Genomic DNA, 144,179 nt, shown 5'->3' with positions numbered 1-144,179 from the left:
CCCCTTCCCTCCGCTCACCCCCTACCCTGTTAGATGGACAACTCTGGAAAGCATAATCTGTCTTGTTTATAATCTTTATAATCCACACCCCCTAACCCAGTGAGTGCCTGGCATGTGGGAACATGTAATAAATATGTGGAGAGAGAGGAAGATGAATAAAAAAAAAAAAAAAAAGACAGGAGACAGAAGGACACAGACACAGAGAGTCAGGTAGAAGAGAAAAGGAGAAACATAGGAACAAAGACCCACAAAGAGAGATGAGAAAGGGGAGTGAAACCATGACGTGGAGAAAAGGAAGAAAAGAAAGATCAAGTCATGGGGCACCTAGGTAGCTCAGTTGGTTAAGACTTTGGCTCTTGATTTTAGCTCAGATCATGATCTCACGGTTCATGAGTTCGAGCCCCATGCCGGGCTCTGTGCTAAGAGCACAAAGCCTGCTTGGGATTCTCTCTCTTCCTCTTTCTCTGCCCCTCTCTCTCTTTCAAAAATAAATAAATAAATAAATAAACATTTTTTTTTTAAAGAAAGATTAAGTCATACACATAATGGCATAGCCTTCCCCCTATAAAAATATTTGCTAACTTGGGGCATCTGGGTGGCTCAGTCGGTTAAGCATACGACTTCGGCTCAGGTCATGATCTCACGGTTCGTGGGTTTGAGCCCCACGTTGGGCTCTGTGCTGACGGCTCAGAGCCTGGAGCCTGCTTCGGATTCTGTGTCTCTCCATCTCTCAGCCCCTCCCCTGCTCATGCTCTGTGTCTCTCTGTCTCTCAATAATAAATAAATGTTTAAAAAAATTAAAAAAAATATTTGCTAAGTTCTTTCTGATAGCTGGAGATAGCGCTCAATAGGGGAAACCACCCAGCACAACCAGAAACCATAGAAGTGGCGCTAAGCAGCCAAGTGGTCACTCTGAAGAACTATCTAGAACCCAGGCAGCCCTGCAGAACTGGGTGGCCATTGCTAGTCAAAGTGTAGGGAACAGAGTTTACTTGCTGAAAGCATTCATGAAGCCCCCCACACGTGGAAGCTTTCTATTTCAACCGTGTCACGAATAAATGACTTTTCTGCTTGCTAATCGCCATTTCCAATCCTTCTTAACTTCTCTCGATATGTAAATAAAGAAGAAAGGAGTCCAGATGGCTTTGTTTTTAATTTTGACCTCCAAACCACGTGGCCCAATTGTGGGACTTTTAGAAGATCATTTAAACCTTCACATTTGCATTATAAGGCTTTTTTTTTTTCGTCAGGCATGCTATAAATCTGCAAGAGGAACTGTGTTTCATTCCTGTAGGTGTTAGGGATTATGCAAGCATTGCCAATAATGAAAATAAATTACTAGAAATTATGGCAAAGAACAAATACAAGCAGCTCTTTCTATAAAAGTGCTACATCTCCGTATTATAATAAAAGACGGTCTGTGTATAGAGAAGTAGCTTGTAACAGCCAGTAAGCAAATCAACATTTTTTAGATGACTATCAGCCAAAGCATCCTGTATCAAATAGGAAAACTTACGAAATAAAACAGCCATATAAATAGAAATAACCGATTAGAGATTCTCTGTTTTACTGTTTCCTCCGCTGAGCTGGATGGTTCCTTCGGCCCACGATACGTACGAACCTTTTCGCGTGTCTGCCTCCATGTGTCCACGTTAGGCAGTCAAGTCCCAGTGGTCGGGGACCAAAGTAATTCCTCGATTAGCAACACACATAAATAGGCTCGTATGTCTCTCTTGTGGTGGCCATGGTGGTTTTGAGAGACGCTGGTTCCAGTTTGCGTGCTTTCATTCTAACTCCATGCAACCATCCTTGACCGAGCACCTCCTCTTTGGCAAATGATGTGTTACGCCCTGAAGAAATGCTTTAATAGGAAAATAAGGTTCGGGCATTATATTCAAGACTCTTACAGGGCAGTGGATTTGGGCAGTGCTACAAGTCTGTAGATACGGATGTTCTGTCTTCTACTAGCCTAGGTTCCCATACAGCCCCCCAGGGGACGTAACAGGGAGGGAGCACAGAGGCCTAGTCTCCCACCTTCCATCTCCCACTTCCCCAAGAAGTCTGTCTCACCAGGTCCACATGACTCCTCCAACACGTGTTTGTCTTTGTATCAATGCCGTAAGTCTACTTGCAATGTCCTTTAAAATTTTTTTTTTCAACGTTTATTTATTTTTGCGACAGAGAGAGACAGAGCATGAACGGGGGAGGGGCAGAGAGAGAGGGAGACACAGAATCGGAAACAGGCTCCAGGCTCTGAGCCATCCGCCCAGAGCCCGACGCGGGGCTCGAACTCACGGAGCGTGAGATCGTGACCTGGCTGAAGTCGGACGCCTAACCGACTGCGCCACCCAGGCGCCCCTGCAATGTCCTTTAAAGCAGATCGTAGGTGCCTTGAGTGCAAAAAATGGGTCTGACTTGTTTTGATGTCATCCAGAGCAGGGAGCCTGGGGCCTAGATCAGCAGACTGCTTTGTCTTGTCCTTCCAAAAGGCACCATGAGTTCTTTGAAGACACGAACTACGTCTGATATGTCTTGGTGATAACCTAATATCCCAGCATCGTGCAAATTCAATCATTGTACACTTTTAGGAGATGTTTGTTGAATGAACTAAGAGGAACGTGAACTGCCCAGACCAGAAGCATTTCTGTCTGCCTGCCTAATTCCTTTCTCTGCTGCCTATGGCAGATAGTTCTGCTACTTTTTTTTAATTCTTCTATCAATAAGAATGGTTTTAACTATTGCAAAGTGCATTATAGAAAATGAAATACTTTGAAATACTCAGCACAGTTCTTGGCACCCAAGAGCGTGCTCGAGCAATGGTAGGTGTTCTCTACTATAACTCTCAAGCCTGGAGGATTGATCTAAGGGTGAAAGAAGTCCCTTAACTCTTACTTTCAGGGGTGAGAGGAATTGAACCCATGTGCTCTGATCTGAAAAGTGTCTTCTCCATCAAAAATGCTTGATGTGTCAAATTTATAGGTTGAAACTAAAGGGATTTCCCGGGGTCTATCTGAAAGCACTGTAAAGCACTGGTTTTTAGCTTGGGGTTCATGAATGGGCTTTACTCAGTCCATTAACTCATAAACGCATTCCAAAAAATGTACGCGTGTAGATTCATTTTTCCACCCAATGATTACATAGCTTTGATCAGATGTCCAAAGGAATTGGTAGCTCAGAATAACACTCAGAACTCCTGCTATTGAACAATCTTAGGATAAGTTCTGTTTTTCCCTAAAAAAATCACCAGAGAGAACTTTCTTCCATGAATTGAAGTATCCAGGAAGATTTTTTTTTTTAACCTATGGTGTATCTCATACTTTATAAAACCAAAGAATTAATGATTTTTAAAACCTAGAGAACTGAAAACAAAGAGGAATCTCTTATACCCAGAGGCACAAAATATCAAATGCCCTATGAAACAAACAAATGCCAATGATTAAAACCTGACACATGCTCACTTGAACACCTGGGCTTGAAATATATTAGAAAGAAATGTCAGGGCAATTAATAAGCTTCTGTCTCCTGTCCATATTTATTGAGAGAAAAATAAACAGAGGCTTGGCAACTGCAAAAATCAGCGAGCAGAGTTTTGTTAGTTCTGCAAGAAATTCCAGGAAAACACATCTCTTTTTAAATGAAATATGCCACCAGCAGCCAAAAGATAATATGGTAAAAATTCTGTGGCAGTTCAAGAATATTGTTCATGAGGCCAGTTCCGTAACTCTGATTTCCACCATCTCAGGTTTCAGAGCCTCCAAAACACCATCTTCTACCTGTTAGCTTTACAATTTATAAACTACCCAACTATTTCCTTAACTAAAATTTTACCACTGCTTTCCATGCCATTCCGATGGTCAGAGAATGTGTTATCTACAGAAAGGAAAAGATTGCTGATCTATTGCCTTTATACAAACTAATTTCTCCAAATGTCTTACTCACGCATAAAGCACATTGAGCCAGACACTGTGATAGGTTCTAGAGGTAGAAAAGTAAGTAAGGTAGACATTGACCTTGACATCAGGGAGTTTGCAAGAGAGAAAAAGATAAGAGGGAAAAGTCAAATAAATAAAATAGTTTAACAGTTGTATGTTATGTTTAATGCTATTATGGAAACAATCAAGACTTATTTTTTTTATAAATTTTTTTATGTATTTATTTTTGAAGGAAGGGGGTGCAGAGAGAGAGAAAGAGAGACAGAGAATCCCAAGCAGGATCCACATTGTTAACCCAGAGACAGAGCCTGACACAGGGTTTGATCTCATGAACCACGAGATCAAGACCCGAGCTGAGATCAAGAGTTAGATTCTTAACCAACTGAGCCACCCAGGCCCCCCAAAATTTTTAAGTAGGCTTCACGCACAATATGGGGCTTGAACTCATGACTCTGAGATAAAAACCTGAGCTGAGATCATGAGTCTGACGCTCAACTGACTGAGACACCCAGGTGCCCCCAGGCCTAAGTTTAGAATAACAAAGAGGACCTTATTTTAGTCAAGGAAGATCTTTCTATAGAAATGTCACCTAAGCTGAGACCAGAAGATAAAAGAGCTGTGTCCATACACAGAGTGAGCAAAAGAGAATCTAAGGCTAAGGAAACAGTGTGTGCAAAGACTAAGTACCAGGAAAGACCATGGTGTTTTTAACAAAGGAAAAAGGATGGTGAATTCCATCCATTGAGGGAGAGAAAGCCAAGACATATGGTTAGAGAGGAAGGAACAGGAGCATGCAAATCTTGGAGGCCATGGTTAGTTCAGACTTTGTTCTAGCCACAATGGCAAGTCACTGAAGGGTTGTAAGCAAGGGGTAACCTGATACAATTTCTATTTTAAGAATATCATCTTTAATGATATGTGAATAGTGAATCAGCATGGGAACACTAGAAGGTGTTAACGTGGAATAGATGGTGAAGTTAGAGAGAAGTAAATAGACTGAGACATATTTAAAAAATAGAATTAACCGGGGCACCGGGGTGGCTCAGTCGGTTAAATACCCAACTTCAGCTCAGGTCTTGATCTAGCAGTCTGTGAGTTCGAGCCCCACACGGGGCTCTGTGCTGACAGCTCAGAGCCTGGAGCCTGCTTCAGATTCTGTGTCTCCCTCTCTCTCTGCCCTCCCCCAACTCACGTTCTCCCTCCCTCTCTCTCTTTCTCTCTCTCTCTCTCTCAAAAATAAATAGACATTTAAAAAAATCACAAAAAAAATAAATAAATAAAATTGACAGAGTTTTCTGGTAGACCACACGTGGGGGAGAAGAAAAAGGAAGGAATCAGTATTACTTTTAGGATTCTTGTTGAAGTAACTGAGAGGATGGCAAGGCCATTTACTGAGATGAAGAAGATTTGCTGGAGGTACCAAGCATCCATTTTCAACCTGTAAATTTTGCCATATATCTGTGTTACATTCAGGTGGAAATGTCAAGGAAGCTGCTAGATCTATAGTTCAGTCTGCAGTTCTGATGAACAACCAGGGCCAGAGACATCAATTTGGTTTCCAACACTGAATTAGTGTTTGAATCCCTAAAAATGGGTGAGATCCATCTAGAAAGACAATTTGGAAAGGAAAGGGGGTCCTTAAGACACTCCCCACCCCAAAAAAACAAAAACCCAACCATTTAGAGGACTAGTTGAGGAGGGAAGCTAGCAAGGAAGTCCACGAAAAGGTAACGAGTAGAGTAGGATGAGTAGAGTAGGGTTCAAGAAAGGGTAATGAGTAGAATAGGATGAGAGCTGGGAAGTGAGAAGCACTAAGAGAAGGAAATGCCCTTCCTTCCAGCTCTAAATATCATGCTCTTAGAAGCCTTGGAGTCCATTGGCCTGTGAAGTCCATTGGCCTCAGGCACATCTATTTGTCCTTGCCCCCAGTGTTGATTTGACTTAAAGCATATCTTAAGTCAACGCTTTCCAACCTTTAGCATGAAGACCTGTGGGAAATGATAACATGTCTCATTCCATAGTGGGCAAAATGGAGGGTCTCTGGAGCCCTGCGGAGGCTGCTCATGGCCTGGGGTGACCAGCTACGGAATCCCAAACCACAGCAACGTGATGCTGTTGGCTTAGTCTGTGATTAGACACATGGATCGGTTAGAACTCTCTCGGTTAAAGATGTAGAAAACAACCTGAGCTAACTTAAGCAAAAATGTGGAGAATTTAATGACTCAGGGGTAACTCAAGGGACCCAGGACGGGAATTTGCCAGGCCTGGGGAAGGGCTGGAATGGAGAAACGGAAAGCATCTGTCATTGCTGTTTCTCTCAGTAGCCTGCTTTGTTAACTTTTTTGGCAGAGTAGCCCTCTCTGCTACTCTGTGTTTGTGGCATGCAGTCATCCCTCCCAAGTTCAGAGATTCCTTCTCTACGTCTTAATTTCAGATTCCTGGGGAAGAGACTCTGGCCCAGCATGAACCAGGGGTGCATGTCAGTTCTGATCAGCTGAAGCTGGAGGAGGGTGTTACGGTGTATAAAATGGCTGCAGGGGAGCACTGTGAGCTGAGCACACAATTCCAAAAAGCTATCGCTTTGTCCAACATGCAACTTTCACTTGTCTTGATTGTCATATTATAGTCCCTTGATTCTAAGACACCATCCATTGTAAAAAGCATCAATTGACTGACAACTTCTCCAGAAAACGCAAAGACCATATTAAACACACATACATTGAAAAGCCTACGGAAGCTTGTGTTTGTTCATTCCAACACATCCCACTTTCTCCTATCGTTACGACCATCAAAACTTGACTCTAAGTTTCTTTTACAAAGTATAAAAAGAAGTCTGAGCCACTTTCGGACCATAAAGTTATTCTAATTTTCATTACCCACGTCCATTGTCTTGACAGATAGCAATTTTTGGATTAGTAATATAACTGAAAAGCGTATCAAAGAATCTGGAATTTTGTCTCCATTTCTGCTTTGATTATGCTTACAGGATTTTTAATTGAATTACATATCTCTGGAATTCAGCATGCTTTTCTTGAAAGTCAGCTAGAGGCTTTTATCTGATGTTCTGAGCTTGAGTGATAGACCTTCACAAAATTAGTTAGACGCACCTTTCTCCTAGCTTTGAAAATTCGATAACGTATTCTGAAAAACTTGGCCTTCTCTGATGTCTTTAATTGCATCACATAGCGTGTGATAGGCGGTCTTTACTGCATACACAGTAACTTTTTGTTTGGTGCTGTACAATGATGTAGGCTTGTTTTAAGATATTTTTGTCGATTTTTACAATTCCACTCCTAAATTTAATTTAAACGCTGTACACATGTAGTGCCACCCACAGAACTAACTCAGCTGAGGTGAACGCCTACCTTCTTGGCCCACCAAAGCGGGCACATGAACACGGGGAAGCAATGGTAACTTGGGGTCTCTGGCTACCGCCTAGAGAGTCTCTTTGGAAAGATTTTAAGACACATCCTGATCTGAGAAATGTCAAAATATGGAAAATGTGTATCTTGCAATCAAGCAAATATATAGTTTTCTTTCACTGAGACTGGATACGTGACAGGCCTTTTTAAACTAAGTGATTCAGGCACCTGGGTGGCTTAGCCGTTTAAGCGTCAGACTCTTGATTTCAGCTCAGGTCACGATCTCGCCATTCGCGAGCTCGAGCCCCTCGTCGGGCTCTGCGCTGATAGCGTGGAGCTTGCTTGGGATCCTCTGTCTTCCTCTCTGCCCCTCCCCCCCCAAAATAAGTAAACATTTAAAAATAAATAAATAAAGTAATTCACATGGTTTAACTCACTTAATCCACATGACAATCTAGCAAGCTGTAGCTCTTAGGCCCATTTTATAAATGAGGAAACTGAGGTTGTCAGAATAGGTAATTTCCCCAAGACCACCCAGCCAGTAAATAACTGAGCCAGGATTGGAGGCCAGCCTGACTCCAAATCCCATGTTTAGTGAGTGTATCAAAAGGCTTCCTCATTAATTGCGTGGTAGTCAGCAAGAGTTATTAAGATAAGATTGATTGACAAGATTAATTATAAGATTAATTAATAGCATGAATTTATCCATCTTGCTATTATTCAATTAACTGAGCTGTTTTTCCAAGAAATGTGGACCAGACTACTAAGTAGCTGTTATATGTTTCAATATCATTTCTGGTATAAGTTGGATGAACCACTATTCACATATCCTTGATTTGCTCATCATTAAATTCATGGAACTATTTTAAGTAATAATAATCATAGTGAGTGGGAAACAACCTGCAGCTAGGGTTCTCTGAGATGCCCAGCTCCTTCCCCCACCTGCCCTAGGCCAGGTGTCCAGAGCAGAGAACTGTTGAGCAGCTAGCTGCCTGAGCCTTGCCATAACTTGCAGAGGCAAGGAGACGGGGCAAATGGACATAGAAAGTGCCCTGTTCTGGCAGGTTCCTGATCCTCTCACATTAGAATTCCGCCTCTGGGAATGGTACCAAGGGGTGGTGTGCGGGACAGCAAGGTGTCACCTCAAAAGTCTTAAGGGACATCCAGTCGGCCAACAGACACATGAAAGGCTGCCCACTATCACTCATCATCAAGAAAATGCAAATCAAAACCACAGTGAGGTATCACCTCACACCTCTGAGGATGGCTAAAATCAAGGACAAAAAAATAACAGGTGTTGGTGAGGATGTGGAGAAAAAGGAACCCTCGTGCGCTGTTGGTGGGAATGTAAGTTGGTGCAGCCATCTTGGAAAACAGTATGGAGTTTCCTCAAAAAATAAAAAATAGAAATATCATATTAACCCATAATTCCTCTACTGGGGGTTTATCCAGGAGAAATAAAAACACTAACTTGAAAAGATATATGCACTCCTATGTTCACTGCAGCACTATTTACAACAGTCAAGACATAGAAGCAACCCAAGTGTCCATCAAGAGACAAATGGATGAGGAAAAAAATATATATATATATATATATATGATACATATTTAATGGAATATTACATGCCATAAAAAGGGATGAGATCATGCCATTTGAGACAACATGGATGGACTTAGAGGATATTATGCTAAGTGAAATATGTCAGACTAAGAAAGACAAATACCATATAATTCCATTTATAAATGGAATCTGAAAAAAATGAGTAAACAAACAGAAGAATCAGAACTATAAATACAGAGAACAAACCGATGGTTGCCAGAGGAAAGGAGGCGAGGGCTGGGCAAAATGGGAGAAGGGGGGAGGGAGATACAAGCTTCCAGATATGGAATGAATGAGAGCCATGGGAATAAAAGGCACAGCATAAGGAATACAGTCAATGATACTGTGCTAGGGATGTAATGGGACAGATGGTAGCTATACTCGAGGTGAACACAGCATAATGTTTACACTTGTCAAATCACTAAGTTGTATACCTGAAACCGAAGTAACACTGTGTGGCAACTATACCCACACTATGTATATAAAATTAAATGGACATGGAGGGGGGGGATGTATTAAAGAATAACCCCAGGAAGTGTAGATTTTCTTAGGAACCCTGGTACCATCTGAGAGCATATTTCCTTTGCTTGTTAGGAAACAGTGATGCTGTTTCAACCTAACCTGCCAGGTTTTGGTGAAGAGGGTTTTCTTCTAGCCACAGCCAGTAGCAAACTTCTTGCCTATCGAGTACAAGTAAATAAGTAAAGCTCACAGCGAATATTATAATAAATCACATATTATAATTACAATACATATTAGAGATTATAATATTATACTATAATTACAGCATAAGGAACATTGAATCTGAGCATAGTAACTCATTCATGGCACTGGGGCCTCATGGGACTTCCTTCCCTAAATGCTGGGAAGCCCACCCTGAAAAGCTTCATCAACTTTCCAAGGACTGTGGTTGGGGTTTACTTGATAGATTGTTCAATGAACTGTAGACAACACCCATTTCTATTGTTAGAGAACTAAACAGAGGACACAAAAATCTTTATGTGCGGGTTTCACACGTGTTTTTGCCTTGTTTCTCATTTCCTTCTATTATTTTCAGGCTCACAGGTTGCTCGAATTCGCCATCTTTATGATTTCCTCCCCCTGCACCTTATTACCAGTTGTCTATTAGTCATGCTCATCTAAGTGGCTTTTCAGTTAAAACCAAACCTTCCAGTTGATTTATCCTTTCTTTCATTCATTCACTGTCATTCATTTGTGCTGCAAATACTGAGTCCCTACTATGTTTGAAGTCCTATATGTATACCCATGTGACTAACTCACTGGGAACATTGAAATCAGTTCAAACAGACACGAGCTATATTTAATAACCGATAGAAAATTCAGTTTTACTCTTCCCTAGAATCTTGTTGGTTTCTGAGTTCCCTGTGGGGCATCTTTAGATTAAAAGCTAGATCTGCCCCTTCCTATATCATCATCTCTGCTGTTGAAGGGGAAGCTCAGCAGGCAGAGGCTTGAGGATTTGGGCATTTGGCAAATCTGGTCCAAATTCTGTATCACTTACCAGGTATGAAACCAGAAACAAGTTTGATAAGTTCCCTCAAGTCTTGATTTCCTCATTTACTAAATGGGACAGTCACATCTAACTTCAGGGTAGTTCAAAATCTCAAACACATTATTGTAAGTAAAGTAATGCAGGGCGCCTGGGTGTCTCAGTCGGTTGAGCACCCAACTTCAGCTCAGGTCATGGTCTCACAATTCGTGGGTTCGGGCTCCGTGTTGAGCTCTATGCTGACAGCTCAGAGCTTGGAGCCTGCTTCGGATTCTGTGCCTCCTTCTCTCTCTGCCTCTCTCTCTCTCTCTCTCTCTCTCTCTCTCAAAAAGAAATATCAAAAAACAAAAAATTTAAAAAAAATAAGTAAAGTGATGCAAAGAAGTCGTCAATAAATGTTACTTCTCCAATGCCACACCCCTTTCTTACTTATGTCTTCTTTACATTCTGTTACAGATTCAGTCTTTATCCAGTTAGCAACTCTTATGTGCCCTGCACGATGCTATTTTTCTTCTAAACTGGGCTCGAGAAGTTCTAAACAGGAAGAGCTTACAGTCGATCTGGATGGAATGGAGACTTGCCGCAGGCTATATTTGCAGAGCAAGCTCGCTTTGTACTAAGAATTTACGTGCAGGGGCGGGGAGCGGGGTGAGTGGGAGTGCTGACGGAAGTTATGCCTCTGCGTACCTGCACCGGCCAACTGTCCCAGAGAGGACCGCTTCCCTTGAGGCCTCAGTGATCTGGGCTACCGCAAACCTTCTCCATGCACTGCTGTGTCTTAGGTGCCCTCACTTACAAAGCGGGTGCAAAGAAAGCGCCCCTGCTTCCCGTGTCCTTGATCAGGGCCCCCAACTCTCTTTCCAAACTGGCTCTCAGGCAGGCAACTAATTTCTCTGCTGAGTAAGCTTTTCTGCCCTGACTCTGGATGAGAGACCTCTTCAGCCAGCTTCCTTCCAGCTCAGTCACTGGATTATTTTCCTTCTGCTCATGCTTCCATTGCTTGTTTAGTACTTATTTCCAGTTCTTCATTCAGTATTGGTGACAAAACCTCTTTCTTCCTTATTTCTTTTGTGTTGAATTTTCTAACTTGGAAGGAAAATATTTCTAGGGGCATATAATGCCTGTTTAGTATTTTTTTAGGCTACATCGCACGCACGTCATCTCATTTACCTCTTACAACAACCCTGAGATGTAGGCATTATGACCCCTCCTATTTTGAAGATTAAGAAATCCAGTCTTAGAAAGACTGCTATGTGGGAAGGGTCTTCAACTCTATATGCTCTTCCCATTACCCCAATTCGAAGAATTACTACAAATACTTTGCAAACAAATTCACAAATATAATAGACTATAAAAACAGCGTCTGCGATTGTCGACCGACATGCATATGAAATTGCCTTTGTTTTTCATCAGCTAGGTCTTCAGTCCTAAACACCTGGGCGTCTGTCTTCTGGTCTAAGTTTTGAAAGACAATATTTCAACTAATTCATCCATTTCAACGGACTATTTAATAGTATATTTTCTAAGGCACCAGTAAGCAAGAGGACTACTGATAATAGAGTACAATTATTACCATATACATCAATTCTTTGTGTCTGCATTGTATTTATTTACTGACAAAGCCTTTTTCCCCCAGTGTCAGCACTATGTCATTAATATAGCTTTAAAAGAGAATTGTATTCTCTTCTGACCCATATATCACTAACAAAATTATTAGCAAAGATCCAATTCTCAATGACAAGCACAAAACAGTCCTAGATTTTAGCATATATCAAGCTGGCATAGTTCAACAACTATTCTCTGACATTGATGTATTTCATCAGGAGAGTCCATGTCATTAGAAGACTTTGCAAGTTTCCCCAGGATCATACTATCAGGTTGTAGTTTTCTTTTGGCTCTTCCAATTTTGCCTTCACATCATAAAATCAGTAATGACCAGTTTTAAAATGTTTATTTATTTATTTTTTTTTTAGAGAGAGAGCGTGCAAGCAGGGGAGGAGACACAGGATCTGAAGCAGGCTCCAGGCACTGAGCTGTCAGCACAGAGCCCGACACGGGGCTCGAACTCAAGAACCATGAGATCATGACCTGAGCTGAAGTCAGACACTTAAACAGCTGAGCCACCGAAGCACCCCAGTAGTGACCAGTGTTAAAGCAGACTTATAAAGGCATGTGTAACTTTGAAATTGACACCTCACTATCAAGGTGGGAAAACCTTAGCAAACTTGGCCAAGAAAAATCCCCTAATTTCATCAGTCAGGTTTTCTGGGGCAACCAGCCTACTTCTTTACTCTCTTCCACACTAATGTATATCCAACAATATAGCTTATCCTAAACATCACAACATAAACGTTTGTCTCAGTCAGCTTGGGCTGCTGTAACAAAACACCGTAGATTGGACGGCTGAAACAACACACGTGGGGAAGTCCGTGATCAAATGCCAGCGTGGTCAGGTTCTGCTGAGGGCTCTCTTGCTGGTTTACAGATGGCCACCTTCTTGTTGTATCCTGATGTGGCAGAGAGAGAGGGCGCAAGACCTCTGGTCTCGGGCGCCTGGATGGCTCATTTGTTGAGCATCCGACTTCGGCTTAGGTCATGATCTCACAGTTCGTGAGTTCAAGCCCCATGTTGAGCTCACTGCTGTCAGCACAGAGCCCGCGTCTGATCCTCTGTCCCCCTCTCTCTCTGCCCTTCCCTGCTTGCACTCTCTCTAAAAAAAAAAAAAAAAAAAAAAAAAAAATCTCTGGTCTCTGTATATGGGCACTAATTTTGTCATGAGGACCCCACCTTCATGAACTCATCTAAGCCTAATTATTTCCCAAAGGCCCACCTCCAAATACCATGCATGAAGTTGGGGATTAGGGCTTCAGTATACGAATTTTGGGAGGGGTAATAAACATACAGTTTATAACAGTGCCCTCATCATTTATGATATAATCTGTCTAAAAAGTTTTAAATTGCTGGTATTATCACTGGCTTGTGTACAACCCTAACCAGGCCTGAGTAGAGGAAGGGAATAAGGATAATAAAAGAGAATACACAAGTACGAGTCCAGGGACCTGGGGTCCCATACAAACTCTGGCACTAATTCTTTGATCTTAAACCACGTCTTGTCCTGGGGCTGTACCTTGCTTAGCAGAAAAATGAGTGAGGCACAATGATCTCCCAAGTATCACCAGCTTTAATAAATAAGTAAAGATTCTGTGACTGTATGAATAACATATGCCCTGGGATCCGTGAGAAAACCCAACATAAGCGTCATTGAGAAAAACTTCACAAAGAATGAATGTGAACAAAGCAGATGACTGAAATCGTCACTTTACTACCTCACGTCTTCATTTCTAGAGGGAATGAACCTACGCGAGATCAACAAAGCTTTCCTATTTAGAACAGATAAAGGCTTTATAAAATCTGAATGGTAATCTGCAATATAAACTGCTTGCCATTTGCTAGGCGATTCTACATGCCAACCATTTTAGATACTTAACTCATACAATCCTTAAACCGCCCTGCAAAGCAGACAGCATCCTTTCCATCTTCCATGCACTCCAATACACCAGACCTCTAACAGCCCTTCAGAATCCCCATGCTCACTCCTACATCACCTGGCTCAACACTCATCTGACTTCTCATCATTTGGGTCTCATCTCAAATGTTGCATATTTTCGAAGAGTGTTTCCCTCGTTGCTCTGGATAACATACCAACTCTGTTCTTACCCCAGTCACTTTCCATCCCATTGTCCTGTATTCTCCATGCTACTTATCACTGTGTGATATACTTTATGTGTATTTTCTCCCTCTCCATTCTCCACCTTAACTACAAGGTGAGTTTTACGAAGGCAGGTAATTAGCTTACTCAAAGCTAGATCCCGAGCAATTGGAACAGTGCCAGCTTAGTTAATATCTGGTGAAGAAGAGACTGTCACCCCCACCTCACAAATATATACGGTTGAGGCTCAAACAAGGTTGATGGCTTTCCCAAGGCCACATGCTGAACTGATAGAGCTAAGATTCAAACCCAAGGTTGTCTAGCTCCAACATCCATGTTCTTTCCAGTATCTCAAAAATTCACAGGCATCAAATACTCTCCATAAGAGTTGTTTTCATTTTGTTTTTGTTTGTACAACAATCTAAGACAGAAAAGTGAACATAGTCAACATGATATGGAATGTCACCTTATCACCTCATAAATGAACACCGCTCCACAATTTTAAGTCCTGCCTTTGCATTTGGATTCGCCGCTAAGTTAACACTGTCTAAGCAAGTACTAACCAAAGCCTAAGTGGTATCATGATATAATATAGGAAATAAAAGATTAATAGTACTTCAAATAGATCAGGAAATAAAAGCTTTATGATACTTCAACAGAACAAAATAGTGGGAGAATATACTCATCATCTTCCTTACAGCGATTGAAACATATCAAATTCAAATGAACATGTATCAGCATCTAGAACAATGACACAAGTAGCATTGTCTGAAGATGGTCCTAAGATCTCATTCTGGATCGCCTGTATTATAAAGCAGTTGGCCCTACACCAGACCCAGTTTGGTGGCTACCCTCCCCCAACAAGAAAGTCTGCACCAAAACACGACTCCACATGGGTCCCCAATGTCCCCAAGTAACTGCGTTTCCCAGATGACTCTTCTTTTTTTATTAATTAAAAAAAAAAAACTAATGTTTATTTATTTTTGAGGCAGAGAAAGAGCACAAGCAGCGAGGGGCAGAGAGAAAGAGACACACAGAATTAGAAGCAGGTTCCAGGTTCTGAGCTGTCAGCACAGAGCCTGACATGGGGCTTGAACTCACGAATGGTGAGATCATGACCTGAGCCCAAGTTGGACACTTACCCAACTGAGCCACCCAGGCGCCCCTCCCAGACAACCCTTTTAAACAATGGATTCCAAATCCAGATATCCCAAGAGTTTGAGCAGTCTATTTGTCTCACTTTTAACATGGCAACTTTGTTGGGTTTATATTATAAAAAGGTAAATAAATAGGGGGCAAAGAATCTTCACTCAAACACCTATAGCATGTCTGGCAAAGTTCGCTAACTCCAACCCATTTCCTTCCAGAGGCAACCAAATGTCTTTCTTCTTAGTGACCCTTACCCTGTAGAAGTAAAGCCTATTTTCTATTCATTCTGGCTGGCATTGTGAAATTATTTTTGAGCCCTACTACAAGACAGATAGTGATCATGAAAGGAGCCATCTTGAATACCGCAAAGAGATTCACCCCGCACAAGTACCATATTCACACAATGAAAGGTAACATTGTTTTTAACAAACCAGTATTAAATAAATGTTGTAGATTGGATTCTACTGGTTTTATGGGTTGCATGTAATTAGTTTGTAAATTTTATTTGGATGGTAGCTATATGAGAGCTATAAGCACAAAGCATTTGTATCTGGTTCTGTATTTATTCATACTTAACCAATATTTTAACAAAGTAATTTAAATCAATACTTCTGCTTGGAAGACATTGTTATGTTTGTGAATTCTGGGCTCTGCTCAAGCCCAGGTGAGTAACTCCAAGACTTTAGTAAGCACATTTTTGTTTTCCCACAGGAAGAACTACCTAAGAGGGGACATCTGGTTAAAAATAACTTTCCACTGTACCACTGTGGCTATTACCTACGTAGCATTCTGAACATTTGGGTACAAGGAAGCCTGAGTGAGAAGGATGTTACTCACCCCTAAGTATTAGAAAATATACTTTGGGCTGACTTCCCCTCCAGTCACAAGTTATACTGAGTCAAACATGCTCATTTTGTTCTCCTAGAGACTGATGGGAGAATCCCTTGATAGAGAACTTTTTTTTAGCCCTATACTACTCAGGCAATTTCTGACCTTACAAAAATTAAAGACTCACCTGGAGTTTGGGAAGGGAACAGATATATTAAGATACTCTAGCCTTACTGGAAGACTGAAAATATTCCCTTGAGTTTCCATGTGTAATCAAGCAGTACCAGTCTTTTTTTTTTTTTTAGTTCAAAATTCTTTTTTTTTTTAATTTAGATTCAAGTTCATTAACATATAGTATAGTATTGGTTTCAGGAGTAGAATGTAGTGATTCATCACTTACACATAACACCCAGTGCTCATCCCAACAAGTGCCTCCCTTAATGTCCATTACCCACGTAGCCCATCCCCTACCCATCTCCCCTCCAGAAACCCTCAGTTTGTTATCTATATTTAAGTGTCTCTCATGGTTTGGCTCCCTCTCTGTTTTCATCTTGTTTTATTTTTCCTTCCCTTTCCCTATGTTTATCTGCATTTCTTAAATTCCACATATGAGTAAAATCATACGGTATTTGGCTTTCTCTGACCGACTTATTTTGCTTAGCATAATACACTCTAGTTCCATCCATATCATTGCAAATGGCAGGATTACATTCTATTTGATATTCCATTGTATATATATGCACCACATCTGTTTTATACATTCATCAGTCAATGGATATTTGGGCTCTTTCCATAATTTGGCTATCGTTGATCGTGCTGCTATAAATTTTGGAGTGCGTTTGCCCCTTCAAACCAGTATTTTTGTACCTTTGGGGGAATACCTTGTAATGCAATTGTTGGGTCTTAGGGTAGTTTTATTTTTAATTTCTTGAGGAACCTCCGTACTGTGTTCCAGAGTGGTCGCACCAGTTTGCGTTCCCACCAGCAGTGCAAAAGGGTTCCCCTTTTCCACATCCTTGCCAACATCTATGGTTTCCTGAGTTGTTAGTTTTAATCATTCTGACAGGTGTGAGGTGGTATCTCATTGGGGTTTTGATTTGTATTTCCCCGATGATGAGTGATCTTTTCATGTGTCCATTAGCCATCTGTATGTCTTCTTTGGAAAAGTGTCTACTCATGTCCTCCAAGCAGTCCCAATCTTACTCTGTGATACTAACATTGAGGTTGCCTTAAGAAACTTACAATAGTGAGAGTTATATCAGACACCAGAACAAAACCAAGTAGTATGAAGGTTAAGAATAAAGTCTCTGGACACCCTGGAGTTTGTTTAGCAAATCTACAACCCTGGGGCGCCTGGGTGGCTCAGTCGGTTGAGTGCCAAACTTCACTCAGGTCGTGATCTCACGGTTCATGGATTCAAGCCCCGCATTAGGCTCTGTGCTGACAGCTCAGAGCCTGAAGCCTGCTTTGGATTCTGTGTCTCCCTGTCTCTGCCCCTTCCCAGCTCATGCTCTCTCTCTCTCTCTCTCTCAAAAATAAATAAATAAACTTAAAAAAAATTAAAAAGTAAAAAAAAAAAATCTACAACCCTAAGTCCCATTTTCACCTCTCCCCCTGCCTTTAAAGAGCTCTTGACAAAGATATGGAAATTGAATCATACTGGAAATTAAGCTATAATGACTGCATCTCTAGTCAAGTTAAAGTGAGTGGATTCTTCTCTCGTTTGTTTTTCCATAAACCGTTTGAGCTTTTGAGTTTTCCAACAAGCATAATTTACAAATTCATTTGCTACTGGGGTTCTCATTATAACCTTGATTGTAATCTTTAATGAACTGGCTTATAGCAATATTCTGAACATATCAAATCTCACTATTGATTCTCTCCTAGCATACTGTGGTCACTCTGTCACCTACCTCTATATTCATTCTCCAGAGAATTAACTTATGAACTGAAAGTTTTAGGAGAGGACATTTAACCCCACTACTTGTTGTAAGTTGAAACAAATGCATCAATTGGTTTTACATAGAGACATAGCATCCAGCTGTAACATTCACGTGTAACATTATCAAAATGCGTAAGATGTCAAATGCTATTTTAATATCCTGATTATAACTACTTAATTAAATGATCCAGATAGCATCAAATACATTAATATTGACACATATTTTAGATCAAGCATGTGTTTTGCACTCTTTTAGGAAAGGGTTTGCATAAGTGATTTCCTGTTTTGTATCGAATCGGATAACTGGATGGGTAGAAAGCTCATAGGAACTGTTGAGACACGTGAGGTAAGAGCTAAAAAATAGAACTATACTTTTTAGTGGCGATTTAAAGAAATATTCCCACAAGGTATTTGAAGGGAATCATTGGAAGAAGCACAGCAGTTTGGTTGTTCCAGAAATGACGCTGCATTAAAGAGGAAAAAACAAGATGATACCAAAGAAATGGAACTTAAAAGGAAACTTGGAATTAAATTTGAAAACGTGATATCATGTCACAGTTCATGGGAAGTCTTAAGACTTCTGCTCAAGTCCTAGTCATGACTGAAACTGAGGTACCAGCCTTCTGATGACCACACTCTTCTCCCCCACAGCAACCCATCACAAGCGTCCCTCCCTGCCCACACTCTTCATTTGCGGGGCCCATGGGAGAAAACTCTGCCTTCACCCCTTCTCTAAGAGAGCGACAGGTCCAGGAACACCCAGGTGCGTTTCTGAAGATTTTATTTCTAAGTGCCCAAGGAGCTGCATGAAAGAAATTACGATGTAACATGTTACGGTTAGGGAAGAGAAAAAGACAAAGGCTTTTTGTGCCAGACAGAAAAAAAAAACAACTCACCCAGAGATGCATTTTAAATATTGCCTAGAGGGGATAAACACACACACACACACACACACACACACACGGATATGAATGTATATGGATATATATAATTGATGTATCGATATAGATGAATATACCATACATCCATGTGTGTGTACATGAAGAAAGAGAATGCATGCTTTCTTCCAAAAGATTCTGTTCAATTCTAGTTCGATCTTTCCGTGCATAGCCATTTATACATTTATTGCATATTTTATTTATTTATTCATTTATTTGAGATAGAGAGAGAGTGATAGAGCACGCAAGGGAGAGGAGAGGGACGGGGGGGGAGAGAGAGAGAATCCCAAGCAGACTACATGCTCAGCACAAAGCCCCACATGGGGCTCGATCCCATGACCCTGGGATCATGACCTGAGCCAAAATCAAGAGGCAGATGCTCAACTGACTGAGCCACCCAGGGGCCCCTGTTACATATTTTAAAAGAACATCTATATAGATAGGGATACAGCTATAAATGTGTTATAGCAATGAAATATTCAGCAACTGAAATATTCATTAGCAACTGAAATATTTTTTAAACACCAAGGAATAAATTTAACTAGAAATGAGCAGAAACTTCCTGAAGAATATGTTATATCTCTACTAAAGTCCATAAAAGAGAACTAATAAATCACATACCCTCTTCTTGGATCAAAACCGTAAACTTGTAAAGATGCCAATTCCATTTAGTTTAACCTATAAATTTAGTAAGATCCAAATACAAATACTGGAAAGGTTTTTAACCTTGTGAAATTAGAGTTTTTTTCCTTTTGTACAATTTTATTGGCTAATTATTTCAAATTATTTCATTGTCTCATTTTTTATTTTTTTCATTTTATTTCATTGTCTCGTTTTTTATTTTTACTTGAAATACTTGTCACCATTAGGAGTTAGGCCAGCACTGGCTGATATCACACACACACACCGGAATGTTTTAGTTACCTGACATAAACTCAACACTTCTCTATTTTCATTGTAATGAACTTCTTAAAAGGAGTCAATAGAGCTTATCTCTCTTTCTACTCTTTTCTTGTGGCTTCTAATGCTGCCATCCGCTCCTGCCTTTCCTTCACTACTGTCCTTTTCTGTCTATGCCACTTTAATCTGACATCGAAATATTGCAGATGCCTCAGAGCCTCTCTATCTAAACACCTGCCCATGTGATCTCATTGGGCCCATCTATAGAATCCTAAACTAAAAGAGCCAACCTCAGCCTTCTCCCAAGCTCCTTCTTCATTTCCAACTACCTCATTGACACCTCCATTTGTATGTGAAACAGGCATCGTACAATTTACCATGCCCAAATAGAACTCTTACTCTCTCCACCCCCAAAACTATTACTCAGCTCACATTCCCTGTCTTGGTAAATACCACAACCAAACAGTTGCCTAAGTCAAAAGCTGAATTATTCTTGGTCCTTTCTTCTTAATTTTTTTTAATGTTTATTTTTTGAGAGAGAAAGCGACAGAGCATGAGTGGGTGAGGGCAGGGAGAAAAGGAGAAGCAGGCCCCAGGCTCTGAGCTGTCAGCAGAGAGCCCGACGCAGGGCTCAAACTCACGAACCGCGAGATCATGACCTGAGCCGAAGTCGGGCGCTTAACCGACTTAGCCACCCAGGTGCCCCAATTCTTAGTCCTTTCTTTTCCCTCATCCTCCGTATCCATTTTATTGTCCAGCCCAAAGTATCTGAAATCCATTCCCTTCTCTCTCTACTATCACCATCCCAATGATACAAGCCACCATCATTTCCAACCTGGGCCATCATGCTGGCCTCCTAGCACGTCTCCCTGTTTCCACCCTCGGGGTAACCCCCACAGCCCATTCTTCACGCACCAGCCACAATGATTATTTTATAGCACAGGCCACATCTGGTCACTCCTCCACTTAAAGTCCTTTAAAGCCTTCCCTTTGAAAATGGCAGAAAGTCTAAATCCTTCTGCTCACCACCGCCAACACATCTCTCCTGGTAGGACTCCTACTTACTTCTCCAATATCAACACACCACATTCTCCTTTCCACTACAGGCTCCAACACTCTGCCCTGAGATCTTTACACTTGTTACACTCTTTGTCTTGGTTACCCTCCTTTTCCCACTCTGTTTCCCATTCTCACGCAGAAAATAATTGCCATAAAGAGCCAAACGACAAAAATTTAAAAACAGAGGTCTCATTACCATAGTTGAAGACTATAAAAAGGTCTTTTAACATATTTTCATGCAATGCTTTTTTAGTATATAAGATCCTTATCTTGCTGTGGAAGACTGAAAAGAATAAATAATTATGCACTTTTAATTTCTACAGAAATCCCAAAGAACTAAGTGTGCGTTGTTTGGGGGGTGGGGGTGGGGATAATGAGTTGAGTAACCAAGATACTTTTAAAACTAGAGCAGGTGAAAGACATCAGCTTTATCAGATGCTAAGACGTATTTTGGACCTCCAATAATTTAAAACATTAAATAAGGGGTATAACTTTAGAAAAGTAAGGGACAAACATTTGCAAATGATAGGACTGTATACCGAGAGAGCCCCCAAAGAATAAGCCAGATACGTTTTTTAAAATGAGAATTTGGTTGGAACACTGACACTACTCAACCCCAAGCCTTACTACAAAGCTACAATAATCAGGACAGTGTGGTATGGATGAAAGAACAGATAAATAGATCAATACAATAGAACAGAAAGCCCAGAAATAGACCCATATGAATACAGTGAACTGATCTTTGACACAGGAGCAAAGGTAATACAATGGAGAAAAGATTGTCTTCTCCACAAATGGTGCTGTAAAACTGGACATCCACATGCAAAAACAGGATCTAAACACAGACTTAGACTCTTCACCAACATTCATGTAAAGCAGATCATAGACCTTAAGGAAAAGACACGGAAGAACCTTAAATGCATCCTTAGGTGAAAGACGCCAATCAGAAAGGAATATATACTGGATGATACCAATTATGTGACATCCTGGAAAAGGCAGAACTATGGAGAGAACAAAAATTCACTGGTTGAAGGTGTTGGGGAGACGGGGAAATGAACAGGTGAAGCACAGAGGAATTTCAAGGCGGTGAAACTACGACGGTCCCTTGACTTAAAATTTCTCGACTTTATGATGGTGCTAAAGCAATACACATTCAGTAGAAACCAAACTCGAAATTTGGAATTTGGATCTCATCCCAGGCGAGCAGCATCTCAGGATGCTGGTCAGCAGCAGGGAGTGGCCGCCATGTGATCACGAGGGTCAACAACGATACACTCACAACCATTCTGTTTTTCACTTTCAGTTCAGTGCTCAACAAATTGCATGAGATATTCAACACTTTATTATCAGGTAGGCTCTATGTTAGATGATTTTGCCCAACTGGAGGCTAATGTAAGTGTTCTGAGCACATTTAAAGTAGGCCAGGCTGAACTATGATGTTCGGTAGGTTAGGTCTATTAAGTGCATTTTTGACTTACAATATTTTCAACTTACAATGGGTTATTAGGGCATCACCCTATCATTAATCAAGGAAGACCTGTGTTTACATTTGTCAAAACTCATAAAATGTTCAACACCAAGAGGGAGCCCTAAAGTAAACCATGGACTTTGGGTGCCAATGATGTGTCAATGTACATCTATCAATTTTTACAAATGTGCCACTCTAGTGGGAATGTTGACAATGGGGAAGACCATGCATGTATAGGAGCAGAATGGGTATGTGGGTTTATGGGAAATCTGTACTTGCTTCAATTTTCTTATGAACCTAACACTGCTCTAAAAAAATAAAGTCTATTGGGGCACCTGGGTTGCTCAGTTGGTTGAGCTTTCAACACCTGATTTCAGCTCAGGCCACGATTCTACGGTCATGGGATTAAGCCCCATGTCAGGCTCTGGGCTGGGTGTGCAGCCTATTTAAGAGTCTCTCTCTCTCTCTTGCTCTGCCCCTCTCTCTTGCTTGGGTGCTTTCTCATTCTAAAAGTAAAAAAAAAAAAAAAAAATTTTTTAATTTAAATAGAGTCTACTTTTTTAAAAACGAGAGTTTAGTAAAATTACAAAAAATACAGAAACCAATGAAACATAGAGGAAACTATATTTTTAAAACTAATTCTAAGTAGTAACATATAAGAAATACATGTGTAACATATAGAAATATAACATTAAATGAATAAAGAGACCTGCTTTGACTGGTGGTAGGAAGACAACACTACAGAAATATAAATTCTTCCTAATTATCCTCTAAATTCTAAGTAACCTCATTCAAAATTATTTTAAGGCTAATCTGGAAGAATAAACATGTGAAGAAAACCCAGGAAAGTTCTTAAAAAGGAATGTAAGGAAAAAGGCCCTAAATTACCACATGGTAAAATGCATCACAAAACGACAGGTCAATTGAGGGAAAACAAAGTTTAAAACATACAAAGGCCTTCATTGTGTGATAAAGGCATTTCAAATCCCTTGGTAAAAGAAGAATCAGAGTGTTGAGTCAACTGACTGGTCATTCAAAAATAAATAGAAACACACAAATATAAATAAAGCTGGGGAAATGTGATTAAGATTGATGGGTTGTATTAATGTCAATATCCTAGCTGTGATATTATACTGTTGGCTTTTGCAATGTTACCTTTGGGGGAAACTGGGTAAAGTATGCCAGGAATCTTATTACAACTGTATGTGAATCTACAATTATTTCAATAAAAACTTCAATGAGAGAGATCAAAGATTCTGTAACTACAGCAAAATATTTTCAGATGGCTGTTGTATTTAAATATACATATTTTTTATTAAATGTAATTTCCATATCAATAATTTTTTCTCAATTCTACTGTTTATATTCAGTTTTTTTCAATGTAAAGAAATAATGTTTTATAGTTTTTTTTTTTTTAATTTGAGAGAGAGATAGCAGGGAGAGGGGCAGAGGAAGAGAGAGAGAAAATCTTAAGGAGGCTTCTTGCTCAGCACGGAGTCCCACAAGGGGCTCCATCCCAAGGCCCTGGGATCATGACCTGAGCCGAAATCAAGAGTCCGATGCTCAATCGACTGAGCCACCCAGGCAGCCCAAAGAAATTAAATTCTAAAGGAGTCCTTTATTTTATCTGTTACCATGTATTTATTCTTAGCTAATACTATATTTAAACAATTCTTGCCCTTGGCACCAAATCTAAACTCCCTTCCAGCGCATATATTCCACACTTCCCCACCCCATCAAGTGTACAAAAAAATTTTGTTGAAATGAGCTTTCATTTAGTGAAACAAGCAGATAAAAGAAAAATGAAATGTTGAATAAAAGAGTAATTCTGCTCTACAAACCAATATTTCTGCTAAATTCTGCGCATGTGCAGCTGTGCTTAGAGGATTCCTTTCAAGGACTGTCATCCAACGGAAGAGATTTAACCATGGAGCAGTGGGGGTCTTGCCTCCCTTGTCTTACTCCTTTCTTTACTCCCTGCCCTTCATGTTTCCTCTCCTTCTGCTTTTTTTTTTTTTGTTAAGACTTCATTTTTAAGTAATTTCCATACCCAAGATGGGCCTCCAAATTACAACCCCTAGCTCAAGAGTTGCACAGTCCACGGATGAGCCATCCAGGGGTGCCTCCTGTTCTTGAGGACAGGAAGCATCAGGACTTATTTTTTAATGCTCCTTGGGTGATTCCCATATGCAGCCCACTTTGAAAACCCCTGGCGTAGACACTTGGTGGTTGCAAAGCCTCCTCCTGTGGGCTTTTGATGAGAGAGGTGTTCCTAATGAGTGAAGGAACCAGGAGCCCTCCTGGTTGGTGGCCCTACTTCCAGATACTTTTCAACCCTGTGACTATTTCCTCCGTTCCTTGCCGAAGAACACCCCCCACCCACTCTCCAAATGCTTCCGTCTCCTCACTCAGATGGCAGTCTCCAAGCTGCCGGGGCCCAGTACCCCATCTCACCGTGTTCTCACCTCCTGATGGAAGCTGCTGCCTGAGTCTCTTCCACCCCGTCTCCCTCCCAGAGTGTGGTGGCAGCGTTTTGCCTTCTGAGAAAGTCATTCCCACTTGCGAGGCCCAGGGAACCCAGAGCCGAGCAGCAGAAGAAACACTCAGATGTCGATTACAGACCCCTGGGTGGAAGCGAGCACATGGAATGAAACACAGGCAGAAGACAGGTGTACAAGCAACTCTAAGAACTGAGAGGTTACTTCCAGACTGAGCGTGGGTGCAAGCACGTGTGTGTGTAAAACTGTGTAAAAAGTGTTAGTGTAACAAGTGTTAGCGGCTTTCATTTTGAATAACTAATGAAAAGAAAACCTGTAACATTTTTGTCTTGATTTTGTAGAAAGGAATACCTCGTAATTGTCACGAATTGTTTATCATTTATGTAATTATCAGGCAGCATGCAGATTGGATGTGTATATATAATTTTGTGCTACATGAATATACGTATGTATATATTAGACAAACGTGTGAATTTCACTTTACAATGATGCTTACTGCTGCTTGTACTACTCATATCACAGGTTATAGGTTTGTAAGATCATCTCAGAAATTTTGGCACATGAGGTTGTTTTGAAGTCCATTGTTTGATCTGTAACATATCCAATCACTGCAAACAGAGTCCTATTCTACCCAGTGCTTCTTCACAGAGGTTTTTACAATATTCTGCCCAACAAGGTGCCATCGTTTTTCTATGACCTGGTCTAAACACAGTCATGATTAATTTTCAGTACACGGTGCATAGCTACAGAGCGTATACAATATTCATTCTTCCAGCAGGGGGCCCTCTCACCATTAGAAGCATAGATGGGAAAAGAAAAAATGATCCACCCCGTTGTTCATTCAATTCATTTACTCAGCAGAGTATCACGGAGTTCCTGCGATCTGCCAAATTCTGTTACTTTCCAAGGACACAGTAGGGAGTACTTCATTCTCATGGAACTTAGAATCTAGTGTCTAATTTTTAGCTACCTCTACTGGACACAATCATTGCTTCCCAAGTAAAAGCTGTTATTACTGGGACATTTATTTGGGGAGGAGGTGATCCTGCCACTGAGGAAGTAAGTACTTTGGAAAAGAGTGTGAGTACACATTATTACTCAAACCGAGTCTCTCCGTGCTCTGAGATGTATTCCCTCCTTCAACTAGGAGAGAAATGACCTCTGTGCCTACCATACCCTCTCCTGAGATCCAGCCACTGCTGTATTCTGAGAAAAAAAAAAAAAAAGACTAATCTAGTGGGAGAAACTTTCTATTCCAGCAATGTCAAATTTCTGATCTTAGTATCCATTATTCTAAGAGCAATGAGGGAATTAGAAACGATATTCAGGGTGCAGACATCATAAACACCATCTAGAGCAATGGTAGTCAAATCGTTTTGTACAAAGACCAATTCAGAAAAACTTAAGATTTTTCAGGTTACATTTTTGTCTTCCTTCCAAATGAAAATTATATCATTGCATCTTACAGGGGAAAAATCATTCTTACAACTTGAATTACCCACTTGAATGAATCTTTTCAATGTGAAAGAGAAGATTGGAACGGCTTTATGGACCACTAAGATGGTAACCTCTGAACATCTCCAAGAAGTAGAACATGGTGGCAGCTTCTAATCTTTCTTCTTAACGATTTAGGCTGGATGCATCCCAAGGACCAAGGAGTGTACATTTTTGATCTAGTGTCCAACCATCTTCTTTTGCTGATTAGGGATCTAGAGCCCAGAGAGGAGGCAGGACTTATACATGCCACACAGTGAGTTCTCAGGGCATCTTTTTTCCGAATTCATTCTTAAAGATTGTGAAATCATAGCATCTTAAAGTTAAACATTAAAAAAAAAAAGATTTGTTTTATTTATTTTTGAGAGAAAGTGAGCACAAGCAGGGGAGGGGGGGCGGGGGGAGACAGGATCCAAGCAGGCTCCACACTGTCAACAGAGCCCCAGGTGGGGCTCGAACTCAGAAACTGTGAGATCATGACCTGCGCCGAAGTCAGACGCCTCACCGATTCAGCCACCCAGGCGCCCCAAAGTTAAAATGAATCTTAGGAAGTCAATCAATCCAACCTTCTGCCCCAAGGGAAAGCCACTTTGATAGCACCCCTAAAACAACATCATCCAAGCAGTGACAGATTGCTAATAGTGTTCTACCTCTCAAAGGGGCTCATTCCATTCTGAATTTTCTCATCATATAAAAATCATACATGGGGCCCAAAGATAACTTCTTGTCATCATTTCTAGCTTTGTTGTCTGCTTCTGTACAAAGAATTGTACCACAGTTGCTCAAGGACAATGATCATAACTCCAGTTCCCTTCTCTGAGCAAAACATACTCTATGCTTCAGCCATTTTCCATATGCTGTAGTTTCTCCTGACCCTCACTCAAATCCCAACTAGCCCCTAAAATGTGATGCCAGACGTGAAACTTTTTCAGATGAATCTGACAAGCCATGAGAACAGTGGGATGAACAAAGATACAAAGTGTGTCCGTTTCCCAGAAAACATATTTTATCTACGCAGAGAATAAAGAGTACTACTCATGACTATTCCTTTTCTTTTTTTTTTTTAATTTTTTTTTAACATTTATTTATTTTTGAGACAGAGAGAGACAGAGCATGAACGGGGGAGGGTCAGAGAGAGAGAGGGAGACACAGAATCTGAAACAGGCTCCAGGCTCTGAGCTGACAGCACAGACCCCGACGCGGGGCTGGAACTCACGGACCGCAAGATCATGACCTGAGCCGAAGTCAGCCGCTTAACCGACTGAGCCACCCAGGTGCCCCTATTCCTTTTCTAGAAGAAAAACTGCCTTGTGTGCCATTTCAACCCATGGAAGGCTTTTCCAGTTTAGCCAGTTCTCCAGGGTAAGAAAAAATGAGTTTATTTAGACGGAAAAAAAATCAAAACGTTTCATGCAGATGATACAAACAAAAGTTCAATGCGGAAATTCCAAATACCACTCCCTCCATCCAAAAGTCCCAGGGCCTGAGCTCCAAGTTAACTGGGTGTAAATGGATAGTGAATGCCTAAAGGTTCAGTCCTCTCTTAAAGATACCACATTTTCATGAAGCACATACTCTCCAGGATCTAGAGGTATAACTATAAGAGGTTTTGGGGTTCAAACAATAAGCATATCAAAAACCCACCAGGTAATCAACAATGCAAATCTCTTCTATTAGTAAATAATATATGGATGTGTTGATGCAAATCAGTGAGTACAAAATACTCCTTGCAACAATTTCCAGACTCATTTTCCAACATTTCCTAAAACTAGTTTCCGCTATTTAACCATGGTGGAAACCAATCTACTGCCCTCAATCTTTCTGAAACTCTTTACGGTATTTTCAGCAACTCAGCAGTCACTCAAAAACGGTCCCAGACGATGCCAAAGAGTCAATATTGGCAAATGCCCAGAATTTCATACTAGCCTCCAACAACTTACATGAATTGTCTTCTGTATCTTTTCATCCCCAAACCAACCACCTGCTCACCTTGTGGTCAGTGCCGCAGGGGAGAATTTCAGAGGCTTACAGTGACCATATTCATTGGGTTAAAAATATGATGACTTATGGGAACAATGGAACAAAATATTTTAATTAGTATCTTCAGAAAATTTAGAAGTCACGGTACTAATACCTCTCCCCATGTGGACTTGGGCCATGTTCAGTTTTACCGAGATCATGTCCTCATGTGTAAGCCATGAGAATATTTTGCATACGCTCCATTCACTCTCGTTGGAGAAATTTTAGTCCCCAAACGCACGACATGAAGATAATAGCTAATGATGTACTTACTGCAATGTGTTGGGTATCTAACAGAAATTATTTTACCTTCATAAAAAAAGTTTTCATGCATGTGTTTGCTTCTTCCACGTTCTGCAGATAGGGAAGCTGGGCTTTAGAAGAGTGAACTCACTCGTCTAAGGTGGCGTAGGTGGGGAGGTGAGAAAACTGAGCCTGGATCCCAGTCTGCCTCCAGAGTTTACGCAAAGTAGCACCATTCAAGAGAAGGCTTCTCACTGAGGAAGGGACGATCTGGATCATGGCTGTGGATCTTCGACCTGGAAACAGTAAGAAGTACCTGGGCTGGGAAGGACTCATTTCACTTCCGACAATTATCTTAAACATCAAGCGAAATAGCTATACCTACTTCCTAAACACTTATTTTTGAAAACCCTAAAACCACCTTCAACCCCATTTTGAGCCCCAAGTTTATCGGTTCTTTCTTTCCCCCCATTAGGAGGACAGCTTCGTGTAATGAAAAATCGCCGAGTTGGAAGTCAGGAAACTGGGTTCTAATCCCAACCTCACCATCCTCTATCGTGGGTAAGCCATTCCCTGGAATCTATTCTCTCAACCCTAAAATGAAAATAGCAATGTTACCAACTTCCTAGAGCTGCTTCTGAGTATTAAATAAGAATATTGTACGTAAAAAAAATGTCTCTCAAAATCCTGTACAAGCGTTATAATTACTATTATGCTTTGCACTTGTTGATAACGATTTCTACTCTCTTCGTAGATGTAGCCATCTGGGATATTTTCCTATTTCCCCTTTGATTATAGTTAAATGAGAGCGAGCTGTCAACAGAGTGAAGGAATTTTCAAATGTTAATTTTCATAGGCCGTCAAACATACAATGATAATGCTTAAACTCGAATTTCCTTAACACTTCATCTTACTTGTTCTAACAAGTACACAGAACAATGAATGTAGCTAACAGCGATTCCCCATTACCTCCCTACCATAAAGCACTCAACTTTTATAATTTATGTGGAGCGAGTAATAAGCACAGAGATGGGCAATTGCTTTTTAAGAAGTATTTGTTTTCAGCTTACATTTCAGAGTAATGTGGAGGACTAAATTATTTTCTTTTGAATGGCCTTTTGTCAGGTAGAACTCTCAGTATCACTAATAGATTATGAACCGGCAGCATAGTCATGGGAAAAGGAAAATGAATTTTTAAAAGCGTTAGACCCTAAACGCTTATCAGTATTCATAAACCATAGTGAAGACCACAACAGTCTATTATGGAAGTAATATTATCAATCATGTTTTATAATATTTCTGTAGATAGTTAGACACTGTTATTGTAACAATTTTCAGTGTAGATTTTTTTCATCCAAGACACTCTTTCTCATAATCAAGGAATACAATGCGTGCGTGTCCATCTTGATGCTAACTTATAATTGAATTTCTTTCATCCTGTATCTGCTTATCTTTATGTCTGGAAAAAAATGTTTAGGAAATGCTGTTCAATTTGTACCTTCAGGGGCCTCCCCAGACCTATTGTCTGACCCACGGGTTAGTATGTGACACAAGCATTTCCTCTGCCTTTACCCTCGTCCTGAACTATATTCTGAGAATTTCCTGGCTCGAAGCCTATGATCCTCCTGCCAGATTTTATCTTCTTCTGGCTGCATCCAGCTGTTTGCTTTGGACGTCCAGTCATCTGCAGGCCAAACTGCTCCCTTCGCGGGAGCGATGAAAGGTCGGCAGACAGGATATCGGCAATCCTCATCCTCAAAAGAAAAATCTGGCTTTGGAAACAATCCTGGAATACTCCCTGACCCAAAGCAGAGATGCCAGGTGGTCCTCCGAACAATTATCTGTGCTCAAGTACATTCGTTTAGAGATCATGTAACAAAGCGGAAAAAGGATCGTCCCTAGAACAACATTGCTTCCCCAGCTCTACCACTTATTAGCTGTGTGACCTTGGATGAGTTCCTTAACCCTTCCGTGTCTCAGTGTCTCCATCTAGAAAATGTGGAAAATAATTGTACCTACCTCAGAGTTACTGCAAGAAGTGATTGAGTTAATAAGTGTACGATACTTAAACGTGCCTGGTGCGGGGCGCATGCCTGATGTGTTTCCTGTTAGCGTTACCACCGCCTTCTGGTTTTATTCATTCATTAAATACTTATTGGTCTCTGCAGGTGCTGTGACATCAGGCATCGTCATACAAGCCTGAGCAAAGCAAACAACAAACAGCCCGCGTGGCATCTATAGCAACAGACATAAATCAAATAACCTCGTACGTATGTAATAGTAAACATGATATAAATACACGAGACATGACTGCACCCCTGGAAATCGTGGGCCCCTCTACCAGGTTTCTTAACGTCTGTAGGTCCTCTACTTTTTCCAGGTGACAGGTAGGCGCCTGCTCGCTCCCGCGGTCTGTGAGCCAGTACTGACCTGCTTGTCCGGTTCCTTCGAGCCCTGCTTCTGGGAGGAGGCCCGGTTCCCACCCTTGCGCTTCTTGGTTTTTGTTTGTTTGTTTGTTTGTTTGTTTTGCATGGCTCTGTTGGACAGTACCGTCCACATCTCAGTAGCTCAGGGCTGCCCCTTTGAAACTCAGCCCAGGCCCGGATTCTATTTAAATCTGCAGCCTCCCGGAGTCTGCCACTTGGATGGCAGGTGAGTCGTATTGTTTGGCGTATTTGTTCCAGCTTCCCCTGATTGTTCGCATTCCTGCTACCTTCGACACACACTTTACAGCACCTGGATCCGGGGCGCCTGCGTGGCTCAGCGCGTTAAGCCTCTGACTTTGGCTCAGGTCATGATCTCAACGGTTGGTTGAGCTTGAGCCCAGCATGGGGTGAGCACTGAGCCCTGCTTCAGATGAACATAAGCCCTACTTCAAGTGAGCCCCTTTTGTCTCTCTCTCTCTCTCTCTCTGCCCCTCGAGGGAATCTCTGGCTTGCGCCCTTTCTCTCTCTCTCAAAAAAAAAAGAAAAAAAAATACGATACTTGAATCTGGTATCAAATGCTGCCTTTATACTTGTTACTCTGTGAATTCTACTAAATTTGTCAACCTTTCTTGGCCTTTGTAGTCTCATTGGGAAAAGAAGAGTAGAAGTATCCACACCGTAGACTTGAGTGGCTTAAATAAGATAAGACGTCTTACACAACCTTTAGGGTTTAACACTCAGCAAATAAATTCATCCATACAACAGACACCTATCCCCAGACGCTGAGGATATTTATTCAACAAGGACTCATCCCCAAGCACTGAGGATACACGAGGGAAAAAAAGACCTAAGTGAGTTTCTTCATTTGTGAAGATTATATTCTACCGGGAAAGGCAGCTAAAAAGTGAAATAATGTAAATTTTAAGTACTGTCCAACCTGCCCTTGAGGAGACAGGATAATTCAAGTGGGTGAATACCAGGAGGCAGAGATCATGGGGGGCCATTTTGGCCAAATGTTACCATTACTACTACCAAATTTTGTGCTGAAAACAGATTTTCTGCTGTTATTGCTATTAACGTGGTTCTTACAAGTTAATAGGGTTCTTACAAGTTAGTGACTGGATGGCTGAGGGTTCTTAGTTGCAGGCAGCGAAAACCAACTCCAGCTGACTTAAGCAGGAAGCGGGGATTATGAAACATTCAGGAGTGGCTCCCAGAATCATTGGAAGAACTAAAGAATTGGCATGGGACTGAGCAGCCGTCAACACTAGCCAGAATCATGAGGCAAAACCTATCTGGTAAGACCCCTGCCCCCTCTGTCTCCACTACTCTGAACCTCAGATGTGATGGCCTGCATCACCAACACTCCTGGTCCCAGATGCTGCATAGGCCCAGCTGTCCTAAGAAACCGAGTCTCCCTCAGCTCCTACCCCCATAGCACTCGGGTCTCAGAGCCCCCACATCACCTGTTCTGGGCTCTCAGCGGGCACCACGTGACTGATGGAGGCTAAGTCTGAGACATAGGTCAAATGAGTAAGGATTTGGCATTTGCTTCCTCTATGGTTGCAAATAGGCCTGCTCCTTTCCAAGATTCATTAGAAGGAGAGTTCCCCAAACAGAAGATGAGCATTCCATTGCTGGACAGCCAAAATAACTTCTAAAAGCAAGGTCCACTAAAGTGGTCATTAATGATTTCTCTACGGTGAGCATGATTTTTTAATCCATGCATTAAAAATTCAGTGAGTTCCTGCAGGGAAGTTCTCTCAAGAATTTCTATCCCTCATTATATTCCTTTCTAAGTTGAAATGATATTCTTGGAGCTAAAATATTGGTCAAAACACTACATCTTTGACTGATTTACTTGTATTATTATTTTTTCACCAATGGATTTTTCCAGAAAATCATTAATTGTACATTATAGTCTCCACCAAGACTTGTGCCCTTTCAGCACTCGGAAGCCGTGATATCACAAGCCTCTTGCCCTAGAAAAAGTAAGATGTCTCTATTCATGACCACCTTGGAAGAAGTTCAACTTCTCGTTGTTTGTTGTATTTTAACTGCATTTTTCTAGAAGACAGTCATGAGAGTTTCTCTCATCAGAAATGTCAGATTAGGTGATTCTGAGCCCTTGCGATTCAGCACCAGTGAACTTGATATGTGGTAGAGGCTCCCCCACCTGCCAGAGAGGGAGCCTGTGACACCAAGGCCAAGGCCAGATGGTCCTCCAAAAAAGATTGTACCATGTCACATGCCTAGAAACAGCTTAAAGCTGCTGCAAAAGAAAGAGACTCAGGAAATTTCTGCTTTGGGTAATGTTCTACTTCCATTATCTCAAGAATCTAGAATTTTTCTCTAGTCTTTTACCTTAAGGCCATAATTTCCCCCTTTTTTATTTTTCCCTGATAGTACACATCTGTAGAAGTTTGCCCAGGAAGCATACATCTGGCAAGTTGATAATATTGCTTTAAAAATACTTCACAATAGTGTGAGGGGAAAAAAAAAATAGAGATGCAATCCATGTGCAGGTTGGTTAATTTGAAGTTTAAATCTTGGTTCCCTAATTCAGCTTGATTCATTTTAAATAATGTTTCTCAACCAGGGGTGACTTGGCCCCCTAGCGAACGTTTGGAAGTGTCTAGAGACATTTTGGTAGTCACAGCTGGGGATGGGGAGGGGTGATACGACTGACGTCCATTGGGTAGCAACCAAGGATGTTGCTAAATACCCTACAATGCACAAGGCGGCTTCCTACAACAAAAAATTCTCCCACCCAAGATGTCAATCATGCTGAGGTTGAGAAATCCTTATGTGAACACAGTGACTTTCGTAGGTGTTTCCAGTTTCCCTTCCTTACACCATAATTCTGACCCTTCCTGGCATAGAGATACCTCTTCCAGTTCTCAGGTCTTTAAAGAGGCAAGATTCTTCCTGAGTGGTCACTCCAGATCTCATCCTCAAGCCTGAACTGTGGAAGCTCTACCTTGATCTCCCATTCTGAAAATTCTTTGAGCAAATTTACCTTGGTGAAAACTCCTTGGTTTTCTGAAACACTTCTACTCAATTACGTGTATTTGAACCTGGGACTTGAACAAACTCAACTCCTGCTCTTATCACATTGTGCACGTCCAACCTTAGTTTTTCTAAACATTATCGGTCTAAAGCCCTGACGGGCATCCACCCTCTCCTCCTACAGTCTATGTGGCCTTGGAAAGTCACGTTAGCTCTCGCCACTGTATTTTCACGTCTGCAAAATAATATAATACAACTAACTTCACAGGATATTTTGGTCAGATGACATAATATAAAAGCCTTTAATAATCAATAAGACAGGAGAAAGTTTGCTTTTACCATTATTATTCTTTTTCTCTCCACCTCCTTTCCATACCATGCTCGCCTACGGTTAATAATGTATAGAGCTCTCTGAGAAGGATGTCACATAGTGTACCAGTCAGGCATTTACTTTTAGCAACAAAACCAGTATACCTATAACATGCACTTTTATTACATTTGCTCCTACCCATAAAGACAGTAAACTACATAGTCACATGCTCTGGAGAATAGAGAACGCATTGTACTGCCATTAGACCCTTCCCCAATTTAGCAGAAAAAACTATTCCAGACGGGTCAGGATTTTTACTGCATGGTGCCTGGGAATAGAAAATAAAATGAAATATCATAAAATATCATATTTTTTCATAAGAACAACCATGATTTGTGGTTGGAAAAATGGCATCAAAAAATCAAAGAAAGAACAAACAATAAGTAAACTTCTATAATCTCTGAAAAAGAAATACTCCACGCCATAGAAAACAAACATAAATGTGTTGCACACATTGACATATAATATTTTTGTTAGTTTTAACATTTATAGGACTTTTTATTGATGACTTGGGTAGTTTGTTTCATAAAAACACAACTCATGGAGGTTTGAATTGTCTTCTCTATCTCTTAGTAAATTTCTCTGAACTTAGCAGAAAAAAATCAGCCCTTTTCCATATACCTTGGAGAGTTTTGACCCATTGAGATCATTATTCAGAGTCACTGCAAAATCTGAGCATTTGAATCTTCCCCAAAGAACTTTAGTTCCCAATTACCTCTATCCTCCAGCATCGGAAGGGAACACAAACCACATAAGGAAACCTGTAACGAACTAAGTGACGAAAAGGATGAGTATAGTCCATTGGCTGTGAGCACTGGAAGATGTTAATGAGGTGCCTATTGATGAAACACAGAGCTTTTTGAGGGTTGGACCATGGAGACATAGTCATCTCTCCTCCTCTTGCCACTCCCCCGGTTTTCTGCCCAGAGCCAGTAGCATGAATTACAACTTCAGAGATTGTGCAATGAGTGAGTGTATTCACAACAAAGTGAATTACAGGTGTTAATTACCCAGTTATACACACTAGTATCTATTTGTCTATATCCCCTAGTAACCTTTCAGTTTTATAAAACACGATTCCTTCAACCCACATGTATTCTTTAGTAAGTAATACAAAGGAAAACATTTCAGAATTATGATACTCGGGAATGTTATAAATGCACATTTTGATGTGTGTGTCTTGAATCAAAAATCAATTTCCCTCCAGCTACAAGCATGTTTCTGGGAGTTATTTCTGATGCATATGATCAGACTTTATACAGTCTCCACAACGTTATCTTAATCAGCACTGGCAATTTACCGATGCCTGCTCTTGTAGGCAGATTGTTGTTTAAGGATCCAGTGAGATTTCAATTCTTCCTTCAAGAAGTCTTCAGTTGCATCACAGACTCAAGCCAATGTGGCAGACTTTGCAAGCTCTATCTCTGCCTCCTAATCAATCCAGGCTAGTAAAGTTCCCTAAGGGTCCATTTCAGCAATTGCTGTCACTTGTGACAGTGTGACATTTGCCTTTCCTATTAGGTTCAGGATCGCAAAGTTAAGACTTCAGAGACTATTCCCGTCAACCCAGGGATGCACCAAGAATCCATGTATTGCCAAAGGTGAGTAGTGGTGCCCGGCCCAGGAATCCGCATAGGTACGGAGTAATAAAATGAAAAACAGCATACTTTTCAATCGATTGTGTTTTGTCCCAACAATGCATGTGTTTCCATAACCAAGAAAATAACAAAAGTTGTCCTGTAATCATTGAATATAAAAAATTACACATAATTCAGAACCAAGAAATGCAAAAGTCTTAGAAGAGTAAGTGTTTACAAATAACAGTCTACACAGTAAGTCTAAGCTCCCTTATCTCAACTAAATGTCTCTTTTTGGTCAAGTTGACTTACCGTCTTCCTAAAATGGTGCATCTCCTCTCAGCTAAGCCAGTCAGAGTCTGAGTCTGCTGTTGCCACCATGATCCTGTCCTTGGAAGGGACTTTCTGAAGGATCAGAGCTATAATTTCCGGGCCCCTGATGTTCATCACCATCCACATTGAGGCCACTTAAGCCTCAGCTCTAAAAATGGGTCTAGATCCTTTGAAGCAGAAGGACCTAGGCAGCTCTGTCATCACACTCAATCACTCTGGTTGTGTGTCCATCCCAAATACAGCGGCCTCCCAGATTCATGGCCACACACACAACATGGCCGGGATGCTGGTCCTCTGACCCAGCTCTGGTCTTGGACTATTGCTCACTGACTCATCTGCACTTGCTGCCTGGAACTCAGTGCGGATACCATCCATTTATTTTAGAGGGCTTAATCAGGACACGTTGAAGCACAGGGTTCCTTTAATCTTCATCTTGAAAGTGTTTAACCTGTAAGGGTCCTAGCTGTTCATGACACTGAATCTGCATGAGGCACATGACCTAAAGGAGAGCTTGAGAGAAGCAAGAGAAGCAGGAAACTGAATTTTATGCTCAGGTGGACACTCTGTGTGAGGCTAAAGTCATTTTAGTGCTGTGTTGTTCTTCAGCCCTGCATTTTCACATTTGAAAAGTATCGGGAAGAAAGCAAGAAATCAACCATACTCCCACAACTCGGAGAATGACACGATTAATATTTGATTCCTTCTAGTATATTTTTCGAAGTGTGGGTATATACATAGACATATACATATATGTGTATGCACATACACACATAATTAAGGGTTCTGCACCCAATTCCACCATTTGTGTGTCACGTGGAGTTTGGGGTGGAGGGGTGCTCTCTGTACCAATGAGAAATGTTTGGACACCAGCTAGATGTCCTACCATTCAACTCAATTCGGACACTGTCTACCCAGAAATGGCATCAGATTCCACACGTTAAGGGTTTAGTCCTACAAAACTGTCCCCCCAACACACATGTACAACTTCAGACTCCAGTGCAAGCCCAGGGGGTCACTTGTGCATCTGACTGGCTATAAATTGGAGGGTCCCACGACCCCCTCCTTTGGTTCAATTAATTTGCTAGAATGGCTCAGAGAACTCAGAGAAACGTTCTACTCTAGATTACTAGTTTGGTGTAAAATAATAAAACTCCAGAACAGCCAGCTGGTAGAGCTGCAGGAAACAGAATGGGGAAAAGACATAGAGCTTCCATGCCCTCTCCAGGTGTACAACCCTCCCAGTACCTCTGGGAGGTTCTCGTCCTCATACTCACCAGCCCAGAAGTTCACCAATCAAGTTCTTTTGGGCTTTTCTGGAGGCTCATTACACAAGCATGGTTGACTAAATCATTAACCATTGGCCATTGATTCAACCTTCAACCCCTCTTGTCTCCCCAGAGGTCAGAGGGTGGTTGGTCCCATCCCTCAGTGGGGTCCCCAAACACCTCATTAATGTAACAAAGGACACCTTTATAGCTCTCATCCCTTAGGAAATTCCAAGTGTTTTAGGAACTCTGTGCCAGAAACAGACAAAAACCAAATACATACTTCTTATAAGTCACAATATCCTAATAATACTCTCACAGATCCATTTTTACTGTCTCAAATTAAAGGTGCATACTATAGGGGCACCTGGGTGGCTCAAAGTCAGTTAAGTGTCCCACTTTGGCTCAGGTCATGATTTACAGTATGTGGGTTTGAACCTTGCATCGGGCTCTGTGCTGACAGCTCAGAGCCTGGAGCCTGCTTCCGATTCTGTGTCTCCCTCTCTTTCTGCCCCTCCCCCCCTCCACTTGTTCCCTCTCTGTCTCTCTCTGTCTCTCTCTGTCTCTCTCTCTCAAAAATAAATGAACATTTAAAACAATTGCATATTATAGTTCACTATTTCTGCAGAACACTATTGGTGGTAATCTACAGGAAGTTAAGAGGTGTGGTTTAAGAGAGAGATCAGGGACTGCAAGAAAGGGTATTTTCACATTTTACTCCACATACCATGATGCTTTCTTAAAAATTTAAAAATAAACACGCAATTTGTGTATTGCTTTTGTAATATGAAAATAAAAGGATATGGTCCCAGTTAAAATTGTCATGGCCCTCTTCAAGATTATGATTTTGCGTGTGTATGTTGAAGCAGGTCTCAAATTCTTTTAAAAAACTATTCAAACCCTGTTTGCATGCGTTGTCTTGGCTCACCACCATGAAAAAGTGAGATGAGTATCTATTCAGGCGTGAATCTTGGTTATTAGTTAAAGTTCTGAATTATACTAAGACAATTAACCCATTCGATAATTCAAGAAATATTTTGAGCACCTGCTAAGAGCCAGTGTAGTGATAAATATTCAGTATATAACTTAGAGCGAGATAGACAAGGTTCTTGTCCTCATTAAGCCTATCTTCTAATGCAACAGGCAAACAATAAATTGATGTTCTATTCAGAATATGCTAGATTATTCTGTAATGATATACAATCCTCCAAATCTTAGTGGCCCAAAACAAAAGGTTTATTTCTCACATGCCACATGTCTATCACAGCTTGGCAGGAGAATTTGCTTCTAACAGATACTCAAAACCCAGGTGGAGGGTTGCCTGTTGGAAAAAAAATACATGGGAGGAGGTCAAAATGGCATTTAAATGCTTAAAAGTTCTGACCTAGAAGTGATTTCATATCATTCATGTTCATAACTCATTTGCCAGAACTAGTCACATGGGCCCATCTAACCGCTAGGGGGACAGAAAGTGCTCCAGTGTGGGAAGCATGCGCAGATGAGACTAGTGACAGCAGCCTGCCCTTCTGATCATTCTTCCCATGTGCAAAATATATGCATACCCTCTGCAGGGAAATAACCCCAAAAGGTTTATCACAGTGTCAAGCTCAAAGTCCAAGATCTCACAGTACTCGGGCCTAGACGTATCTTCTCTTGATCTGGAGACATATCCACTAAATAAAATGTCTGCACCATTATTCCCACCTCCCCACGCCTCCCACCCCACCCCATCCTATTAGGAATAGGATAACCATCATAAATACTCCATCTGAAAGCAAGAAGATGATTATAGCCATCGTTAGTCCATGGCAGTTGTGGAATTCTGCCAGACAGACATTGAGGTCCTAGACACTAGGGTGAGGAATGTTCCTTGGTGAAGCACCAATTCTGATCCATGGTAGTCTTTCGTCTCCCATTGCCTTGTCTCCTGTGGTCGTTAGTTCCACCTTCCACCTTCTAGAAGCCTTCTTTTCCATTACCCTCCATGTCCTTAGATTAAGTAAGCATTGGATGGGGCACCTGGGTGGCTCAGTCAATTAAGCGTCTGTCTTTGGCTCAGGTCATGATCTCACAGTTCGCGAATTCGAGCCCCGCATTGGGCTCTCTGCTGACGGGTCAGAGCCTGGAGCCTGCTTCCGATTCTGTGTCTCCCTCTTTCTCTACCCCGACCCCATTTGTGCTCTCTCTCTCTCTCAAAAATAAATTAAAAAAATTTTTTTAAAAGATTAAGTGAGCAGTGGAGAATATGTCCTTCTTTGTTTTTGAACAGCTTTCTCAGACTACTGCCAGCCCACAGAAAGTTGAGGCCCAAGGGTCATTTAAAGTCTCATTTACAGTTTCCTTTAGCACTCGCTGCTCGATATTTCGGCACCACCCTAAAAATTGTGGTCAATTCCTCCTACATTTGATTCAAGTCCCTTCCATGTGCTATCATCACAGCCACTGTGCTTTCTGAGACACAAATTCTTCTCTTGTTTAATTTTTCTATTTATTTGGGTAGCTTGAGCCCATCAGGCTTTGTCAGTGAGAAGCCCTGTGCCGTTTTATTCAAATGAAAGGCTTTACTGGGTACCACTTTAATCTACTCAGAGGCTTTCGTCATGAGTGTGACTGTCATATCCTTGATTTGATCCTTGCCACAAGGCTGAGGTCTAATCGGCCTTTTTGCTCATCTCAGTTTTAGATGAGAACCATTTGTATCTTCCAAATGCAAGCTTCCAGATCTCTGGAGGCTATGATCTCTTTCAGTTGTAATTGAAAGCTGGACAATTACTTCTGTTTCATGTCTTCCTGTAGTATCTTATGTATTCAGGAGTACCAACACCCAAATGGACCTATCAGACACATGCAGAATATCCCATCTGGCAGCTGTAGGATATGCATTCTCATCAAGTGCACATGAAACATTTTTTAGGATGGATCCTACGTTAGGCAATGAAACAAGTTTCAACAAATTCAAGAAGATATGAATTATATGAAATATCTTTTCCAACCATAGTGGTATGAAACTATAAACAAAAAGAAAGCTGGAATAGTCACAAATATATGGAAATTAAACACACACTCTTTTGTTTTAATTTTTTAATGCTTTTTTTATTCATTTCTGAGAGACAGAGAGAGACCGAGCATGAGTGGGGGAGGAGCAGAGAGAGGGAGGGAGACACAGAATCTGAAGCAGGCTCCAGGCTCTGAGCTGTCAGCACAGCGCCCGATGCGGAGCTCGAACCCACGGACTGTGAGATCATGGCCTGCACCGAAGCTGGACGCTTAACTGAATGAGCCACCCAGGCGCCCCTAAACAACACATTCTTGAACAACCGATGGATGAAAGGAGAAATCAAAAGGGAAATTAAAAATAATCTGAGACAGGGGCACCAGGGTGTCTCAGTCGGTTAAAAGTCCTACTTCAGCTCGGGTCATGATCTCACAGTCCGTGAGTTTGAGCCCTGCATCGGGCTCTGTGCTGACAGCTCAGAGCCTGAAGCCTGCTTCAAATTCTGTGTCTTCTTCTATCTCTGCCCCCCCTGCTCACTCTCTCTCTCTCAAAAATAATGAATAAACATTAAAAAAATTCTGAGACAGATGAAAAGGGGAACACAACATACCAAAACTTATGAGATGCCACAAAATCAGTTCTAACAGGAATGTTTATAGCTATAAATACATAAATTAAGAAAAAAGAAAGATATGGGGCACCTGGGTGGCTCAGTCAGTTACGCATCCCTCTTCAGCTCAGGTCATGATCTCGTGGTTCTTGAGTTCGAGCTCTGTGCTGACAGCTCAGAGACTGGAGCCTGCTTCCGATTCTGTGTCTCCCTCTCTCTCTGCTCCTCCCCACTCGTGCTCTGTCTCTCTTTCTCTCTCAAAAATAAATAAACATTAAAAAATTAAAAAAGAAAAAAGAAAGATCTCAAATAAGCCAGACATTATACCTCAAGGAACCAGAAAAGAAGAACAAACTAAGCCCAACATTAGAAGGAAGGAAATAATAAAGACTAGAGCATAAATAAATTGAAAACAATAGAAAAGATTAACAAAATAAGAGCTAACTCTTTGAAAAGATAAACAATTTGTGGGTCATAAATACATACAAAGGGTCATAAGAGACTATTATGAACAATTACATGCATAGGTTGTTCTAGGACAACTTACAAGAGTGGATAAATTCCTAGAAATATACAACCTACCAATACTGAATCATGAAGAAATAGAATATCTAAACAGACCAATAATAGGTAGGAAAGTAAGAGATTGAAGTAAGAGATTTGATAACTTATCAAAAACCTCCCAACAAAGTTTAGGACCAGACGATTTCAGTGGCAAATTCTACCAAACACTCAAAAGATTAATTACAATCCTTCCCAAGCTCTTAAAAAACAAAGAAATGAAGAGGAGGGGATATTCGCAAACTCATTTTACAAGGCCAGAATTACCTGGATGCGAAAGCCAAATGAGCACACTAGTAGAAAAGGCAGCTACAGGCCAATATCCCTGATAAATATAGATGCAAAATTTCTCAACAAAGGACTAGCAAACTGATTCAGCAGAACGTTAAAAGGCTCATACACCATGATCAAGTGGTATTTATCTCTGGATTACAAGGATGGTTCAACACACACAAATCAGTAAATGGGAAACATCACATTAGGAGAATGAAAGATAAAGATCCCGATCATCTCAATCGATGCAGGTAAAGCACAAAATTCAACATCTTTTCATAATAAAACTCTCAACAATTGGGTATTGCAAGAATGTGCCTCAACATAATAAAAGTATATATGACAAGCTCACAGCTAACATCACAGTCAAGGGTGAAAGATTGAAAACTTTTCCTTCAAGATCAGAAACCAAAACAAGGATGCCCACTTTCACCAGCCAGAAAACTCAGGCAAGAAAAAGAAATAAATACAAGACATCCAAATTGGAAAGGAAGAATTGGAAGTGTCTCTGGGTGCATATGGCATGATCTTACATATAGAAAACCCTAAGGACTCTACCAAAAATGGTTAAAACTAATGAATTCAGTAAAGTTGCAGGGTGCAAAATCAACATATAAAAATCAGTTGCATTTCTACACATTTAACAATGAACTGTCTGAATAAGAAATAAAACAATCCTATCCCCAATAACATCAAAAGTTATATAATACTTAGGAATAAATTTAACCAAGAAGGTGAAAGATCTGTATACTGAAAACTAGATGACATTGGTAAAAGAAATTGAAGAAGATACAAACAAATGCAATGATGCCCATGTTCATGGATTGGAAGAATTAATACTGTCAAAATGTCTATACTACCCAAAGCAACCTTTACATTTAATGCAACTCCTATAAAAATTCCAAAGGCATTTTTTACAGAAATAGAAAAAAATCCTAAGATTAGTATGGAACCACAAAAGACCTCAAATAGCCAAAGCAATCCTGAGAAAGAAGAACAAAGCTGAAGGCATCACACTTCATGATTTCAACAATATTACACAGCTATAGTAATTAAGACTGTATCATACTGGCATAAAAACAGACACATAGAACAGAATAGAGAGCCCAGAAATCAACCCACACATGTACAGTCACCTAACATTTTAAAAGGGATCCAAGAAGACGAACTGGGGAAAAGATAGTCTCTTCAATTATTGGTATTGGGAAAACTGGACAACCACATGCAAAAGGGTGAAATTAGACCACTATCTTACACCACTTAAAAATTAACTTGGAATGGGGTTCCTGGGTGGCTCAGTCGGTCGAGCGTCTGACTTCGGCTCAGGTCAGGATCTCACAGTTTGTGAGTTCAAGCCCCGCATCAGGCTCTGTGCTGACAGCTCAGAGCCTGGAGCCTCTTTCAGATTCTGTGTCTCCCTCTCTCTGCCCCTTCCCCGCTCATGCTCTGTCTCTCTCTGTCTCTCAAAAATGAATGAACGTTACAAAAAAAAATTAACTTGGAATGGATAAAAGACTTAAATGTAAGACTTGAAACCATAAAACTCCTAAAAGAAAACATAGAAAAAATGCTTCTTGACATTTGTCTTGGCAATGATTTTTTGGATATGATACCCAAAACACGGGGAGCAAAAGTAAAAATAAACAAGTGGGATTACATCAAACTAAAAAGCTTCTGCACAGAGAAAGAAACAATCAACAAAATTAAAAGACAATCTACAGAATTAGAGAAAATATTTGCACATAATAGGGGTTGATATCCAAAACATATATGGAACTCATACAACTTATAGCAAAATAACAAATATCCAACTTAAAAATGGGCAAAAGACTTGAATAGGCATTCTTCTAAAAAATATATACAAATGGTCAACAGTTACATGAAAAGGTGCTCAACATCATTAACCATCAGAGAAACGCAAGTCAAAACCACAGTGAGCTCACACCTCACACCTGTTAGAATGGCCATTTTGAAAAAGACAAGAGAGATAATAAATGATGGCAAGGATGTGGAGAAAAGGGAGTCCTTGTATACTGTTGCCGGGAATGTAAATTGGTGCAGCCACTTGGAAAACAGCATGGGGGTTCTTCCAAAAATTACAGATAGAACTACCATATGATTCAGCAATTCCACTTCTGGGTGTATAGCCAAAGGAGACAAAAATCACTATCCTAAACTGACATCTGCAGCCCCATCTTACTGCAGCATTAACTAGAATAGTCAAGAGATGGAAACAACCTAAGCGTCGATTGACAGATGAACGGATAAAGAAAATGTGGTATATGCACCCAATAGAATATTATTCAGCCATGAAAAAGGAAACCCTGCCATTTGAGACAACATGGATGAATTTGAAACATATTATGCTAACTGAAATAAGTCAGACAGAGGAAGACAAAAACTGTGAGGTCTTCATCTTACTTATATGTGGATCTAAAACACCCAACAGGAAACAAACAAGCAAATGAACACACAGAAGATTGGTGGTTGCCAGAGGCTAGGGGTGGGGCAAATGGGTGAAAGTGGCCAAAGGGTACAAAAATTCTAGGTATAAGGTCAATAAGTTGTGAGGATCTGATGTACAGAATGCTGACTACAGCTAACAATACTGCATTGCATCCCTGAAAGATAGGGATGTAAAGATAGAAAGGGAGTAAAGCTTAAAAGTTCTCACCACACACACACACACACACACACACACACACACACACACACGGTAACTTTGAGGTGATGAACGTATTTACCATCCTTACTGAGGTAATCATTTTGCAATATGTGCATATATCAAGTCATCACACTGTATACCTTAAACTTACACAAAGTTATATGTCAGTTATATCTCAGTGAAGTGGAGAAAAAAATTAAAACATGCCCCCCCCCGCCATATGCACACAAAAAATAGTTACCAACACATGCCACCAGCTTTCCATTTTCCAGTCTCTTCCACTAGAGCTCCAAATGTACAGGGTACATTAGCTGCCTTTCAGGCTTTACTTTGCTACCGTGGGAGATTGTTTTGCCAAAGGTTTCACTCCTGTAGGTATGATTCATCATCCTTATGGCTTCTAATATCACTTCCTTTGTTGTGTACTACCTAGCCCTTAAGTCAATGCCATCTATTGAGGTGTTTTGTTCTAGTAACAGCTCTCTTCTGACAATGATTTCTGTATCAGTCAAGATTGGCCCAGTGTTGGCTGCGGTCGTAAACACCCAAATCTCAGCAGCTGAAAAGTTTAATTATTATTTTACTACGTATCCATCGTAGGATGGTAGGGGAGCTCTCCTCAATATAGTCACTCAGGGACGCGGGCTGACTATAGCCACTGCCTTCAATGTTCCTGGTTGCCGTAGCAGAGGGAATAAAGAGCTCTGAAGGGTCTCGTATTGGCAAGCATGGAAATGACTATTACTTCTGCTCATAAATAATAGGCCAAAATTAGTTACATGGCATTACTCAACCACAAGGAAGCCAGGGAGATCAATTCTCTCTTGTGCTCAGGATGGTAGACAGAAGGAAATATTTGTTGAGTGCCATGAACACCTACCAAAATAGGTAAATAACAACAACGAAATAATGCAAAATCCGTGAAAAGCGGGGCAAAGGGGGGGAAAAAACTGGACTATCGGGCTATATTTGCATTGAGACTTCAAAGTTCAGAAGGAGTAAGCAAGAAGGAAAAGAATATTCCAGACAGGAAACAAGGACAACGGCCCTCGGGTGGAATGAGCTTGGTTTTTCCTACAACTGATTAGAAGACAAGATTTTTGAGGAACTGAAGAAGCAATACGGGAGGGAGGGGAGTGTCATAAGACGCGAGAGACATCAGAGTCAGATCACAGAGGACCCACCATAGCAAATCAATAGAATTTTATCCTAAATGCAATAGGAAGCCATTGAAGGGCCTTAGGGCAAAAAGTGTCTGTTGGATTTCTGTTTGAAAAAGGTAGCTCTGGCTAGGTGAGGGATTCCTGGGAGAAGGGTAGGAGTAAAAATGGGGAGACCAGCTAGGAGGCTACTGTGGCAGTGCAGACAGAGATGACGGGGCTGGGAAGGGTTGTGGCGGGTCATCAGTAGTGAAGATGGGAAGTGGTGAATAATTTAAGATACATTGGGAAGAACTTACTGATGGATTGAATAAGAGAGAAAGATTGGGAATGATAGGGGTTATTTATGACTTCCAGTGTCCAAGACGATCAAACCTGCACAGTTAACATGATAAGTGGTAAGGACAGATTTTTTTTTTTTATCAGTAATAACTTGTTAAAATCAAAGACAGAGACCAGCCTTGAAAATTCCCTGAGCAGACAGTAACAGTTTAGTGATATGAACAAAGATTAATTTAACGTATTTTGTAAGCCTAACTTGACCTCTGAAAATCACAAGCAAAGCTTAAACTGTCTCCCAACGTTGATATGAGGTAACCCACTTACTGGTATCTTATCATTTAAGCAAATTCTAATACTATAACCAGTCACTGTGAGGAATAAACAATATGCTTTGCCACCATATAAGCTGCTTTATACAATATACCCTTGAGCCTCGTTTCATGTTTTGGTTTGAGGGCTCCTGGCTTGCAAACTATCTTTTTAGCATGTGCACAATAAACTTTTACTAATTACTACTCCTAGTGATTCATTGGTTTTACTCCTTTTATATCTGAACTTTTGGCAAACTAGTGCCATAGGGAAAAGAATCCAACTTGAAATGAACTCAACTTTGACTTGTACAGAGATGATTGGGTGTTTTAAAGGAAGAATGGGGGAGTAAAGGGGAGCCAAGTAGGGGCTCAATAGAGTTAATGCAAGTAGGCCAGCTGTGTATGCCAGCTGGCAATCACCGAGGTTAGGATTCTACCTTCCAACAGAGATGGGGAGACAGAAGCCCTAACCCCAGGTGTTGGCTGGAATGAACAGTAAAAAAAAAAAAAGTGGCAGCCTTGAGTTTTCTCAGGCAGGCATGTTAAGGGGGACTGGGGTCATCTTAGGATGTGGCCTTGAGCTGTTAGGAATTACGTTAGTGTTTGTTCAACTTTTTAGAGATCAAGGTTGAGGCATGGTTGAAAATAGGGCTCAGAGTAGTCTGGCTACAGTTGGGCCAAGGAGAGAATCTTTGTCACCATGTGTTCTAGTGACGCATGGTTGCTGGTGTCTTTCACAGAGAAGGGGGAGTCTATGGGGACAACTAGGTTTAGATTCCAGAGGAGATCAAATCCTATGTTGGACATGTTAAGTTTGACACATTTGAATGGCTAAGAAGTTAAATATAAGAATGGATCATAGTAGAAATCTGAGCTAGAGATATAAATCAAGAGCTGTCAGCAAGATGTAACTCAAAGATCACACAGGTGGGAGTGGGAGATCAAGAAGACATAGGGACTCCAGGATTTGCCTTACTAATCACTCCTTGAGAGTTATTTGATACAGAAATGTATCACCATTAGGTAGATGGATCTGTGTTTCTAATTGTCAGAAAGTGAAATTAACAGAACATCAATCAGGGTAGCTGTTAAATATTTGGAGATTTTTATTTTGATTTGAAACCTCTCTCTGCTATTTCTTCTTTTTTTTTTTAATGCTTGTTTATTTTTGAGAGAGAGAGAGAGAGAGCACAAGCAAGAGAGGGGTAGAGAGAGAGGGAACCAGAGAATCCCAAGCAGGCTCCACACTGTCAGCAGAAAGCCCGATGCAGGGCTCGATCCCACAAACTGTGAGATCATGACTGGAGCTGAAATCAAGAGTCGGGCACTCAACTGACTGAGCCACCCAGGTGCCTCTCTATTTGCTATTTCTAAATCATAGCCAAAAAATTACATTTATTGAACACTATTGTTCACATTTAACAAATGTGGAAAACCAAACATAGAAGGGTCAAATAATTTTTGTCTTACAAAATTAGTAAGGGTTGGATCCTGTATTCAAAACTAAGCAATCTATTTCCAGAGGCTATAATCTGAGTATTACTATATGGTAAGCATAGTAGTTTGGCTTCTTTATATAGTGGGTTGTAAATAATAGACTTGATATATATATATACATTTATAACTATTTATATATATACATTTATATATAACTATATATATAGTTACACATATATATAGTTACACATATATATGTATAGTTATATATATAAATGTATATATATATAAATATGTGTACACATATATATGTACATATATACACACATATATGTATGTGTATATATGTATACACGTATATATAGTTATATACAAATGTATATATATACAAATATGTGTATACATATATATGTATATACATATATATTATATACCTTATATATTTATATATGTGTATACATATATAAATATATAAGGTATATAATATATATATATATATATATATATATATATATATATATATATATATAAATAGTCCCAGTAAGTTTTTATTGAATCTTGTTCATGTGTGCATGTCTGGGTCATCAGTGTTGGGGCACAATTCACTTGGATTCTGTGCCCCAAGGTATTACACCCAAACTCTAGGAAGAGTAGAACCGGCTTCACTAGAATAGTCCTGAAGCTTCAATCCACTAAAAACAAACAGAAAATTTAAAAAACACAAATTATACGGGACAGTTGGGTGTGCTCTGGCCTATGGCACCAAACTGAATTCTTAGTCCTGGAAATAAACTTACTGCATCTTTTTTTTATTATATCCTCCGTGCCTAGCAGAATCTGGCATGGAGGAGGAGCCCAAGGGATGCTTGATAGTGGAGAAAGAAAGGGAAGGAACAAGAAAAGGAGGAAAGGAAAAAGAGAGGAAGGGTGGCAGGAAGGCAGGGGGAAGGGGGGGGTGAAAAGGGAAGGAATTCAAATCAAACATTCCTACTGCACACTTTTAGAAGGTGAGCAAGATGCCCTCCAAGGTTGTGTTTTAAAGAAAAAGTTCTTCCCACGTGTAGTGTGCAGAAACGTCCTGGTTCCACCTGAAATACCCCAACCGCCCCTCCACTCCCTGCCCTTCCCGCCTGCGGCCTCGCTACGCTGGCCTTTCAGTCCCGCCCACTCCCGACCCCGTCAACCAGCCTGCCTAGCCACTGCGCCTGCGCCCATGGAGCGCCCCGCTGCGCGCCGTCGGGGCGGGGTCGAGAGCGGGGCGTTCCACCGAAGGGAAGAGGAAGAGGAAGTTGGGGGAGGATCTTAGCTGGGAGTGAACCGGAAGTGTAAGCGCTCTTGCTTCTCTTCGGCCAGGCGGAACCTGCTCTGCTGGGCCCGGTGGCCGCAAAAGAACTTTCTATCTCCCGCCCCAACGGTCGCCGCGGCCAACTGCCTCGCCCGCCTGGCAGCCTTTCCCGCCTTCTCTTCCCTTCGGCTCCGCGCGGCCCTGTCTCCCTCTCGCCCCGCGGTATCCGCTTGCTGCTACCACCGCCTCCTCGTCTTCTGCCCGGCCGAGCGGCCCGCCCCGCTGCAGTGATGTGCGACAAGGAGTTCATGTGGGCCCTGAAAAACGGAGACTTGGATGAGGTGAAAGACTATGTGGCCAAGGTAAGCGGCGACGAGCGGAGTACGCGAGAGCACGGAGGTGGGATGCCGATGGATGGGGCTGAGGAAGCTGACGGGAGCTGGGTTGGCGGGGGTGGGGGCGGCGGGGGGTGGGGGGGAGGAGAACCAGCCGGGTTGGAGGTGGCACCGAGGAGAGAAGGGAGTCCGGGAGCGTCTGTATTGAGGGAAGGGGTCCTGATGACGCGGTCGCGTTCCGTGCCAGGTAACTGCTCGGTGGTTCAGTCAGGCTCTTGTCTGCCTGCCTCCCTGGGGGGAGGGGAGGAGTGGTCACCCTCTGTTAGGGTCCCTTCTGAGCCCTGGTCACTTGAGTCTGGCCCTCTTCTATGCCTGAGTTACTTAAACCTTGCTTTGAATGGGGTAATTCTCCATCTTGGACCTGCCGGTTGCTGAATGAATCAGAGGGACGTCTTCTTGAACTTTGAGCCGGTTAAGAATTTAAAGTAGTCATTGACCGTGAAAAAAGAGTGCCGAAAATAGCAATGGTTACAATTCTGAAACTTGGTATCACTTCACTGTGAAGCCTTCGCTTTGGGTGTGGCCTTTTTCGTCTCCCACACTACAACACATACATCCTTGCTTCAAGTGGTAACGTTGTCCATTAGCGCCGGGGGGTGTTTAAGATACAGAATAGTTTTCCAGCAGGCATGTTGATCCTTGATCCCATCTGAAGTGAAATGCCTAACCGTGTAATAAATAGTGTGCTGTTCATTCACAGTATATTTGGGGGTAGGATCATGATGAGGAAAGCTCATCTCAAACCTACACTCAGAATGCAAAATTGAATCTGCATGGTGGTGGAGTGGTAACATTCCAGGCCGACCTGCCTCTGGACCCCAGAACTGTGCCTTTTGTAATTAGGAGAGTACTTACGTGTTTTTTGTTTTGTTTAATTCAGTGGTAATGTTAAAAAAAAAAAAAAAAAAAAAAAGAATCCCCAAAGTGTAACCTTAAGACATAACCTTGGAGGACATCTTCTAAAAAGTGTAACTTTAGGACATAGCCGTGAGGGGCATCTGACTCACCTTCTAAGAGTGTGAGAACTGGTCCTGGATTTTAGTTCTTCTAAGGATATGACCACCGATGTGCTGCTTTGCCTTCAGAGATCTGTTAGGAAGCAACTAAGCAGAAGCAGAGTTTCTTAAAACTTGCAGGATTGTGCAAGGCAAGCTGCTGCTGGTCTTTACTCTGTTTAATAAATACCATTACAATTTAGACATTCTGCTTGCAGATCATGTGTTTAGCTATTTGCAGTGGATTTGTAGGACGCCTTCTCACTGCCCTCTCAGCTAGTGGTAGTCTGAAACCTAACTTACGGGATGTTTCAATACAAAGTTTAAAGGAAGAAATTACTGGGGCGCCTGGGTGGCTCAGTCCGTTGAGTGTCCGACTTCGGCTCAGGTCATGATCTCGCGGTCCGTGAGTTCGAGCCCCACGTCGGGCTCTGTGCTGACAGCTCGGAGCCTGGAGCCTGCTTCATATTCTGTGTCTCCCTCTCTCTCTGACCCTCCCCCATTCATGCTCTGTCTCAAAAATAAATAAACATTAAAAAAAAATTTAAAGGAAGAAATTACTGAGACACTTCGATGCCTGGTACATTTTTCAGTGATGGGACGCCGCAGTACTCGGGAAGCTGAGTGGGCTCTTGCTTTTCTGTTATGGAAGAAGCTAGGTTATTTGGTTAACTTGAAATGTACAAAGTTGGTAAGTAGTAAGGGAGCTTACACCTGCAGAACCAACAGCATTTATGTGGTGTTTTCCTGATACATTATTTTATATCATTCTTGTGAAATACTTTTATTAGTCCTGTTTTACAGAAACGCAGAGTACTTAAGACAGAAGTCCAAAGTTGCAGAGATAACAAATGAAGCCAGAACTGGACTGCTGGCTCCAAAACTTAGGCTCTTTAACTGCTGCATGCAGCCTCCCTGTATAAAATGTAATTGTGAAAGCATATAACGCCAAGATTTCTAGTGGGGCATTCCCAAGGTCTGCCTCAGGCAGATGAGTTACACCCACAGTTCTCAGTTACGCAAAAACACTCACGTTAAAATAATGATGGATTGATTTTTGTTGGTTTGTTTTGGAATCAGGTCATTGTGTTGAGTTTTTTCCCTGTTACTACCAAACTGTCTATTCTCATCAAAAGAGATGTGCATGAGGGGCGCCTGGGTGGCTCGGTTGGTTAAGCATCGACTCTTGGTATCTGCTCAGGTCCTGATCTCACAGGTTGTGGGATCGAGCCCTGCAGCAGGCTCTGCACTGACAGCATGGAGCCTACTTGGGATCCTCTCTCTCTCTCTCTCTCTCTCTCTCTCTCTCTCTCTCTCTCTGCCTTTGCCTTGCTTTTGCGCTCTCTAAATAAATAAATAAATAAACAAACATTTAAAAAAAAAAGATGTGCATGAGAGGAAAACTAGACATTCAAAGAAAAGGAAGTATTAACTGGTTTATCTGAAAAGGTTTGACTGTCGTGTAGTCCTACGAACAGTGAGCTTTTTCCTTAGTATTATTGAGTAATTTGAGTCTCTTAGAATACCGTTTGTTTTGTTAATGAAAAATAACAAAAACCGAAACCGCCAAAAACCAGCACTCCAGTTTTTACTGACTGAGTTCCCTTCAGGTGTCTCTTCACACTCTCAGGTGCTTATAACATAGTTTCTTCTGTTCTGCAGCCGTCTTCCCTGCTTACTCATTGACTCATCTTTTTCATCCGCCAGTTTATGGTACTCTACTCATTATGACGCTCTGAACTTACGTAATGTGCATTTATCTAAGTAACTGCAAAGAAAGTACATAAAGCACCGTTTGGAGTCCTCTAGTTTTCCTTGTAAGCAGTAAGAACCTTTAAAATATTCTTCTCTACTCCTGTGAAGATGTTGCATAGTTAGTATACACGAATGGACCTGTAGGTGAAGCATTTTAGTATTCTCCCTCTTTAAAACTAGTATTTAAAAAAATCAGTAATTTTACTTTTCTACCTGCTTCTGACTTATATACAGAAATCTAAATATGGAGAGCCATAAATTACTGGTTTGGGGTGAGTTCATGAACTCTGAAAACTAAGTTCAGAGTCCCCAGACCATTGAAAATTGTCTATCTCTAAATGGAAAAAGCAGCATATAGAGAAGATTTTAGGTTAATCCGTATTAAATGTTCATCTGTAACATTAAAACGATGTCTGAGACAGTTTGGCTTCTTGACTGACCTAAAGACCATACTTGGTTCATTCGTTTTTCGTGGGCACCTTTCAGGTCCCAAGAACTTTGCTAGGCCAGGCCTGATAGTGAAGAAATTGGACACAGTGCTCAGGAAACTTAAGCATCTGTATTCAGCAGACTTGTGTGGGAAAACTGTCATACTTTTAAAGAAGTTTGAAAACTGTAACATCTCACATAAAATTTGGTTTGTCCATTTGGAAAACGAGAAAGCCGGAAAGTAAGATAATCATGAGCAGCAGTAGTAGATACTTGTAGCCCCATTTTCAATCTGTATACATCTTCTGGGTGACATTACCCTTGCCTTGTCTGCCATTTTTCCCTGTGTGTTAATTTCTCCCATTGGACTTCATTCTGCTCTCACCTGAGCTCCAGACTTTCTAATGGATAGTTCTGTTCAGATATATTCGATTGACCCCACATTGCCCTCTCCAAAACTGTTTTCATTTTTGTTGTCTCCATTTCGACTAATGACATCACGACCCAGCCGTTTCCCCAAATGAGAAATTGGGGGATCTTCCCAAATTTCTGTGTGTTATCAAGACTACCTTCTTAGTCTCTCGTCCATTCTTTACTCTCCATTCTTATCACGACCTTAGATTAATTGCTGTGTCTTTCCCACCTGGACTGTATTTTCCTTGACTATAGTGTTCCTCTTTCCTCGTCAACTTGCACATCTTAGGGGAGGGGATCTCTCTGTCACGTGAATTCTGGGCATGTTGTCTTTTTCGGCCAACCTCCTTCACTGCTCTTAAAATACTTTTATGATTCCCCATTATTAGTTTTTTACAAAGCCATCTATTCCGTAAGTACACTCTGATCTGGCCGGGGCCTGCCTTTCTGCAAGCACTGTCTACAGGTCCTCTGCCCCAGACCCTGCCAGCTGTTTCTTACTTGTACATCTTTCTATGCACTCTTTTCTTCCTCCCTGAGCAGGTCTGCTCACCTCAATCCCTAACCCCCAACCTCGTGAGCTCCTCCTAGTGCACATATCACTTCTTCCAGAAAAACATTTGATTTCAAATGGTACACTGCTTCTTTTACTCTTTCACTTACCACATTGCTGTGACTTTGTTTACATGTCTGTCTTTAATTAGGCTCTGAGCCTCTGGAGCTTAGATATTATATTCTTTTTCATCTTTGTATCTCCAGTACAGTGCCAGGGAATTTCACACATTAAAAGCATATGTTCTGAGAAATTCTTTGCCTTAACTTAGCTACAGTTTCAACATACTTCATTAGCAATATAATTGCTATTGATTACCATTGACAGAGTGATTTATATTGCCAGGTACTAGACGATACTCTGCAAGATCTTTACCAAAATTTTCATTTGCTTTTTACCAAAGCATTTCAATATAGCTAATAGTATCCCCATTTTAAGGATGAGGAAATTGAAACCTCAGAGAAGTTAAGCAACTTTAACAAGGCCACAAAGTAGCACAACTGGGATTTAAACCTAGAGCTGTCTGACTCTACAGCCCATATTTTTTTCTCACTGTATCAGTCTTCCCTGAAATGGTTATCTGGTGTCTTAGCTCAGAGTAGCTTAGCATCAGCACCTTAAGAAAGAGAAAGGGGCTTATAAGAAGTAGGCACAAGTTATCTCTGATTATGAATAATGACATAGAAAAATGGCTACACTTAGCAGTTTGGAAATAGCATAGAAACAGTATCTCTTATAAACTTTAAATCTCACTGGGGGCTATCTTTGCTCAATGTACATCTATAAAGAGATGGATAGTTTGATAGCTTATGGAAACTTGTATTTATAGTCACACAGTTTTGGGGGCTTTTTTTAAGATTTTTTTTTAAGTTTCTTCTACACCCAGTGTGCTACTTGAACCCACCACTCTGATACCACCAAGAGGTGGATGCTCCACCGACTGAGCCAACCGGGTGCCCCACATAGTCACACGGTCTTAACAATTTATATGTGTAATTATGATCCTGCGCGGTACAGAGAAACTTAAATTGTGTCTGTTTGCTTTAAGAAACAAAAGTTAAGTATTGAGATTTCTTTTCAGTGGTTTAAATTAAACAGACTGCAGGGGCGTCTGGGTGGTTCAGTTGATTAAATGTCCCACTCTTGATTCCTGCTCAGGTCATGATCTCATAGTTCGTGAGTTCAAGACCCGCATCGAGGTCTGTGCTGACAGTGAAATGCTTGCTTGGGATTCTGTCTCTCCCTCTGTCTGTGCCCCTCCCCTGCTCACTTTCTTTCTCTCTCTCTCTCTCTCTCTCTCTCTCTCCCTCCTTCTCTCTTTCAAAATAAATAAACTTTAAAATATATATAAATTAAACACATTGTAATTTTTTCAAAAAAGTATGTTCTTAAAATTTTGTATGTTTGAGCACTGTGATGCCAAGTGTAAGTATAGTTTCACTTACACATCATATAATTTCATTTACTTATCACATCAACCCATGAGCATAGTTAATGTTGCTAACCTCCATTTTAGAGACTAAGAGACTGAAGCAAAGATTAAATAGCTTGCCCAAGGTCATAAAGCTCTTGACTAGTGAAGCTGAGATTTGAACTCTGACTTCATAGTTCCTTGCTATGATACTTCAGCATGCCATTGACCTCCATTTCTCAGTAATGCTAGGTAACTCAGGAGATGCTGTATTATTGAATATACAAGTGTTAAAAATAATCACAGCAGGGTGGTAATTATCCATTGAGACTACTTAGGGGTGACTTTTTTGGTAGATTTTGAGGATCCAGCTGTCCTAGATAGAGGTGAATGCTTATGAGATGTATTGATAAGTTGTCCCTTATAATCTCCAGCAGGTCCCATACATGTAGTCTCTTGTTTACATGTGCTTCTTTTTCACTTGCTGTGAAATACTATACATCAGGTCTGTAACTTCCCTTTCTCTGTGGTTTCCCTTCTTTCTCTGGCCCCCATTCTAATTACATCTACCTTTGACACCCTGGTAGGTTTTAAAAGCAACAATTGTGCACTCTTTGAAAGGATAGGATCTCTTGAACCTGAGAAAAGTATCAACTCTAATCTTGAGAAATTGCCAAGACTTATTGGGATCACTTTTCACTTTCCTAATAAAATCGGCAATTTAAAAACAGTCCTAATTCAGTCTGTCTTGCATTTATTCATTTTAGGTGGTTTCCCTTTTCTCCATTCCTTTTTTAAATTGCCAGTTTCTTACATCGAAAAGATTTGTTGCTGTGTTATGTATGCCCTTTCTGCATCAGGGCTGGTGACTCCGTCAGAAAGCAAATATATCAGCTTGTATAAATATAGGTGCCCCCAGAAGGTATAGAACATTTAGTGTAGATACTTTTTTTTCTATTAGTCTGGTGTTTGTTTTGTTTTGTTTTGTTTTAATGCAAAGGAAGACCTTTCTTATATTGGGAGGCTCGTGTTCACTCAGATGTCCATAGGCTATATATAGTGTTTTGCTCTAAAATTTTAGACAGGATCCTTACACTAGTGCAGACAATTAAAAGCGCAATAAGTTAAAGCCAATTTAATTATAAAAACAACATAAGCTTATTATTTAAAAGACAACTGTGTTGAATAAAATAAATTGAGACGAAGTCTCTCATTGCTCACTCCTCCTCCCCAGGTGGTTTCTTTAAAGTATGGCTTGTCAGGTGCCTGGGTGGCTCAGTCCATTAACTGTCTGACTGTTGATTTCAGCTCAGGTCATGATCTCATGGCTTGAGAGTTGGAGCCCCATATGGAGCTCAGCGTTGACAGGTTGGAGCCTGCTTGGGATTCTCTCTCTCTGCCCCTCCCCTACTTGCTTTCTCTCTCTCTCTCTCTCAAAAAATAGACTTGAAAAAGAAAATAAAATATAGGTTGTAGTAGGTATTTTCAAGACAGAAAAGCATAAAAAAGACAAAAATTGACCTATAATTCTACTATCTAGATAATTGCTATTAACTTTAAAAAGTGAAATTAATTCAGGAACAGATTAAAAAATGCATCAGCTATGGCTCCCTTTCCAGGTCTCTTTGAACAAAGTGAACCATTCTTAACAGTTTCACCTAATTGCAGAAAAGCACTGGAAATTTACTTATCTATTTCCCCACTTAAAAAACGATTCTGTATATACATACCTTCTGCACTTTGCTTTTTTTAATTCCTTAATAATTCATCTTAGGTTCCACATTGAAATTTATTCATCCTCTCCTTTTTTTTTTTTTTTTTCTTTTTTCCGGTGGGACACAGCGTTCTGTTTTCTGTTTCATCGATGTACCATAGTTTATTTGACTAGTGTTCAATGCAGACATTTTTTCCGGCCTATTTTTGTAATTAAACAGTGCTGTCATGATTACCTATGTATAAACCTTGACAGCTTTTGAGGCTATATCTGTATTACCCTCCTGAGAAAGTTTTATCAACCTAGCCACAAATCAGTAAGCACATAAGACTAATTATTCTCTCACAACATCAGCAGCACTGGCCATCATGACACTTTGTAGTTTTTGCTGTTTGAATAGGTGAGAAATGATACGTTGCTTCAAATTGCATTTCTTTAATAAGAAAATCCAACATCAGATCTTTAGCATTTGTGTTCTTTTCCCCCAATTTCTTGTTTATTTTTTTTGTTCAGTTTTCTGTTAGGTAGTTGGTCTTTTTTTTATTGATTTGTATGAGCCCTTTATAAATTAAGGAATTTAGTTTTTTATCATATGTTTTGCAGATATTTTTTCCAGTATGTCTTTTGTCTTCATCGATTTTGTTTTTCTGTAACAGTCTTTACTTTTCATGTGGTAAATCTCACTTTTTCCCCTTGTGTGACTTGGATATTTTCTATTACAGAGATCTCTTTCTTTATAAGATTATAAATTTGGTCTTCTAGAACTTTTTTCTTTTTTCTTTTTTTTTTTTTTTGGCATTTTAGGCAGTTGATACTAATGTTATTTATTTTCAAGTAAGCCACAAAACAGGAATGTAGTTTGTGTGTTTTTCTGACAGTTTGTTTCCGTACCATTTATTGTGTAATTTTTTAATTTGTTCCTGAATTAATAATCTGAACTACTGTCTTCATCATAAACAGAATTCCAGTATGTGTTTGGATTTCTTGCTCTATTTCGCTCCATACTAAATTGTTTTAGTTACCGTAGCTTCATTATTTAGTATGGAGTAGAGCCATTTTCCTCTTATATCCTTTTTAGAATTTTTGTAGAAAGGTTCCTTTAAGATTTTTTTCCCTTTTCTTTTGTCTCAGGGAAAATGGGAGCATTTTTTGAATGACTTCAAACTTAACCCTTATGTCTCCATAAGCATTAGACAATTTTTTTCCTAGAATGCTGGTATCATGTAATCTAAAGACCATAACGCTTTAGATTTTAATTCATTATGAACTATCTTAAGATCAGAGGATATAGTGCAGCATGGGAATATTCTATATCAAAGTATTTGTAACAGTGAAATTGTGTTTAGGCAATCAAATCACAGCTGAATTGATAAATAAGAGTTAATAGGTACTATCACAAAAGCTACCTTACGGTAAGAAATACGACTGAAATTAATTTTTTTGCAACTGTATCTTTATTAATAGTTCTGATAAGCTTGGGCGGTTGGTTTTTCTTACTCTTTTTTCTTCTCTTTTCTTTCTTTTCTCTTTTCTTTTTTCTTTTTTTAGTCCACAAAACATTACAAAGATGGAGAGGGGCTGTGATTACTGAAAGCAGTGAGAGAAGAAACAAAAACATGAGCTGACCCGAGAAAATGAAGGGCCAAGAGTCATATTACCTTAAAGTTCTAGAGGCCCATACAATAATGAATATGTATGAATGTAACTGTGAGCTTCATGAATAGTTTAAATTCGGTCCACTTTTCTCTTATTTAAAAAATCGGACACGTGTATATTTTGGAAAGATTTCTATTTGACTATATAAAATAAAGAACATTTTGGTACTTAGGTCTAAATTCTTGACCTTCTGAAAAATTTAGGCATCCAAATAAGGGGGTTTTAGAAGCTAAAACACTCTCCTTAGGGAATTTGGAATTTCATTGTTGATTTAGCTATCATGTTAATGGCTTTGGAATTAAACCCTCTAGCTGTGGTTCTCTTAACTAACTGGATCACTTTGAGTGAATGAGTTAACTGCTCAGAACCAGAGTTTCCTCACTTGGGAAAAAATGAGGATGTTTATAAGACCCTCTTGATATATTTAAACTGTGTACCTTTTTCCCTGGCATGTGGTGAAGTGTTAGCCAATAAACGTTAAGCCGTTGTTACTCATGATAGTGACCATAAATATGTTTAGAAGCAAAGCTACTTAAATATCCGTCTAGTCCACCTCCCTTATTTTGTAGAGGAGGAAAAATTAGATGTTAAAGGGCTTGACCCAGATCATACTGCTAACAGGTATTAGGATTTTAATGCAGTTTTCTGGAACCAGAACAGATTTTTTTCACTATATTATGGTATTTTATAATAAAGTACTTTATACTTTATTACGTCTGATGGAATATTTTTGCCTACCCTATCTGCTTAGTAAATTTCTGCTTATTTTTAAGTTCTTGTTCCGCATAGCATTCACTGTGCAGTTAATTCCTCATTTATGCCAATGTGGTATCAAATATAGATATAGAATCTAATATAGAATATAGATATCTAATATAGAACTTTTTCACTGTGTTTATGCTGTAGTGCAGTGTTTCTTACACCGGAGAGCTATGGGCTCCTGATTTGACTGACAAGTCCCTAGACTTGAATTTGAAAAACAGTGGTTGAGGGGCGCCTGGGTGGCGCAGTCGGTTAAGCGTCCGACTTCAGCCAGGTCACGATCTCGCGGTCCGGGAGTTCGAGCCCCGCGTCAGGCTCTGGGCTGATGGCTCGGAGCCTGGAGCCTGTTTCCGATTCTGTGTCTCCCTCTCTCTCTGCCCCTCCCCCGTTCATGCTCTGTCTCTCTCTGTCCCAAAAATAAATAAACGTTGAAAAAAAAAATTAAAAAAAAAAAAAGAAAAACAGTGGTTGAGAAACTCAGATCTTGTTCTGTAGAACTGTTGCTCGTGTCTTTAAGTTTTGAATGTTCAAAAGAGTTTTTGTCTTACTGGTTTAAAAAAAAAAGGTGCATGTGTAGGAGTGAATCGCTTGTTACCATTTAGATATTGAATAGTGCCTCTCAAACTTGAGAACTCAAGATTACCTCCCCGCAAAATATGGTGTAGATCTTTTTTTATAATTTTTTTTAACGTTTATTCATTTTTTGAGAGACAGAGAGACAGCATGAGCGGGGAAGGGGCAGACAGAGAGGGAGACGCAGAATCCGAAGCAGGCTCCAGGCTCTGAGCTGTCAGCACAGAGCCCGACGTGGGGCTCGAACTCACGAACTGTGAGATCATGACCTGAGCCGAAGTCGGACGCTCAACCGACTGAGGCACCCAGGCGCCCCAATATTGTGTAGATCTTGATTTAAGGTGCAGTGTTTGTAGTGGGGCTTTTGTCTTTTTAGGGGTGGAGGTTCCCAGAATTTGAAGGCCCTTCCTTCTTATATAGTAGGAGTCTTGGTGAAATGCAAGGCTTGGCTCCTACCACAGTAAAAGCCAAAAAGGACAAATAACTTGCTTCTTCCTGCCTGCACTTAAGAAATGGGCCCATAATCCATAACCCTAATTGGATGCTTTTACCTGGAGCTGATACAAAGACTCGGGCACTGTAACGGATGCAGTGGCAGCAGTAAAACCTGCAGTTTCAAAAAGAGAAGTAGTGTTGTGTCCATTGTGGCCTCTCTTCTGTGCCCAGATGATTCTCTGAACATTTTGGTTTTATTTCTTGTTTTTAAGCCTCTTTCATTGCTGTACGTTTACTCAGCTTGGTTCTTCAACCTTCACAATAATTCTGAGAGATACTTTTATTATTTGTTTAATGCATTCCATTTCTGTTCATCATTATGAATTGCTTTCCACTGCTTGTAATTAAGAGCCCCGTATGAATTTTTACCTGCCTATTCTCCATTATTATGCCGTGAACTTTTTGAAGATAAAAAATCATCTTGTGTTTCCAGTATTTATCACATTGTCTCTTTTCTGCCATATAGTTAAGTTTGGGTTGAATTGGTATTCTAGGAACTAACCCTTGCTTTGTTGTTTCCAAAGTTGTTTTACCATATTCCTCTTTGTGACAGTTGTTTTTCATATAAATGATGTTCCTTCATTTCCTCTCTTGAAAATGGCTGTTTTCAAAGTCTTTGTTTTAAACTCAATAAGTTCCGCCCAACTTTTTCATACTATTACAATAGTTGTGGAATACAATGATAGTGACGATAGTTGCCAAGATATAACACCACCTTCCGCTTGTAACCTCTCATGGCCATCACTTTAGAATTTCAGTGATGAATTTTTAAAACCATACAGTCTGAGTAAAAGTGAAGGTAGTTTTGGGGCGCCTGGGTGGCGCAGTCGGTTAAGCGTCCGACTTCAGCCAGGTCACGATCTCGCGGTCCGGGAGTTCGAGCCCCGCGTCAGGCTCTGGGCTGATGGCTCAGAGCCTGGAGCCTGTTTCCGATTCTGTGTCTCCCTCTCTCTCTGCCCCTCCCCCGTTCATGCTCTGTCTCTCTCTGTCCCAAAAATAAATAAACGTTGAAAAAAAAATTAAAAAAAAAAAAGTGAAGGTAGTTTTATGCTTGTTTTTTTGTGAAGAATAAGCAGCATCATTGCTTTTTCACTGGTAATAGTGAACAAATATTAAAATCTATACTTAATGCCACATTGCTTAAAACAGTATGAAAGCACGTGGACCATCAAACCAATAAAATTGAAAGCTTTCCAGCTGCAGACCAATTCCTTGGAAAACACCTTTATTATTTACTTTAAAGCTCTCTTTAGAAGAGTAATTATACTTTCACTTTGCATTCCAGCACACCTGGGTTTGAGTGCCAACCCTACCACGTACTAACTTTGACCAAGTTGATTAATTCCATGAGCCTCAGCTTTCTCATCTGCAAGTAGGGATTGTAGTAATAACTAATTCAGATGTTTTATCTCATTTTTAAAAGAGATACTGAATGTAAGATTCAGCATAGCATTACCTAACAGATTATAACAGCATAGCGCATGTCTGCTATTTGAGTTGCTTTTATGTAGATCATTCCTAAGAGGAGTCTTAGGCCAAGGCTGTCTTAGGTTTTGTGAGCTCTACAGTCTCTATCATCAGTATTTATCTCTGCAGTTATGCAAAAGCAGCCATGGATGATATATAAGCAGATAAGCATGTCTCTGTTCCAGTTACACTTTATTTACAAAACCAGGCAGCAGGCCGGATTTGACCCATAGGTCAGAGTTTGCTCATCCCTGTATAACACTGAAGTTACAAAAACTGGCTTGTCTAATAAACTAAATTTTATTTCTTTCTCCTCAAGATTTTGAGATCTAAAGTAATTAACATGTGTGATCAAACATAACACTTATTTTGGGGCTCAACATTTCCGAAAATATGATTCAGAAATCTTTCTGCTGTAAAGATATTGAAGGAAGAACAAGACTTGGAAAAGCCACATGTAGATAAGGGGATGAGAAAGAAAGTTCAATGAAATTCTCTAAAAGAAAAAGCAGAGTCTTAATAGTAAATTTGAAGCTTAGGCAAGAGGCCTAGAATTATTCTGAAAAATAAGAATCATTGCTTGTATACATGCAGATAAGAACTGATTTAAATCATTAAACTGAAAGGGAATTCTACAATCTATAATCTTTTCGGTTATCAAAGGTCATTCTTCACCAGAGTGTTCCAGAATTATTCTCTCTCCAGTCCTAATGCCAGTCCCACAACCTCACTTGATTTTCAAATTCTGGAAGAGAAAGAGAAGGCTAGTTAGTACAGTTTTCACTGGTTCATACATAATTCATTCAGCAGATACCATTAAGCACTTATAGTGCTTAGTAAGCATAGAACTTAACAACAGTGAATATTTCTGAGGATCCATTTTCTTCAGTAGGTTCATTTAAAAGGCTGTACAGGATAAACAACAAATAAGGTAGTTGTATAGGTTCTGAATAAATTATTTTCCTATTTAAAACATGGCATACAAATAAAACTTAGAAAGCAACTATACAAATGTGTTTAAATTCTACAACTATATAAAAATAGTAGACTGCTTTAAGAGCCAAGAAGTAGCCATATTTGATTGCAGTAGAGAGGAGAATCAGTGCTATAGAACATCAAATTCAAAACGGACGATAATGGGGCACCCGGGTGGTTCAGTCGGTTAAGCATCCAACTTCAGCTCAGGTCATGATCTTGTTGTTTGTGAATTTAAGCCCCACGTCAGGCTCTGTGCTGACAGTTCAGAGCCTGGAGCCTGCTTCGGATTCTGTGTCTCCCTCTTTCTGCCTCTTCCCCGCTCACACTCTGTCTGTCTCTCTCTCTCTCTCTCTCTCTCTCTCTGTCTCTCCCTCTCAAAAATAAACATTAAAAAAATTTTTTTTGAAATGGAAGAATGAGAACAGAATGCCTTCTCTTTGAGTACTTACCCTGTGCAAGGTATGGTCCTGTATAATAAATTAATATAGATACGCATATAATTTAATCTCACACCTACCAGGTAGGCTTAATCTCCATTTTATAGTTAGAGAAATGAAAATTAAGCAACTTGCCTGAAATCCTACAGCTTGTAAGTAGAAGGACAGGATTTGATCTGACCCATCCAGGAGAGTACTCTTTTCCCATCATTTGCATTGAAATTTTTCAGAGCTACAAATGAAATAGATAGGGGGAAAATTGAAGATTATTACAGTAGGTAAAGCATTGAGATGGAACCAGCAAAAGATAGGGAAGAACATACAAGTTTGAACCGATAAATAGAAATACAAGTTTTCACAACTGAAAACACCAAAATTGGACATACAGGGTCCCCATCTTTTATTCAAAATCAGTAAACACAAATGAGGAACAAGACACATCTTAGATAAAATGATTATGAAGTTTTTTTTGTTTTTGTTTTTTTAAGTCTGTATGCTCATGGGAAAAATTATAACATTAATTTTAAGGGGTTACATCATCTTTCCTTTATTTTTTTTTAAGTTTTTTTTTTTTTTTTTTTTAACGTTCATTCATCTTTTGAGAGACAGAGACACAGAGCATGAGGAGGGGAGCGACAGAGAGGGAGACAGAATCCAAAGAAGGCTCCGGGCCCTGAACTGTCAGCACAGAGCCCAATGCAGGGCTCGAACTCACAAACCATGAGATCATGACCTGAGCCGAAGTCAAATGCTTAACCCACTGACCCACCCAGGTGCCCCCCTTTATGTTATTTTTGATGGTACTGGAAAACAGTGAAACAAGAGTTTGTGTCAGGAATAAAACCTATAACATGAATTCAAGTTGTCACTCCTGTACGATGGTGACAGAAAAACAAATCTTAAGAAAATATGTACACCCTCCCCTTCCCACTCAATAGATTTCTGTAGAGATTGCGTTTAAAATTGTAGGAATTGAATTACTCTTCCCCTTCTTTCTGCCTTGCTCCCTCCTTTCCTTCCCTTCTCCCACTCCTTTCCTATCATGGGTTTATTTACAGATACAGACTTTAGGAATGTAAATCATTGGATCCTGACAGAAGATATTTCCCTGGCTACCTAAGATTTTAGGAATAAATTCCAGCTGTGGAGCCATGAATTAGTTTTCTTGAAAATGAGGCTAATTTTTGATCATATTAATTTTTCCAAATTGAGATACTAGTAATAATGTTTTGAGTGGATTTTTAAAATTTTGGTAGTCTTTCTAAATATAAATACATGCATTTTGTAAAAATTTCAATTTTATACCACCAGTAAAAATTTTAATACTTCACTGTTTCCATAGGAAAATTTCTAAGTGTGACTAATGGCTTTAAAACCTGCCAAAGAAGAGGGGTAATTGGGTGGCTCAGTTGGTTAAGTGTCCGACTTCGGCTCAGGTCATGATCTCATGGTTCGTGAGTTCGAGCTCCACTTCGGGCTCTGTGCTGACACCTCTGCCTGGAGCCTACTTCATAGTCTCTGTCTCCCGCTTTCTCTGCCCCTCTCCCGCTCACTCACTCTCAAAAATAAATAAATGTTAAAAACAAAATATTAAAGAAAAAAACCTCCAAAGAAGAAAAATAAAGTGAGCTTTTATTAAGTAAATCAACTATATAAAACTAAGTGACTGAAATAGTCATCTTGAAAAAAAAAAAAAACCAAACTTACATTAAAAGTTCTATGTAGGGGCACCTGGGTGGCTCAGTTGGTTGAGCATCCAACTCAGACTCAGGTCATGATCCCAGGGTTGTGGGATCAAGGCCTACATCAGGCTCCACAATGAGCATAGATTGTGCTTAAGCCTGCTGAAGATTCTCTCTGCCTCCCCCCCACCCCCCCAACCCCTGTCCCCTGTTCACGCTCTTTCTCGCTCTTTAAAAAAAATAACAAAGTTCTTGTAATATATAGATAAGGGAACATACCATAAAATTTGGGGCCTTACCTTTCATGGACCTTCATTTAAAAACATTTTTTGTTAGGGGCGCCTGGGTGGCGCAGTCGGTTAAGCGTCCGACTTCAGCCAGGTCACGATCTCGCGGTCTGTGGGTTCGAGCCCCGCGTGGGGCTCTGGGCTGATGGCTCAGAGCCTGGAGCCTGTTTCCGATTCTGTGTCTCCCTCTCTCTCTGCCCCTCCCCCTTTCATGCTCTGTCTCTCTCTGTCCCAAAAATAAATAAACGTTGAAAAAAATTTAAAAAAAAAAAAAAACATTTTTTGTTAGTAAAGAAGGTAAATGCTTAACACTTTTATTAGTTAAAAATACTTACAAAAATAAAAAGTTACGCATTACATTCGCATTTAAATTTTTCTCTGGTTCATATTTTATTTGATTTTCATTAGTTCTGTGTGATACTGGCGAGTAACTTAATGAACATGAATGTATAATTTGAACATATAATTCCAGAACCTTGAATAGTCCTAAATTAAGAATCCCAGAGACAGAAAAACATAGCTATTTACATGAACTATGTTAAAAACACAGGACTTTGGGTCACCTGGGTAGCTCAGTCAGTTAAGCGTCCGACTCCTGATTTTGGCTCAGGTCATGATCTCACCATTCATGGGATCAAGCCCCGCATGACAGTGAGAATCCTGCTTGGGATTCTCTCTTCCCGTCTCTCTGCCCCTCCCCCAAATGCACTCTCTCTCAGAATAAATAAACTTACTTAAACAAAAAAAAAAACAAAAACAAAATAAAAACGCAGGGCTTTGTTTTATTTTGTAGTTCTCATCCTTAAACAAATTATATGTGTTTTGTTTGTTTTTTTACCACGAGCAGGTTCTTTGTTAAAAAAAAATGTGTGCCAAATTATCAGGCATTATGACCATTGAAGTTTCTTAACATTACTACTATTTGTAGTGATTTTGTCAGTGAAAATAACCCTCAGTAGGTAACATGTCTGGGGTGACTGATCCTGGTAGCTTTTAGGTGACCACTTTGGTCAGGATCATCTGAGTAATGGTTTTAACTAACTAGTAATAAGAAGCTATTCAAAACAAATTTAAAATGTTTTCAGTGGATGCATTATTACATATTTACTAAATAGGTAGGTGCCCATTAAATAAAAGATTATTATGAGTATTATTACTGTTCATTACTTTGAAATGAGTTCGTATTTATAATATTGAAAGTTTGATGCATTTGGTGTGGCAGATCTCTTCTGTTAACTTTAAAGAAAATATGGAGAAGTAAGAGCAAGTTGATTATATATTTCTCAGACCTACTTTTCTGTTGTGCCATCTACTTATATAATCACCTTTTTTTATTTGCTTTGCCTCTCAGTGGTAAATTATACATGTGAAGCCATTGCTATGTTGTAATTTATAACTCTGGTTCTTTTTATCCGTTAATGTCACCAGTGCAGTAATACATGATTTTTATGTTATGTTATGTTATGTTATGTTATGTTATGTTATGTTATGTTATGTTATGTTATGTTATTGGCAAAGTTATATCCTAAGGCAAGGACTTTTAACCTCAAAGAGCAGGGGAGAGAGGACAGAGGGATAATTGTGAGAGGAGGGGCCATAGCATTCATCCAATTTCTTAAAGGCTCTGTCATTACAAAAATACTAAATACCATAGTCTTAAGGAAACTCTGAACTCCAAGTGAGGAAACATAATAAATACTTAGCTGTAACTGGATTACTGGGAACATTGACTCAACATTATGGAATTTGTTAAATTTAATAGTTTTATGCATTCTTCTATCAGGTGTCCAGTATTAACTTACATGCTGTGCTACAAAATGGTCACACATATGCTAATTTAGTCTAGTCTCTGTTAAGTAGTTTTTGAGGACACTGGTTTCTTGTGACAGAACAGTATTTGCTTATGCCTTAGAACTCAGTTGCAGCAACATGTAGGTATCTTGGAGATCAAAGGAAGCAAATTACTTGCTTCTTTTCCCCTGAAAAAAGTCCTAAAAAAAGTTCTCTGCAGGAGTCAGATGACCGTTCCATTTGGAAATATTATGAAGAATGTTATCTCAATCTGAATATTTATTATTCAAATGAACCTAACGTGTAGTAGAGGCCTGAAAGAAGGTCTGGATCTAGTAAATATCTCCACCAAACCATACTTCTGAAAAGCATATAAAAGGTTTGCTATTACAGACAAGACATCTGAAACTTTTCAACAGTATATACATATTTGTAAATGTGTTTTTGTTGCATATTAAAACCATTTAGGAGACTAGATAAGGCAAACTTTTAAAAAATCTGGAAGAATCTAGTGAGAGCAATATTGAGACATGCACAAAAATAGAAATAACTAAGTAAACTACACCAAGTAAATTGTACTCCTCTGTTTGGACCGTGGATGTTAGAGTTGAGCACTTCCTATCACAAAGCCCGTTGAAATTTTTTTATTCACCATTGTACCTAACCTGTTGTCCCTTATTTGCCTTAAACTTCCAAAAGCTATACTTAAAGTGAAGTAGTATTAGCAGCCCACCAGAAGAAATTTACTCTCTGGACCACGTAAGTGATTAGAATAACAATATCCCTAGAATATAGATAAAGCACTAATACTTGCCCTGTGTTACAAGTAAACATAATGAGCGGTGCCTGGGTGGTTCAGTTGGTTAAGCGTCCGACTCTTGATTTTGGCTCAGGTCATGATCTCATGGTTCATGAATTCAAGCCCTGCATCGGGCTCTGCGCTGACAGTGTGTAGCCTGTTTGAGATTCTCTCTCCCACTCTCTTCCCCTCCCCCATGCGCGTATCCACGTGCTCTCTTCTCTCTCTCAATAAATATTTTAAAAAAACAACAAATAAACATAATGATACTCTAATGGCCACCATGTAATATTAGGTTATTTGCTGAGTACCTTGTGTACATTTTCTTTTAATTCTCATAAACGTTTGATTTTTAAAAAGATACCATGAAACATGGTTTTTATGGGTAATACCGGTAAATGAAGATTGAAGAAATTTAAGTAATGTGCCCAGGGTAACCAGGCTAGTAAATGTCGGACCAAGATTTGTCTCTAGATCTGTTGGATTCCATAAACCACTCATTCCATTATATGATGAGTATTTTTGAAAGACTGAGGGAATAGAGAAATGGAGTTTCGGTTTTTGTGTGACTTAGTACAAACCTGTCGTCAAGAGAAAGTTTTAGAACCACGGTGACCGCACAGCTCATGCTATGTGAATGACAGCCATTACTTGACCTCATGAACTTGTCTTTTTTGTTCACTTCTGTACGTTTCTGCCATGTAGAATGATGTCTAGCTCTTAGTGGGAACTCATAAATATTTGTTGAATAAATGACCAAATAAATGGCTAGTGAATGAAAAATATCTTTAATGCTTGAAGGTTTTAGAAAAGATCTAGAGCTGTGCATATGATGCTAAGAGTTTATATAGAAAGAGCTTGTAGCTATTCTCTATCCAGAAGATGAAATCAAGGATCAGATTAAGGAGTATCAGCTTGAGCTGAAAGTCACTGGCAAGATTTGGAATCTAAATGGCAGGAAAAGAAGTGTCCACATTCTGAACAGGAAGGAAAGTGTTAACAGAGACAGTGAACCAGTTGACCTTCATCTTGGCATTAGCAGACTGGCAGAAAAGGGGTCTGGATCGGGTGGAGGTGGGGGAAGCTGGGACACTGTCTTGGGATTTAACTCTTGTCACCCAGTACAGTAGGGATGTTCTGTGTTCATAAATGCTTTTAACTGCTTCTCAGGTGTAATACAAAAAATAAGGAGATCAAATAAAAGAGATGCCAGTCCACTTTGATTTAATCATGTAAATAATCATTTCAAGCTTCATAATTAAAAAATAGTTTGTCATTATAAGACCTCTTTACCTTTGACATAGAACATTGCTCACTGTTTCTTTTATAATTTGTTATTCAGGAGGAACCCGTCAAATTATTAGAGTACCTCCAAAAGCAGGTATTAGTTGGCCAGTTTGCTTAAAATGAAAGATGAATTCAGCACCTGCTTGGACTCCTAGACTTTGACTCAAAATATTAAGACTTATTTTTTAAAATAAGCTTGGAGATTTCTGCAGTTAGTCCTGAAAGTGTTGTACATTGTTCTTAATTTTTGTTCGTTCCACATGCTTTTTATAACGATATATTTTGAGTAGGTTTGTGAATAATTATTCTAAAGGAAATAATGGAGTGTGTGTGTGTGTGTGTGTGTGTGTGTGTGTGTGTATACATATAAATACTGGATTTTTTCCTTAAAATTGTTAAATGAACTCTTATTATTGATTTTTACAAAACTAGAAAAATAGACCTTTGAATTTGAATTCAGATGTTGTGAGATTAATTTTCTTTGGAAACAAGGTGGATTGGATGAGGTTTCTGTACATTTTTTTAAATGGATTTTTAAATTTGTAAAAATTGTCATTACCTTGTAGCCAATATGGAAAGTTATCAGAATTAGTACTTAGAATTTTTGTTGTTGCAAGATCGTGGTAAAATTATAAATGTTTTCTAAGTCCAGTGTGAAGCAGAATACTGACTTTTTAAAAATTTATTTGAGAGAGAGAGAGAGAGAGAGAGAACCAGTGGGGGAAGGACAGAGAGCGAGGGAGACAGAGAATCCCAAGCAGGCTCTGTGCTGTCAGCATGCAACCGGACGCGCAGGGCGTCATCTCAGGAACCCATGAGATCATGACCTGAGCCGAAATCAAGAGTTGGGTATTTATTTTTTAATTTTTTTTTTAATGTTTATTGATTTTTGAGACAGAGAGAGACAGAGCATGAACAGGGGAGGGTCAGAGAGAGTGGGAGACACAGAATCCGAAGCAGGCTCCAGGCTCTGAGCTGTCAGCACAGAGCCCAATGCAGGGCTCAAACTCACAGACCGTGAGATCGTGACCTGAGCCGAAGTCGGACGCTTAACTGACTGAGCCACCCAGGCGCTAGAGTTGGGTATTTAACTGACAGAGCCACCCAGGCACCTCAATAACTGACAGATTTTTAAAAGCCATGTAATTTTACATTAATTTAACTAGCATTTCACAAAAGCTGTGGTTTTCCACGGTTTTGGGTCTATCCATAAGTAATATTCTTACCTTTAATATAATAATTTAATATTTTTACCTTTATTTTCAAAATAGTAATTCCAGTATTAAGCTCTTCTTTGCTTCATTGGTAATTTAGAACATTTACTGTTGGTTTGGTTGTATGTTATTTTTGTTTGTTCCTTTGGTTTTTTTGGTCCTGGTTTGTGTTTGTACTAAAGCTTTTAGTATTAATTTTTAGTTTTTATTGCATTGGGATTAGAGAACCATAGGTTCTCTATGGTTTAAACTTTGGAATGTATTGAGGTTTTCTTTGGTCTGTTATAATCAAGTTTTGTTAATCAGTGGAAGTTAAAGGTGTAGTTTCCATAAAGCACAAAGTTCAATATATATTAATTCCATCATAGTGATTATTAATCACGCCTGCCATATCCTCACCCACCAAAGACTGAGCTACCATGCTATTTTTGTCACTTGTTTTCTTGGTATTCTTCAGGTAGATTCATGACTAACAAACATTTTTAAAATGTTGAATGGACATCTTTTTTGCATATACTTTTCTTTGTCTTGAATTTAACTTTGTTGTATATTAATTTTTTTACATTTTAAAATTTATTTTTGAGAGAGAGAGAGACAGAGCACAAGTGGGGGAGAGGCAGAGAGAGAGAGGGAGACACAGAATCGGAAGCAGGCTCCAGGCTCCGAGCTGCCAGCACCGAGCCAGACACGGGGCTTGAACCCACAAACCGTGAGATCATGACCCGAGCAGAAGTCAGACGCTTAACTGACTGAGCCACCACAGGCGCCCGTATTAATATTAATTTTTTAGAGTATGTGCCTGATATATTTTTGCCCATTCGTTTATGTTTTTCACACTTTCTCATATTTTGTTTGTAGGTGTGCTCAGGTAGCAGCTTCTATTTGGATTTTTGTTTGCCTTTCTTTTTGTTAATGTTACTTAACAAAATCCAAGATTCATTCTTTATCTTTAAAGATAACCTGACCTAGTTGCCTTTTTTGTGGAGCAAAACCCTGCAAGTTATTAATTTGGTTATTCAGACCTTGGGTATTTGGCAGATATTTTCTTTTTTTTAATTTTTTTTCGATGTTTTATTTATTTTTGAGTCCGAAGGAGACAGCGTGAGCAGGGGAGGGGCAGAGAGAGAGCGAGACACAGAATCCGAAGCAGGCTCCAGGCTCTGAGCTGTCAGCACAGAGCCTGACACGAGACTCGAACTCACGAACCGCGAGACCATGACCTGAGCCGAAGTCAGATGCTTAACCGACTGAGCCACCCAGGTGTCTGGGCAAATATTTTCTTGAAAATGAAGTTAGTGAGCCTGTCAATTCAAGGAAAACAGCTAGTAGTTTTTATAGCCAGTGGTAAAATTCAAGCTTTAAAAGAAAATTCAAATTTTGGAACATTTATATCTGCCAGCTAGAGCCTGACAGTTTTCCAATACTTAGTTTACTGAGGAGATTGGAAGTGTCATCAATGAATATGATTGTTTTGATATTGAAGAAAGAAATGTGTCAACATTTGGAAGATTTACATCACTCAGTAAACCAGTATTTTCTAAATGACCAATGCATGACATTACAAAATCATGCATATATAAAAGATCCATTCAAATTGTAAATTGATGGTTTTAATGTAAGAGTATGAAATTCATTGATACAGTGTCAGATTTCCACAATGTAAATAATTAACAAACTACCACTTGTTGACTTTTGGTGTAGTGTTAGAGAAAAGCCGTAATTAACTGAAAAGGTTGTTAAAAGCATGTTAAATTTTTTACTTGTTCAACTACATATCTGTGAGAGGCCAAATTTTCATCATATATTTTGGCCAAAACAATATGTCAAAACAAATTGAATGTGGAAGCAGATGTGAGAAGGCAGCTGCCCTCTATTAAAACAAACATTAAAAAGATTCCCCGCCCCCCCAAAAAAAGTAATACAGTAATACACCCTTCACTTTTTGGGGGGAGAAGGAGAGGAGGAATATAGTTATTTTTTATTTTTAAAAATCTCATTTACCTTACATGCAATGTGCTGCTTTTTGTTATTTCTCAATGAATGAGTAAATATTTTAAGTTTTTTACTTTAATTTCTAACTTGATAAATAACCATAGATATAACCATGATAAACAAAAACCCTTTGGGATGCTGAGAGTGAAGTGCCCGAGACTTCACTGCACTAGACGTCTTAAGGTGCCGCTTACCTCCTCCTTCTCCCTTCCTGGGAACCGCAGTGGTGTGTTTTCTGATTTGCTGGTACCCAAGGCTGCCTTTGCCTTCACATGAGTGTTGATTTGCTTGGTGTGGAATGCATGAGTCATAATTTATTCTCTCTCAACTGCAGATCAGAGATTCTCAACCTTCTGCCTACCTTCAACATGTCTAAAGGACACCTCATACATCCCCCATTAGTGTTGCTGTCAGTAACTCTCCTCAGAGGGTTATACCTGATCCCCAAGTCCTCTCTGGATATCATTACTATACATAGCTTCTTTCTCTTGTCCTCTGGAATCCAGTGTTGTAGAGAGAGACCAGACTAATTTAATTTTCTTTAGAGTTAATGTATTTTTTTATTTTATTTTATTTTATTTGTTTCTGTCCTTGTAAAACAGAAATTGCAAAACTGTAGGGGAGTGGAGTGGCGGGGGTGTTCTATTGAATTTTGTCCATAATACAGTGAGCTTTTATGATCTGCAGATCTGCGGGCTCAGGTTTTTTGTTTGTTTGTTTGAGCCCAAAAAAGTTTACTTTTATAACTGTTTCCCTTTGTTCTGACTTTGTATCATTTATAGATTTTTACTTTACTGTCTTTATATCATTTTAAGCATTTTCATTTATCACCTCAGTATTCTGGGAGAATTTCTTAAGCTTATTGTCAATTCTTTAATTACGTTTTCTTAATTTAGAGTTGGTAGGGCTGCCCAGCTCTCCTGATGTAAGTGCAGATTTTAATCTTTCAATTGCAGTTTTAATTCTCCTGCCAGATTTCACTTTCTCAGCCAGCTTCCTGTTTCCATCATCCTGGATCTCATTTTGTTCACTTTGCATGTTTGCTTGTTTTCTTCTTAAGATACTTTTTTCATAGAAACAATGTCTTTTGGATTCCATCTTGATCACTCTGAGTGCTTTCTAAAATTAAGTTTCTTGAGTCTTCAGTATGATTTTTCTTTTGCTGTAGTTTTCTTGTAGTTTTCATACACACACGCCCCATATTGTTTTTCTTCTGTTACTTATCCTTGAAAGGGGAAGAAAGCTGTCCAGACTGAGGGTGTGCAGACACACAGGACGTGAGGATTGCTCCTGACCACACATATCACCTGTCTTACACTAGAAGAATTCTAGTTTCTGGTGGCTCTGTTGGCCTGATGTGATATCTTTTATATTCTCTGTTGCCTCATTCTAAAACACTACTTAAAAAATTCTAACTTGAGGCAGGAATGTGCCTTCGGTCTCTCTGTGACTCTGTCTCCACATAAAGTGGTTGATCCTTCGTGGGTAGAGAAATAGTGGATCACTTTTGTTTTCCTCCAACGGAAGTGGATTCTGCCACTAAGAGGAGACAGTGGGGGAGAAGAAACTTTTAATAAGCCTTTTCCCAGAGGGAATAAATGATTGAACAAGAGAGTGACTTTTTTTTCTCTCTTGTAAAAGAAATCGAGAAGCAGGCAGTCCACGCCTGGTGCAGTGGCTTCATGGTCATGAGGTACTCAAGCTCCTTTTCACGTGAGGTACTTGAGCTCCTCCGTTCTTAGTCACTTCTGTCTTCAGGATCACCTCATGGTCAGAATCGCTGCTGGAATTTCAGCCACCATTCTCTCATTCAAACAGGAATAAGAGAAGTAGATCTTCCAGTAAGTCTTTGAGGCACCATTTAACTTGTGTTCTCACCTATCGGCTCCTCCTAGGTACTGAGTTGCTGGGAAATGTGTGGTAGCTGAGCACATTGCCAACTTAATAAAGTCAGGATTTGTTGATAAAGAGGAAGGATAGAATGGTGATGGAAGAGGTAATCTCTTTGCCGCAGTGGCACTATAGTAGGGCAACGTGTCAGTCACAAGGGCATGCTTCAGTAACACTGTGTAGTTCATGTAGTTGGCCAGTACAGTTGGTTTTCTGAGCTTTTTTGAGTTGTCTGTCTCTGTTTTCACAAAAGTTGAGGCAGGCACATCAGGAGTGTGTCCCTGAGAATCTATTACTTGTACTGGAGGTCAGTCTGCTTTCCTTTTCGAGTTTGTGGACACAACTTGGATGAAGTGAGAACTTCCAGACATTTAGGATTAGCATTGGGGTTTAATGTGTTCCTGTTGGTTTTAATTTTTTACTATTTTCATTACATTGTGGTAACCATGAGTTACCAGAGTGGGGTAACCATGCCAAGGAAAGAAAATATGAAATAGTCTGGTTTAATTTAATGTGAGCAGGTCTGATTTTCTTGGAATTTCACCATTTTATGTTCTCCAACTTCAGCATAGTATAATTCTGTACTACAACACATTCTGGTATTTTGACCCAGTCATATTTTAGTTTCTGTCATAAAGCCAGGCATAGGCAGTGACTGTTCTTGTTTTTCTAAAGCACATAATCAACCTGGAAGTTACCCTTCCCCCTTTTCACCAAGGCACAGTGGTAAGGCTTTCCTCCACCACCACCCCCGCCCTGCATTTTGTGACCCAATTTCAGAGATGTTAAAATACAGGAAAATGTGTGCTTTTGAATTGATGGAATGTGATATTGTTACGTTCTATAAAATAAGAACTTCAGTGGTATAGGGTATTTGGTATTAATCTACATGTCCAGAATTAGGAAAATATTTAGGTAAACTGGGGCACATCTGCTTGACAGAATATTATGTAGCTTTCAAGAAAGATAGCAAGGTATTTCATATGATGTATAATAAGTAGTATGATTATAACTTTTTTAAGTAACTACTTTCACAGGAAAAAATGTAAACCAAAGTACAGCAAGTTAGTAATAATGGTTGTATATTAGATGGCAAGACTCACTACTAGGAGAAAGATCTTTTATTTTTCCAAATTTTATTTAATGACCGTATTACTTTTTAAGTGTATTTGTGGTGGTCATGGGGTTGTTTGTAACACTTATGAAGGGATCAATTAGAAATAAATCCTGCTATGCTAACTTCCCCCCCTTTTTTTTTTGTAGTTCCTAGACCATTAGATAAAGGAAATCTCAAACATTTCATTGAAATTTTTATGTTTTAATGTTATGCTTGGATGAATGATGGTAAAGGGTGGTTGGATAAGAGTGTAATGAATGAGATTCAAGACTGAATGGCGGTGGTATCTAAATGAGCTCTTTCTTTATGTAGCTAACTGAAGGAAGTTTCCTGAATACTGGTGGGGCTCATTCTTCAGTCTTTTCTCTTTTTCTAATAAATGTCTTAGGTCACATGATGAAGATACGTGAGGTACAGCTAGATGGAGGGTGGGGATCAGAACTAACAAATTCCTTTTAATAAGAATCTAGAAAGAACTTGGCAGCCTAGAAAAATAAGATGACCATTATAAGATGAAATTTAAGAGCAATTAATATAATGTCCCTACTTGTATACTCAGAAATACCAGTAACTGAAGGTCAGGATAACAACAAATCATATAAAAAGATTTCACTTTAGTTATAATGTGATATGGCTGCTAAACATAATTGGTATATTATACCTGTTCCATGTGTCCCCAAGGAATAGAATTAGAACTGGTAAACAGTGGATTTTCCAGCATTTTAAAGGAATGAGCTGATCAGTAAGATCTTGAATTGCCTTTCATTAGAGAGGTTCAGTTTTAGGTTGGGCATACACAGGCAAGGATTCAAACACAGAGTGAGTGGTTGGGTTGGATGACCTTCAGAGTCCTTTCCAACACTGAGACTCTGACTTTCAGACACACTAATAATGTTTTTAAAATACCTCTATGGGGAGTGATAGTTGTTATGGTAAGCAACAGGTTCCATAGTGTGACAAAGATGGTGTAAATGACTGCCCCAATTCATTAAAATGGGCTGTAAGGCACAAGTTGCCCATAGACATTACTTAGGCAGTATATATAAATAAGGCATGGCCCTTTTTTTAATGGAGTTTTCATTGAAGTATGTAAGTAATAAATACATGATTGAAGAAAGGTAAATGTAGTGTAGTAAGAGACATCAACAAGAACTTTGAGGATTAAAAGGAGGGAATTATATATCAAGAGTATCAAGGAGAGAAAAAAGAGTATCAGGTAAAAGTGTGACAAGAGAAAAATAGGTCTTGGAGAGTAAGTGGAATTTTAGCAGATCAAGACACGAACGGAAGTGGGGTAACCATGCCAAAGAAAGACAACAACATGAAGTTTCCCGGAAGTGGGAAAGCACTGATGTGTTGGGAGCATTGTATATATGAGATGAAACAACCAGAATGGCAAGTTGGTGTTGAATGGAAGATGACTTGAGTGTCACGCTGAGGATTTTCTGTTCAACAAAAGGGAGTAGTTGAAATTTTTTGAGTAAAGGAGTAGCGATCAGTCTTACTTTTTAGGAACATTGATTAACTTGATTCATGTTTGTTGAATTGTTGCATGTGGAGAAATTGGGTAGAAAGCTATTCAAATGAGAACTGTTGAGGCCTCTATTAATATTAATAAAAGCATTTGGCATTATTGAGTGCTCACTATGTGCCAGGAACTTTACATTATTTCAGCAAAGACTCACAAATGTCATGGGATCCATACTTTTCCAAAGTATCACCTCCTAGATTTCTGGGAGGAAATTCCTGTGGGAAATCCATACACCATAATAATTAATCTCTCCAGGCATATTCTCTTGTATACACATGTGCTGCATTTACCCACACTCTCCAAGTTATGTCTTAATATGGCATTTTATAACCTGCTATCATAATAATTTAGCAATCACAACAAATAATTATTGAGGTTGAGAAGTACCACATTTGGCATTGTGGTAAAAATACGTGTAAGATGTAGTCTCTGACTCCTAAGGTAGGCATAGACCCACAGTTCCACTTTTTTGTACCATTAGCATGCCCAGCTAGGAATATGGCTTCTAAGTAAATACTAGCTGATTTATTGATGTTAAAGATAGAACTAGACCGTTACATCAATCATTTTCTAGACAGATAAGAACATATCAGAATAACAGAGGCTCTTAGTTATTGAGAACAGTGATACTTGAGAAATGAAGCATGGTTATCTTTCACAAATGCCAGTAATGTCATTTAATTTTCAAGAAGTTGGAAAAGCTGTCCAGTGTCCAGCCCTAAAATGTCATGCTCTAGTGTTGAAATAAGTGATATTATAGTTATTAAGTTCTTCCCTTAATATAGACTCACCAGTGTATTGACATAAATTAGTCATGCATTATCACTTTTTTTTTTTTAATTCTAAGAATAATTTTGATTAAGGAGCAAGGTTGAGTCAGAGAAGGTAGTCTGCGGTTTGTTAGAATATAGGGTAATCTTAAAACTCTTCTTGGGTTCCATTTGATTTAGAATTTCACAGAGACTTTTTCCTCCACCATAATCTAAACCCCCCCATATTTGAGAGGCACCAGGAATCAACCTATCCTAAAGCATTTCATAGTCACTAACGTGGTTCTGGATAGAATGTATTAATTTAAACTCTCACCAGAAAATATTGTGAAGTAGAGGGCGCCTGAGTGGCCCAGTTGGATAAGTGTCCAACTTCGGCTCAGGTCATGATCTCACGGTTCATGAGTTCAAGTTCCACATCGTGCTCTGTGCTGACAGCTCAGAGACTGGAGCCTGCTTTGGATTCTGTGTCTCCTCCTCCCTGGCCCTCCCCCATTCATGGTCTGTCTTTCTGTCTGTCTCTGTCTCTGTTTCTCAAAAATTAACATTTAAAACATTTTTTTAAAAAATATTGTGAAATAGTATTATATCTGTAGTATATATTACTTACATATATTACATATGTGGAATATGCCATATATAGAGAAAATAAGAATAGCTTCATAACAACTTACGAGAAAAATAATGGCAAAATACAATTTTAATAAAAATCTTTGTTGTGTATTTAACGGTTAACAGGCTTTGCTGTTGCAGTAAAGAAAAGAGAGTAAAACAAAACTGGATAAATTACTCTTGCTAAAAGGGAAAGGTGAAGCTAGGCAAGCCTTGATGTGATGATAAATTAGGTTTGTCACTCTGCATTACCTCAACTGTGTATGGTAAACAAAAGCTTTGTGCAGAGTTATTTGTGACCTGCGTGGTTCTTTACACACATACCACGATGAGAATTTTATTTCTGCCAGACTCTGTGACACAATATTATTGCATGGTAATGTCTTTAAAAACATAGGTACACTTTGTTGCCAAGGAAGTGTTTTGTTATTCCAAAAAACTTTATAGTCAGGGTATTCTGATGTAGATACTGTTACAAGACTGTATAAGGATGACTGAACTTCTCAGCTATTTAAATTATATATGATGAAAATCTGAACTCATAATTAAGATTCCCCAAATTTGCTTTAAACACCTGGTAGACATGGGTGAGTCAGGAAACAGAAGCAGTAGTCAGGTAGGAAGAAAACTACCAACAGTGTGGTGTTACTGAAGCCAAAAGAGTCTGTTTAAAAAAGGAAGAAGTGATCGACTTAGTCACTTTTGGGAGGTCAATTAAGGTGAGTACTGAGGTAACCTCTGCATTTTGCAACAAGGAAGTCATTGACCTCAGCAAAAGTGGTTATGGTGTAGTGTTGAGGGTGGAAGTCAGATTAGAACGGAAAGTGAGAAATCGGAGATAACAAATACAGACGATGCTTTTGGAAAATTTAGCCACGAAAGGGGGAGGAACAACAATAACTAAAAGGTCTAGGCATGGGTCTAAGGAGAGGTTGATGTGTTGCACTTTGCTTTTTTAGTCAGAGAGTGTGTGTGGCAGGTACTGATGAAAAAGAGCCAGTACAGGAGTAGAGGTTGAAAACACAAAAGGTAGCAAACAAAGGAGTAAGTTTTCTCAAAAACCAAGAAAGGATGATATCCAAAACATAGGTGAGAGATTGGCTTTAGATAGGAGGAGAGGATTTGTCAGCTGTAGGAAGGTGAGGTGGAGAAAAGTTCCTGAGAGAGTGCCTGTCTGAAGGCAGTCTTCTGTGTAAAAAGTATATGAGGAGGTTATCTGCTGAGAATGAAAGGGAAGGAGGAGATCGAGAAGTCTAAGGTCTTTAAAAAGTGAAAGAAACTTAAAATAGTCTCTGTGGAAAGCGTAAAAGCAAGGGAAAAAGGAAAACATGGTAAGATTGCCTTGTAATGCTAAGGGACCCCTTGAGATTGTACATCTTTCTCTAACCCCAGAATCTGGGAGACAAAATTAGTGTTAGATTTTTCTCCTTAGCTGGTAATGTTTCATTAAGTTGGAATCAAGATTACAGAATAGGTGTCCAACTTCTCTCTGGTGATGTCACTAATGTCTACTGTGTGGGCAGAGGGTAGGGAGAAAGGAGCTAGATACAGCACTATCATCCTTCCCTATTTTACAGCGACTACTGCGGTTACCACATATCAAGACTGCTGAAAACCTAGTGAAATTGTCATTCAGATCCCCTACATCAGTAAACACGCCATTGATCTCAAGTTACTGCTGCTGCTACCAGATAACTAATGTATTGTCCGTGTCTGCTTGAAACGGAAGGTGTTGTATATGGCTTACTTCCAAATCTAGTACTTGAGCAACCTCACCATTTCTCCAAACGAAAGCTTTATTATATCAATGTTCACTATATGTTAGAAACTATACAAGGCATTGGAGATGCAAAAGTAAATAAGAGAGACGTGGTATCTGACCTATGTTCACAGAGGATACAGATACAGACAGTTTGAGTAGAATGTGGTAAGTGTTACAACACGGGGAGATGCAAGGTGTCTTGGGCACACCTGTGAGCTCACATTACTCCAAGTTGAGAAGGTTAGAGATACTTTCCACGAGGTTTATTAAAAACCGGCTTCTGAAGGACTAGTAAGAGTTAACAAAGGACAGGGGTGGGGCGGTGAAGTCAATTCTTCACTGTGAGAATTGAAGTTGAAAAGGTAGTCGTCACAAGATAGATCACTCTAGATCTTCTGAACTGTGTTGTTCAGAGCAGTGAATAGTCATCAGAGGACTTTTTAAAAGGTAATGCTGTGATCACATTTTGTGTTTAGCAGGTTCCCTGTCGTTGCCTGTAGTAGCAGTTTCCCTGTAGTTGTAGTAAAGAATCGAGTAGGCAAAATAATGCTAGAAGTACTGATAAGGAGATTTTTCCCAGAAGTTCAGACAATTGTTTTGTTCTCTGAAGCTAGTAGGGACCACGTTGACCTTCTCTCATACCACTTTAAAACTTCTTGTTCCATATAGTTAGTGGAGGTATAGGACATAGAAGGCAAGAGCTTTCCTTTCATCACTACCAGGGAAGGAACTTGACCTCAAATAGCTTTTGCTCTTTAAGTCTCCCATGAAGATTGTTAGTCTCCCTGCCCCCATTCTACCTCAACTGTTGCTTTGTTAGCATCCCATTTTGTAACAATGAGCCACAGAAATTTGATTTCAGGAAAATCTGCTATTGAGGTATAATTAAACAACAGACAGATGTTAAAGTGTACAATTTGATCAGTTTTGACGTGTGTATATTTCTCTGAAATCATCACCTCAATCAAGATAATGAACACATCCATCACTCTTACTTCCGGCCCCTTCGTAGTCCCTCCCTCCTGTTGTCCTTCCCTCCCCTTCCCCCAGGCAACCACTGATCCACTTTCTTTCACTATACATTAGTGATAAAAGTTTGCATGTTTTATAATTTTATGCCAATACTGTATTTTCTTGATTAGTTTTTAATAATTCTTGGAATCAGGCAATACTACTAGCCCTCCAACTTGTTCTTTTTCAAAGTGATTTTGGCTAGTCTAGATTCTTTGCATTTCCAGAGGAAATTTAGGGTCATTTTGTCAGTTTCTTTAAAAAGCCTGCTACGGTTTTGACTGGTATTGCATTGAATCTACACATCAATTTGGGGAGAATCAACATCTTTACAGTATTAGGTCTTCTAACCCACAGACATGGTATCTCTCTCCATTTCTTTAGGTCCTCTCTAATTTCAACAAATTTGGTAGTTTTCCGTGTGTAAGTGTTCCACATTTTTGTTAATTTATCACTAAGTGTTTCATCTTTGGATGTTATTGTAAATAATATTGATTTTAGGTTTGATTTGCAATTATTCATCAATAGTATATAAAAATGCAGTTGATTTTGTATGTTGGTTGTTTTGTCCTGCAGCATTCCTAAAGTTACTTATTTAGTAGCCTTTTGGTAGATTCCATAGAATTTTCTACATAGATGATTGTGTCACCTGCAAATAAAGATAGTTTTACTTCTTTTTTCTAAAATGGATGCTTCTTACTTTTTGGAAGAATTGATATTACTCTCTTTTCTTAAATGTTTGGTAGAATTTACCAGTGTAGCCCTCTAGGGCCTGGGAGTTTCTTTGTGGGAAGATAATCAGTAAAGTCTGATAGTAGCACTTTGTGTCTTCACTGTTTATTTTTCCGATCACTCTGGCTAGAGATTTATCAATTGTACTGATCTCAGAGAATTAGCTTCTGATTTTTATTCTTTTTCTGTTTTCCATCTCATTGGTTCCTGCTCTTTTTTTCTTGCCTCTGGCTTACTTTGAATTTAATCTGCTTTTCTAAAAATAAACTTTACTTTTTGGAGCATTTTTAGGTTCACAGCAAAATTGAGTAAAAGGTACAGAGATTTCCATATACCTTTTGTTTTCGCCTTAGTTTTTTTTTTTTTTTTTTTCCCCTTTTTCAACTTTTTATTTAAATTCCAGTTAACATTGGGGCGCCTGGGTGGCGCAGTCGGTTAAGCGTCCGACTTCAGCCAGGTCACGATCTCGCGGTCCGGGAGTTCCCGCGTCAGGCTCTGGGCTGATGGCTCGGAGCCTGGAGCCTGTTTCCGATTCTGTGTCTCCCTCTCTCTCTGCCCCTCCCCCGTTCATGCTCTGTCTCTCTCTGTCCCAAAAATAAATAAACGTTGGAAAAAAAAATTAAAAAAATAAATAAATAAATAAATAAATTCCAGTTAACATCAGTGTAATTAGTTTCAGGTGTAGAATTTAGTGATTCATCGCTTCCACACAACACCTGGTGCTCATCCCCGTGCCCCCTCCTTAATCCCCGCCAGCTGTTTCCCCATCCCCCACCCCGTCCTCTCTGGTAACCATCAGTTTGTTCTCTGTGGTTATTAAGTAAAGGGACTGTTTCTTGGTTTGCCTCCCTCTCTCTCTCTCCCTCTCTCTCTGTCTCTCTCTCTCTCTTCTACCTATGTTCGTTTGTTTTGTTTTTGAAGTTCCACGTATGAGTGAAATCATCTGGTATTTGTCTTTCTCTGACTTATTTCACTTAGCATAATACTCTCTAGTTTCTTAAAGTGAAAGTCCAAAACTCATTATTTTGAGGCCTTTCTCCTTTTCCAATACAGGTCTTCCAGTACCATAAATTCCTCTATAAGTACAGCTTTTGCTAAGGCCCCCCAGAAGCGGACCCTTTCTTTCCTGTCAGTCATGCAGAGCCTTTCTGGTGTCGTCATGTTTTGTCTGCCAAAGTAAGAACTGTAAAGGCAGTGTCTGCAGCGATAAAGGAGAAAGTTTAAGCTCACAAGTCCATTCATACGCATCTGCCAGGCTCATACCACGTGGGGAAGGAAGAGGTCGCTTACTTGGATTTGGGAAAATATCTTTGACAAAGCCCTCTTATCGATGGCTTACTACAAGTAATACTTTGCTTTTCTCACTGAAAAGACCTATCCAGTTAATGCTCTGTGATTAATAATGGAGGGGACCTATTACCAACGTAAGGGGAACTAGTTTCATCGAGAATTGTTTAAGCAGTATCTCTTTTTGCCTCAAAGGCTCCCATTTGTGCAGTTGTGAATAAAGGCTAAGGTGGTACGCCAGATTGCCCAGACTATTTAAATTTGTTTCTGGAGAAAAAGTATATTACATTCAATCATACCTTTAAATTTCAGCTGTTCTGCAGAAACCTGCCTTAACTCAATTTTGGAACAGTCTTTTAGGGCCAGTATAAACCAACATCAGGGATCCACAGAAATAATAGTTAACCCTCATTAGACATTTTGCCATGTGTCAGGACCTACGTTAAATATTTTGCGTGGGTTGTCTTAATGATGGTGTAAAACCTTATGAGGTCTAAGCACTAAGCATTTTTATTCCCATTTTACAGATGAGGAAACAGATTTGGAAAGTAACCCGTCTAAGTCCCACAGCTCAGTAGTAGAGTCGGAGCTGCAGCCCAGCCTCTACTGGCATTAGGCAAGTTGTACACCTGTCTCCTATATCGGTGTTTGAAAAGGCAGCTTGTAGTGGCCATGAAATGATAGGGTTCTGAACTGCTTGAGTCAGAATATGACTTGATGAGTTAACCAAACCAAGGTAAGTGAATAATATAGTAGTTGAGGATATAAATTCCTTCAGACATTTTGCTACTCTAAAATCTGAACTTTCCTTAAGAAAGAAGGGGAAAATATGGGGCGCCTGGGTGGCTCAGTCGGTTAAGCGTCCAACTTGGGCTCAGGTCATGATCTCACGGTTTGTGGGTTCAAGCCCCGCGTCGGGCTCTGTGCTGACAGCTCGGAGCCTGGAGCCTGCTTCGGATTCTGTGTCTCCCTCTCTGCCCCTCCCCCACTCTCACTTTGTCTCACTCTCTCAAAAATAAATAAATGTAAAAATTTTTTTTAAAAAGGAAAGAAAGGGGGCGCCTGGGTGGCGCAGTCGGTTAAGCGTCCGACTTCAGCCAGGTCACGATCTCACGGTCCGTGAGTTCGAGCCCCGCGTCGGGCTCTGGGCTGATGGCTCAGAGCCTGGAGCCTGTTTCCGATTCTGTGTCTCCCTCTCTCTCTGCCCCTCCCCCGTTCATGCTCTGTCTCTCTCTGTCCCAAAAATAAATAAACGTGGAAAAAAAAAATTTTTTAAAAAAAAATAAAAAGGAAAGAAGGGGAAAATGCTGCATTGGGGGCAACATGGTGGTATAGAAAGAGAATGAGTTTAGATCTCACTTGTTACTAAGCCCCATTAAAAAGTTAGTTAACCTCTTTTCGCTTCAGACTTTTCATTTATCAAGTGGAGATTTTCTCCTTTTAGGATAAAGATTGGAGATTATGTGTATAGCACAGTGCCAAACCTGTATCAGCTGATCAGTAAAGAGCCTGGTTGCCTTTGTTATTGTTAGAATCTGTTAATTCTCAGTGAATGAAAACTTTTCTTTTTTTGAGGCCTTAGTAAGTTCATTTTCTGACACAAGCCGCTCCCCATCCATCACCAAGATTCAATCCTGTTCTTCTGATAAGTGTTTGTATAACACTGAGTTCCTTTCCTTTATAGCAATTCTGTTTTGACATTCTGTTTAGTCCTGTGATGAGCCAGTTAATGTCTGCCTCGCCACACTAGATAGTGAGCTCTGTGCAATCAGAAGCTCTGATCTTGTTCACCTTTGTCTTCTGTGCACAGTGCTTGCCGTATAGCAGGCCTTTAGTCAATGTTAAACGAGGGAAATGATTCTTAGTAGCAGTACTGACTACCTTGTGATGATGATGTCTGCTTCCATCAAAGGAGTGATGCTTTCCTTAAAGTAGAAGACAGGTCCTGTGATCTGGGTAAAATCTCAGTATTTGAACTTACCAGTCTTTTCTGGCCACATCTTAACATTATGCTGATTGAACCCCTTGGAAATAGAGTGCGGTAACATATTTCATTACATTTAGCATCATTGTCTGTTTCCAGTTTGACTGATCACTATTGAATTACTGCCGTACTGCATATGTGCTGTTGCACAGAATTTAATTTCAACTTCTTGGTTACTTATTTCACTTTGCAGGAAATGTGATTGTTTCATGGAACTCTTAGGCTTTTAAGAAAGTGAAAATACTGGGTATCTCATGTCCCATCTTCCATCTACCATCCATCTAAATACCATTTTCATTTGGCTTCTCTTATAAGGGAGAAGATGTCAACCGGACACTAGAAGGTGGAAGGAAGCCTCTTCATTATGCAGCAGATTGTGGGCAGCTTGAAATCCTGGAATTTCTGCTGCTGAAAGGAGCAGATATTAATGTATGTAAAGAACGTGGTCATTCTAGAAAAAAAATCCTGTTGTATGCCTTGGGTAATTGTTTTCTAGTCTTGTAAAATAGAAATATAGTCTGAAATTATACCAAATTTCCTGTAACCTAGAAATATATAGTTGGCATTTCTTTTTAAATAAGCAGAACAAACAGACTTTCTTAAATGGATAAAACCGTGATTTAGGATCCTTCATTTTTAAGTTCTACAGCAACTTGAGAGTTAACACTGTCACTGTCTATAGGTGGCAAATGGCTGTCATGCAATGGAGGATAGGATTGTGTAGTCCTAGAATAAATCCAGACTGGAGTTTTGGACAAAGGTCAGTAGGCAAATGGTCAGACAGGAGCGGTCACCTCCTGGCTCTTGCCTTTTACAGCTTTTCAGGGTTTTGGAAAAATGTTTAGCCATGACAGCAAGTGAGATGAACTTTACACATTTCAGGGGACACTATGTCACCCGGCCCCATTGTGGCAGCCTCATTGGCTATTTTCTACCCCCTCTCTTCCCTTCCTGGGCCTCATTCGCATTCCTACCACATCGTGAGGACTTGGGGCTCAGAGAGGCCAAACAATTGGCACAGTGTAAGTGGCAGAGCCAAGGTTTGAGCTGACGTCAAAGCCCTGTGCCCTCTACTTCACTAGGCTGATACTCAAGGAGACGCTGCTTATGGGCTTGGGCCCCGGCAGCTCTCTAAGAGGCTGAAAACTTGTAGCCTTGAAGGGATTTTGTGTAACAGGGCAAAGAGGTAAACGTTGATAGTTCTCTGATCAAATCTAGAGGGAAGGAAGAAATGAAAACTAAAGTCGTTTTTTAATCTCTTATTTCATAGGCTCCGGATAAACATCATATTACCCCTCTTCTGTCTGCTGTCTATGAAGGTCATGTTTCCTGTGTGAAATTGCTTCTGTCAAAGGTGAGATCAATTGCTAATTGTCTTAAAGTTTTTATTTAAAATTCCAGTGAACATCCAGTGAACATCAGTTTCAGCACTACTTCATATATCACCTAGTGCTCATCACAACAAGCGCACTCCTTAATCCCCATCACTTATTTCACCCTTCACCCTTCCCACCTCCCTTCTGGTAACCATCAGTTTATTCTCTACAGTTAAGAGTCTGTGTCTTAGTTTGTATTTTTCTTTCCTCTCTTGGTCATTTCTTCTTTAAATTCTGCATATGAGTGAAATCATATGGTATTTGTCTTTCTCTGACTCATTTTGCTCAGCATAATACTCTAACTCCATCCATGTTGTTGCAAATGGCAAGATTTCATTCTTTTTTATCGCTGAATAATATTCCATTGTATGCACCCCATCTTTATCAGTCAGTAGCCACTTAAGCTGTTTCCATAATTTGGCTGTTGTAGATAATGCTACTGTAAACATCGGGGTGCATGTATCCCTTTGAATTAGTGCATTTGTATTCTTTGGGTAAAAACCTAGTAGTGCAGTTGCTGGATCATGGGGTAGTTTCATTTTTAACTTTTTGAGGAACTCCCATACTGTTTTCCAGAGTGGCTGCCCCAGTTTGCATTCCCACCAGTGGTGCAAAAGGGCTCCCCTTTCTCCACATCTTCACCAACACCTGTTTGTTTCTTGTGTTGTTGATTTTAGCCATTCTGACAGGTATGAGGTGATACATCATTGTAGTTTTGCTTTGCATTTCCCTGATGATCAGTGATGTTGGCCATCTGGATATCATCTTTGGAAGAATGTTCTTGTCTTCTGCTCATTTTTAATCAGATGATTCGTTTTTTGGTTTTTAAGCTTTGGAAGTTCTTTATATATTTTGGATACTAACCCTTTATCAGATAAGTCATTTGCAAATATCTTCTCCCATTCTGTAGGTTGCTTTTTAGTTTTGTTGATGGTTTCCTTCACTGTGAAGAAGGTTTTTATTTTGACAAAGTCCCAGTAGTTTATTTTTACTTTTGCCTAAGGAGACATCTGGGGAAAGAAGTTGCTATAGCCGATATCAAAGAAATTACTTACCATGTTCTCTCTTAGGATTTTTATAGTTTCAGGTCTCAAATTTAGGTCTTTCATCCATTTTGAATTTATTTTTGTGTTATGGTATAAGAAAGTGGTCAGTTCCATGCTTTTGCACTTTGCTGTCCAGTTTTCCCACCGTCATTTGTTGAAGACATAGTCTTTTTCCCGTTGGATATTCTTTCCAGCTTTGTCAAAGCTTAATTGACCATATAGTTGTAGGTTCATTTTTGGGTTTTCTGTTCTATTCCATTGATCTATGTGTCTGTTTTTGTGCCAGTACCATACTAGTTTAGTTACTACAGCTTTGTACTATAATTTGAAACCCAGAATTGTGATGCCTGCAGCTTTGTTTTTCCTTTTCAAGGGTGCTTTGGCTATTCGGGGTCTTTTGTGGCTCACAAACTGTTACCAGTTCATGATGGATAAGAAGGTTGGGCTAGAATAAATCAATCCAGCCTCCTTCATCAAGAGTATCTTGCGATGAAAAAACAAGTTAGCTGAACTAAGCACTGTACTTAGTGATGTAGAAAATATTCTGGACTCCTAACCATTTGCAGACTGGTACCAGGTTTAGAGAGAGATCACACTTTAAGTAGCCCTTGTATGAAATTTGTAAGCTCCGTTTTCTGTCGTACATACTGAGTGAGATTGTTATTAGAGGCAGTTTGCTGTAAATAGGAGCCCTCCAAGTCGTCTAGTGTCTTGATGTGCTTGAGGTCCTGGTAAATTTGGAATTTTCTGGTGTTCACTCTTAGAGGGCGTTCAAAATCCAGCTTCAACAAACCAGTCAGTTGCAGCATTTCTAGCCATGTTACATGGAACCTGCAAGTGTTGGAAGACAAGAAATCTTTGTAAAATAAGGCACCAGGATTAATCCTAGGCTTATCATTTCATTGGCATAGACTGGAAAATGCTCTTTATAGCATTTCACTTGGGATTTTAAAATAAGTCCTGTTGAAGGAAGAAAGATAGAAAAATTAGTAAATGTATATAAAGCATTTTGCCACAGTGCCTAACACATAAGTGTTCAATAAATAGTAGCTTTTATTTTAACTAAGACTGAGGAGGATTTTTAGCTTCATAGAGATAGCTTCAGTAAGATTTAGAAAAAATTGGGAAAGAAGGTTAGCATGTTTGTCTCTTAACACTTTATTGATAATTTTTTTAATTTACCCATAGCTGCATGTTAAACACAATTACTAAATTTCTTTAGGTGTGTGGTTGTTACTGGTTTGGTGTTGGGTTTTTATTTTGGGAGAAGAGGTCTATATTAATCGTAATTTTTAGATACTACACATTCTATTGATAGGAATAATGTGGTTCTCCCAAAGCCAAAACAAATGGAAATATTCTTGGTTACTGTAGAGGATCTAGAATCTGTTGTAGGATGTGCTCCCCAAAATTTCCAGTCACTATGTCTCCTCACTGTCCATCCCTCCCCCACACCCATGACAAGATTTTTTTAAGTACCTTTGAAAACTACTGGATAATTTCATCCCTCGGAGAATATTTTTGCTTACCGTATTCAAAACTGGTTGTCACAGGCTGCAACTATTGATTTACAGTTTGTTAAAGATTTGTGTAATTCCAATATTTTATTAGTTTGAACTCTTTATATTGCAAGTAACTAAACCCAGCTCAGATAGGCCGAAACAGTAAAGAGATCTTGTTGACTCACATCACTCTACCGTTGAGGCACATAGCCTCACCCTGGGCTCGAGCCACGTTACCAGGATCTGATTTCTCTTTGCCTCTCAGCTCTGTTCCTCAGCATAGACTTAATTTAACGCCCTTGGCCTCGATATATCTGCTAAGCGTGTAGTAAAAGAAACCGTAATATTGCTATCTTGTGTATTTGAAAATTGCTAAGAGTAAATCTTACAAGTTCTCATCACAAGAAAAAGACTAACTCATGTGATATTAACGAAACTTATTGTGATAATCAGTTTGTAATCTATGCATGTATCAAATCATTGTCATAACATTTGTATTAGTTTAAGGGATACATATGTCACTTATGCCCGAAAACTTAATTCGTAAGTCACAGTAAAAGATAAAACACACTTTCTTCCTCCCCCTTTGACTCTCCCTGATATTTTTCTACCCAGCTAAGGTTTTGTTCTCTGAAAATAAAAACCTCCATGGGATCCTTTTTGGCTTAGGCTGTATCTAATGTTTATTAAATGAGAGGCTCCTAATAAGCATGCTCTTTCTTCTTAGCCGTATCTCAAACTCTGTATTTCTTTCTGGTAAGTTTCTCTTTCCTCACAGGACAAACAAAAAAACCCAGTTATGGTCATGCCAGAGAAGTCCTTGAAACCCTTGTTCTGTATTCCTTATTCCCAAAGCATGGCGCTCCAGGTCCCTGAGACATGACTGTGAGATTCCATTGTTAAAGAATCTTCTGGCTTCATGTGTATGTACATTAGGCCCTAACATGGTTTCTTAGAAGGGTCTCTGTAATTATGTACTCTTCTGCTAAACTATTGGTTGTAAGTTGAGTTGTTTGACTTTTAACTAGCTTATTTATTTTTACTTGTAACTGTAATACTGTTATTTTATTTGTGTGTGAGTCTTGATTTTTGGAGCTGAGTGACATTCAGAGGTGGCTCTGTTGATGGCAGATCAATTGTACCCATGCAGAGCTATTATTTTAGATGAAAGGGTTTTTTTTACCTTTATGAAAGCAGCATAGGAAAATTTAGTTCTGCTTTTTCAAAATTACTTTTTTTATTATTGCATAACCTTCTTTAATGGATACCCTATAGTTTTGTTAGCCCGATTTTTTTTTGGAAATTGATTGTGCTTTCAGAAATCCTTAGTTGCTAAAATAAGGCTATTCCAGTGCATTTTTTTTTTGTTACGATCAATGCTTGTATTATGAAATCTGGTTCTGCCTTTTATCAAAAGTTAGAATCCTTATGGATTATTACGAATTTGTGTTAAAAGTACTTAGTTTGAGAAGTTTACCAAATTGACGTTTTTAATTTATTATCCAGCTGGTATATCATTAGTGTAGGGAAAAAAAACAAAATAAAGTTAAAAACTCAGTGTGATCACAACTAATAGGGAAAAAAGAGAAAACCACTAAAACAAAAGAAAGGAGGGTTACTAGAATGATGTCAAATCAGTAAGTGATAGTATATCACATAGTTGGGACAAGTTTTCGTGTTTGGTTCTCCTTTAGTGCAGTGGAAGATGAAGTCTATGACACAAGTGGGAATCTAAAACATTTAATCCTTGATTGTCCATGTAGTAAAAGAAAAAACTTTTACAGGGATAGTTATGAGAAATGTAACACGTATATTTCTGTACGTAAAAGTTATTTGGCCTGATTTTTGAGCTAGAAATTTAAAAAAAAAGAAGAAGATCAATACATGTGGGACTTCCACTTCGAGATGGAGGCCTGAGCACATGCCATGGTATGAGGTTCATTAGAGAAGACATTGTAATGAATCCTTCAGACACAGAAAGCAGAGGGGATGGCACTGAGGAAAATAACATGCCCCGACACGAGCAAGAGAGTGTCATTGCAAAAGGAGGAACTGATCCAGGGTGGCTCCAAGCCTTGAAGTGGTTAGTACCCTGAGCAAGAAACAAGTGAAGACTGGATACACCATAAACCCAAAGAGAAAAACCGAGAGGCAAGAAGGATCATTAGAAATTAGTATATGAAAAAATCTAAGTGAATATTAAAATAAAAAACAAACACTAAAGTTAAAAAAAATAAGCTAGGAAAACAAAATGAGGTAGGGGCGCCTGGGTGGCTCAGTCAGTCAAGCATCCCACTTCGGCTCAGGTCATGATCTCATGGTTCATAGGTTTGAGCTCCGCGTCGGCCTCTGTGCTGACAGCTCAGCCTGGAGCCTGCTTTGGATTCTGTCTCCGTCTCTCTTTGCCCTTCCCCTACTCTCTTTCTCTCTCTCTCTCAAAAATAAATAAATATTTTTAAAAATTTTTTTAAAAAGCTAAAACTACATAATTGCTGAATGGTAAGATGGTGATCAAAGTTCCTGGTACTTCCACAACATCCAGAGCCCATGAAAAATACTATGCAAAACTGGTGAGGAGAGACAAGGGAAAAGAGACAGAACAGGTCAAAATGCAGGCTCGAGAAGCCTCCTGAGTAGCAGTAGCAGAGGAGGAAGAAGCCCAAGCAAGAATGTGAAACACACATCCAGGATAGAGAAGTGGCAACCAACGAGCACAGCAGCAGTGACAAGGCCAGACCTGATAAGACTTCTACCTGTTTTTATCAAAGCAAAACAGACTAAGTATATATCATTTTGAATTGTAATGATCTCAGTTGAATAAAGGTTTTTGGGTTTTGCCTTTAAAATCTTAAAAAGTGATACAAAAATATCCTGTGGTCCAGAGGTTGGCAGACTTTTTCTTAAAAAGTCACGTATGACTTTGAAGACCATGTGTTTTCTGGCCTAACTCTGCCACTCTAAAACTGCCATAGACAAACTAGAACAAATACTGAAATTTGTGTGGAATCACAGGAGACCCTGAATAGCCAAAGCTGGAGGCATCACAGTCTCTAATTTCAAGATACCTGCTACAAAGCTTTAATAAAACAGTATGGTGTTGGCACAGAAATACACACATTCTGTCCAGTGGACTAGAATAGAGCCCAGAAACAAACCCATGCTTAATATGGTTAACGTTTGACATTGGCTTTAGCAACATTTTCTAAGGCAAGGAAAAGAAAAGAAAAATAGACTACTGGGACTATAGCAAAATAAGAAGCCTTTGCACAGTGAAAGAGACTATTAACAAAATGAAAAGGCAACCTACTAAATGAGAGATTTACAAATGATACATTCAATAAGGGGTTAATATCCCAAATATATAAACCTACAGCTCAACACAAAAAAACAAACAAAAAAAAAAAAAACCACTACACAAATAGACACTTTTCCAAAGAGCACATGTAAGTGGCCAATAGACACATGAAAAGATGCTCAACATCATGAATCATTAGAGAAATATAAATCAAACCCACAGTGAAATACTACCTTAACACCAGCCAGAATGGCTAGTGTCAAAAAGACAAGGAATAACAAACGTCGAGGATGGGGGGGGAAAGGTAGCCATCGTGCATTGTTGGTGGGAATGTAGATTGGTATAGCCATTGTGGAAAACAGTGTAGAAGTTTCTTTAAAATTTTTTAAGTAGAACTACCATATAATACAGTAATTCCACTACTGGGTATTTATCCAAAGAAAACCAAAATACTAATACAAAAAGGTTTATGCACTCCTGTGTTTATTGCAACAATTTAGAGTCCCTAGATTAATGGATAGAGGAGATACACACACACACACACACACACACACACACAGTGGAATATTACTCAGCCATGAAAAAGTATGCAGTCTTGCCATTTGTTACAGCATGGATGGCTCTAGAAGGTATTATGCTAAGTGAAGTCAGTCAGAGAAAGACAAATACCATACGATTTCACTTATAAGTGAACTTTTTTGCTAAAAAGCAAAACAAAAAAGCAGAAACAGAGTCATAATCACAGAGAACAAACTGGTAGTTGCCAGAGAGGAGGGAAAGAGGAGGATGGGCAAGGTGGGCAAAAGGGAGTGGGAGGTATAGGCTTCCAATTATGTAATGTGTGAGTCACAGGGATGAAAGGTGCCGCACAGGAATATAGTCAGTAGCGTCGTCATAGGGTTTTATGGTGACAGATGGTAGCTGCACTTGTGCTGTGATTCCATAATGTATAGAGTTGTCCAATCACTGTTGTATATGTGAAATTAATATAACATTGTATGTCGACTGTAATTCTAAAAAGCTGTCCTAGACAGTACAGAAATGAACAAGCATGGCTGCATTCCAGTAAAACTTTACTTACAAAAACCAGCATCTGGGTCACAGTTTGCTGACCGCTGTTCTAGCTCATGAATAGTTTGGAATTTATAGTGCACATCATGTTAAGGTTCTAGCCCTCAGTGGGAACATGACCCTTCCTAAGTGATGCAAGTTAAGAATGTAGCTGTCATTCTGGATGCTTTTTTCCAACTCTGCTAGTGCTCATTTGTTGAAAAGTTTTATCAACTAGTGTAACCAAACAAGAGCTTACAGGACAATGATCTGGAATTTTCACTGTTTATTCCTGATTAAAATCTCATATGCCTGAGAAATAGCATCATTTCATGAACACATTAGTTAAAAGGTTAAGCATGAAATGATACTCGTGAATTAAAATATTAGCCAGTAGACTTTCGTAAGTCCAAAGTTAATTTCTTTTTCACAGCTGTATTTTGATATACATAAAATTGGTATCTTCTAGTTTGGTTAAAGATACAATTCTCTGAGAGAAATGTTTGCCTGCAGCAAACTCTCCGTTAGACATTTCCCATAATATTGTTATGGTATATAGTATCTGACATCTATCAACATTTCTACATTAATACTTAACTAAAATTCCTTATAATTTATGTAATGCCTTATAATTTATATGTTCATAATTGGATTTTAAGAAGTATCCTTGTTTCCTAATCCTAGAGAAAACCATTTCTAAATAAACCAATGTGGGGAAAGGGAAAATATTTAAATGTTTGCTTGTATACCTCATTTAAAGGTGTTAAGTTTGGGGCGCCTGGATGGCTCAGTTGGTTAAGCATCCAACTTTGGCTGGGGTCATGATCTCACGGTTCATGAGTTCAAGCCCCGCATCAGGCTCTGTGCAGACAGCTCAGAGCCTGGAGCCTGCTTCGGATTCTGTGTGTGTGTGTGTGTGTGTGTGTGTCTCTCTCTGCTCTCGCTCTCTCTCTCTCTCTCTCTCTCTCTCTTTCTCCCTCTCTCAAAAATAAACATTCAAGAAAGAAAAACATGTTAAGTTTGCTACAATGTAGAATGTAGACAGATAAGCTATGTCATTTACTCTGGTGTGTTCATATTGTCCTCATGTAAGTATATGCTATTACTAAAAATGACCAACTTCCTGTGAGAACAAGAATTCTTTTAAAGAGAAAAAGTTGTACCCTAGCATGTGAGAATGAAAATCTTGTGAATTGAAAACTTAGCGAAAGTTTTACTTATTTTAAAAAAAATTTTTTTTAAGGTTTATTTATTTTTGAGACAGAGAGAGACAGAGCATGAACGGGGGAGGGTCAGAGAGAGAGGGAGACACAGAATCTGAAACAGGCTCCAGGCTCTGAGCAGTCAGCACAGAGCCCGACGCGGGGCTCGAACTCACGGACCGCGAGATCATGACCTGAGCCAAAGTCGGCCGCTTAACCGACCGAGCCACCCAGGCTCCCCTAGCGAAAGTTTTAAAACACTAATTACTGTTTTATTCCTAGATTACAAACCTACAGCATACTTAAATTATTATAAACTGTCATTTGTTATTAGTGATATCTAGCACATTAAGCTATAACTGAGAGGAGGAAATCCAAAGAAAATTTGGCTTTGTTTTCCATTATTTCTCTGCTTCACATTGTGTCAAAGAAGTTACCTCCTTAGCAAGTCTACTGTAACCATACAACAAAATAGGTAACCGCTAATTGTGCGACACCAATTTTAGTGACTCATAGCTGTGTAAAGACCACTCTCGAAGTTACTTGCTTCTGTTTGAGTAGGATAAATGAGTGAGGTACAGACACAAAGGTTTGCTCAGCTACCTTTCCTTTTATTAAAAGGAAGTCAAACTACTAATGTTTTACATAAAGTATGTCTTAGAGTAAAAAATACTAAAACTCAGTCTACGAAAATTTAGAACATTGATGTCTTTACTGAACATATTTGTGTTCTATTTAAATACCAAGCAGCCAGTTAATGATAAAAACTGAATACCCCCCTCAAATGCCAGCATTGTCAAATCCTCCAAGGGTCTGTGGTACTGATTTTTGCCGCTTCAACTGAGAATTAAATGTGTAAGATACAAAGATTGGGAAGTCACCCTTCTCAGCATAAACAAATACGTACTTGCAGTTAGAACCCTTTTTCGCTCTGATTACTCACTGCCCCATCCCCAGAAAAACCTAGACAGCTTTACATATGCTCAAGCTAGGATTTTATGATTGCTCGGAACCCCCAAGTTCTGTTCCATCTAACTTAGGCAGGTTTGGTTTTAAAAGCATTTCAGGACCAGTGACCCTCACTGAACTCAGCGATGCCTTTCTGAATTACTTTAAAAAGAAACTGCATTGTCAGAATTGATCCAGCTCTGAATTTCACCACTTAAATCACGGAGAGACCAGTTGTTATACTGTTGCCCAAATCCCCTACACAAATGTACCCGTTGTAAGCTTGTTATTTTAAACCATTTAGATCTTTCAGCCTGGCGTCGTTAGGAGGTAGTTCTGGTCAGTGACCTACTTACCGGGTGCCTTGGTGCCACACACACCACCCCCAAGTTGCGTTCTCAGTTCTGCCTCATAATCACTTTGTGGTTTTGAGCAAGTTCCTTCACATGTAATCCTAAGCTTACTCTTCTGCAGCACAGAGCCAGTAGAGTAGTCCCCCGCCCACCTCATCCAGAGTTTTGCTTTTCATGGTTTTAGTCACCCTCGTCCAGCCACAGTCCGGATTCAGGTGATCCTCCCTCTGACTGTCCTCAGAAGGTCATTCGTAGCCGAACACCGTGCGGCCGTGCCCATGTCGTTCACCCCGTTCATTACATCTCCCGAGGCATCTGATCATCTCCCGTCACCACACTTAAAGGGACCACCTGCACCTCTTCCTTTCCCTTGAACACTTAGAGGCCAGTATAGGCTGACTGTTTGGCCCACTTCAATACTGTTGTGTTTCAGGGGGCAGGGAGGCCGGAGGATCGGGAGAGAGGGTAACAGCCAGTTGGTGAACAGTCAGAATACATGTGTAAGGTCATCTGTCGATAAGTTTGCCATCTCACAGGGTCACAGTGCATGGTGTGCCAAAACAGTTACAGTGGGAACGAAGATCACTGATGCCAGATCTCCAAAACAGAAGAAATGAAAAAGTTTCACATACTGTAAGAATTACCAAAATGTGACACAGAGACAGGAAATGAGCAAACGCTGTTAGAAGAGTGGCACTCATAGACTTGCTTGACCCACGGTTCCCACGAGCCTTTACTTTGTTAAAAAACAAGAACACTGTATCTGCAAAGCACACTGAAGCAGAACACATTAAATTGAGGTGTGCCTGTATTTACCATGCTGACTTATGTTTGCATACGCGATCCTTTCCTTTGTCCTCTCCAGATTATGAACATATGCAGAGAACCAGCCTCTTGTTCTCTTTAACGCCCCAGGATAGGAGTTGACAGTTTCTGCAAAGGACCAAAAATAAATACTTGAGGCTTTGCAGACCATACGGTGTCTGTCACAGCTACCCAGCTCTGCGGTTGTAGCACAAAAGCAGCCATAAGCAACATGTTAAAAAATAATAATAATAAGCATGACTGTGTTCTAGTAAAACTGTATCAAAACGATGTCCGGTAATTCACAGAAACTTTATGAATGTTTGTTGAATAGACTTAGGAATTGGTTATCTCTGCAAATGTTCTTTAGCTTGAAAGGGTTCAACAGATGACACACTGTATCTATAGTTGTACAGGGTTCTTCATTTCCCTGTAGCAGGAGACACAGAAATGTTGAGAATACCTAAAGTTAATAAATTGTAGAATCTGGGTCTCATCCTAACTTTTTTAGGAGAAAAGCCATAGGTCATTTTTTTTTTTTTTTTTTTTTAGTTTATTTATTTTGAGGGAGAGAGTGAGGGAATGGCAGAGAGGGAGAGAGAGTCCCAAACAGGGCTCAAACCCACAAACCATGAGATCATGACCTGAGCCGAAATCAAGAGCCAAACACTCAACCAGGTGAGCCATGCAGGCACCCCAGCCCTCGGTCATTTTTAACTAAAGCTGGCACGGAACACGAGATGTGGAGTCAGAAAGCTCTAGTTACCATAACTTGCTGACTGACTTTGGGGAAGTTTCTTAACCTCTCTGATCTTAAATTAAATCTCTATTAAAAAGATAACAGTGCCTACTTTACAGGGCTGCTGTGAGGATAAAATGAGATGATATATATGTAGTATTAGGTTAAAAACTCAAAACTGCTACAAAATTTAAGAAACCTAACGTTCACTGTGTTGAGTATTGTATTAGGTTTTTGGGGTGCCCAGAAATATTCTTTACTGTGGTACCTGTATCAATATGTAAATTAAATGCACGGTTAAATCCTGTACCAGTAAATAACATTATACGACATGTGTAAATGTAGGTATTTGAATAATTTTTTAAATGTTACTGTTTTTAGTAGATTCCAGAATTGAATTGTGTAAGTTCTCTAGTAATGGTAATATTTAAATGTGTATTCCAACAGTTGAAAGTTCCCAGGTTCTGAGCATCTTATCATACTACAGTGTAACTATGAACAGATGCCCCAAATCATGAGATAATTCTTGAGAAGCAGTATCTCAAGACAGTTCTAAAATGTGTATGAATTGACCGATTCAAAATAAGGAATTTACAGTATTCTAACACAGTGACTAGCTTTGGTGCATATATACACAAGATGGTAGAAAAGGTAGTTTTTCCTTTGAATGTGGTGAATATATGTGATCACTGAGGGTGACTGATGTTACTAATACTCATTTGCACTGTGACCCACATGTAAATTTTTGTTAAGCATCTGCTGTATCCCAGGCGTCATCCTACGTGGTAAGGGTACAGAGATGAATATGACAAGACCCCCGCCCTCATGGAGCCCCACCTAATTTGGGGGGGGGGACAGGTCTGTTAACCTAATTAACAGACTGTGGTAAGAGCCTTAAAAGAAATGGAGTCCAGCTATAACCAAAACTACCACAGTGATTTCAACAAGAAAATGACTCATAATAAGATGTCTGAAGGGATGCAGTCCGAGGCTGGGCATCAACATCCCACACTCCCTTCTCCTCCATCTTCCCTGTCTTAGGGTCACAAGAGGACTGCTGAACCTCTAGGCATTGCGTCTGTGTTTTGGATGGGAGCAGGAGAAGAGAGCTAAGGACTCTTTGCTTTTCAGGAAAGCCCTCCATAGGAGAGACCGAATTGGTGTCAGATGGCCCTGTGTAGCTCTGAGGGAGTCTGGGGATTCAGGATTCAGTTTCTCTCCCATCTCTGTAGCAGAGGAAAGCCAGGAAGAAGGGGGTGCACTGGACACCAGCTGAGCCAAGCCCCAGTATCTACTTTGAAGTAGAATCAGCAAGTGCCAGAGATATACAGGGGAGGGGAGAGCCAACTGCCTGGGAAATTCGGGTCTTCACAGAGAATGGAACAGTTGAGTAAGTTCAACTCGGGTGGTGAAAGGGGGAGGACAAAGCACTTTTTTGTTCCTTTTTGAATTTTCAGAGTCCTTATGAGACCTGTAATATCAGATAAAAGGAAACATGCTATATTCATTCAGGCATTCATTTTGTGTTTGATTCTAATGAACTTTCTGTCCAGAAGTGAGTTGACTGTCCATACCACAGTTGCTGAATTTTTATGTTTTTAGCTAGCTACCTTGTAGACTATTCTATTCAAGGACAGAGATAGCAGAACTTTTTTTTTTTTTTTTTACAATCCCTGTATTCTACAATTTACTATCAAGTAATACTTGATTATCTAAGCCTGTGACTTTTCAAGATCAAGAAATTACTTGTAATGTCTTAAAGCTTTTACTCCCTAGAATGGTAAACGGCCTGCCTGTGTACTTGGGCCACTTGGCCATAATGACCATTTCCTTCTTCAGGAAACGTTAGTCACCTGAATCCTGCTCTAAATATAGGCAGATGAGCCTAGTCCTGATTCTCTAATCAGATGTCAGAACTGAAGGGTCTCCAGTGTTGAAATTACCTGAAGATAATTAAACATTTTATATATTATGCCTAATGAGCAACCTGTTCACAGTGGCAGTACTTTGTTGATCTGCTTATAGTAATTTGTAACGAATAATTTTGTTTCTTCCATTCCCTTAGTGTGTATGTATATTCCCTATCTTTATCAATTAATTTAATAAACGTTTATTGACCCCCTGTTACTGATCCTCTGTAAGGCCTTGGGAATCCCAAGACTTACAAGCTTGGTTCCTGCTTCAACGTATTTAGTCTAGTAGGGGGAGAGAAAGACCTAAAACAAGCGCATTGAAGTGTTGTGATTGCTGTGGCAGGAATTTATATGTGACATAGTAGGGATCTGAAGGCAGAAGAGGTCAAGTGTGGTCCTAGGGGTCAAGGGGATAGTGTGTTTTGAGTAAGAATGCCATTACAACTTCAGGCACCATGATTCATAAAGCACCTGTCATGTAATTTATAAAAAGCATTTGACACTTGAGCTGAATCTTAGACACTTTTGTCCGGGAATCTAATAGAGAAGTGGGGTACCATTCTAAAGAGAAGCAACAATGTGAGAAAAGTCACAGGGACACAGAGAGACCCTGCAACGTTAGGGTAAGGTAAAAAAAAAAAAAAAAAAAGCAAGCTCACAGCTACAGCATTCACTATAAAGGATTTAACAAGAAATAGGACTAGAGAGGTCAGTAGTGAGCAGATTATGCCTTGTGTCATACTATTTATTTTCATTCTCTTCTTTGAGGATGCCATTAAGACTTTTTTGGTAGGTGAGTAGTCGTGTGATCAGACTTGGATTTTAACGAACATCACCCAAACAGATGTATGGAGTCTGAATTAAAATGGTGTAAGAAGTGAAAAAAGATAGGAAATTATTGAATGTCGTGGCTGCAAGGACATATGAGAAATGTTAAGAATAGTCTCCTCTAAAGACTTGGTCAATTTATGGAAAGAGCCTAAATGTCCATCAACTGATGAATGGATAAAGAAATTGTGGTTTATATACACAATGGAGTACTACGTGGCAATGAGAAAGAATGAAATATGGCCTTTTGTAGCAACGTGGATGGAACTGGAGAGTGTGATGCTAAGTGAAATAAGCCATACAGAGAAAGACAGATACCATATGTTTTCACTCTTATGTGGATCCTGAGAAACTTAACAGAAGTCCATGGGGGAGGGGAAGAAAAAAAAAAAAGTGGTTAGAGAGGGAGAGAGCCAAAGCATAAGAGACTCTTAAAAACTGAGAACAGGGGCGCCTGCGTGGTTCAGTCGGTTGGGCTGCCGACTTCGGCTCAGGTCATGATCTCGTGGTCCGTGAGTTCGAGCCCCACGTCGGGCTCTCTGCTGACAGCCCAGAGCCTGGAGCCTGTTTCAGATTCTGTGTCTCCCTCTCTCTGACCCTCCCCCGTTCATGCTCTGTCTCTCTCTGTCTCATAAATAAACGTTAAAAAAAAAAATTTAAAAACTGAGAACAAACTGAGGGTTGATGGGGGGGAGGGTGGGTGATGGGTATTGAGGAGGGCACCTTTTAGGATGAGCACTGGGTGTTGTATGGAAACCAATTTGACGATAAATTTCATATATTGGAAAAAAAAAAGACTTGGTGATTGATGACATGCGAAGCAGCAAGAACTACATGGAGTCCGCACATTTTCCAGAAGATGATGGTGGTCTTTATCATTATAAAAAATACTGAAAAAGGGACAAGTCTGTAGGAAAAGATTAATTATGGTGGAGACAAATGTAGAGGTGAGCTTCAACCAGATGATGAGGACAATAACATGGGAAAAGGGACCTACATCCTTAAGTGATCTTACAGGATAGAATGATCCTACCAACTTTGATACTCTTAGCACTAGACTGTCTGAGAGAATAAAATTAATTTACATTGTTAAAGCTTACATAAAACCCAAAGTGATCTACTCAGCACAACCCCAAAATCCAGTGGTACTTTCACAGATACAGAACAAACAATCCCAGACTTTATATGTGGAACGACAAAAGACTCCCAATAGCCAAAGCACTCTTGAGAAGGAAGAATAAAGCTGGAGGCCTCACACTTCGTGATCAAAACATTATAAAGCTTATAGAATTTAAAACAGTAATGTGTTAGCATAAAAATCAGTGCAACAGAATAGAGCGCCCAGAAATAAACCCGTATCTATATGGTCAATAATTTACAACACAGGAGCTGAGAATATACAGTGTGGAAATGGCAGTCTCTTCAATAAATGGTGCTGGGAAAACCAAACAGCCACATGAAGAAGAATGAAACTGGACAACCATCTTACACCTTGCACAGAAACCAACTAAAAATGGATTGAGACCTGAAATCATAAAACATCTAGAAGAGAACACAGGGGTTAATAATCTCCTTGACATTTGCATTGGCAGTGATTTTTTGGATTTGACACCAAAAGCAGAGACGACAAAGCAAAAATAAATGCATGGGATTGCAGCAAACAAAAAGGCATCCATACAGCAAAGGAAATTAAGAAAATGAAAAGGCAGCCTATGGAAAGAGAAAATATTTGCTGATCATGTATATAAGGGGTTAATATCCAAAACATTATACAGAATTCCCATAACTCAATAGAAGAAAAAAAATCTGAATAAAATACAGATAGAAGACCTGAACATTTTCCCAAAGATGCCACATATGCCAGCAGGTACACGTAAAGTTGCTTCACTAGTCATCAGGGAAACGCAAATCAAAGCCGCAATGAGATACCACCTCTCACCTGTTAGAATGGCTGTCATCAAGAAGATAAGACAACAAGCGTTAGCAAGGATATGAAGAAAAGGGTGCCCTTGCATACTGTTTGTAAGAATGTAAATCGGTGTAACCACTATGGAAAAGAGTATGGGAGTTCCTCAAAAAAATTAAAAATAGAACTACCGCATGATCCAGCAATTCTGCTGCTGGGTATGTATCTGAAGGCAGTGAAATCACCATCTTGAAAAGATACCCACAACCCCTGTGTTCAGTGCAGCATTGTTGACAGTAGCCAAGACATGGAAACAACCTGAGTGTCCATCGAGAAATAAATGGATAAAGAAAATGTGATCTGTAATGCACACACACAGGAATATTATTATTCAGCCATTAAAGGAAAGTCTGCCATTTGCAGCAACATAAATGGACCTTCAGGGCATTATGCTAAGTGAAATAAGTCAGACCATAGTATAGAGAGAGAACCAATACTATATAATGTCACGTGTATGTGGAATCTTTAAGGAAACAAAATCCTGTGCTCATAGGTGCATAGAACAGATCGGTGGTTGCCAGAAGTGGGAGGTTTGGGGCAGTGGGCGAAATGGGTGAAGGTCGTCATAAGATACAAACTTAACGGTTGAAAGATAAAGAGTCCTGGGGATGTAATATACATCACGGTGACTATAAAGGCTAAAAAAGAAACTTTTTACAGAACAGAATATAAAAGCTCGTCTTGACAAAATAAAAAAGCTGGCAAGTTAAGAGATAGAAGGAGTGATGGGAAGGCAGAGAATCTTACAGAGGGATGAGATACTGTCAGAACTGATGGAACAAGAAATAAAGGCTTAAATAAGTGTCATTGGTCACACCTGGGTGACTCAACTAGTCAGACTCTTGACTTTGGCTCAGGTCATGATCTCAGTTTTGAGATCAAGCCCCGTGTGGGGGGGGCTCCATGCTGAGCGTGGAGCCTGCTTGAAAGTCTCTCCCTCTGCCCCTCCTCCCCCAACCCCCATGCGCACACATGTGCACACTCTCAAAAAAATAAGTTATAAAAAGTTAAAAATGTCATTTAAATTTATGAAGAAAGAGAAATTGGTGTTTTAAATACAAGAAATTGGGAGGGTCTGGAGAAGAAGGTGGTGGTGAGCTAAAGCCTCACCCATGTAGCAGGAAGTAAGAAGGTAGTATCTAAAGTTAATCATGCAAATAGTACCCTGAGTATATTATTGAGAGCTATGAAAATCATCACTAGAATTAAAACCAAATGATTAAAAACAGTTTCTTCAAATCAAATACACCAATTTATGTAAGTTTTTTAGTAACTGCATTAAGTACTAAAAAAAATTAATTTTCGTATCCACATTGACAAAACTGGTTCGTCTTTTTCAGAACTGGTTTGACTTCGTTAAATTTATTCCTAAGTATTTTTTTTCTTTTTGATGCTATTATAAATGGAACTGTTTTCTCTACTTCATTTTTGAAATTTGAATGGTCAACCTTTTATCTTATGAAATGCCCATCTTTGTAATAATACTGGTTAATTTTAAAGTTTCTGTTGTCTGATATGTAGTCACTCTAGTTCTTCTAGGGTTCCTCATTTATGTTTAAAAGACATACGTTTTCAGCATATGCTTATTTTTAGAACAGAAGTGTAGACAAACAGTAAAATGTTAACAGAAGTGTCTTACAGACTTACGAGTTTTTTGGGTTTTTGTATATTCTGAGTTCTGTGATGGGTCTATTAAAATTAGGGGGGAAAGTGACTTCGGTGAATCAGCTAGATTTTTTTGTTGTTGCAAATGGCAGAAATTAACAGGTAGATATCAGGCATTTTTTAAGACTAGTCCAGAACCAACAGGAAAGCTGGAGGACCAGGCTCACCGGGGCGGGAAGATGGCAGCTGCAGGACTCCAGATGGCAGGAAGTCCTCAGTGGTCTCTTTCGGGTTATGCCACCCAAGAAGTGAGCTCTTTTTATTCTCTCTTTTGATCTCCAGTCAAGATTCAGAATTCAGAAGTGAGAGTCCTGCGTGTGTCAGGTAAATCTTTGACACTCCACTGTGAGGAAAGTACATGGCACCTTGAGTTACATCGTCCCAGGACTCCACACAGTGGGGACAAAGGATTCCCCAAAATGAAATCCGGATGCTGTTTTCAGAAGAAGGGAAATGAACTCTGGCCGCTGAAGTGCAACAGATGTTCGCTATAATATTTAACTTTTTGTTAGTGCCCGATTATAGTTTATAATGCTAATCATGACAGCATCTGGGAAGGGAGACGGTTTGAACAGAGCGGTCCCAATTACTGCCGCACAACCTGTGGAGGACTTACCCCATCGAAGTTCTCACCCACACATTTCTCTCCCAGTTGACTAGGAGTTCGGCTGTGTTCCACCAAGCGGTTAAGTTCAATTACAAAATGAGGAAACAGAAACTGTTACAATCGTATTGGGGAGGACTTTACAACAATTTAACTAACACTTCCTAGAATGCCATCTCCTTCTTGGCTTACCTAATCAACTTGTGCTGATTCATCGAGACTCAGCTCAAGCATTACCTCCTCCAGGAAACCTTTTTCCCTTACATCCTCCTAGCACATCCCATTGTGGTTAACAGATCACTCTTATTCTTGTCCCCTCTGTCACAGTGGTTCATGTGTCTGTCTCCCACTAGTCAGACTGCCAGACTATCTTGGTTTTCTTTGATTCTCCTGCTCCTTACAAAGTGTCTACACATTCCCTAAATATTTGTTGAATGAGTGAGTGGCTGTCCGAGCAAAGGGGGAAGGCATCTTGTATAGAACCCAAGATGTATAACGACATGATGAGGGGGCCCTACGACTAGAGCAGTGAGACATAAATGGGAGAAGAGACCCCTGGGCTTGACTAGAGTTGGTCTCTAAGTGACCATTTCTACCAAGTTTAGAGAATTCTGTAGGTCTTACAGAAGAACAGTGGAGATTCGGCAGGAGGAGAAAGGTGAGACGCTAGAGGCTGGTTGATGACTAAACACTGGTTGGGGCTGTAACTAGCGAGGAGAACCCCTGGATGGTGGAATATTGGGGTCTCTGGGAGTTTAAAAAGTTCTGACCTGGCTTGGGAGCAAATTCACCCCCCAGGTGATTGGCACTTTTGTAGGTATTGGGAACCCAGCGGTAATGAATACAGATGGATTCACCCTCCCACGGAGCTTCATTCTAGTAAAGCAGCTAAAACAACAGACACAAAGGTGTGTGTGTGTGTGTGTGTGTGTGTGTGTGTGTGTGTGTGTGTGTATGTGTATGCAGTCTCAAAACTGAAATGCGGTGTTCCAAGTGAAATATTCCAGAGCCACACTCTCCAGGTAAAGCTTTGGAGCAGGCTGGAGAGGATTTCCCTAGGGTACAGAAGGGACCTCCTTCCATAGGCCACATAGCAGTCATTTACTGCTCAGTTTTTGTAAACATAATGACCAATATTACACAGTGTTCTTTAGGATTGTGTCTAAAATAAATGGTTTGTAAGCTCTGAATTTTAGAAATGTGCCATATTCATGCACTCTCCACAAAGTGTTACAAAGAAAAACACTTTTGTCACAGTAATACTTTCTTCCTTAGCGAAAGTGATTCCCCCATTTTTGTTTTTGTTTGAGAGAGAGAGAGAATAAGCAAGGGGATATGGGGAGGGGGCAGGGCAGAGGATCCAAAGCAAGGTCTGCACTGCCTTCAGAGAGCCCAACTTGGGGCTCGAACTCAGAAACCATGAGATCATGACTTAAGCCGAAGTCAGCTGCTTCACCGACTGGGCCACCCAGCTCCCCTCCCCACTGTTGTATATTATAGACAGAGATGATCTTTTAAAGCTTAATGGGTGCATGGTAGTATAAAATGAAAGGCAGTCATTGCCTGTTCTTGGCAAGTTGTGTTTGTAACTTACAGTTCGTAGTGCCCAAAAAATAATTTGGTATTTTTACCACTTCATCTTACAACCTAGCCAAGTACTTGGGGGAGGGGGGGGGTTTCTTCAGTAGAAGGCACTCCATTAGTTTGGGGATTATTAATTCTGGACATAAACATTAGCCTGTGCAGGTAATGGAGTTCTCTTCTGTCACGGTGGACTCATTTAGTATTAACGCTCTTCCCTCTCTTTTCAGGGTGCTGATAAGTCTGTGAAAGGTCCAGATGGACTAACTGCCTTTGAAGCCACTGACAACCAGGCAATCAAAGCTCTTCTTCAGTGATGGACGGATGGGCTGACAGCTCTGGAAGAAGGGCTCTCCTGTGGCCTCACACTGCTGCCTGTCTGTCTGTCACTCTCTATCTGCCAGCTTCTTCAGCTAAATACTTTACGAGGGGTGAGGGGAGAGAGAAATTCATAACAAATCAGACTACCAGAAAAAAACATGTTTTGGAAGAGAGGAGAAAACCGTGATCAGGCTTTTACTCGGATTCCTGATCAAGTCCGTCTCTTTTCCATTTCCAACAAAATATACCGCTCATTCCTAAGGGAGAGCCAAGACAAAATACGCCAGTAACATTTGACCTTTTCAGCTCCCTAGCTAGTTTATTCATTAGGTTGTGTCGAGGGTCTGACTATCCCAAGGCCAGCTCTCCGTGTGTGCAGCCCTAACTGTGCGAGCAGCGGTGGCTGCTGTGACGTAACTCTGGGTGCTGAGATCAGCAATCGGCTCTAGCCTTCTGCCTTAAGACGCACTCTCCTGGGGGGCCTCCTGGCGGAGTTCAGAGCGCTGCCCGTGGTCGGCGACCAAATCTTCCCTCGGCGACTTTCAGCTTTACGTGGGAGCTCAGTTAAGGTGAGGGGGCACACTCCTAAATTGCTGGATGACTCAACTTTGGATTTCCTCTCCCCTTTCACATGGGTGTCATGTGTCTTTAGATAAAACTGACTAGTTTTATTTATAAAATCTTAAATTTTGGAAGCCTAAAGGAGAAATCATTCCAGTGTGCATATTTTTTTTTCTCCTCTAGATTCAGACGTTTTTAGAGCATTCAAACACTTTCAAACTCCTGCTGGTAGTAAAAGGGGATTTAAACATAGAGTCATAGCCATAGCCTGTGAGTGTCATACAGAGAACAGTTGTCTTAGTACCTACGGATTTTCTTCATTTGCTCTTTGAATGGATTGGCCTCGGTTATGTTTGGAGAATCAAGGAACATTCTTTGGAAATCCTCTCTCAGACCCACCTTGGATGCTGATTGCTCACTGCACCAAAGCTGTCACTGGGGTGAGATTTACAATCTGGACAAGTTGAGCCCGTCCCTTCAGAAATACGCTTGTTACCAGGTTTCCCCAAGTTGTCGATAGGCTTCTGCTGAACATCTGCCAACCCACCTACATGATCTATTTTTGTTTTCTAAACCATTCATCACATTAAGTGTGACATCTGCAAAATGTATTCCATGTTCTTAAAATGCAGTGCCCTAAAATGGGTGTTAAGACCTGCAGGAAGTATTCAGACACATGTTCCAAGGTTTATTCCATGAGCAGTGCAAGTAATTAAAACATATACCCTTAAATTTGCTATCCTGCATTTAAAGTATTGATTCCTTTGACTTGCCATCCATAAAAGCTTGCTAAAAATGTTAGGGTTTTTTCCTTAGCCAAATCATGCAATAATTGAATGTACCTCAAATTTTTAAAGGGGGGGGTTGGGTTAGGGACTTCTATTCAGATTGTGGATAACAAAGAATTCATGATGATTTTTTAAGGTAATGTAGCATTCTAAAACAGGGTTAAACTACTATCTAGAATAGCCAGCTAATAACAAATCTTACTGATCGATTGCTGATTGGTTTGTTAGGGTGTGGATTTATGGGTGTGTGTGTGGGGGGGGTGTGTGTGTGGGTGTGTGTGCGTGCGCTCGTGCATGCACGTGCATGCGTGCGTGTGTATTTTTCCCCCGTGGACTTTTTTTTAATCCTGTGGCTTTTACGCTTACAACTAACCTAACCCTGTAATTTTCCTGCATCCAAGAAAACAATCACAAACAAAATGGTGGTTTAAATACTTTGATATATTTGGCTAATTCTCCACTCTCAACGCAGCCTATTCGCGTTGGAGTCAAAGTCAGTAAACAGTACTTTATAACATCACTGAGCGGAAACAGACCTATCCTCATTGAAGATGGAGGGCACTTTATCAGTTGGTAGCAACAAGGTGTTTTGGTATCTTTGTTTTCACCTCTTGGCAGAATGCTATGGAAAGGCTTGGATTTTACCCTCTAGAATTTTCACCTTTCCTTTCAAACCTGTGGTAGTTGGCTGTTGCAGAGAGTGCACTGTCCTATCGTTCCTAAACCTGGTCTGCTCTCTCCCGTCATCAGGTGTGGAGACCATGTGCTTCTTTGTACAGTTGAGCCTGCGTTTCTTGTAGTGCAGTAGAGGCTACCCCGCCTTCCCTCTTCTTTCTCAGCCATTTCAGAAGCCCCATGGTTTTGGAGCAATTGCTTGAGAAATAACATAAACATAGAATAGACTGGCCAAGATGGTTGACCATTTTTTTTAACTAGTTTATTTATAATGTATTTCTGAACCACTTGGCAGAGAAATTCACAACACTTAATGTTCATTTTTTGAGTAAAGGAAGCTAAAATCATGTCTGCTTTTTGGTACTACATGCATTAGTAGAAGGTTAAGTAAGTTTTGTTCTCCACTGCATATTTAACATCTCAAGAAAAACCTTGCATGTTCTGTAGTTTTGTATGGAGTCCTTTTGTATGCACTAGATCAAGTAAAAACAGGTGGTGTGCCTGTTCACGGTAGCGTACTAACAAATTCGCCCTCGCAGCTTCGGACCTGCATCCGCAGACCCAGAGTTGGTGCACAGCACCCGAGAATCCCCAAGTAGCTCTTCTATGCGTCGCTCACTTTCCACAGCCAGTGGGGCACAGAGGAGAGGTAGTTGGGTACAGTGGTGCGAGCTGCAGGCAAGTAAGGCCCTTTCCTCGTTGATTTCTTTCCCCTCAATAATGGATCCTCAGATCTCTATGTACTGACTTTTTTTTTTTTTCCTAAAACTTCAACTGAGCTGCTCTTTACTTCATGCAATATTGTGTACTCGATTGTGTATAGAAGAAGCTGGGGAGAGTGCCCTCCTACATAAGCAATTGCAGTGTTTTGCATGCAAAATTTTAAGAATTTAAATCGTCCTGATTCTATTTTGTAAATGGAGAAACAATCATATCTTTCTAAGCAGTAATGGAGGAAGACTAGTGCTTTGTGCATTTTGATATATTTGAGTTCGTTTTTTCCCCCACAATGTAATACTTTTGACACAGTTGGGTTTCTCATATTATCCTAGTCCATGTACATCCGAATGCTAAATAATACTGTGTTTAAGTTTTGTGTTGCAAGAACAAATGGAATAAACTTGAATTGTGCTACAAGGAACGCGTCAGCAGCATTTTTACCACCACCACCCCCCCCCCCCCCCCCCCCGCCTCGGTTACCAGGGCCTTTCTTTGCCAGGCTCCTGTACCACTGTACAGGTCCTGTGACTGACTCTAACTCTTGAGTCATCTCAATTTCCCTCTGCCTCCCACCCCTAGAAAAAACTAAGTGGAAAGAAACTAAGACATAGGAAAGATTTAATTGAAGTAGAGTTACTACTCATGTGGAAGTTTTGTTTTTCTGTCTCCTGATACAGACCGTCTCACTTACAAATGTTCGGTAATCCTCCCGGCTTTCTAAAAGCAAGGTACAGCCAGTATCCTCTAGAGCACCAGGATCTGACCAGGTGCGAAGGAAAACCGGGTCATGGGAAATCACGCCCATCTTTCGTATGCTCCTTAAGTCCCTGCATATCCCGGTGGTTCACATTTGCCAAACTTCCTTGACCGTGAGCACTTCCTTAGAGTACTTCTCAGAACAATGTTCTGATTTAGCGTTAAAGCACTTTGAACCTCAAAAAACCCATCAAGATTATCTCTAGTTGGGTTCTGTAGTAATCTTGTCAACAACCTAAGACTACTGCGTATTTTACTTTTGAAATGGTCTGAGTAGTAATGCACGAGGTTGCTAAGTGAAGCAAAAGCTATCTTTCAGAAGGTTTAGGTTGCTGACTGAGGTTTCAGTGGGGGGTAGCAGGTGGCTGTAGGTGGGAGCGTTCACAGATATTTTTAATCCATGAAACTTCCGTTTTAAGAATTGGGGTTCATCTAAGTGTTTGAATCTAGTATAGATTTTTAGTCAATGGGAGACAGAGTTATTATGAAAATCTTTTGTGATTAGAGATCAGCTATCACAGGACTCCAGCACGGAGTCAGCTGGGTTACAAGGGTTTTGTTGTTTTTACTTTTTTTTTTTTAATTTTTTTTCAACATTTTTATTTATTTTTGGGACAGAGAGAGACAGAGCATGAACGGGCGAGGGGCAGAGAGAGAGGGAGACACAGAATCGGAAACAGGCTCCAGGCTCTGAGCAGTCAGCCCAGAGCCTGATGCGGGGCTCGAACTCCCGGACCGCGAGATCGTGACCTGGCTGAAGTCGGACGCTTAACCGACTGTGCCACCCAGGCGCCCCATGTTGTTTTTACTTCTACAAGACCAGTGATTCTCAAAATGTCCCTGGCCTGGCGACATCACCTCAACCTGATTCAAATGCCCAGCCCAGGCCTACCAAATGCCAGTCTGGGCCGAGCCCATCCGTCCATGTTGTAACAAATCCTCCAGGTGATTCTGATGCACACTGGAGTGTGAGGACCACGGTGAAAGACCACAAATTGTCTAAAAGCCTATAAATGGGACGTCATCAGAGTGGCTTCCTAGGGACGAAGCAAATGGAAACCTTCAACACGTGAGATATCGGAAATTCGTGGGTGGCCACAGTTCTGCTAAGATGAGCTTCAAAGCTACACTCTAGGCAGAAGTAGTGAGGGTAGGATGTAACAAGGGCTGCTACAATGACAACACTGAGGCGAATGACCATTAGGGATTTTTTTTCCCCACCGGATGTCCTGTCAGTTGCTGTGGATGGATTTCCCCAGGGTCAGAGTCCCCATGACGGACTTGCTTGAATTCTGCCCACGTTCCTCCCTCAACTCCACAGAGGGTTGAGGAGGCATGCAAGGCATTTGGGAACATGGGTCTGGAGTCTCCATATCTTGGGCTCGCCACACTGCCGATCACTGGGGATGCCCCACTTAGGGGTGTCCCTGCTGGTTTCCGCCCGTCAGCCCTACAGCAGGAGAGCTCCACACCGGGAGGCCAAGTCCCGCTTTCTCAACCCCCGTGCCCTGTGCTGGCATCGACACTGTGAACACGGACGCTCCTCTGCCGTGGGTGCTCGCTGGCTCCGGAACAGCCCCTCCTAACCATTGTCTGTTCACCGTTAACAATCTTTCCCAGACGCTAGCCAGATCATCACGCATCGGCCAGAGGGTATTTTCCTTCAAGGCTCTTATTTCATTGAAACAGAATTACCGATTGAGAATAAAAGTGATCAGCAGCTTTCACAGCACCTGCCACCTGGTAGACATCGAGTGTTATTTGTTCTGGAACTACTAACGTCAAGCCATTACACAAATATGAAATAAGCTCTGTCTCAGTCACTCCTGACTGAAGGATGGCTGTTAGGACCCTGGGGCTACACTTAAGCGTCCTTGTACCTAACTCCTGGCCAAGTAGCCTTATAAGTGCTACTGGTAACCTCAAACCCAAATCAATGAAATTAAGACAAATCTTACAGTGACCATGATTCATCGAGGAAATGCTGACCATGGGATCAAATGCAGGTCACTGAGCCATTGTGGCCTATACTAAAGCACAGCTATAAATAGAGAAGCGAAACAAAGGATGGTCTGGCCACCCTAGCAACTTCTGTGCTTTCAGTAGCTGCAGCAGAAGATAGTCTTATCTACACGGTTTGGATAGAATGATGGGTCACACGTCTGGCAACATTCACGGCCACAGCATCTTATTACACAAAGGAAAATCATGCATAGACAACTCCTGATCGCTGGGTGGTTTTGACGATACTACTAGATAAACATTAAAACAACAACAAAAAGAAGATTTTAGTTATTTTTGAGAGAGAGAGAGCACGCAAGCAGGGGCAGAGAGAGCGAGGGAGACAATCCGAAGCAGGTTCCAGGCTCAGCTGTCAGCACAGAGCCCGATGTGGGACTCGAACCCACCAACCATGAGATCATGCCCTGAGCCAAAGTCAGATGCTCCACTAAAGGAGCCACCCAGGGGCCCCTAAAACCTTTGTAAGAACCATCATTTTTCTGAGGTTTTACTACTAAGTCGGAAAATGTATTAGGGGCGCCTGGGTGGCGCAGTCGGTTAAGCGTCCGACTTCAACCAGGTCACGATCTCGCGGTCCGTGAGTTCGAGTCCCGCGTCAGGCTCTGAGCTGTTGGCTCGGAGCCTGGAGCCTGTTTCCAATTCTGTGTCTCCCTCTCTCTCTGCCCCTCGCCCGTTCATGCTCTGTCTCTCTCTGTCCCGAAAATAAATAAAAAAAAAAAAAAAAAAAAAAGGTTGAAGGAAAGTGTATTAGGATCTGTGTGTCGCTGCCTGAACTCTAACTTGTTCCAAGCGTTCACACCATCTGCTGCAGCTGCCCAGTCTGGCCATGTTGCCAATGCTTAGGATTTTCTCGTCTGGTCTTCTTTTCGATAGGCTGGAATGGGAGGGGGGGGCGCCTGGGTGGCCAACTTGGGCTCAGATCATGACCTCATGGTTCATGGGTACAAGACCTGCATTGGGCTCTGTGCTAACAACTCAGAGCCTGGAGCCTGTTTTGGGTTCTAGGTCTCCCTCTCTCTTTGTCCCTCCACTGTTCTCTCTCTCCCTCCGAGTAAATAAACATGAAAAAAAATGTTTAACATTCAAAATAAATAGGCTTGAAAGTACTCAGGTCTATGCTGATTTCACAACTAAATTCTTTAACATTTATTGTATGCAAGTTAGGAGCTAGGCATTGTGCCAAGGACTTTTTTTTTTTTTCTTTTACACCCCATTGCCTTACTCAGTACTCACAGTAATTTTAAAATGGAAGACTAAGAAACCAACACTCCATTGTCCCTTACCCCAGCCACTGGCAACTGCCATTCTGATTTCTGCTTCTAAGTCTTTTTTTTTTTTTTAAGTTTGTTTATTGGAGAGAGAGACAGAAATGGAGAGGGAGGGACAACGGAGAGGGACAGAGAATGAGGGAGGGAGGGAAGGAGGGAGGGAGGGAGGGAGGGAGGGAGGGAGAGAGAGAGAGAGAGAATCCCTAGTAAGCTCTATGCTGTCAGTGTAGAGTCTCATGAGGGGCTCAAACTCAAACCACAAGATCATGAGCTGAGGTCAAGAGTCACCCTCTTAACCAAGTCACCCAGGCACCCCCTACGAGTCTATTGTAAGTTAGACCATGCAGTATTTGTCCTTCTTTGTCTGGCTTAGTTCACTTAGCAGAATGCTCTCAAGGTCTATTTGGACACCCTGTTTGAAGGCTGAGTAATGGGACGTTGTCCATCTTTACCATGTTTTCCGTACCCATTTGCCTGTTGACATTTAGGATGTTGGCCAAGCTTGGCTACTGTGAATAATACTGCAGTGAACACAGGAATGCAGATGAGAGCTCTTTAAGAGCTAGATTTTAACCCCTTTAGATATACACCCAGAAATAAGATTGCTGGCATCCCCTGTACACTATGAAGGCACTTACACAAATTGTGTCTTTCCACCAAGGCAGCTTTATTCAGTCATGAAGTAAGGTTAACCTAATTATAAAGCCGACTCAAGATTCCCGACTCAATGACCTACAACTTGGCTTCGTACACCTCACAACAACTACAACGTGAAGTCACACAACAAAGAAGATACGGTGAGGCATAAGAAGTTAACAAAGCAAACTCAAGGTCAGTCTATGAGTGTTCCCTGAGGTAAGGACCCTGTCTGCTTCCCGGTCAGCTCTCGGCACTCACTGCTTATTCTGTTCAAGCAGTGGAGAATCTTTACTATGTTCACAGACCAGTTGGGCAGAGCCTTAAGCAGCAGCTGCCTCTTTAGGGCCATCAGATGTGGAAGAGTACACATCAAGAGTCTGACAGTCCGACAATAGGTGATGCATGCTGCTGAAACCATCCCTTCTTAAAGGGGTTTCATCAGCCTTGGGCCTTTGCAAACTTCTTCTGGTCCTCATGATTACCAACCCTCAGTTCTTCCAGGCTCTCCTGGCTTTGATGGTTACCAGTTCTGGGTGCCTTCAGCCTGTGCAGGTTTTGATGATAACAGGTCTTAGCTGCTATGCCCTTGGCTGCTTAGGTCCCTGCTTGACATGAGTGACTCCATCTTGCTCTCCACAGCTGAGTTAAATGTTAATTCTAGTTTTAGTATTTTGAGAAACCTCCACATTGTTTTCCATAGTGGCTGTACTAATTTACTTTCCCACCACCAAGAGCATCGTTTTCCCCACTTTCCCCAAGACTTGTCCATTGTTATTTTTTTCTATAGATATAATAACCAACCGTAAAGGAGGCAATAACTTACTGTTGTTCTGATTTGCCTTCTCCTGAGGATTAGTGACATGAAGCACCTTTTCACATACCTGTTGGCCATTTGTAGGTCGTCTTCAGAAGGAATTGTCTTTTGGCCAGAAAAGGTCTTATTTTTTAAATTCAATTGCTTGGTTTTATTGTTGTTGAGATATAGGAGTTCTTTATATACGTTGGCTACTAACTCCTTATCAGATAAATGGTCTGAAAATATTTTCACCCACTCCATAGGTTGCCTTTTTGCTTTGACGACGACTCCCTTTGCTGTGCAGCAGCTTTTTAGTTTGATGTGATCCCATTTTATTTTTGCTTTATGTTGCCTGTGCTTTTGGTGCCAAAAGAAATAATTGTCTGGCCCAGTGTCAGAACCTTTATCCTGCTTCCTTCTAAGAGTCTTTTGTTTCAGGCTTTACATTTAAGTCTTCAATCCACTGTGAGCTGGTTTTTGTTCACAAGGGTCCAATTTCATTATCTTTCGTGTGGATATCCAATTTTCCCCAGCATCCTTTAACAAAGAGACTTTTCCCCCATTGACTGTTTTTGGCTCCCCTAGTCAAATATTAGTTGACTCTATACGCGAGGGTTTATTGCTGGCTCTGTATTCTGTTCCACTGATCGCTACGTTGTTAAGCCAATACCACATTGCCGATTGCTATAGCTTTGCAATATTTCTTAAAATCAGGGAGTGGAATAGCGCTTGCTTTGTTCTTCTTACTCCAAATTGTTTTGGCTGTCCAGGGTCTTTGGTAGCTCCAAATCAATTTTAGGAGTCTTTTTACATTTCTGTAAAAAGATCATTGTGATTTTGTTAAGGATTGCTTTGAATCCATGTGTTGCTTTGGGAAGATTGGTCCCCGTTTTAACACTATTAATTCCTCCAGTCAATCAACAGGAGGTGTCCTGCGTTTGTTATTTCTTCTACCAATTTTTTATAGTTTTTAGCACACAAGTCTGTCACCTCCATGGTTAAGTATTTTATCCCCTTTGATACTATTGTAAATGGATTTAATTTTCTTTTGGGATAGTTGTTCTATACAGAAATAGAACTGATTTTTATATCCAGGGACTTACTGAGTTTTGGTTCTAACAGCTTAAAGGTAAAATTACACGTCCTTGTTATACCACAACACTATGAGCCTGGAAACTTTATATACCTATGCTTATCAAAAAACTACCACTTAAAGGAGTTAGTTTCAGGATATCTCGTTGTTTGTTTCACCATTTTAACTGACAATTTACTATGATCTGAGCACCATTCTAAGTATTTATGTGAACAGACATGTTTGATGTTCATAATAACCCTATGAAGTAGGAATATCATCATCCCTATTTTCAGAGGAAAAAACCAAAGCTCAGAGAAGTTAAGTAATTTGCCTGTGGTCACACAGCCAGTGAATGGTAGAGCCCGGGCTTGAACTCAGGCAGTCTGCCTAAACTTTGTACTCCCTATACCTTATTATTTTGCCTCTCCAACTTTCACGGAACCAACTCATGACATTTCAATTCTGTGAACAGTTTTTACCAAGTTCTCAAGAAGATACTTAAAAACACAACGGGTTTTGGATTTTAAACAGTCATGTGGGAAATATTAGGTAACATGCATTGATCAATCATTTCTCATGATGAAATCAAGTTCTACAAGGATGACAATTTGCAAGTTTGAGAGGCAGCAATACTTGAGTGTAATGTACATTTTCTTGGCAATCTACAAGATTAGGATATGAATAATCAGCAATCTACAGTCCACAGGCCAAACCTAGCACACCTCCTGTTTTTATAAATAAAGTTTTATTGGAACACAGCCGTACCCTATTCAAGTACACATATATACAGCTGCTTCCACACTTCAACAGCAGAGGGACTAGTTGCACAGAGCCTATGGCTTACAAAGCCTCAAGTATTTTCTGTCCGGTCCTGCGCTGAAAATGTTTGCCAACTCCAGATGATAGAAGTTTAGGTGAAATAGGTTGAGAAATACCCTCCGGGTTTGGACAGGACCTAGTTATAGAGTGATTAGCAAAGTCATGAGAGAATGTAATAGGTCAGTAGGAGCCACTGAAAAGTCAAGCCCATGAAGAAGGCATCTCTTTATAGCTGTGATAGACGGTTCCAGTAACCATCCCCAGTGAATCATGCCTCCCAGGACGTATGGCCTCTTGTAACCCCTCACGCTGATGCTTGAGCTTGGCCATGCTACTTGCTCGGGCCAAATGGGGCAAATGTGAAACCTGAAGATGCTTCAACAGGTACTTCCTAGTTGGGGTTTGCCCCCTTGGATCTCAGCATGAGGAAGAAGTCCCGAGTTACCCTTTAGGAGAGGCCACACAGAGAACTGAGCTGTCCCAGCCTACAGCCCCGGCTAATCACCATTCATGTGACTGAGGCCATCTTGGGCCGTTCACTTCCAGGCATGTGAGTGACCTCAGGTGAGACCAGCCCAAAGACCTCCAGCTAAACGCAGTCCAAGCTGCACAAGTGCCAACAAATTGTGGTGGTTTTAAGCCACCAGGTTCCGGGGTGTTTTGTTTATGCAGAATAGATACCTGACGCAACACCCTAGCTGAAGGGAGTAGGGTCTGTGGCATCACCTAGGGACGAGACAAGGTGTCTGAATAGCAAGTGGAAAATTATGCACATGCGCACACACACAGCAAACACTAAATACCATTAGGGACCCAGGATCTCCTTTTCTTTCCAACTCTTGAAAGGAAGAACAGATTAAGAGAAAAAAATCTTTGCCTTTCTGTTTAGCAAAGTTGAGGCGCTCTTAATAATAAACTCCTGCACCTACAGAATCCTTATCCCTCTCTTCCCAGACAGAACAGGGGTCTCTGACGTCCCTGCCGGTTTTTCTTTTCGCCTCCTGGACAAAGAGGCTGGTGGGGATTTACTGGCATGAGTCAGATATCTGTGCCAAGTTAGTAGCTTTAAGGCAAAAAAAGAAAGCAGCGGTTTAAGTGGTGTGGGCGGGAGGGCACGGGGTGGGGAGGTTGGAAAGGCGGGGACAGCAGAGAAAAAAGGGGAGCCACCAGGGCTCAGCGCCTTCCCCCGAGATTCCCACCCAAGCTGCAGGGTGAGCCAGTGCTGGCTTCCCTCACAAGGAAGGCGAGGATGCCTCCGTGCTGGCCAGCAGGGGTGGGGGACCTGACAGCTCGAAAGCAGGATCCTTCACTGTATCCAAGCATACTGGCTCAACCCAGACCTGGGAAATCATTTTGTTTCTTTTCTAGTTTATTTATTTCAAGAGAGAGAGAGAGAGAGAGAGCATGAGCAGGGGAGGGGCAGAGAGAGAGGGGAACAGAGGATCTGAAGCAGGCTCTGCACAGACAGCATAGAGCCTGACGTGGGGCTTGAACTCACACACGCTGAGATCATGACCTGAGCTGCAGTCCACGCTTCACCGACTGAGCCACCCAGGCGTCCCTGCGGCATCATTTCAAAGCAGCATGCCAACCACAAGCCAAAATAGATATAGATATAGATATAGATATAGATATAGATATAGATATAGATATAGATATATAGATGCATGCCTCTGATAGCTCTAAATGCCTCTGGTGCAGAGGCAAGAAGGGAGCAAACAGCCACTGGTCAGAAGGAGGAGAGACGTCATCATGGGGGACGTAACCAACAAAGAGACCAGACCTCCAACTACGCAACAAACTGGGCCCATTTCAGCTCAGCATGAATTTTATCAAGGGAGGCAGTGAGGATCATCCGTTCTCTAAATTGCGAGCTCCTTCAGCCGGTCAACACACATGCGTAGCCTAAAGGTGTGTGGCACCACTGTGGGCACCGCAGATAGGGCATCAATACTCCGGACAGGACTCCTGCCCGGGCAGGGCTTACCTCCTACGAGGAGAGGAAAACACAACAACCATAACCAAACCACGGAATCTACTCATGAAATCCCTACACATCCTGAGGGGTGCTGGAAGGAAATAAGCTGGCTGGGAGCACATTCGCGGGTTGGTGGAGAGGGCCACCCTGCTCCTGGCGGGGGGGGGGGGGGGGGGCGGCGCCTGGGGCTTGCTCAGGTCCACGCCTCTCATGGTGTTCGTGCCCCCGAATGAAGCGTTTTGGCCTCAGGTGAGCCAAGCTCCAGGGGTCAGACTCTCCACGTTTCCGTTTGTGGTCTCGTGGAACACTGATGCAGGCCTAGACACAGGGGATGGAGGCAGATCACAGCAGCACTGGGAACCAGAGTAGATGCCGAGCCGGCCCTCCAGGGACACTGCCTGGCACCCCTCTAAGGGTCCCACCCGCAGGATGGGGTGGGGAGCCGTGCTTGATGCTGGAAGAAGGCCGTCTCTGCACCAGGAGCATTCAAGGACCAAGAGCCAGCAGCAGCCCCCTGGGCTGCTGCTCCAGAGCTCTCTAGATCGTCCTTGTGGGACCACACAGGAGACTCCAGCCCAACCTCCACCAGAGGGAACTAATAACACTCCCACTCCAGGGGAGGACAAGGAGGAAGGTGGTCCTTGATCGCCCTGTGGAGGATGGGTTTCTAGCATCTACTCCTCACGCTAAGCAGAGAAGCACTCCAGACTCATTTTTCATCTTCTCCTTGCCCCCTACCCCCCATAACCAATTTTTTTTTCCCACATGCCATGACCTAATCCTGTATTTCAGCTCATTCCCAGAGCTAGGAGTTTACATCTTGTTTTGTGTCATTATAGTAGCAACTCTTTTCACAATGATAAGGACTAAAAACCCCAAATGAAACCTGGACGTCAGGTGCCCAGTTGCTACACAAAACACAACTCTTCACTCAGAAGATATCACTGTGTTTTGATGGTGCAGAGGAGGGGGGGTGGGGAACAATTCATCTCTGAGGACAATCAGACCAACCGCCTCTGTTTTGGTTGTGTGACCCAGCGGATTATCTTTTAAAAGGGTTCAACACACTCATTACAGAATATGCAGGAAGGAGGACTTCGAAGGAGATCTTCTAGAGTCAACTTAATACCTCTGGCCCAGGAGCTTTCATTTGATTAAATTTCACTTTTTGAGAGATTACCTACTGAGTGTCAAATTCACGATTTAATACGCCTGCTAAATGACAGAGTGTTGCACACAGGGGGATAAAATCTTTCTTCTCTTGCCACAGTTATTTGGGTTCAAGATTGCCTTGTGCTTCCTGACATACGTTAAGAAAGAATTCTGTTAGTTTTGTCATGTCGTGAATCAACTTGACCATCTTGGCCTCTATGGACCTGGCATCACACTCTTTGAAGCTCTTGCCTCTTTGTCAAGAAGAAATATATGCTTTCATGAGCCCTTGAGCTAATTATGTCAAAGGGGAAGGCAGGGAAGCAGATTCCAAATATAGATTGATGGGCTGTGTTGAGGTTGAAGTCAAGCTGACCACAGTGGTGTAGCACTTCCTTTCTTCGCCTTGTGTTACGTTCTTGCCTGCACTCACTGAGAGAGGGCAGTTCTGAGCATTCAGATGAACTTGTGCTCTAGAAGAACTTGCCCACATTGCCTGTGCTCACATTTGGCTGAGCTGAAACTCTTTACCAAGATGCAGAAACGCTTCTGACACCGACAACCAAGTCTCTTCTCTCCCTAAATCCATCCAATGAAAACTGAATTAAAAAGGTCATCATTGCTCAGTCAGCTTTATCCCCTGATGCTTGATGTGTCCAAGAAGATTCACTGAAGGCCACCCTGCCGTCCACGGACTAAATGGACTAAAGGAACAGTACAGGCGAGCTAGATTTAAACCACGGTGACTAATGGAGTCAAAAATACTATGGATCATCAGGCAAGAAGAGAGCATGGAGAGCCTGGGTACAACACCAATTTTCTGGTACCAAATGGTTATTAAAGGATTCAAGAGGTTTAAAGACAGTGTTCTGAGAAAGCAGTTAGTGGTGGGAGATCTGAAACCTCTGGTTTCTACTCCCAAGAGGTGAGGCTTCCAGAAGTGTGGAAGGATGAAGAATACCCTAGAAATAACAGTTTTAGACCAACTCGATACTGTCCTTCTGCATCCTGACTCCTCAAGTACATTCATCTCCTCTTTGAGAATTATCCAAATAAGCCCACCACACCGTCAACGAAATGCTCCTGGTGTTCATTTGTTATGACAGGAGTCTGGACGCTATTGGAGAGAGAAGTTGCAAACAACCAGAAAAGTTTCTAACACGGATGCTCAACATCAAAACAAGAAAAAAAAGCCAGGTCAAGGGGTACAGGCCAGGAGTCAAGGGCTCCAGGAGCCCTCTGGAGGAATGACTCCCAAATCCACATCTTTCCTGAAACCTCCTCCAAGCTCTGGGTCCTTCTCTCCAGCTACTTCTTCTGCATCCAAGAATTCACTATCTTAATGAGAAAGAATGAAGTCTTGCCATTTGCAACAACAGGGATGGGACTAGAGGGTATTATGCCAGGGGACTTAAGTCAGTTAGAGAAAGATATAGAGATCACATGTTTTCACTCCTATGTGGAATTTGAGAAACTTAACAGAAGACCATGCAGGAAAGGAAGGGGAAAAAAATAGTTTCAAACAGAGAGGGAGGCAAACCATAAGAGACTCTTAAATACAGAGAACAAACCGAGGGTTGATGGTGGGGGGGGGAGGGGGCAGGGCAAGGGAGAGGGGAAAATGGGTGATGGGCATTTAGGAGGGCATTTGTTGGGATGAGCACTGGGTGTTGTATGTAAGTGATGAATCATGGGAAGCCAAGAGCACACTGAATACACTGTATGTTAGCTAACTTGACAATAAATTATATTTTTAAAAAACTCACCATCTTCCCTGCCCGCCACCTCCACAAAGAAGGCATTTTCTTTCCTTCCAAATATAATGCACACTTAAATCAATTAATTCAATCGATGCCACAACATTTTTTTAATCATGTAGATTTGAAACCGACTCAAACTCGCTGGATTACACACTCTGTTTCATCTTCTCCCGCAGTCATTTCTTCTATTAAAACCCTCCACTGCCCAGCTGAACCCTCCATTCACACTACCGCCCCCTGTTGCGGGTTGAATCATGTCCCCAAAAACAATCTTGAAGCCTTAACCCACAGAACCTCAGGATGTGACTTTCTTTGGAAATAGGATTGCAGATGCGGTTAGTTAAGATGAGGTCATACTGGAGTAAAAATGGGCCCTCGATGTAATGCAGCTGGTGTCCTTAAAGAGAATGTGAGGACAGAGGCAGAGATCAGAGGGACGCGAAAAGTCACGGAGTGCCAAGGACCAACAGCCAACCACCTGAAGCTCTGAAAAGTCCAGGACAGGTCCAGCCAGAGTCCCAGAGAAAGCAGGGCCCCACGGACACCTGGATTGCTGGCCTCTATCTCCAGAACCTGAGACAATACATTTCTGTTAAGAGATCCAGGCTGTGGAACTCTATCAGCCCTGGAAAACGAATACAACCCCCTTCCTTTCTAAAAACCTTCAGTGGCTTCCTGTTCCCATTTCAAGTTCCACCCTTTGGCCAGGCTCCTGAGGCCTGTACTTGCCCAGCTCATCGTCCCTTTACAAATACACCTCCCACCATTTCTTCATGACTTCTCTGGGCTACAACCTACACGGATCTCTGCCGTCTTCCGAGTCCTGCTACCCATGTTTCCAGTAAAATACCCTTTTACTCCACCAAGTGTGTTTATTTCTGCCTTCCCTATCAGTCCACAGCCCCTCGAGGGGTGGGCTGGGACTTACTTTCTTTTGAATCTCCCCTGAGCACACCAATTTTTTTTTTTAATTTTTTCTAACATTTATTTTTGAGAGACAGAGGGAGGGGCAGAGAGAGAGGGAAACACAGAATCGGAAGTAGGCTCCAGGCTCTGAGCTGTCAGCACAGAGGGCAACACGGGGTTCCAACTCCCGAACCGTAAGATGGTGACCTGAGCCGAAGTTGGACGCTCAACCGACTGAGCCACCCAGGTGCCCCCACAAATACTCCTGAGGTACTGGTAGATGAACTGATACAGTCACCTTGGCACATGTGTTGCCCTTGACCTCGAATACTGGGTAGGCTGTGAGCTACAAGCCGGGTACCACTATTTCAATTTTTGTGTCTCCAGTGACTAGCACAGTGTCTGGCATTTCACAGACTTTCAATAATTATTTTTAGTTCATTCATTTTAAAGCTCGAACCTCAGGTAGGTCTATTCTGGGTTGATCCCAGGTAGAACAGTATCCACCTTCTTTAAAAGGACTTGCTAATGAAATACCTTGAAGTTCTTCAGACAAAAGTGGCTGAAGAGGGAGAAAATGCCATTCTCTTTCTTCCGCAACCTCACTAATAGGTCATTAAAAGGGCCCCAGCCCGAAGCCCCAGGAAGCCTTATTAGTCCTCAGGACCCATCTGAGAGGGGAGACTTCCTCCCAATTATCAGGCTTCCTGTTTATTAATACATGACAGGGCTCGTTCTAACAACTCATTGTTACCTGTGTTTCCAGAGCCCTTTGAAAGCATAAATAAATGATAGCTGGCTGGTCTCCTTTCCCCAGGATTTTGTCAATGCTGAGCATGCTGACAGTTTTCCAAGACATGATTTGCCACTACAAATGCCAAGCGCTCCTGTCCTCTCCTATTTATAGAGATGCTTGATAATTCAAGGTGCCAACTCCTTCCAACAGAGACAGACTAATGCTGTCACAAGTCTGCAGGTCAGAGCTATGCTGTGGGCTTTTCAAAGAGCCCAAGCCTTGGCAGTGTAGAAGCCTCCTGCTCAGCAGGTAAGCCATTCAGATCCCCAAGATGCCAGGTACCCAGAGAGCTTGCAGAGGCCACAGGGTGACTCTGGTGGGGGCAGAGCCCAGAGAAAGATTATTCCGTTCCAACCCTGCCTGCCATTGCCCCTTTATACCCCCACCTCACTTTTTCTACACATGTTTTCCAAAACATTTGAATTAACTGCTCTGATAGTCATTCCCTATCCCTGAACAGACTAAAAAACCAACAACTCTTCTTCGGTCGGTTAGAGAAGTGAGGACATGGGGCAAAACACTGCCCCTGAGATTCGAAAGAAAGATAAGCAAACACAGAAAGGTAGGACTTACCAGAGGAGAGACGCCCTGGGAACCAGTGCTGGGCAGGAAAACTGGAACCATAATTGACAAATTGCTGGAGGCTCTGCGTGGACAAGTCCAGGAGCTAAAAACTCCAGGGTGATCCAATCATGGGAAACCCCCAGAACAATGAGATTTACCTCCGGGAGTTTGACCAGATTCCCCCTAGTAAATACCTGAGAACTACTCCCTCAAGCTTCCAGCAGGGGTAGAGGGAAAGGAGCCATTTTTAAATACACCAGAGCATGCTTTCTCAACAAGGCCTGCCCTCAGGTGAGACTAGTTAACCAGAGGTTAACCTGCTGGGGTATTTCAGAGCCTAATTGATCTGAGTTAGGGAAATACCCAACTCCAGCTGGCTCTAGCCATCTCATCCCACCTAAAAGAGAAAAAACGTAAGAAATACCTGTAAAGCTCACAATGGTGAGGCACACATTCCTTAAAAGACTGAGAATTATAGGGCTGTAGAACACCCCCCACCGTTCCCCACATCTCACTTATCAGATCAGGAATTTAGAACAACTACGATTAATGTGCTAAGGGCTCTAATGGATAAAGTAGACAGCATGCAGGAATAAATGGGCAATGTAAACAGAGAGATGAATATCCTAAGAAAGAACAAAAAATGGTAGAGATTAAAAAGCACTGTCACAGAAATGAAAAATGGCTTTGATGGGCTCATTAGCAGATTGGACGTGGCCGAGGAAAGAAAGAATCTCTGAGCTAAAGGATCTATCAATATAATCCTCAGAAACCAAAAACAACAGAGAACAAAGACTGGGAGGGTGGGTGGGGCCGGAAAGCAGAATATCCAAGGTCTATGGAACAACTACAAAAGGCATAATATATGCAAAATATGGATATCAGAAGAAGAAAAAGAGAAGGGAACAGAAGAAATATTTGAAAGGACAATGATTTCCTAAATTAATATTAGACATCAAGCCACAGATCCAGGAACCTCTAATCCAGGAACCTCAGAGATCACCATAAATGCCCCCCAAAAGTACACCTGGGCATATAATTTTTTTTTTAATTTTTTTTCAACGTTTATTTATTTTTGGGACAGAGAGAGACAGAGCATGAACAGGGGAGGGGCAGAGAGACAGGGAGACACAGAATCGGAAACAGGCTCCAGGCTCTGAGCCGTCAGCCCAGAGCCCGACGCGGGGCTCGAACTCACGGACCGCGAGATCGTGACCTGGCTGAAGTCGGACGTTTAACCGACTGCGCCACCCAGGCGCCCCATATAATTTTCAAATTACAGAAAATCAGGGGCACCTGGGTGGCTCAGTTGAGCGTCTGACCCTTGATTTCAACCCAGGCCATGATTTTACAGTCCTGAGATCAAGCCCCATGTCAGACGCTGTACTGAGTGTGGAGCCTGCTGGGGATTTTCTCTCTCCCTCTCCCTCTTCCCCCACTCCCAACTAGCTCTCTCTCAAAAAAAATTTTTTTAATAAAAATAAATAAATTACTAATAAATAAATAAAGGGCAGAAAATCAAACATAAAGAAAGATTTGGGGAAGAATCCAGAGGAAAAAATAATCACATCCGATTTCTTCTCAGAAACCATGCAAGCGAGTGAAGTGAAATATTTTAAGTGTTGACAGAGAGAAAAAAAAACCCACCATCCTAGAATTCTGTACTCTGAGAAATTATCCTTCACAATTGGAGGAGGAATCATGACTCTCCAAACAAGCAAAAATTGAGGGAATTTTTTGCCAGTAGATCTGCCTTGAAAGAAATGTTGAAAGAAATTCTTTAGAAAGAAGGAAAATGATATAGGTCAGAAATGTGGATCTACGTAAAGAAGAGCCCTGAAGAAGGAATAAGTGAAGGCAAAATAACAACTTCCATTTTTTTTAATTCTTAATTGATGCAGCAGTTAATAGCAACAATACATTCAATTAGGTATACTTATGTATATAACTTATGTATATTTTATATGCTTGTGTATATCTATATATGCTTATGTATATATACTTGTATGTAAGTAGACTGAATGACATCAGTGATACAAGGGGCAGAAGGAAGCAATTAAGGTTATTTTGTTACTATAAGGTGCTCACAGTACCCATGGAATGGCATGGTGTTATTTGAAAATGGACTTGGATTAGTTGTAAATGTATATTATAAACACTAAGGCAACCACTAAAAAGGAAAGAAAGAAGGAATGAAAGAAAGAAGGAAAGAAAGAATGAGAAAGACAGAAAGAAAAAAAGAAAGAAAAGAGAAAGAAAGAAAAGAGAAAGAGAAAGAAAGAAAAAGAAAGAAAGAAAGAAAGAAAGAAAGAAAGAAAGAAAGAAAGAAAGGAAGAAAGAAAGAAAGAGCGGCGCCTGGGTGGCTCAGCGGTTGAGTGTCTGACTTCAGCTCAGGTCATGATCTCACGGTTCATGAGTTCAAGCCCCACGTCTGGGCTCTGTGCTGACAGCTCGGAGCCTGGAGCCTGCTTCGGATTCTATGTCTCCCTCTCTCTCTGCCCCTCCCCCGCTCATGCTCTGTCTCTCTGTCTCTCAAAAATGAATAAATGTTAAAAAAAATTAAAGAAAAAGAAGGAAGAAAGAAGAAAAAGTATAACTGATATTCTAAGAAAGGAGAGAAAGTGGGGTCATATGAAATGCTCATTTAATATTACATAAGGCAGAAAAGAACAGAAGACAAAAATAATAATGAAGAGCAAGGGCAACAAACAGAAAATAATAATGAATATGTTAGATATTAATCCAGATATATCAGTAATCACTTTGTTAATAGTCAAAATGCATTGATTAAAGGGCAGAGATTGTCAGAGTGGATCAAAAAACAAGATCCAAGGTGCATGATGGGTGGCTCAGTTAATTACACATCTAACTCTTGATTTTGGCTCAGGTCATGATCTCACGGTTCGTGGGATGGAGCCCTGCATTGGGCTCTGTGCTGAAAGCAAAGAGCCTGCTTGTAATTCTCTCTCTCTCTCTCTCTCTCTCTCTCTCTCTCTGCCCCTCCCCCACTCTCACACACACACACACACACACACACACACACACACTCTCTCTCTCTCTCTCAAAAATAAATAAACTTAAAAAAAATCCTACTACATATTGTCTACAAGACACATATAGATTAAAAGTAAATGGATGGTGGGGGTGTCTGCGTGGCTCAGTCAGTTAAGCATCAGACTTCAGCTCAGGTCATGATCACGGTTCGTGGGTTTGAGCCCTATGTCGGGCTCTGTGCTGACACCACAGAGCCTGGAGCCTGCTTCCAATTCTGTGTTTCCCTTTCGCCCCTCCCCACCTCGTGCCCTCTGTCAAAAATAAATAAGCATTAAAAGAAATTTTTTTTAATAATAAAAAAAAGTAAATGGAGAAAAATATGCCATGCTAACACTAAGAAGAAAGGAAGTGTAGATTATCAGAAGAGTTTATAGCTGATCAAATGCATTTGAGAGAGAAGAAAGGAGCTGAGGTCAATTAAAGAATCAGAAATATATGGTAGGGCAAATAAGGGACAGAACTTTGCAAGGGAACATTTAGAAAGTGGATATCTAGGCCTATGATAGCTTGAAATAAGTTACTGAGGTTGTTCCCTAGATATTTTTGCCAGTTCTCAGCAACTTTCTGACCCAAAATATTCAAAATACTGTGTACATTCGCAGAGTGAGTCCTACTCTCTGTTTAGGGAATGTAAAAATGTGAGATGCCGAATAGATCTGGCCTTGGGGATGTGTGTGAGTGAACTTTAGCAATCATAGGTGAACACCCACTTTCTCTTCAGTGTCCCCCCTGTCACCACTTGTCATGGCTGTCCTCAGCCAGGAGGCTGCTCCCGGGCCTCCTTCACAAGGAACCTGCTTTTATCTAGTGTTATATCCTCACATCATCTTACAATCCCGAAATGTCCACATTTTAACTGGGCACTGAACAACCTTCCAGACCCAACTGTCTCTAAGGTAGCTGAAGCATAGCAGGATGACTTATTTTCAATCGTGCGGTTTTCTGGAAGTCTCAAAATTCCAGGCACTATGGCAAATGAGAGTAAAGAAAACTATGTTTTGAAGGGAAAATGTCCCTTTATTGTTGGCACCCCAGTAGCCACAAGCACACCTACCACCCTGATCTTGGTTTCTAAATACCATTCTCCAACAAAGGGAACAAGAGCTCTTTGAAGAAGTAGTTGATTCTAGGTCTGGGCAAAAATAACACAAGATGATCCTGGACCATCTTGTGAGGCCAGAAAGTAAGGAAGTACTCAAAAAGGATGAGGACATCTTGAAGGAGCCTAGCAACCAATCTAAAGGTGTTCCCAATGGCCAAGGCTGAGCAATAAAATAAATAACAATACTTAATTGCAATCCATAGAATAAACAAGCATGAGTCTATTATGACATTTAAAAATAATTGAACAAATAAGCACATTGCCAATAAGGCATAGCTCTTCCTCACAAAAAAATTTTAATTATTAAGTGTAGAAGGAAAGAAGGAAATATAAAATCACCATTAGAATTCCACATTCCAGGTAATGGGGTACCTGGGTGGCTTCGGTGGTTAAGCATCTGCCCCTTGATTTTGGCTCAGGTCATGATCTCATGGTTCATGGGATTGAGCCCCACGTTGGGTTCTGCGCCGATAGCATGGAGCCTGCTTGGGATTCTATCTCTCCCTCTCTCCCCCTGCCACTCCCCTGCTCATGCTCTCTCTCTCCCTCTCTCTCTGGCCCTCCCCGCCTCGTGCATGCTCTCTCCGTCTCCCTCTTTCTCTCTCTCAAATTAAAGAAACGTGAAAAAAGAAAAATTCCACAGCAATAATTACCGTGGGCATAATAATCCACCAAAAGCTATTAAGATTTGTGGTCAAGAGTTTGAGGAAATGCAGAATATTTGTATAATCTAAAAGTATCTCCCCCAAGATATGTATTAATTGTAAGAAGAGACACAGTAACTTTACAGTTAATCCTTTCACACCTACCTTAACTCAATGACAGAGGAAAAAGCACCAGTAATAAGAACTACTGATATCATGATTAGGACCCCACACTTATGACCTCATTTAACCCTAACTACCTCTTTAACTAACCCTAACTATCCTCTCTCCAAATTCAGACACATTGGAGGTTAAGGGTTCAACATAGGAATTTGCAAGGGGGAACAATTCATCTATAGCACTTGAGAACCACAATGTAATCATGAAAAAATATTAGACAAACCCAAAGCATCCAAAACAACTCATAAGTACCCTTCAAAAGTGTCAAGGTCTTGAAAAACAAAGAAAGACGAAGGAACCACCATAGACTGAAGGATACTGGAGACATGACAGTTAAATGCAACATGGGTCTGGGATTGAATCCTCTAATAGAAAAAGGACATGAATGGGGAAGTGGACTAAATCCGAATAGAGTCTCGAGTTGAGTTACTATTATTGTATCCATGTGAATTTCTCGGCTTTAATTATTGTACTATGGGTTATATAAGATGTTAACATTAGGGCAGCTGGGTGAAGGATGTACTGAAATGCTCTGTGCTGTTTTACAACATTCCTCTAAAACTATTTCAAAATAAAACGTTTTTTAAAAATATCCCGGGGCGCCTGGGTGGCTCAGTCGGTTGAGCGGCCGACTTCGGCTCAGGTCATGATCTCGTGGTCCGTGAGTTCGAGCCCCGCGTCGGGCTCTGTGCTGACAGCTCAGAGCCTGGAGCCTGTTTCAGATTCTGTGTCTCCCTCTCTCTCTCTGACCCTCCCCCGTTCATGCTCTCTCTGTCTCAAAAATAAATAAACGTTAAAAAAAAATTTTTTTTAATATCCCTTCTCATCACCCTCCTTGTAATGTGGTGGGAGTAGAGAAATAGATCCTTGAACGTGTTCTCTTTTTTGCGGGCACAGGGTGGGGAGACTTTGCAGAAGGGAATACCTGCACAATCTCCCCCCACCCACCCTCCAGGAAGTGAGAGAGAGCAGGAGGTGGGAAGATTGAAAGTGAAAGATTTTTACAAGCTGGTTTCGTGGAGAGAGATGCGGAGCACAGATGCAAGGGGAGAGACAGGAGTTGGCCTCCTTCCAGGTGTCCAGCTCAGAGACCGATCACGCACCTTTATTTTAAGACCATCAGCTGTTTGTGTCCACAAAAGAGAAAGGGAGGACCCTGCGTCCACACCAACAGCCCAATGGACATCCACCACTGGCTGCTCTCCCCCCCCCCAGCTAGTTGATTCTGTGGCTCTGAGAGCTTCGAGGCTGATTATTGTAGGGATTAGCACTTGGCAGTCTGCACAGCCCAGATAATTCCTTTTATTTTGGACGGTCCACAATAAAGTGGATGGCCAGCCTCCCACTCTCTCAGCCATCTTTTAGCTTCGTGATTCTAAGCATTTTTGTTCTTGTTCATTTTACAATGGCTTTTTTTTTTCCTGAGTGCCTACCTTGTTTAAGGCATAAACAAGCGCCAGAAGATAGAAAATAACTTCTTAGATAAGAATAGAGTGCTAACACATACTAGGCTTTCAATAAAGAATAGACTGGAATGCCCTCTGTGGATTCCACCCAGAGTTTTTCTATACTTAGATTGTGGTATTTCTGTCCATAATCTCTCCTATGCACAGTGCCCAGAATATAATATAAATTCCTGGGCAGAGGTGTAGCTGCAAAAGTTTCTAAAGATTTTTTTTTTTTTTTAGAGAGAGAGAAAATGGGGGAGGGGCAGAGGGAGGGAGAGAGAGAATCCCACGCAGGCTCCATACTCAGCGCACAGCCCGATTCGGCCTCGATCCCACAACTCTGGGATCATGACCTGAACGGAAATCAAGAGTCCGACGCTGAACTGACTGAGCCACCCAAACGTCCCCATGGTGCATCTTGCATAGAAGAGTCACTCCGTTAAAAAGCACATCTTTAGGAGCTTTAACCCAGTATGCTCCCCTTCCCTTCCTATTCCTCAATTCTGTTCCACCTTACTGTGGGACTTTGGGCAAGTCTTTTCAATTCTCTGGACTCCTGATTACCTGCCTATGATATGGGGATAATAATCCCATCTTGCCCACTCCGAAGGGTCAATTACACAAGGGTCAACACAATCAAAGATGAATATATAATACATCACAATCAGCAAAGGGGAATCCAGAGAACTCTTACCATGATGAGCACTGAGTCATATATAGAATTATTGAATCATTATATTGTACACCTGAAATTAATATAATACCGTATGTTAATTATACTCCAATTAAAAAAAAAGTTCTCTAAAATTTCTAGGACTCTATAGAGAGACCCCACCTTTGACCATAATGCATAATGCAATTATGAAATCAGCTGCAGAAATGATAGTTGAAATTTGTTTTAAACTAACATGCTCATAAATAAGTCATGGGTTAGAGAAAGTTTCATTAAAATAATGAATTAAAAAAAAAAAGATATAAATCCACAAAATCTAATTCCTAAGCTGCAGTGAGGAAAACTGAGAAGCAGCCTTTTTTTTTTACCCCCTTCAGGACTCCCAAAGATTTGGACATTATAGGAACCAGAAAGCTCTGGAAGCAAAGATGGAGGAAAGTCTGGAAATAGGAAGACTGCCGGAAATCAGTGTAGGAGGCACTTAGACCTCAAGGTGCCTTCCCCTCAGCACAGCCCGACAACAGCCCCATTCCCATTCCTCTCCCTAGGCAGCTTGGATGTACCTTTTCTGGAAAGAGCAGGGCGGGGCTGGGGGGGGGTGGTCTCTGGTCAAGGTCACACCAGGCCATGGCTCAAGTTTCTAACCATACTTAAAAGAGCAGGTGCAGCGGGAACTTATCGTGAGTATTCACACCCTCTCCTCCCAGTCTTCTTCCCAAACTTTCTCTTGGAACCAGCAGCCAGGTGTGTATGCTTCGGGCAAGACCTTCGAAGAAGCTTCGCGACAGAATCTCAGGATTCTGAAATCCAGGGTTCCCCACGACCTGGCTTAGCCAGAACTCCTTACAGTCAGTCAACCTTACCAACGGGCTCAGGGCTTCCAGCCACCGTTTTTTCCCCTTTGTGGTAAAACTATATATTACGTGACATATACCATTTTAGTCATGTTTAATTTTACAGCTCAGCAGCGTTAAGTACCTTCCCAATGTTGTGCAGCCGTCACCACCCCATCTATTCCCACAACTTTTCATCACCCCAAACAAACTCTTTACCCTTTAAGCACTAACTCCCATTCCACCTCCCTCTAGCCTCCGGTAAACTCTATTCTACGTCCTCTCTCTAAGAATTTGCCTATTCGAGATATTTCATATAAGGGGAATCATGTAACCGCTGTTCTTTTGTGTTTGGCTCATTTCACTCAGTATAACATTCTCAAGATTCATCCACGTTGTGACATGTATCAGAATTGCGTTCCTTTTATAGCCGACTAATATCCCCTTGTATGGATATACCGCATTTTACCCATTTCTCTGTGGACAGGCTCTGAGGTTGTTTCCACCTTTTGGCATTTTAATCATTTTTAATCTCTTGTCATCATAAAGTGACAAGCCAAGGATCCCCGGACATTTGAGAAAAGCATGTATGATGAAAGACAGAAAACACGAACAGGAAAAAAAAAAAACAAAAAAAACTGTTTTTTCAACTTAGAGGAGACAAAGACTATGCAGAGAGAAGACAACAATGCATAACAAAAAATAACGTATATCCTAAGAAAGATGAAAAGAAGATATAGCATCTATAAAATAATAAAATAAGAATAGTGTGTTCTACACATAAAACCTTCAGAGAACAAAGAACTTCTCAGTAAATAAATGTCTGAGAGCAGAAATAAAAGCTCAATAAATACATGTGTAAAAAGCTAAGGAAATCACTCAGAAAATGAAAATGAGGACAAAGATAAGAAAGGAACGTGAAGAGGAGAGCTAGCGCCTGAACAAACGGAGGCTCTCTGGATGAGAGAGAAAATAGAAAGTAATAAAATAGAAAGCAATAATAAAATACTAAATAATAACATGATAGAAAATGAACTATTATTATCACACTCAAAATTTCCCAGAACCCCTGCACACTGTTGTTGGTGACGCGGTTTGGAGGGTTGGGACTCAGAGCCAATGGCCAAGAAAGAATTCTTGAGACCTCTTTGGTGCAAAAAAGTGGTTTTATTAAAGCACGGGGACAGGACCTGTGGGCAGGAAGAGCTGCTCTGGGTTTGTGAGGAGTGACTGATTATACGCTTGGGAGTTGGGGGAGGTAAAGTCCAGTAGAAGTTTCCAAAGGGCCATTCATATGCTAAGAAGACTCATAGGACCCTGGAGGCCTATTTATTGCCAAGCTGAGGTTGTTTTTCCCTGTAGCAAAGCACGAACATTAAGACTGTTGGGAGTTCCTGAGAGACTCTGCCCATCTAAAGTATCTGTCCATGGGCTGGGTGTTAGAAGGGAATTTAATTTTATCTACATTTTCTTCTGCCTTTGTTTCCCACATCAGTGGCATTGAAAACTGGTTCAGCCGTTACGGAGAAAGGTATGGAATCTCCTCAAGAAGTGAAAAACAGAACTACCCTGCTGTCCAGCAATCCTGCTTCTGGGTACATCTCCAAAGGAGATGAAGACAGGTCACACGAGAGACATAGGGGCTCCCATGTCCATTGCTCCACTGTCCATAATAGCCAAGATATATAAACAACTGAAGCATCTGTCAATGGCAGAATGGGTAAAGAAGATGTGGTGTATATATACAGTGGAATACTTTTCAGCCTTGAGAAAAAGGGAAATGGTGCCATTTGCAACAACATGGATGAAACCTGAGGACGCTATGCCGAGTGAGGTAAGTTAGAGAAAGATAAATACTGCATGGCATCACTTATATGTGGAATCTTTAAAAAAAAAAAAATTGTAGGGGCCCTTGGGTAGCTCAGTCAGTTAAGCGTCCGACTTCAGCTCGGTCGTGATCTCACAGTCTGTGAGTTCGAGCTCCACGTTGGGCTCCGTGCTGACGGCTCGGAGCCTGGAGCCCGCTTCGGATTCTGTGTCTCCTTCTCTCTCTGCCCCTCCACCGCTCACGCTCTGTCTCTGTCTCTCTCTCTCTCAAAAATAAATAAACAGTTAAAAAAAAAAAAAATTGTTTTCAACTGTAAAACCAGAGAGTAAAATGGTGGTTACCCGGGGCTGAGGGGTGGGCGGCTGGGAACGAAGTTTAAGGGTACAAGTCTGCAACTAATAGATGAATGAAGTCCTGTAGACCTAATACACAGTACAGCGATTATAGACAACAAAACTGTATTATAATCGTTAAATTTGCTAAGAGATCAGATGTTAATTGTTCCCCCCAGAAATGATAATTATGTGATGTCACGAGATGTTCGCTACCACTTACGATGGCAATCATGTTGCAATATAGATGTGTCAAATCATGCTTTATGCCTTAAACTTACACCCAGTGTTATAGGTCAAATATATCGCCATTTAAAAACAAGAAAAGAAACTTTCCCAGAGCTAATACACACAAGAAAAGGCCCACCGTGTTTCCAGCACACGGGATGAAAATTGGCCCACACCAACACACGTCATCATGGAACTTCGGAGCTCTGAGGACTAACTGTAGACCCTACCAGCCGATGTGGGGAACAAAGGCAGAAGGAAATGTAGATAAAATCACTGTTTCCTTGTAACCTTCAGCCCATTGAGGCAGGCCCAGTATAACAATCTTCCAGAAACTCCCAACTGTTATAATGTTACTGTTTTGCTAGAGGGAAAAACAACATTAGCTTGGCAATAAGTAGGCCTCGAGGATCCTAGGAGCCTTTTTGCACCTATGGAAATCCTTTTGGAAACTTCCCCTTGTCTTTACCTCCCCCAACTCCCAAGCGTATAATCAACTGCTCTTCACAATCCCAGTGCAGCTCTTCCTGCCCGGGGTCCTGTCCCCGTGCTTTAGTAAAACCACCTCTTTGCACCAAAAATGTCTCAAGAATTCTTTCTTGGCCATTGGCTCCGAACCCCAACATTTCCATATCACAAGCTTCCAGAGAGGAAAACAAAATCATTTATGAAGGGTCTAAAATCAGGGTGACTTCTGACTTGTCCCAAGCACTTGGGAAGCTAGAAGACAATGGAGTAATGTCTTCAAAATGCTTAGGGACAAAGATTTCTGACCTAGAAGTCTTTGTTATTAAAAGCAGTTGTAGCCCATGCAACCAGATATGAGATTTCATCGTGGCAGCGTTTCCCCAAAACTTCATAAATTCATGCACGGCCTTCATGACTTTGACCTTAACCACAAACGACCTATATTATTTTTTATTAATTTTTTTCTTACATTGAGTCTTTTTTTTAACTTAAAAATTTATGGAAAACCAGTTTTCACTTATGATAAATACAGAGTAACTATGGAAATAAATACAACCAAAGCAATGATTTAAAATTCCGACTGGCTCCCCAGTTGGCTTCCCCGTGGCTCAGCCTGGTGCCCTCTCTGCCTGAGAAAGGAAAATTAGCAACAGTGCGAGAGGTGCTAAAGACCTACATGCCTGATAAGTCTTCGGATGTAACCAAAAGGATCGAAAGAGATTTAAAAGGACTGATTGTATGAGTGACTGTGTTCTATAATGCCACCTCAGGGCTCCTCCTACACCCCCACACCCCCAACCATTCCACCAGCATCTCGTCTTGGAAATGTTGCACTGTAAGTACCCCCAGGCCACCTCCCACTCACTGGTGAGTCTCAGAGCTGACAAGGTGGCCTGTGTCTCTGTATAGAAAAGCGTTAAGGGCCTGGAGCCTCCATCAGGCTCAACAGCTAAGGTCAGACAAGAACACTAAACCCTGTTTTGGTCTTTAACACCTGTCTCTGCTCTTCAAAGCTCAGAAACCAAAGGGGGCCTTCCTGCAAAAGGGCAGATTTCATTTGTGAGCCCAAAGCAGGGCTTTCACCAACCCCCCACTCGTATCTCCAAGTTTATTTAAATCATCTCAATTTGCCATCTCACAGTGTGGCCTCTACAGGCCACTTTCCCAGCAGAGTTGGGCTATGTGTGAATGGCGGCTTCCTGGCCTTCTACAAGCCTTGGCAACACTGTGCTCCTCTGCGTTAACACAACCGCAGAGGCTAGTCTCTGGCGACATCTAGACTTGTTGGTCCCTGAGATGGGCTGCTTCGTAACCACAGGTGGCACGTGGGCTCAGCACACTCTCTGGCAAGCCTAAGCCGGGTCTCAGACTCCAAGACTCTCCGTGGTCTGCACCGTCTGCTGTCCATGACCCGCTCCAGCCGGGAGACAAGTAGAAGCCAGGTCCAGTAGTCAGGAGACCAAGCACAAGTCCCAGCAGTTGTGGTTACGTTAAGTCAACAAGAAACTGAAAAACTTCTTCCGGGTCTGACTTAACAATAACCACCCCAGCTAAAGACTATAACTTGGAAACCCATGTGGAGTGACCCCTACAGCTCCCTGGCAATCTGGATTTTTTTTTTTTTCTGAAAATGTTAGAACACCGTGGAGTTCCTCCTTAGCCATCTCTCACTTTTTCCATTTACCCTCTTGCCCTTGTCATATCGTCCGGCTTCACGGTTCACATAAGATCTACATGCGGATGCCTCCCAAACGTGTATCTGCAAACCGGAACCACTCACCTGACATCCAGGTGTGCATATTCACATGCCTTCTCAGCACTCCATTTAGAACATTTATGGGCATCTCAAACGCAGCATATCCCACACTGAGCTCCTGGTGTTCTCCCAAAGAACTGTGCCTCCTCTGGGCTTCCCATCTCGATAAATGGCCACCGCATGGTGTCATTTGCTCTGGCCAAATACATTTCAGTTAGCTTTGACTTTGTTTCCCTCTCACACTCCCTCCACCACCTGACCCAGCAGCAAACCTTACTAGATCTACCTCCAAAATATATCCAGAGTGGGACCGTTTCTTACCACCTGCACTGCTCCCACCCTGGTCCCCGTGGTTATGGCAGCAGCCTCTGCTGCTGCCCTAACCCCAGTCTATTTCAATGCAGGGTCTGTAAGTCAGACCATACCACTCCTGTGACTTCCATCTCCCCCCAGAAGGAGAAGACAAAGTCTTCACTATGACCTGCAAGGCCGTAGAATCTGCCCTGTTACCTCTATCACTTCTCCTTTCCCTGTCCTCCTGTCCACTTGGTTCCAGCCACACCGGCTTCCTTACTGTTTGTGAAATAAACCAGGTATATTTTCACCTCAGGGCCTTTGCACCGGTTGTTCCCTTGGCCTAGAACACTTTTTCCCCAGATAGTCACATGTTGCCTCCCTCACCTCCTTCAAGTCTTTATTCAAAAGTGACACATCAGTAAGGCTTTCCCTTGCCACCTGCTATGAGCTGGATTTTGCATCCTCCCCCCCCCCCCCGAAAATTCATACACTGAAGTCCTAACCCCCCAGTAGCGCGGAATGTGACTGCACTCAGAGACAGGGTCTTTAAAGAGGTAATTGAGTTTAAATGAGGTCATTTAATCCAATAGGACTAGCAAGCCTGGAAGAGGAAAGTTTAGCACAGAGAAGACACAGGGAGAAGGGCCCCAGCTGTAAGTGGGGAGAGAGGCCTCAAAAGAAACCGCCCTGACACCTTGACCTCAGACTGCTAGCCTCCAGCATTGTGAGGAAATAAATTTCTGCCATTTAAGCCATCCAGTTGGTGATACTCTATTATAGCAACCAAAGCAGACTAATACATCAGCCCATCTACAAGGGTCCAACACTTCATATTCCCCTTCCCTGTTTTTCTCCCTAGCATTTGCCACTATTCAACATGCTATAGGGGCACTTGGGCGGCTCAGTCGGTTAAGTGTCTGACTCTTGGTTTTGGCTCAGGTCGTGATCTCCTGGTTCATGAGACCGGGCCCCACATCGAGTTCTGCGCTGATGGCGTGGAGCCCGATTGAGATTCTCTCTCTGTCTCTGTCTCTCTGCTCCTCCCCAGCTAGTGCATGCTCTCTCTCCCTCTCTCTCAAAATCAATAAATAAACATTTTTTAAAAAACATGCTATAGAGTTTTCTTATTTCACTTATTATCTGTTTGTGCAGTACAATGGGGTATCTCCAGGAAGGTGGAGATTTTTATCTGTTTCCACCACTGTATCCCCAGGACTAGAATGGAGTCTGGCACATAGTGGGCACTCTGTAATCGTTAGCTGAATGAGTGAATTTTTACTGCTCCCTGCACCCTGTGAATGTGAGCTTGTGTTTGCATGCAGATGCATATGTGGGTGGGGAAGGCTGGGCCATCTTGAGGGTGGTGCCATGGCTACACATGCTGCAAGGTTTGATGAGCACCCACTTTCTAGAAGATGGGCACTTTAAATTAAACATGTTTTAATATTTTCTTAATGTTTATTTATTATTTTGAGAAAGAGAGACAGAGACAGAGCATGAGTGGGGCAGGGCCAGAAAGAGAGAGGGAGACATAGAATATGAAGTAGCCTCTAGGCTCCAGGCTCTGAGCCCAGCACAGGTCTCAAACTCATGGACCCCGATATCGTGACCTGAGCCAAAGTTGGATGCTTAACCAACTGAGCCACCCAGCACCCCTTCAATTAAACATCGAAGTAGAAGGTGGCTCCAGTTTGGTGAGGAAGGTGAGACAGTATATCAAATAATTATTGACATAGACACAAATAGCCTGGTCTCTGGTTCTGATGGGAACAGAAAACCTTGCTTCAGAGGTTGCTATAGTGTGCCATACAATGGGCTGCGTGCTGGACTTTTTCTCATCCCCCCCAGTTACTTAGTGAAGTAAATATTATTCTTATTATTCCCTTTCCCTTTACACAGGACGATCCAGGCTCAGAGAGGAAGGTTAAGTAGCTTGATCAAGGTCACATATCTACAAAATGGCCAAGTACTAAACTGGAGTCTATTTGGTGTCAAAGTCTGTGCTCTTAACCACTATTCCAGAAGGATGTAACTGACTCTTTGGGGTCTTATGTCAATCTGGGGTAGTCAACCCATTGGGCTGCCCTTGGGTATTTTTGCTCTGATGGACTCTTTTGCCCTTTCCCACCCAACAAGGAGAAGATCCAGCTGAACTTCAACTCCAGGAACACAGCCTCTCCTACTCACCAGCCTTCACACTATGGGCTCCTGAGCTGGTTGAGCAGCATTGTTGCTGCCAGTCGTCATCCACCAGCAGGCAAAGGCCAGTGAGCTCTGGCACCAAAGTCTAGAATAACCATCTCATCCCAAGGGTATGCTAGTGCTCAAAGCCAACACCCAGCCCCAATGGAGACTGACCAAGGTCAGGAGCAGATGCATTCATAGGATTTCACAGTGGTTTTGGAGGAGGAGGCCCCCAAGTTATCTTGAAACAATCTTCGGTGGTACCTGTGGCTAAATCCAAGTGTCACAGTGGAGAGTGCCAGTCATTAAAATGTGTCTGGCTTTTCAGAGCTAGTGAGGTCTGTTGTTTGACACCTTCTGTGTGTTGGTCAGCAGTGAAATGAGTCATGACTGGGTACAGGAAGCGATGCAGGAGCCCCAGATATATATGTAATCTCTGTTGACTCCTAAAATTTTAAGTGAAACTAATGTCTAATGGGGGACTATTATATGCCAGGCACTTTATCAGTATACTTCATCTCCATAATCTGGGAGATGGGTATTGATATCCTCACTTTGTAAATGAGAAAACAAGGCTCAGAGAACTTGCAAATGGTGAGGACCAGCTTCAAATAGAGCCTGTCCATATCCTAAGCTCAGTGTGAACTTCCTGCTACATAAATGTGCCTTACAGGAAGAGAAGAGCCCTTTAACTTCAGGACTTTATATGTCAGGAAAGTAAGATCTTTCTAACCACATATGTCCACAGTGGTACCCAAGTTCCAAAACAACAAGAAAATCACTTACCTAACTGGAAAAAAAAAAGGAGTTTCCATTGGAGAGTTCTGAACTTGGAGCAGAAGAATGGCCCGGGGAGGGGTGAAGAGCCCACGGTGGCAAGAAAACCCTTTTCCACTCTAGAAAGCTGCTCCTGTTATCTCTCTCCCCACCCATTACATATTCCTGTAGGTTGTTTAAGATGTTTATGACTGCAAGAGGCTTGCAACATTCTCCTGCTGGACTGACCCCTGGGCAGAAATTAATTAATCTGGTTCCTAACTGCTGTGACTGCTGAGAGGACCTAGGTCCACAATAGGAAGGGGAAAGGGAATACATCTCGAGAAGACTGGAGGCACTCATCAAAATTGGTCTTGTCCTACCAGGTTGGCCTGCCCACAGCTCTGCCAACAGTTCGCTGAGTCACATTTGCATCTCTGTGAGTGCTGTGTCTCAGGACTACCATCTATAGATGAGAGAAGCCTCCCTCCAAAGGGGCCACCACTGCTCTCCACATAGTAGAAGAGGGAGCCATTCTTGAAGGTGGTTTCTCAGCTCTGCTATAAGTACCTTCCAGGGGCTAATCTTCCCATAAAGAAATTCTTCCTTCTGCCTGATTTCAATTTCTCTAGGGAATTTCCAGCTTCTTTTGTTCTGTGAAGATGGAAAACCCTTTCCACAAAAGATTTAAATATATTCAAACAACATTTCAAAATCAGGAAAATATGTAAAATATTTATTCATAATCCTACCAGCCTACCTTCCTTTTCATTTCTCTGTATCCCCTTCCAAAGTTTATCCTTACGTACAAATATTGACAATAATTATAATCCTAACATAGGCACCATTTTGTAGACTCCCCTTCTCACTAAAAGACACTATCTCACTTCACACACTATCTAATCTTCATCTCCATCCTTCAGGCAAATCCTCATTCATGTGCTGTCTTTCCTGCACAGATTATTCCTGAGTCCTCATCCATACTCCAGAAAAGAACAGATGATTGTTTCTGTTTGAGGGATGTGTATGTTTGCCCATTAACAGATGGGATTCATTAAGCCAGTTTACCTAGTCTTGCCATATCTCCCTTGAGCCCAATAACATATATGACATGGATGGTTGAGGTTATGCCAAGGTTTTCTTACATTTGGGTAAGTGTTCCTGTTTCTTGACTCCTTGATTTGGACCTATAATTCACCTGCTTAGTTTCCAGTGACCATGAACCTTAATGGCTATTCCATGCTATTCTGCAAAGGAGTCAGAGAACTACAGGCAATATATTATACCAGACTTCCTGCCTAGTCTTCCCCAAAATAGTGCTTAGCATCTAAAGCAGCTCTATCTTGACATTACAGGTCTGCTAAATTCTGAGTCTATGGATGCTTCAACTTCACTGAGGACTGGGCCCCACCTAACACTGATGTATGGCTGAGGGGACAAAATATGCACGAAATATCCTTTCCACTCCAAGTTCTTACAGTTTTTTTTAAATGTTTATTTATTTTTGAGAGAGAAGAGAGAGAGAGCAGTGGGGGAAGGGCAGAGAGAGAGGGGGACAAAGGATCTGAAGTGGGCTTTGTGCTGACAGCAGAAAGCCCTATGCGGGGCTCAAACTCATGGCCCCGTGAGATCATGACCTGAGCCAAAGTCGGACACTTAACCAACTGAGTCACTCAGGAGCTCCATCAAGTTCTTACAGTTAGACGTCACATAGTCTATAGCCAGGGGACAAGATTGTTTTCAGTAGAACTCACTGGCTGCTGCAGAATTGAATGTATCGCCTTCCATTGTGCCTTCAGTTACAGTTAACTATGAGTAAAACAGTAGTCCCTCTCTGAGCATATCTGAGGAACAAATTTTTTTAACAAAGGTAGAAAAATTAGAGTACTAGCCCGCCGTCAGAAATAGCAACAAGAGATGAATACATATCTGTAGGAAAGAGATGGCAGCCCAGAATTAAAAGTTGATTTCAGTTAAAGAGCATAAGACCAAACAAGGGAGACTCCACTGATCAGCATATGGAACCCCACCTCACTCCCAAACGTCCTTCCACCTGGCACATAGGAAAAGACTCCATTTCTCAACTTGGAACAATTCTTATTGGCAATCCAATTTCTGAGTGTCATTGTGTGCCCTCTGCAAGCATAAAAGAATGATGACTTTCTGGCAGAAGGCCCTGGGAGAGTTGTCAGACATCCTGATAAACAGGAAGCATCCCTAGTCTCAAGTGTTTGACCACACATTTCAGTGCCAATCTTCTACAACTGTCTGATGTCCACATTGACTTTTCCCAATAGCCAGGCATGGAGCCAGGAAAATGCGTGAGCATCTCTAGCCCTGACAGCATAAATCCTGCTTCTCTCAGAATAATGGACAAGGAGGCATGTTCACAATGGTGTGCTAGAGCCAGCTCATAGTGGCTCATGAGAGCTGGATGTTAAATTTTCAGGAATTTGGTGAGCAGGTTGATACCAACTTGAAGGCTAGAAATCAGCCACAGTGAGATTATTTACACCACAGAAATTGGCAAACACTACAAATCAGTGTCCATTATTTAACATTTACCAGCACACCATTGCTTATTATTGAATCCCTGGAATTTTATAGACATTCAGAAAGGGTCAGAACTTGAGCTACCTCATTTTTTTATTCTCCCCAGAAAAGACCAGCAAAGATAGAAACAGAGAGCCCTAAAATGTTGGGATTAGAAGGGATGCGAGAGGTCACCTGGTGAAAATACTGTGACCAAGAGAAGTGACAAGAATGTCACACTGCTGGGTTCCAGAAAAAGGATAAGACCCAGCTCCCTGTGTCCTCCTCACCTTTGGAATGTCCCACACAGATGCTACAATAACAGCAAAAGACAATAATTGCTTTCCCTCCATTGTTCTGGAAGCCAATTTCCCCACCTTGAAAACGAAACATTTGGTTTTCACTGAGAAGCACGTGGGTCAAGCATTTTCCAAGTGTTTTATGGAAAAAACCCACTTCCTGCTTCAAATAGTGAGTAAGAGCTATTCTGAGTAGGAAGCCCAGAGCAGATGAAGTGTCTGCCTCTGGGCAATGGTCTTAGTCAGTAGCTGCAATGACCAAGCAGCACGGACTAAGTGACTCATAAACAACAGACATGAACCTCTTGCAGTTCTGGAGGTTGGAAATCTGAGATCAAGGGGCCAGCCTGGCTGGGTTCTGGCAAAGACCCTCTTCTGGGTTGCAGACTGCTGATTTCCCATCTTATCCTCACATGGTTAGAAAGGGGGCAAGAGAACTCTCTGGGGTCATTTTTATAAACGCACCAATCTCATTCCTGAGGGCCCTACCCTCACGACCTAATCGCCTCTCAAAGGCCCCACCTCCAAATACCACCACAGTGGGACTTAAGATTCCAACATCTGAATTTGGGTCTTTTAGAGGGTTAGTTAAGGTCGCAGAATAGTCACGTCCTCTGCTATCACTGACCTTATAGTAGGATTGTGTTCAGCCTTACAAGCTCCAGAGTTAATACCAAGAGTCTTAAGAATTAATACCAAAGAGATACCTCTGAATTCAAACACCACTGATTTCCCTAAGCTCCTAGAGGTGCTGAGGAGACAAGGTCCCTACCCCTTCCTCTATTGTAAGTGGACCTGGCACAGCCACCCTCAAGCTCTGGCAATGACCACCCATGCCTGAGGGACACAGAGTAACCAGAGTGTTGGGACCTGGGAAGCACATCAGAATTGCTGCCTGTGAGGGCCCCAAATATTCCTCAGCCTGAGGGTCTGAGAAGCTAGGACACTGAATAGGCTCCTCTTCCCATTTTGTGGATTGTGGAAGAAGAGGGGCAAGCAACCCAACTTGAGTTTATAATAAGACAAGGCCAAAGTGGGAACCTGTGACCTTATGGAGTTTGTTAGGCTGAAAAATAATTGAGAGCATCTCAAAGGACAACAGTGATGTGTTGATGAGCTAATTAGCACTTGTGCATGGTTTGCTAGCAGTTCCCATGTGGACAGAGTACCTGCCTTTGGCACCTAGAAGTTGCTTCTTGACGCTTCATTAAATAGAGTGTTACCCATTCAAAGGAAAAAGTTAGGTGTTAGATTATCTGGGCCATGTTTACGAAAAAATTACAGAGTATTCCATAAGAAAAGGACATTTGAGTCGATTCAGTGTGAATTTGCTGAAACTCTAGCTGTTAGGCTTATAGTAAATAGAACTACTGTTTCTGTCTTACTCTCGACAGGTGTCACCAGCCATGCAGTGACAGACACATTCAGTGCACCCGTAGCATCTAGTTTAATCCACCTTGGTGAAGCTAACTTTGTGAGTTGGATCTATTTTGACAAAAGGAAATCACTATTGTGCTCTGAGGAGTCTGGACTGGGTTGCTGGTTCTGTTCAGTTCAACATTCAATGAGAGCCTCCTGCATCCAAGACAGAAGCTAGCTTCTCAAACTGTAAGGTGCATAGGAGTCTCCTGGGAACCTTGCTGCTAAAATGCAAATGCAACCAAGTTCCCAGGTGATGCCTGTGCTGCTGGTCCAAGGCCCAAACTTTGGTAGCATGGAGCTAGACGACGGCAATACAATGATCAACAGGACATCTTTGCATCTTAGGAGCTTATAGACACACATGCAGGCAATTTCAATACAATGCAGCACTGTGATAGAGACACCCAATGCCACCTGCTAGGGCAGAAAGAAGAGGCATGGAACAGCTAGGGAAGTCTTCTGGAGAGAATAGGAGGAACAAACCTGAGATGGCCTTGAATCTGTGGCTATAGTGTTTAGAATTATTTGATAACCATTGAGTAACCATGGAGGGTTCTTGAGTAATGGAAGCAAGATAGCATGGACTATGTTTAGAAAAATCACCCTGGAGCCACTGATGGAGGTTGGAGAAGACATACTGACCCTTTTCAAAGCCTACTGGTTCTGCATTCAAATGATATTCC

General features: G+C 41.0%; 1 protein-coding gene across 1 annotated transcript; it reads left to right on the top strand.

The window, feature by feature from the left end:
• The first annotated feature begins 49,253 nt into the window (after positions 1–49,253).
• Positions 49,254–109,346, top strand: MTPN (myotrophin). Its single transcript, XM_047094809.1, has 4 exons — positions 49,254–49,572; positions 85,308–85,421; positions 86,263–86,346; positions 106,095–109,346. The coding sequence occupies exons 1-4, from the start codon at positions 49,501–49,503 to the stop codon at positions 106,179–106,181; spliced, it is 357 nt and encodes a 118-aa protein (XP_046950765.1). The 5' UTR covers positions 49,254–49,500; the 3' UTR covers positions 106,182–109,346.
• Positions 109,347–144,179: the final 34,833 nt, after the last annotated feature.

Source organism: Lynx rufus, unplaced genomic scaffold (assembly GCF_022079265.1).
Source record: "Lynx rufus isolate CCGP_SWC_20201006 ecotype Redwood Valley unplaced genomic scaffold, mLynRuf1.p SCAF_4, whole genome shotgun sequence".
Classification (NCBI taxonomy): Eukaryota; Metazoa; Chordata; class Mammalia; order Carnivora; family Felidae; genus Lynx; species Lynx rufus.
Note: the sequence above shows the minus strand (reverse complement) of the source record. Positions and strands in the feature narration are given on the sequence as shown.

What these genes read in the sequence shown, in the direction of transcription:
- MTPN (XM_047094809.1), top strand. Translation starts at nt 49,501, where the DNA reads ATGTGCGACAAGGAGTTCATGTGGGCCCTGAAAAACGGAGACTTGGAT. An exon ending in TGAAAGACTATGTGGCCAAG is followed by an intron (nt 49,573 to 85,307) that starts GTAAGCGGCGAC and finishes TTCTCTTATAAG; the next exon opens with GGAGAAGATGTCAACCGGAC. An exon ending in TGAAATTGCTTCTGTCAAAG is followed by an intron (nt 86,347 to 106,094) that starts GTGAGATCAATT and finishes CTCTCTTTTCAG; the next exon opens with GGTGCTGATAAGTCTGTGAA.